The sequence below is a fragment of the Acomys russatus genome, chromosome 14 (assembly GCF_903995435.1).
Source record: "Acomys russatus chromosome 14, mAcoRus1.1, whole genome shotgun sequence".
In the NCBI taxonomy this organism is placed as follows: Eukaryota; Metazoa; Chordata; class Mammalia; order Rodentia; family Muridae; genus Acomys; species Acomys russatus.
Window position 1 is genome coordinate 48,769,674 of NC_067150.1, and position 132,624 is coordinate 48,902,297.

The window sequence follows — 132,624 nt, forward strand, 5'->3', positions numbered from 1 at the left end:
GATTGAAGCTCTTAGAGCAGTTGTAACTATGCGCTACCCCCCTGCCCCCAAACCGCCCAATCAGTGTGATCTTTGGCTGGCCTGGCAGTCATCCTGCTAAAAGCATATGCCTCTGACGGACTGACTCCCACCTGCTTTGCACCCTGACCAGTTCCTGACTCTTAAGCCATTAGAATATGGCTTGCTGAGCCGGGTTTTTCGACTCTTATTCTGTCACGTAAAGTCCATACCTGGGGCCGGGGAGAGGGCTTAGCAGTTAAGCGTACGTGCTGCTGTTTCAGAGGACTTGAATTCAGTTCCCAGCACCCATGCAGGCCAGCTCTTAACTGCCTGTAACTCCAGCTACAGGATATTCACAAGCTCCTCTGTCCTCTGGCAGCATCTGCACACATGTAGCATAAAGCCCCAGCCACCTCAACAATTAACAACAACAATAATAATAATGTTTTTTTTTGTTTTTTTGTTTTTTTTTTTTGGTTTTTCGAGACAGGGTTTCTCTGTGTAGCCTTGGCCATCCTGGACTCACTTTGTAGACCAGGCTGGTCTTGAACTCACAGCGATCCGCCTGCCTCTGCCTCCCGAGTGCTGGGATTAAAGGCGTGCGCCACCACGCCCGGCTAATAATAATGTTTTAAAGTTCACACCTGCCCAGCCCCATAGATAGTGCCAGATCTGCTACTAACTCTACCAAGCTGAGTTGACTCATCTGGGCCGTGGGTCCTCCTGCCCTGGTCAAGTAGACATGGATTTTGTTTTGTTTTGTTTTGTTTTAATATTTATTTATTATTATGAATACAGTGCTCTGCCTGCATGCACACCTGCAGTCCAGAAGAGGGCATCAGATCACATTATAGGTGGTTGTGAGCCACCATGTGGTTGCTGGGAACTGAAATCAAGACGTCTGGAAGAGCAGACAGTGCTCTTAACTGCTGAGCCATCTCTCCAGCCCTTTGTTTTGTTTTGTTGTCTTTCTTTTCTATTCTTTTTCTTTCTTTTTTGTTTTTTGTTTGTTTGGTTGGTTGGTTTTCCAAGACAGCGTTTCTTGGGCCGGGCGTGGTGGCACACGCCTTTAATCCCAGCGCTCGGGAGGCAGAGGCAGGCGGATCGCTGTGAGTTGGAGGCTAGCCTGGTCTACAGAGCGAGTCCAGGAGGGTCAAGGCTACACAGAGAAGCCCTGTCTCGAAAACAAACAAACAAACAAAAAAATCCTGAGTGCTGGGATTAAAGGCCTGCCCCATCACCGCTTGGCTTTGTTTGCCAAGATAGGGTCTCTCTGTGTAGCTTTGGCTGTCCTGGACTCGCTCTGTAGACCAGGCTGGCCTCGAACTCAGAGTGATCCACCTGCCTCTGTCTTCCAAGAGCTGGGATTAAAGGCGTGCATCACCATGCCTGGCTAAAACATGGATTTTTAGTTTTAGATTTATTTATTTTATGTGCATGTGTGCATACCACATCTGGTGCCCATGAAGGACAGAAGAGGGTGTTTAAATTTGCTGGAACTTGAATTATAGATCATTGTGAACCACGGTGGTGCTGAAAATTGAACCCAGGTCTTTTACCAAGAGCAGTATGTTCGCTTAACCAATGAGCCATCTCTCTAGCTCCCAAAAGATATGTTAAATGCCTAGCCCATGGTAACTGTGGCTATGACCTAATCAGGAAACTCATTTTTTTTTTCACGTTAAGGGCCTTGAAGATGATTCATCGGGTAATGATATCTGTTGCCAAGCCTGAGTTCGATTCCTGATGTCCAAATGCTGGAAGGAGGAACGATCCTCCTTCAAGAAAGTGGTAACACACATTTAAAGATATAAATTAAGGGACCACAGTAATAAATAAATAAATCTTTAAAAAAAACAACAAATAGTAGTAGTAGTAATAATAATAACAACAACAACAACTAAGCTTCGGTCCTAAAGAGAAGAGATATACAGATACACAGAGAGAACACAAATTAATATAAAGCTGATGGGAGATAGAAGAGTGAGTGATCTACATCAGCACGCCAAGGCGTCAGAGGACTGTGAGCAAAGCATAGAAGTTGAGGAAGACATGGGAAAGCGTCTTCCCCAGAGACTTAGGGTGCGCAGCCCTGTGGTGATTTCAGTCTTATTGTAGATCAGGCTGACCTTGAACTCCAAGAGATCCTCCTGCCTCTGCTTCCCGCTGGGATTAAAGGTGTTTCTGGCTACACCCGGCTTCTTTGCATTTTAAGGTATCAGTCTCGGGTACTTTGTTACTGAAGCTGTAGGTAACAAGCTCATAAGTTTTCTCATGACCTCTAGTGAAAAGTAGGGAGAAGGGGGCTGGAGAGACGGCTCAGTGGTTAAGAGCGCCACCTGCTCTTCCAGAGGTCCTGAGTTCAAGTCTCAGAAACGACAGGGTGGCTACAACCATCTATAATGAGATCTGGTGCCCTCTTCTGCAGATAAAGCACTCATATGCAATAAATAAAGTAAATAAATAAAAAAAAGAAAAAGAAAAATAGGGAGAAGAAATAATAAGTACTTGTCAAGGCGCCTCTTATCAGAATGCCCAGCCCTACACGGAGGGCTTACGCTCTGGGTTGCGTTAGCATGTTGGGGGTTGGTCTGATGTATTTTGATGCTAATTAATAAAAAGCCACCACACCTGGGCAGGGGAAATGGCATAGGAGTGGCTAAGGTTCCCCGCACTTGGAGAGACAGAGAGAATCTTGGGAGGAAGAGAGAGAAGGTTGTGCCATCATGGGTTAGGCGGAGGAGAAGCCCCTGGCCAGCATGGGTGGAGATTTGGCCCAGATGAAGAACATTAGCAAGTATTTGGAATTATAGATGGAAGGTAGCTTGATGGAAATTATTAGAAGCAGATGGCATGGGATTAGGGCAGGTGTGGGATAATAATTTAGGGTAGGATAGCAGTACTATGGGAAGTAGTTTAGGGTATTAATATCTGCCCTGCCCAGGTTAACTAAGGCTATTTTAAAATATAACAGGTGTTTGTGTCTTGATTGATTGTTAGCAGGTTATACTGCCGTAATAATAATTATAGGCCTAATAATAAACATTTTTAGGCCGTACTGGTAAGTTAACAACATTAGCAAGTCTTTCTGATGTGTCAATCAGAGGCGTTAGAGAAATTTAGCCTGTGATTTGAGGCAAGTTACTTCTCCGGGCTTCAGCCTTCTTAGCTGCAAAACAAATCCAAGATCATGGAGGGAAGAAAGAAGATACTAGGCTATCTTGGCTCTTGTAAACAATTGCCTGAGACCAGGCGAGATGGCTCATTGGGGAAAGGTCTGCATCCAAGCCTACTGACCTGAGTTCAATCCCTCCACCCACACCATAACGTGCGCACGTCCACCCCCACACAAAATAAATGTAATTTAAAAATTGAGACAGTATCTTGCTATGTAGCCAGAGCTATCCTAGAACTGCATATATAGAGCAGGCTGGTCTGGAATTCACAAAGATCTACCTGCCTCTGCCTCCCAAGTACAGGGATCAGAGGCACATTCCACCATTCTCAGCTTAATTTTAAAAATAATAACTGGAGAAACATCATCTGAGGCATTGGCCTGGATTGAATCCAAACCCTCAGGGTTCACGTCTCTCAGGAGGAGGCCTAGGATACAGCTTAATGGTAAAACACTCCCCTGGGCCAGGTGAGTTCAGGACAGCCAGGCCTACCTAGAGAAACCTTGTCTTGAAAAAACAAAAAACAAACAACAAAAAACAAAAACAAAAACAAAACCTCACCTAGCTATGAGATCCCAGGTTTGGTCCCCATTACTGAAAAAATAATGCATTTTAACAAAGTCTTAGTTGCTGTTGAGGATTAGTGGAGGTTCGTTGTTCTCGGGGTAACAGTTGTGTCTGCACTAACAAGACACAATATTGCATCACCTTCCAACTGAACTTGGTAGTTCACATTCGAAACACGAACATTTATTGTGTGACTACGGGAATGTGAGTGCAGGTCCCTGAGGAGGCCGGAGATATCAGATCCCCAGGAGCTGGGGTTACAACAGTTTTGTGAGCTGCCTGGCATGGGTGCTAGGAACCCAACCCAGGTCTTCTATAAGAGCAGTGCATACCCTCAAACACCGAGACATCTCTTCAGCCCTGAGCTTTCTTTTAAATATTAAATACATATATATGTGTATGTATGCAGGTGCCTACAGAGACCAGAAGGTATCATCTGAGGCCCTGGAGCTGGAGCTGGAGCTGGGGGGGGGTTGTGAGCCACCTGATGTGGGTGCCACGAGTCAAACTCAGGTTCTCTGCAAGAGCAGCCGGCACTCTTCTCCTCAGAATCATGTCGTCAGCCCTGGTCAGCCCTGGTCTTTCTTTTGGTTTCTTGGAGACAGAGTTTCTCTGTGTGTAGCCTTCGCTGTCCTGGAACTCTCTTTGTAGACTAGGTTGGCCTCAAACTCAGAAATTTGCCTGCCTCTGCCTCCTGAGTCCTGGGTTTAAAGGTGTGTGCCACCATGCCCTGCTCCTAGATTTTCTCTTTAAACCCTAATAAAATTGTTCTCCAGCTTAAAAGTAAATAAGTCCCTAGTCAGGCATGGGACATAACCTGCCTGCAAAACCTGCAATTCCATCACTAAAGAGTTCAAAGCTAATCTAGGCAACATAGCAATACCTTGTCTTTAAAACAAACAGAACTGGGCCAGCAAGATGGTTCATCAGAAGCCGGGCATGACGGCACACTCCTTTAATTCCAGCACTTGGGAGGCAGAGGCAGGCGGATCGCTGTGAGTTCGAGGCCAGCCTGGGCTACACAGCGTGTCTAGGACAGCCAAGATAGCACAGAGAAACCCTGTTTCGGAAAAAAACTAAAAAAAAGATGGCTCATCAGGTAACGGCACTTGCTATCACACTGACAACTTGAATTCAGTCACTAGGGTCAACATGGCGGAAGGAGAAAGCCAACTCTTGCAGATTGCCTCTCATCTCCGCACTCTTGCCATGGTACACACATGCCTAAATACAAATATATATGCACACGTACACATATTCCTTTTTTTGAGACAGGGTCTCTCTGTGTAGCCTTGGCTGTCCTGAACTAACTTTGTAGACCAGACTGGCCTCGAACTCACATTGATCCACCTGCCTCTGCCTCCTAAGTGCTGGGATTAAAAGTGTGTGCCACCACCGCCTAGCCACATTTTTTTTTTTTTTTTTCGAGACAGGATTTCTCTGTGTAGCCTTGGCCATCCTGGACTCACTTTGTAGACCAGGCTGGCCTCGAACTCACAGCGATCCGCCTGCCTCTGCCTCCCGAGTGCTGGGATTAAAAGTGTGTCCCACCACGCCCGGCGTTCACATATTCTTTTAACCCTACAGTTTATAACAACATTTTTAAAAATCCCTTCACTTCCATCTCTTTTTGCTTTGTTTTTTTCAGCCTTTTGTTGGTGGTGGTGGTAGGTTTGGAGGTTTTATTTTGTTTACTGTTCTGGGATTGGATCTAGGGCTTCAAATCTGCTAGGCAAGTAGCCTTGTCACTTAAGACACCAAGGGCCGAAAGCCCCTCAGTCACCAGAGAGAAATTCATTGTTGCAGAACGGCTCTGAGCTGCCCTCTACCGGCCACTTTGGGAGAGGCAGGCTCTGAGCTCAGAGAGGATAGGAAAAGGGTGGAAACCTCTTGAGGCGGTAGCGGGAGACACAAGCTAAAGAGCTAGGTGCTGGGGGCCCTGTTTCAGAGCGGAAGCTGAGGGAGTAGGACGCAGCTCAGGCAGCACATCACTACAAAGGCCCAGTTTCCATGTAAATGTGTGTCTCTGTATTTTTATACTGATAGTGCAACCTTCATATTTAGAGCAGCTGTTTTCATTAAACAGTCCCTCAGAAAGTTAAACACTTACCACATGGCTCTTATAACGTTTTACATGTATGTCCAGAAGAACTGAAAATGTGTACACACACACACATACACACACATACACACGTAAACATGGCTGCTTCCAAATGTGCTAGTGGGAATATCCTGAACAACCTTAAGGGATAGCAGTAAAATGTCCTTTTCTTGCCTCTGGTTTTCAAGCTAAAAGCTCTCGGGATCTGTAACCATGAAAATTATGCTGACACATACAACTAGAATAAATGAGAATATATTAAAACATAAGCGTGACTATTCAGAGCACCCTATTCATATGAGCCTCGCGGTGGAAATAACCTAACTGTCCATCAGATGATAAATGAATTCGCTCAGCAAGATGACTCAGTGGAAAGGGTGCTTGCTTCCAAGTCTAACGATCTGAGTTTGAGCCTAGCCTCCACCCCCCAGGTGAAAGAAGAGGCCTGACTAAAAGTTGTCCTCTGACCTCCACGCATGCCGTGGCACATCCCCCCCCCCTAAATAAATTTTGCTTAAATATTTTTTCAGGGCTGGAGAGATGGCTCAGGTGTTAAGAGCACTGGCTGCTCTTCCAGAGGACCTGCGTTCAAGTCCTAGCATCTACATGGCAGCTCACAACTGTCTGTAACTCCTGTTCTAGGGGATCTGACACCCTTACACAAATATACATGCAGTCAAAACATCAGTGTACATAGCAATAAAATAAATCATAAAAAATAAATGTTCTTTCAGCTGGAATGTTGACACAATGGAACAGAAATATGTCAGGGGAGGAATGAGTACAGGCTAGTGTTATGTTACGGGCTAAATAGTGTTCTTCCAAAATTCCTGTGCAGAAATCCTAACCCTTAGTACCACATGGCAGCATCTACAGATAGACTTTAAAGATGTAGCTAAGACTGGATGTGGTGGTGCATGTCTGTAATCTCAGCCCTTAGAGACAGATGAGGAAGACTGTTGTTGGAGGTCTGCCTGAGTGATTTGGTGCAAGCCAGGATCAAAGGGAGGGGAGGGGAAGACCAAACAAACAAACAAACAAACAAACCATAAAAGCAAAGACCACATTATATGATTTCCTTCATGTGAAATGCCCATAGAAGGCAAGCCATTGCTGTGCCTGGTAGTACAGGCCTGTACTCCCAGCTATTTGGGAAGCTGAGGCAGGCAGATGAAAAGTCTGAAGGACTACAAAGTAAGTTCAAGGCCAGCCTGGGCAAGGTAGTGGGACCCTGTCTCAGTAAAAATAAGTGTAAGGAACTGGGGCTATAGCTCGGTGGTGAAGTGCCTGCCTAGCGTGTGAGAGACACGGGTTTCAATCTCCAAGAGTGGTGGAGAGATAAAAGGAAAGAAAACAAAACAGACAAAGGGCTGGGGAGATGGGCTCTGCAGCTAAGAACACTCACTGCTCTTGAAAAGGAGAAGGCCCTATGGTAAGAATATATATGTCAGGGCATGGTGGCACATGCCTTTAACCCCAACACTTGGGAGGCAAAGGCTGGCAGATCTCTGTGAGTTCGAGGCCAGCCTGTTCTACAAAGTGAGTGCAGGACAACCGAGGCTCCACAGAGAAACCCTGTCTGGGGTGCAAGGGGGGGTGGGGGGAGGAAGAACACATATGTTCCCTACCCAGCCTGGAAGTCACTATGTAGACCAAGCTAGCCTAGAACTTGTAGTAATCCCTCCTGTTGGGATTCTGCTTCAGTCTGCCTACCTGTGATGTCATTGCCTATCTGCCATGGGGGTGTGGCCTGCCCAGGCCTATATAAAAGGACCAACCCCTTACCTCTCCCCTCTCTACCCTCTCTCTTCCCCTCTCTTCCTTCTGTTTCCCAAGAGCTAGGTTTACAGGGTACACAACCACTTACCCGCTTAGAGGGGTTTTGTTTTGTTTGTTTGGTTAGACCAGGCTGGCCTTCAACTCACAGAGAGTTGTCCGTTTCTGCCCCCTGAGTGCTGAGATTAAGCCTCCTCCAGGGCTGGCTTTTTAGAGGGGCCTTTAAAAGAGGGTGAGTTTGTCAGAGAGACTCTGCTTTTGGCTTGAAGAAATGACCTGAGGGACTGTGAAAGAGTCTATGGACTTGAGTCATGTGGTGAAGACATGGGCCTCTAGCTGCTAGCTGCCAAGCATACTCTTGGCTAGGAGCAAGAAAGAAACAGAAACTCAGATTGAAGAGTGAATTCTGCCAACAACCTGAATGACCTTGGAAGAGGACTCCGGGTTTCAGAGGAGGCACAGACAAAGCTAACACGTTGGTTTCGGCCCTGGGAGACCCTGGGTAGAGAATCTAGTCATCCTGTGCCTACCCGGAACTGGAAGGTAACAATGTAATTGTTTTAACTGGCTAGTGTGTGGGATTCCAGCCCTCTAATGAGGAGTTACTGAGGCAAGTGTTTGACCATAAATATCTGGGTGAACCCTCAAAATTGAGGATGTGATGAAGCATCATAGAAGCATACAATGGGAGGGGGCCACCTACGTGGCCCCCCCCCATTCACGTGCCTGTACACGAACAACCAGGTACCAGAAGCTGACATTGGGTATCACTTTTCACTTTATTTTCCAAGAGGTATCTCACTAAACTTGGGGCTTGCTGCTTGGGCTAGTCTGGCCTGGTCTCAGGGTCCACCTGTCTGTGTATCTTCAACACTGGGATTACTGACTTTTATGTGGTTGCTGAGCTTTCGTGGGATCTAAACTCAGAAAGCACTTTATACACTAAACCATCTCCCCTAGAGCCTAAACAACCTAATTTTTGAGTTGTTTTTTTTTTTTTTTTTTAAGATTTTTATTTATTTATTATTATGTATAGTGTTCTGCCTGCATGTATACCTGCAGGCCAGAAGAGGGCATCACATTACATTACAGATGGCTGTGAGCCACCACGTGGTTGCTGGGGATTGTACTCAGGACCTATGGAAGAACAGGCGGCGCTCTTAGCCACTGAGCCATTTCTCTAGCTCCTTCAGTTGGCTTCTTTATCTGCAAAATTAAACAATTGGGCTTTAAAAGGGGGCCCCCACCCCCGCAGGGGATCATGTGACTCAGGCTGTCCTTGAATCCCTGGTCCTCCAATGAATGCCCCAGCCTCCAAAGTACTGACATTATTGGCTTGAGTCGCTACTCCCAGTATGATGTTTTTTTCCTCCTGAGACACAGGCTGTATAGAGGGTCTGGAACTCCTAATCCTTAGCCTGTTGAGAGCTGGGATTATAGCATGCACCACCACGAGGGGTAAAGCGGTTATTCTTATTATAGTTTGTCGTTTTTATCGCCACAATTCCAAATATGATAGTCTCCTCTGTTGGCAGATTCCAAAATCCACACTGCTCGTCTGCCTTTCTTCCCAGGCCGGGCTGTTCACTACGGTCACCGGGGTCATCCGCCGGCATCGGCGCAGCGCCCAAGTAGTTTGTCCTTGACGTGCCGCCGTAGCCGCCCGCGACCGCATGGCGCCCCACCCGCTTCCGTAGGCGCGAGCTCCGCAGTGGGCGGGCCTTAGGCTCCGCCCAGCGTGCGTCGGTGCGTGAGTCCGGCCCCCACGAACTGCTGAGCCGCCCGCGAGCTCACACCGGCTTCTCTTCAGCCCCGGCCAGCGCGCTGCGGTCGCCGTCATGCTCGCCGCTGCCCTCCGTCGCTGTACCGCAGCCGCGGCCTCCCGAGGCTTCCTGCACCCTGTCTCGGCCCCCAGCCCCGCCGCCGGTAAGGCCCGCGCCCGCCACAGCCCGCTCCCGCGTGTCCTTGCTGTGACCTGGGCTCCCGCCGCCACTCGAGGCCAGGCTCCCAGGCGGCCTAGCCTTTGCCCTGCGAGCCGGTAGCGGAGCCCGGTGACAGCAGACCGTCCGCCGCCGGCTGGAGCTGTGTGGGAGACTCGCCCCAGGCCTCCCTCCCGCCACTTCCTGATGCCGGCTCCGCGACCTATCAGGTGTGGTCCTGCCGGGGTCGCTGAGGACGGGGCTCGGCGCTTCCTTTCAAGTCTCTGGGCCGTGACCTGTCCGGGCGCTGACCCCGCAGCCACCTGACCGGGAGTGGCCCCCGCCGGCCTACGGCGTCTTGGCGAAGGTGACATTGAGCCTCCGGGCGCACCGCCCGCCCCTGTGTTTCCTAGAACACTACTCGACTCCCCCAGTGGGACACAATACATTTCTAGTCCTAATCAGGCAATTCTCTGCTGGCGTTTTGTGTGTCACCTTCAATAACTCGGTACTGTCACGTTTAAAGACTTCTGAGCCGCGTTCTAAGTCCACGTTTAAAATAGATACTTTAAACATGTGTGGTGGGTTTTTTCCCCCCCCTGCGGTTTGCAAGAGTCTGAATGTTGTTAGGTATTAACGGTAATGTTAACGTTTCCAAAATTGAGTACCAAGTACCCAGGAGTACTGGTGTGTACAAACATAGGAAAGCTTCTGCTCATTTAAAATTAGAAGCTTCAATGGACTATGAAATGTTAGGGTTTTGTTGCTTATTTCCTCCTCTATATATGACCTGGAGATTTTGTGCTCGGGGAGGAACAAAGGTCTCTCGCATTGCTAGGTAAAGATTGCTCTGCCACTCAGCGCATTCTCAGACCTCCTCCACTAATACTGTACGGTTTGCTTTGGTTTTGGTCTCACTGTGTAACCCTGGCTGTACTGAAACTCTTTGTAAACCAGGAGGGCCTCGACCTCGAAGAAGTACACTTATTTTATTTTTGAGACAGGGCCTCTATGTCCCAGACTGGCCTAGAACTCAAAATGGTACCAAAGGTTAGCCAGGAACTCAGTGCACTCCTCCTGTCTCCCAAGCGCTGGGATTATATTTGGGAGCCACCAAACCCAGCTCAAACGTTGCATTTTTAATTACAGTAGTTGTTCTTGCATCCTGGTCTGCGATGTTAGTGTATACTACATTATGAATTTAGTTCATGTCTGTAAATATAGAAATAGCAGCCGGGCGTGGTGGCGCACACCTTTAATCCCAGCACTCAGGAGGCAGAGGCAGGCAGGTGGATGTGAGTTCGAGGCCAGGATGGTCTACAAAGCGAGGCCAGGATAGTATCAAGTGTAGGGTTTAGGCTTTTTTGGTGGGAGGAGGTGAGATAGGGTCTTAAGTAGTCCAGGCTGGACTCAAAGCAGCCTCATCCTCCTGCCTCCACCTCTAGAGTGCCCAGGATTACAGATGTGTGCCACTCTGTACTCAGCTTTGGAATGAATTTAAAAGACCTAGGAGTGCAGGGGTCATAGGTTAAGAACACTGTTCTTGCAAAGGACCCAAGTTAGCCTATTAGCGTCCACATCCATAAGGTGCACATACATAGAGAAGAGACTGATGCCTGTCTTGGGAAGTTGACTTTTTCATCAGTGATATCAGGCTATTTTTTCTTTCCTAGTTAAGTTTGAGCTATTCTGATGATTCTTGTGTGTGTCCCCACCGCCCTCCCCCCCCTTGGAGACAGAGTTTCTGTGCAACCCGGATTATCCTGGACTCGCTTTATAGACCAGGCTGGCCTCAACTCACAGAGATCTGTTTGCCTCTTCCTCCTGAGAGCGGGGATTAAAGGCGTGCGCCACCATCTGGTCTGGTTCTTGTGTCTTATTTACTTGCTAAGGTAACAAATACAATTTAATTTTTTTTCATATAAATAAACATCTTAGAAGGTTTTTTTTTTTTGTTGTTTTGTTTTTGTTTTTGTTTTTGTTTGACTTTTTAGTTGGGGTCACCCCATAGAGATCTGGCCTGCTTGGAATTTGCTGTGTGGATAATGCTGGCCTCAAACTTGCAGCAGCCCTTTTTCTCTTGTCTCTTGGGTCCTGGGATTATAGGCGTCCTACCACATGTAGCTGAGAAATTTTTGTCGTTTTTCACAATAGTCTTCTCTGTGTAATAGCTTTGCTGTCTTGGAACCCTGTATACCAGGCTGGCCTAGAACTCACAGAGATCCTCCTGCCTCAGCTTTCCAAATGACAGTTTTAAAGGTGTGCGCCACCATGCCTAGTTGAGTTTTTGTTTATTTGTTTTTTAAGGAAAATTCTGTTTTTTCTTTTCTTTCTCTTTTTTGAAAGGGTAGAACATTGAACTATAGGGAAGTTTTCTGCTTTTTTAAAGGAGGCTTGGAAAATAGCAAACGTTTACTGTTATTTTAACAAACCATAGACGAGAAGCCCTCTAGGGTTATCTCTGAGGCTTTCTATTCAACCCCAAGGTGTATAACTAAGAAACCAGAGGCTTAATTTTAGGTGAGTCTCCCTTCTAACTAAATACTGCCACAAGGGGGCAGTATTGGCTGCAAATGGTGTCTGTGTGACCTTGTACATAGTAACTGGTCTTAAGTTTCATTTGCCTTTCTGAAGTTAAGATAATGTTTTTGGTAGCTGTGAGGTTTAATTTGATAATGCAGTTCTTACCTGGCACAAAGGCTTGATATGATCATGCCTTGCTAAATAATAAAATAGAGTCTAGTAGGTACCTCCTACAGGTTAATCAGTTTTGTCAGTGACATCCTAGAGCTTATTGCAAACCTAGGTTATGAAGTATAGTCCACTCATCCTTTATTTGGCTCATTGTTGGTAGATATTCAAAACATATTTGGTTTATTGTGATTCACTTTGTTTTAGGCTGAGATTTATTATTGGCATGACATCATAGGCTTTTTTTGTAATTGAAAGTGAAAAAGACATTGGGCAAGCAGTGTGTGGTGGCAAGCATGCCCTTAGTCCTTTAAGAGGCAGGCAGATTTCTGAGTTCCAGGCCAGCGTGGTTTACAGAGTGACTTACAGAGCACCTGGGGGGTGGGGGGTGCTCAGGAGGTGAGGAGTTGGACATGGTGGCTATCAGCTAGGGAGGCTGAGGCAAGAAGATCACTAAGAATTCCAGGTCAGTCTGGTATAGAATTGAGACTCTGCTTCAATAAAATAAAAGGAAGGGTAAGTGGGGGCACCTGGTTGATGTTGGGATGCTTCCTCTATAGCGGTGGTTTTCAGCCTTCCTCCTCTAACAGGGTTCCTCAAGTTGTGACTTCCAACCATAAAATTATTTTGTTGCTACTTCAGAACGGTAATTTCGCAACTGTTGTAAACTGTAGTGTAAGTATCTGGTGTGCAAGATATCTGATAAGTGACCAGTGGGGTGGAGACTCATATGTCAGGAACCACTGCTCTGTAATTCTCTTAAGCTTGCTTGATAGGGTTAGTCTCTGTAGCCAGTTTGCTCTGGGTATCTAGGAGTGGAATTCTAATTGTGACGGCATGCCCACCCAGCATTTTATCTGGGTCTAGGGATCCAAACTCTGCTGAGCCATCTTTCCAGCCCCTAATTTTATTTACTATTCACTCATTGGCTCATTTATTCATTTAGGGGCAGGGTGTCTTGTAGCCCAGGCTGACCTTAAATCTAAGAATGACCTTAAACTCCTGATAGTCTTGTCCCCACCTCTTAAGTTAATTTTTAGATAAAACTCTAGTCAATTCTTGAAATTATGATGTCCTGGCATCCTTATCCTGAGAGCTTGAAAGACCTGGAAGGTGGAAGTTGGTTGGTTGGTTTTTCTTTTTCTCCTGTGTGCATATGCTTGCATCACACAAAACCCATTTAGGAAGTGAGGTAGTGGTGTTTGGAGGGGGTGCCTCTATAATTTCTCTAAAAACAAAGTAGTAGGTATGTGTGGGGGAAAGAGCTAGTCATGGTACACTTCCAGCTTTGGAAGGCTGAGGCAGGTGAGTGGAGCATCCAGGCACCTTCAGTACACAGGGAGATGGTGTCTCAAGAGAACAATAGAACCTATCAATCTACCTACAAATAAAACATAGTCTTATCTGTGGGAAGGGTAGCTAAGACAGGTCCTTAGCCTGTTGATATGCTCTGCCCATATCATTTAAACTTTGTAGTTGTAAAACAGGCTGTGCGCATGTGTGTATATACCCAGTGGGTTTGCTGTTTGTTGGTTTGGTTTGGTTTTCGTTGTTGTTTTTGAAACTAGGTTTTGCTATATAGCCTTGGCAGGTCTGGAACTCAAGGAGTTCCTTGCCTCTGCCTCCTGAGTGCTGGTTTGTTTGTTTGGTTCTGAGATTGGATCTTATTCTGTAGTAGCCCGGGCTGGCCTCAACTTCCAAAGTGTCACTATTATACCGTACCCAAGGCCTTGGGATTCCAGTCACTAGGGCCTGGGGAAATCAAACAGACAAAAACTTACCTCTATAAGGAAGTATGCATACTTTAATTTTTCTTCAGTAAACATTTAGGAGGAAAATTACTGGATTTTATGGTAGCTATGTTTTAACTTGGTAAGAAATCACTAAGCAGTCTTTGGGAGTGGTTATACCATTTTATACTTGCACATTAAGTACTCTGGTCCTTACTTTGAATAACTTTAGTTTTTGAAAAAGTTATCTTAGGATTTACAGGTAACCATGAGATAGAAGGTTACTGTAGTCTATGCTTCGTGGTGTATAAAATGTGTTAGTCTCCTGAGATACTGAATATCCATGTAGGGCTTTGTTTTTTTGGGGTTTTGGTGTGTGTGTGTGTGTTTGTGGTTGTTTTTTGTTTGGTTGGTTTGGCTTTTCGAGACCGGGTTCTCTCTGTGTTACAGCTCTAGCTGTCCTGGAACTCTCTCGGTAGACCAGGTTGGCCTTAAACTCATAGAAATCCTTCTGCCACTGCCTCCCAAGTGCTGGGATTATTTAAAGGCATGCCTCACCACCATCCGGCTTTGTTTTTGTTTTTCAAAATGGAGTTTCTCTATGTAACAGCTCTGGCTGTCCTGGACTTACTTTGTAGATCAGGCTGGCCTCGAACTCACAGAGATATTTGCCTGCCTCTGCCTCCTGAGTGCTGGGTTAAAAGCGTGCCCCAGCCTATACATGTAGTTTTGATTAAGTTTAGATATCGGATACATTTATGTCTAGAGACTTTTTTCCTTGTCAAAGAAGTTAAAACTCATCTGCTTTCAGCCAATTCATACTCGTGTTTCAGCTTGTTTGTGACCAGACTGTGACCTTATGGTACTAATGGCAAGTCTTTTTGCTCAAGGCGCAAATGGTGTTATTCAAGGGAGAACTCTTTCAGTTGATCTCACACAAGTTCTCAGCTCATCTTCTCCTAAAACGGTTATACATTTTGTCTGCTTCTGTTTTTTTCCTTTTTTATCCATTATCACATTAAGGTTAAAATGCAGTATAGGAGCTGAAGAGATGTGTCATTGGTTAAGAGCACTTACTGCCTGAATTCAGTTCCCAGCACTCCTATCAGAGGCTCACAATGGCCTATAACTCCAGCTCTATGGTATCTAATACCTCTGGCTTCCAAGGGTGGCTAGTTGCCTTTGTGTGAATATACCACACACAGACATTCACACGTACACATAAGTAAAACTTAATGTTGAGGCTTTGGCTGCAGAAGTGTACTGTGTTTGGTGGGTCAGTTCAGGTGCTGTTTGCTTCCAGATGAGAACAGACAGACCTCAAGGTCAAAGGGCCCATTTCTCTCAGGACCAGCTAGAGTGCTTTAGGGCGAGTCGCTCATGCACTAGGCCAGGGTATGGGAAGAGTTTTCCATGGGTGTTACAGTTAACTCTTTAGAATGAGATTGCTGGTATCAGATGGCAGTGGAGGCTCGGGAGCTCCACCAGCCTGTGATGATACCAAAGTGTTACAGCCCTTTGTGCCATGCTAAGCGCTGCAGAGGAAGCAGGTAAAACCAGCTGGAAGGCAGGTCTAGTGAGACACAGACCCAGCGGGTGCTTCAGCAGCAGTCAGCACCAAGGTCGTGATGATGGAGTGGGTGTCAGTAGCTGCCAAGGCAGCTCTGCCATTCCTGCCTTGATGCCTTGACTGCCTTGACAGGTAGTCAAGCCCCAGACATCCAGTGGCAAATTTTTTTTGTTTTTGTTTTTTTTGAGACAGGGTTTCTCTGTGTAGCCTTCGCTGTCCTGGACTCACTTTGTAGACCAGGCTGGCCTTAAACTCACAGCGATCCACCTGCCTCTGTCTCCTGAGTGCTGGGATTAAAAGCATGTGCCACCACACCAGCTGGGTGAATGTGTCTTGATTTGCTGGGGCTAGGGGTGCCAGGATACTTAATCAGATGGAGTGGTACAGGACCTCATTTACATGCAGTAGCACAGGGTCCTATCTATCACAAGAAGGAAAACACAGTACTTAATTATCCTACGGGTGGGGGGAAGAACTTCTAGGTACTATTAAAGGTCATTTGCTTAAGGCTAGCTAGCATCTTCTTAGCATAGAGTAGGGTACTTCTAGGAATCCAGGTGTTTGTTCAACTGGTTTCTTATCAAGAAAGGGCTGGGCCTGTAATCTTCCCTGAGGGCAATGTGATGCTCCTTACAAAATCTAAGATTCCTCAGATCAAGTGAAGAAAGACACCCCCCCCCCCCCCCCGTAAGAAAGGGAGTCAATTGACAGAACTCAGTTTGATACACTGGATTTTGACATTTCTAGCAGAGCCCCACATACCTAGGTGCCTACTACTATTAGTTTTACTTTGGTTAGTATTTAAGATTTGTTTTTCTTGCTTTTTCAGACAATCTCATTGCAGCCCGGGTTGTGCCTAGAATTCACTTATAATGCAGACTAACTTTGAAATCAGCATGTGTTAATATAGTAAGATCTGTCTCAAATATATTTCAAGAACTCTTTGTGAAATATTTGCTCTTTTCCTTTGTAGCTGTCTATTCCATTCGCTGCTATTCTCACGGGTCACACGAGACAGATGAGGAGTTTGATGCTCGCTGGGTGACATACTTCAACAAGCCAGACATTGATGCCTGGGAATTGCGTAAAGGTAATTGAAACATAGACATATCTGTATGTCTGGGTGTGGAAATATGAGCTATTCCCATTACTTTATTGAAAGCAAGTAAGTAGTTTGAAACACATTGTGTGAGCTGGTTACGGTCACACAGTATGTAGTTAGAAAAGCCCACAATTTCTGTAATGTTTCCTACAAAGTATGAGTTTGAAACTAGACAATGGGGCTGGAGTATAACAGTCAGTAACAGAGCCCTTGCCCAGCATGCATGTGTTTTGGGTCTGATCCCAGAACTGGGGAGGGTGGGAACACACGTACTATTGACATTTGAACCAGAAAATTCTTTGTTGTGAGGGCCTGTTTTCTGTACTGGAGGGTGTTTAACAGCATCGTTGGCCTCTACCCAATAATAAATATACCACAATTATAAAAGCCAAAACCATCCCCAGATATTGCCCAGAATCTTAATCACCCAAGCACAAAGCCACCCTCATTGCCACCCCTCAGGCCTGCTGAGCAGTTACTATTACTCATTTTGTGCCTTCCAGATAGTTACATGAGCAGTCATTTGATATCCCCTCCCATAAATGTTTGGTGCTTGTTAGTTTTAGTCTTAAGTTATGAGTGCAGATTTTTTTTTAAAAGCAGGAACAAATAGCATTAATGTTAACCAGTCATTAATTGTAAGTGGACTATATTGGTAATCTCAGACCAAGAATCTGTGGTGCTGTGGCTGTGGGTATGGTTGTTAATCCTCACTTGTATTCTTTATTTAAATATTTTAAAATAATAAAAGCAAGAAACTCAAGCACTTTTAACTTTTAACTTCTCTTGCTGCAGCTGGGGAAATTCTTACTGAATAACCTGAAAAATCTTACTAACTACAAAAAGAAGAGCAATTCTGCATTCTCACCAAGTCTTCAATTTTCATGATGTGTCATTTTGTACAGACACAAAAGTAATCATGCCCAGTCATTTTCTGGTTGAATGTTTATGAGTCTTTACACTAATGTTCTCAGTAATGTCTTCTTAATGTCCTCATTTGGGCCTCATTACCTCTCTGTAGGCATTCCTCTGGGTGTTTTCAGACGATTTTCAAAGCCATCTGTTTTAAAACATTCAGAATTCTTATATAGTATTAACAGCTAAGCATGTAAGTTAAAGAAAGCTCTATGGCTTTTCCTTTAATCTCAACACTGTTGCATAATTCTACTAATTCTTGTTGGAAGAGTTCTTACTAGTTTGTTACAGGTAGATTCTCATTTTAGATAGTAGTCGCTCAAACAGATGAGGTCACATAATCATGATTCAGCAAGAATATAGAGAGCTAAGCCGTGGGAAGTTAGTAGATAGATAACTAAATTTTAGTCTAAGGAAGGATATTTCAGGATAATGTGAGCCCTCTTTTTTTTTTTTAACTTGACAGGGATGAATACACTTGTTGGCTATGATTTGGTTCCTGAGCCCAAAATCATTGATGCTGCTTTGCGGGCATGTAGACGGTTAAATGATTTTGCTAGTGCTGTTCGCATCTTGGAGGTTGTTAAGGTCAGTAAAATAATGATGTTAAGGTTGTTCCGAAGTAGGTGGGCCATATCACTTATCAGCACTGGTCTGAGCTCTGCACATAACATCCTCTTAAGTACAGTTATCAATGAAAGGACATGGTCTATAAGAAGATTGAAGATCCAGGCATGGTGGTGTACACCTTTAATTCCAGCACCTGGAAGGCAGAAGCAGGTGGTCTGTGAATTTGAGGTCAACCTGGTCTACATAGGAAGTTCCAGAACAGCCAGAGCTACATAGTTTGAGCCTGAGTTTTTTGTTTGCTTGTTTTTGTTTTGTTTTGTTTTTGTTATTGTTGTTGTTTTTTGTTTTTAAATACAGTGTTGGGATTCAGTAAGAATCAGTTGTTAAAAGCTGATGTCTCTTAACTGGCTGCTCTTCCAGAGCGCCTAGCATTCAATGCCCAATACCCACAACTGTTTTTAACTCCATTTTCATGGGGTTCGACATCCTCACATAAGCACACATCCAGGCAAAACACCAATGCAAATAAAATAGATAAATAAAAAAATTTTACGTTTAAGGTTTGTAAGGGGGAAGTGACATACCTTATCCATAATGACTAAGATAATTAAGGGTTCTGTAAGCTATCAATCCAATGAGCACTGGTAGTTAATTCAGTTAGGCCTTTAAATTGGAAGCAAATTAAAAAACTTCCCTGTGTTAATTTAATTTTTTCTAATGCCTGATGGGCATGTTTAATTACCTTTTCAAAATTCTGTCATCACCACTTGAACTTCTGGTCCTCCTGCCTCTAATTTTGAAGTGCTAGGGTTATAGGAGTGCACACCTGGCTCTGCTGTTCTGAGGACCCAGCTGGAAGGCCTCCTGGATGCCTGGTGGGCGTTCTGCCAACTGAGTGATAACCCTAGCCCTGCAAACGTGATTAAAAAGCTTTTCTAGTTTCATTTGTTAATAGAGTCAATTCTCACTGCCAACAGGACAAAGCAGGACCTCATAAGGAAATCTACCCCTATGTCATCCAGGAACTTAGACCAACTTTAAATGAATTGGGAATCTCCACTCCAGAGGAGCTGGGCCTTGACAAAGTGTAAACTCCCCTTGGTAAGTAGCATGCCCCTGACTGAAGCGGAAGATTCAGTTTAGAGAGTGGTGGGTTGGTGGCAGCACTGTCCTGCTGTGTGTGTGTATATGGTGTGGTCCTGCTTGTGCCACAGCAACTGTGTGGAATTCAGAGGACATTTTGTAGACGTCGATTTTTTCTTTCTACCAGGTGGGTTCTGGGATTCATCTCAGGTTGTCAGGCTCGGCAGCCAGGGCCTTTACCTGCTGAGCCATCTGCTGACTGTTTGTGTTCTGAGTGAGAGGATCACCTAGCTTCTCTATCAGAAAGGACGGCTAAGCACCAGTATATAAATGATGATGAGGCTGCAGTTAGTCCCTTGTAAATTGACTGGAGTAGTAGGAAAAGCAGAGAGTGCTCCGGAGTGCGGCCATTTCCTGGGCTGTAGTTCCAAAGGTCATTTTGAATAAGATATCTTCCTTTTAGCACTTTTCTAGCTAATTCTTTGCTTCTTTTCTCTACAGATGGGCTTCCCAAGGACTCACTGCTATTGCTACTTGATTGAAACAGTCGCCTGGAAATGTTTTATTTGAACAAATTTTCCTTTAAGTATCAAACCATGTAATAGTAACTTGGACTTTAATAAAGGAAAATGAGTTTGAACTGAAATTAGGTATTGTGCCCTTGTTTGCATCGAGAAGCAGAGGCTTAGGTGGACATGGCGGTACACACCTTTAATCCCCAATGCAAGGGAGGCAGACAGGTGGATCTTTGAGTTTGAGGACAGCCAGAGCTACATAGGGAAACCCTGTCTCAAAAACAAAGCCCTCAAGGTGGTTTGGAGGGTATGCTGTGCAGCAACCAGCTCTTCTCTGTACCTGTGCCTTTCCTGCCTGCTCTGAGCAACTCTGTGTTAGCTCAGGCATCAGAGTATTTGCTTTTGCTGTGGTTGGTTTGGAGGATTGTGATTAAAGAGTGGAGAAATGGGTTTACACTGTTTTACTTCAGAAGCCCTGTTATACTGGAAAGCTTTCTGCTTATAATTTTGGGTGACAAAGGTACAGCCAGTCAGATTGCTGTAACAGGAAAGCAGGCGAATCTCTGAGTTCCAGCTTGGTCTACAGAGCGAGTCCAGGACAGCCAGGGCTACACAGAGAAACCCTGTCTTGAAAAACCAAAACCAAAACCAAAAAAGGAAATAGAATTGTGACATAAGCCTGTCCTGTTGCTTTCTGAGTTTCCTCCAGATAGTGTTGATGTGATCCCACCCATTGCTTTGTTCCCTCTAGATATTATTCACACGACTCCTCCCAGGACTCATGCTGATGTCCTGTCCTTTAAGGATCCTGTGTACATGGGAAGAAATATTAAACAGAATGACTTCCTAATATAGCAAATTTAAAAGTTCCGTGAACATACATACAGGCTGTGAACTATGAGCATAAAAGGCAGTTAAGAAAATGACATTTTAGTTAAAGCCTCAAGAATTGGCGTAGGGTGTTTGTTGTTAATCCCAGAACCCAAAGGTAATTTTACTTAACTTTCATATTTGGCCTCTCTCTCTCTCTCTCTCTCTCTGTCTCTGTCTCTCTCTCTCCCCTAATCCTCCTGGCTCTCCTTCCCAAGTGCTAGAATTATAGGTGTGTGCAACCCTCCATCCAGGCTCTTAATATAGAATGCAAAATTATTAAAATGATCTGTTTCCTCATGGCTGTGGAGGGAGCTGAGGAGGAAAGCAAAGTTCACAGCTATCTACTAGGGTATAGAGTATACTTGCATATAAGGCAATGTTATAATGGTCTTCATGCTACGAACATTGAATGCCTGCTGTGCCAGGCCTTATGCCAACACTGACAATGGAGCAACAGCAAGACAGGGGAAGCTGGAGGGAAGGAATGAGACAGGAAGAAGGCTGAGCGGTCTACAGTCACTGAGGATGCTGGGTCAGGGTGATAGCAGTAAAAGCGAAAAGCGTTTTAAGTCACATGGAGCTGTAGTTAACTGATGAAGGTTGTGACTAGGGACTGACGGTGCTGTCAGCAAAAGGAGAGCTTGGTGTGCGCAAGAGAAAGCGCTACGTGGGCAGGAGCTCTAGAGCGTGAAACTAAGGAGAAAGGGTTAAAGTTTGAAACTGCAAAGGGAGAGATTTCTGAGGGTCCTTCGAATATAAAATAGGCTGAGATTGACTTGGCTATCATACCAATTAACCTGGTTTGGCAAACTTATTTCTCTAATTTTGATTCTTCGGTCAGTTCAGGATGGTGACTTAGAATTTTGTGGTTTGCCTGGTCTTGTGGGTACTGATCTTGTGCCAGTGACACGGTCTCATTTATTTTCAGGGCTGGGAATAGACTCAGGATGTCATGTGCGTTAGGCAGCAATCAACAACTGAGCTGAATTCCCCAGCCCCTCTCTAATTAGGAACTGAACCAGCACCCACATAACTGGATAGCTACCTTTCTTGTGCTGTGAAGGGGAGTGCCTCAGGGAACTGCAGTGTGAGTGAAAGGTTAGCTAGCCTACTACAGTCATGTATGTTAGGGTTATGCTGGGAAAATGGCTTACACCTAGTCATTCCCCACTAAGCTATGTAAGCTGGGGCTTCATGTTTTCCTGTTATAGAACCAGGAAACTTGTTCTTGGTGCTAGGCCACCTAGTCTGCAGAAGCATTGTTCTATTTGCCATTTTCCTACATTGAGTAAGTTTGGTTCAACAGCAAAAAGACCGTTCTGTGCTGTGCTTGGCTTTCTAAAACTGTGGACCTGCTTCTGCATGGGATTGGCTTTGTCCCAGTATCTGAAATATACATACACGCACATATACATATGAATGACAGGGTCTTAAGTAATTTAGGAGGGCCTCTTAACTTGCTGTGTAGCCAAGGATGACCTTGAACTCTTGATTCTCATGCCTCCAACTTCCACGTGCTGGGATTGACAGGCCTGTGCCACCAAACCCGATTCTCAAACATCATAATTAGAGCAAGTATTACGTTTGGAAGTCGGTTTTGTCCATTTTCTTGTGAACACATGGAAAATATTAGAAAATATTTAAAAACACACCTGTCTGGTATTAAGGGACAAGAGGCCTCAAAAAGCTAGGATGGAAGTCTTTGATCCCAATCACTTGGGAGGCAGAGGCAGGGGGATCTCTGAGTTCATGGCCAGCCAGGAAATCTCCCCTCAAGGACCTCACCAATCCCACCATCAAAGAAAAGCAAATCAAATGGTGGCCCCGAGTCTTTGCTGTGGTCTCTAGGACCTGCTGTGACGCCTTCCACATCACAGGAGATTAGCTATTGCTGAGTAGAAGGGTAAGGGGAGCCACTAGCACAAGTCCCTGTGGTGTGCGTCTGAGTAGCCTGGTGAGGTAGGAGGACTTTATGACCTGGGTCCTGTGGCAGCTCTTTCTCTGGAGTTACACCCTCTTAACAATAGAACTATTGTTGCTTATTTGGGGCGGGAGATAACTTCCTTTCCTTAGGATCTAATTGATGTAAAAAAGAAACACTGCTCTCACGTGAAAGGGAAGTAAAGATAATTTATTTTTGAGCCTAATAGTGCCCATGACCCCGGAATACAGATTAGCTTACTCCAAATTCTGTGTTTATGTGTGGTAATGGTTCAACATATTTCTAAAAAACAGAACAAAGACATAAATCTCACATTGGTTACAGCAGCTCAGGGGAAACCTGCATGTGGTCTCAGGTGCTATCTGATGTCAGTCCTAGTTTCTAGCCTAAGTTGAGGCTTGAGACTCTTTCATACTTCCCAAGGGGCTGATCTGATAGGATGACAGTCACATACAGAGGTGGGAAACAAACCAAAGACGTTTGTAATACGCTCTGGACTAGCAGGATCCAACCTCACAACCACTGATGTACAAAACAGTCTGGAAAATGGTCAGAGCTGGTGCAGCTTCCTCCTGCTACTGTGAGTTCTCACGGTTTTGTTTGACCTCACTGCATAGACCAGGCTGACCTCGAACTGAGTGACACCTGTCTGCTCTGCCTCCTGAATGCTAGAATCAAAGGTGCATACCTACACCCAACTCCTGTTTTTCATTTTAGGGTTTATTTTTTAAAAAATTTTAAAAAAGATTTATTTGATTTAATTTCAGCCCAGCTTGGTGGCACACACCTTTAAATTTAGCGCTCAGGGAAGCAGAGGCAGGCAGATCACTGTGAGGCCAGTCCAGGACAGCCAAGGCTACACCGAGAAACCCTATCTCAAAAAACAAACAAAAAGTTCTTAGTTGTCTACATGTCTGTACTATGTGTGTGCCTGAGGAGACGAGAAGAGGTGGAGTTGGAGTTACAGATGCTTGTAAGCCCTCTACTTTTTTTTTTTTATTAAGATTTTATTTATTTTATGTATGAGTGCTCCATCTGCATATACACCTGCATGCCAGAAGAGGGCATCAGATCCAGTAGAGATGGTTGTGAGCCACCTCTTCAGCCCCAAAGCCCTCTACCTTTATAGGTTGTTACTGTTTTGAGAAAGTTTTACTGTGGAGCTGAAACTGGCCTTGAAACTGGCCTTGAACTCCTGATCCTCTTCCCTTTACCTAAGAAGTGCTGGGCTTAGCGGCAAGCACCACACCCAGCTGTGCCGTTTATATAAAAGTTAACTATCAGCTTTTTTTTTTTCCCCAACATGAAAACTGCACATGAAGCCCCAGTCGAGTGTTTCTGGAAGTAAACAATTTCAACAGCTAGAACGATGGGTGCACACCTGTGATTCTAGAGCCTGGGAAATGAAGGCAGGAGAACGTTGAGTTCAGCGCCAGTCTGGGCTACATACTGGGATTCTGCCTAAAAATGAAACAATGCTACCAGATAGTATAGGGGTGGAATTTACTAGAAAATAACACAGGCGCCATTGAACTTGATTTTTTTTTTTTCTTCAAAAGCTCTAGCCCCAAATTCTTTTCTTTTTTCCTATCCAGCAATTTTTGCTTGCTTGCTTGCTTGCTTGCTTGTCCCTGAGGGTTTAGACTGCACAATATTGACCTACCCTGTGACAATGTTAGCTGTGGAACAGCTCCATGGTATTTGGCAGTTTCTGGAAGGATCTGGAGCTTATTTTCAGCCAGACACAAGCACATCCCTTGGGGGCCAGAAAAGTCAAGAGTCTTGACACAGCCTTGTACCCTACCACACACAGACTCAGAGTGCACTTTCACCCTGCTTTCTAGTGTCTAATTTATTTTTGTTACTGCAGGACCTTAGTTCTTTTTAAAAGTCAAGGATTTAGAGTGCAGCGTGGTCATGATCTCCAGTCTCCACTTCCCAAGTCCTGGGCTTACAGGTGTGTACCATCATTCCCAGCTGCCCATTTTATCTCGTAGTGGCGATCAACTCTGCCTCCCCTGGAAAAAAAAAAAAAAAAAAAAGGAAAAGAAAAGAAAGAAAGAAAGGAAAGCCTTGTGCATGACAGGAAAGCATTTTACTGCCAGGCTATACTTTAGCCCCAAGGTTGTATTTAAGTGTGGAAACATACATACAGAAGCCCTGCTGTGACTAAGGTCTCACAGGCAAATTGTTACAAAAAAAAAAAAAAAAAAAACCAAAAACCAAAAGCGGGATCTGGGTATGATGTCATTGGTAGAGCCTGATCCCCCAGTCCAGTTTACTTTTCTAGAGAAGGGCCCTGTTGCCCACTTCATTTCAGCCTGACCTCTCCTGTATCATCACTCCTTTTTGTTTTTTCGGTTTTGGGTTTTTGTTTTGTTTTTTCAAGACAGGGTTTCTCTGTGTAGCCTTGACTGTCCTGGACTCACTTTGTAGACCAGGCTGGCCTCGAACTCACAGCGACCCGCCTGCCTCTGCCTCCCAAGTGCTGGCATTAAAGGCGTGTGCCACCACGGGTAACGAGCCCCCTCCCCCCAGCCCGACGCACACAGAGAGCACATGGATCGGAACACCCCGTCACCCTAAATACGTGTCATTTTACTTCAACTATAGACAGAACTGAGATCCTCCACATCATCAGGCTTACACAGACTTGGGGTTTCAGCGTACCTGGAAGGCAGGACCCGGCTTCCAGCTCCTTACAGGCCTGGCGGAACCTTGCTGCTCGCCCTGCTGCAGGGCGCCCGGAAAGCGCCAAGGGAAACCCGCGCATGCGCGCCGCCATCTTACAAGGAGCGCAAATTCTGTCATTCGTTCTTCCCCGCGCCGGGCTGGCTACTGACAGGGTGGGGCGGGGCCGGCCATGGCGGCGGCGGAGCTCCGCGGGCACGCGGTGCGGATGTCCAGCCAGGGGTCCCGGCCTGGCGCGGCCCTGGACGGCTCGGCAGAAGCTGCAGGGCTGCCCTCCCGACGGAGCGACGGTGCCGCCCTCCGGCTCGGGGAACGCCTGCCCACTACCATGGAGAAGCGGGGACCGTACATGGTGACGCGCGCACCTTCTATTCAGGCTAAGCTGCGTGAGTGCGGCGGGATGTGTGAAGGTCCCTACCCAAGCGGGCTGCTGTGGCCTGGGGTTGGGCCCTAGACTCTTGTGATCTTGTCCCCAGAGGGGAAGGGGTTTAGGTGCAGCCCTCTTTTGTCCCCGGAAGCAGCGGTATGGGAAAGAGTGGGCTGACCCAGGACCCTTTGACTTCCAGAGAAGCACCGGGACCTGGCCAAAGCCGTTCTAAGAAGAAAGGGCGTGCTGGGGGCCTTGCCGAACCGCCCCGACTCTTCAGGGAAAAGGTCTCAGTGGGCTTTAACATCCTGTGTCAGCAGTTTCCAAAGAAGGCCTTATCCCCCTGCCTGGGAAACAGGGCGCTCAAGTTTAGGGTTGAGCTAGCTAGCTAATCTGCTGGCAGGTTCACCTTAGTAGGAACTGGGAGGGCTTGGGGAGGGCTTGGGGTGGGCTTGGGCGGGCAGGGACTGGAGCTACCTCTGCTCTTTAAGGCCGTGCTTTGGAATAGGGGAGTTCCATCAGTGCATAGGATAATTCATTAAGGGAAGAGATAGTGGCTGGAGTCTCCGGAGGGAAGATGGAGAGCCCCATGCAGTGTTTTTTGGCTTGCCTTTTTTTTTTTTTTTTTTTTTTTTTTTAAACATAATGTAAGCTCTCAGAGCTGAATAAGCCCTTACATAGTATGGCTGTTTACAGCACAACATTGAAACTCAAATGTGAAAGGATTTGCCTGAGTTCCTCTGCTAAAATAAAGTGGAAGGATGCTATTTTACCTGGTTCATGAAAGGGGGGGAGGTCTGCCTTTCCTAGGAGCTTTCAGTGTAGTCGAGTGGGCCAGAACATAATCTGAGGAGCCAGAGCCACCTGCTTAGAGCAGCAGGTCATGGTGGCTGTGACCAGGTGGAAGGAAAGTCTGGAATAGTCCACTTGGTTCTTTCTGCATAGGGACCAGGAGTCTGGCCTTCCCCGTGAAATGCCTGTGCTTTCTTTCCCTTCCCGTCTCAGGTCAGTGAAGTTTAACAAGGGCTATACTGCTCTTAGCCAGAGTCCAGATGAAAACCTGGTGTCCCTTGACTCTGACAGGTGAGTGCTTTCCTTGGAAATAGTCGGGGAGTGACTTGGATAGCACTGCACATTGCTGGGTGCCTTTGCCTGTTGCCTATCTCCTCCAAGGCCTTTCATGCACATTCCAGGGCTGTTCTGAGAGCTGTCACTTCCGGGGATGGCATGGCTGGAAGTGTCATCCTGTGTGTTTGCACTTCTCGTGAGAATGACTGTTTCTGCTGAAGTCCACTGAGGGACCCATGGGTGCTCACTGGACACTCTGGGCTTGAGTTCTTTGGTGTGCAGTCTTTGCTCCCCAAGTCCTTCAGACCCCCTTGCATGTTCTCCTCCTTGCCATTTGCAGCTATGCTACATAGATGTCCCCTGAACTTATTGTCTTCCTCTTCTCCTAGTGATGGGGAGCTGGAATCCAGATACTCCTCCGGGTACTCCTCTGCAGAGGCAAGTCCAGAGCGCCTGTCTATGCAGTGCCAGGCTGCACTGGCAGCATCACCACCGCTGCCAAGTGCTTGTTTGGTGCCTGCTGTGTGCACAGCATGGAACAGATTCCAGTCTGTGCTCTATAGTTTTCCACTATGCCTTCTTCCCTGTGCAGAGAGAACAGGCATCTTTGGAAGGCTGTTGAAATTCAGGAGACTGTATGTCCTCAGGGCTAGAAATGATCTTAACAGTCCATAATTGAGCAACCCTCTTGGTGAATGCCAGCAAAGTGTTCAGTGGTCTCTGTGCTGGGATGCTTCTTGTGATTAGGTGCTCACCACAGCCAAGAAGCAAACATACAACTCCTTCTTTGGGTAGTTTACAAGTCTTCCTGTTTCTTGCCGCCTGGACCCCCCTGGTCATAGGTCTGCCTTGTGGTGTTACAAAGTAACTGAAGTCTTCCCTTTCCCTCTCTGAGTCTACACTCAACCTCCCCACACTCATCTTCCACTGCGCCTGCTTTCTTCAGTGCCATCTCTGGGAATAGTCTCAGCACACCTCCTGAGCTGATCTTAGAACACCTTTCCAGAATGATTGTCCCAGAGAGAAAGAGACAGAAAATTCTCAGCCAGGCGTAACATGTGCCAGCAGAAGCACAGAGGAGCTGAAGTAGGGACCCGACTGCACTAGGTAGTTCTTTATTCTCCTAGGAATCTCTGGCTAATCTCATATTTTGCAAAGGAGCAAACAGATTCCACTGTGCACCCTCCTTATATCTCTAAGGCACTAAGATTGTCAAAACCAAGAAAATTCTGCCAAGGATCCCAAGTATTAAGTTTTCCTAGCCTCATTGACTTTCTGCCTCCCAATACACTGGTGAAATCAGGCTGACTTTGCAGGAGCCCAACCCTGCCAGCAGAGAAGGAACTTGTAGACAAAGCTGCTCCTGACCCCTTTCTGCTGTATGGCATAAAGCTCCAATACTCAAGCCCATTCTTCTGTTGTCCGCCTCCTGCCCCCCCCCCTTTTTTTTGAGTTTCCTCTCTGCATAGCCTTGGCTGTCCTATGTCCAGGAACTCACTATGTAGACCACACTTGCCTTGAACTCAGCGACCTGCCTGTCTCTGCCTCTCAAGTGCTGGGATCAGAGGCATGTGCCACCACACAGGACAGCCCCATATTCTTGAATCTTGACAGGAATATCTGGGTTTCCAGTGGGAGAAAGTCAGTACATTGATTTTGTAATGTGAAGCCTGGAGAGTTCTCAATAAGCATCTGAGGAGTGCCTCACTGCTGGGAAGACAGAGCAGAGACATGGTGATCCTTCCTCCTGTAACTCAGGATCTGGAGTTGAGCTGGGGCTAGGTAGGGCAGGGACAGGGAGCTCAGGTGTGATGGCAGGGAGCTGCCTCTCGGCAGCAGCTCTGCGTGCTTTGCAGCCTACTTTATCGTCCTCTCCTGTTCCTTTAGCAGGTGACCCAGGACGTGAGCCGGCAGCTGCTGCAGGATGGATATCACCTGGATGAGATCCCAGACGATGAGGACCTGGACCTCATTCCCCCTAAGCCTGTTGCTTCTTCCACGTGTTCCTGCTGCTGGTGCTGTCTGGGGGAGTCTTCCTGTACCCTGCAGTAGCCATAACCCTCCAGGACGGGCCAGGTGGCCTTTCACAGCTCAGTGCACTGGGCACTGCTGCCAGCCTAGAACCACTGGAGGCACTGACGGTCTCGGCAGGTCAGTGGCCTGCAGGTAGCCCTCGCCTGGTGCTTCTCATGTCAGAGGCCCCCATCTGGGTCATAGGTGATAGGTGGAAGCCTGCAGTTCTGTGGTGGAGCACTTTCAAGAAGCCACTTTAATGCAGGAGGACTTTCTGTGACTCTTAGGAGGACTGCTCATGAGGATTGCTCAAGGACTGCTAAGAAACCCATCTGCAGACATTCTGACTGGTTTTTTGTCAAGGTGTTCTGAGGGAGGGAAGAGTGAGCTCCTCTGCCCAGGCTTGCGGGTAGAGGGAGGCAGAAAATAGCACTTTATGGCTGGCAGTAGGAATCTGGAAGAGTGTAACTGGGGCTTACTCTGTATGTTTTTCTTGCCCAGCTCTAGGGGCAGTTAACAGGCCTGGCTGTCCAGAAGCACTAAGTGGCTTGTTTCTTCAGGTTACAGCTGTCTGGTTAATGGCAAGGAAGACAGCTAAATGATGGAGCAGGTCCATGTCTTTCAGAACCTCTGGACCTGGGACACTTACTGGTCCTGCTGTCTGGATGGGTTTAGTAACTCTGGTCAGCCCTTCACGAGTTAGAAGAAAACTGCTCTGTCATGTATGTTTATTTATCAGTAGTTCCTGGGTCTTGGCTAGTTTTTCCACCTGTTTTTGGGTAAAAGTTGGGTTGGCTGGTGGAGCTGGCACCAGAAATCTAGTTTTTGCAATAACCAGCAGAGGGAGCTGCTGGGCAGTCAGTGCCTTCGTAGGCTTAGCTTTTTAAGCTTTTGAGATACTGGTGGGTGGCAGCCGATGAGCTGTGTGGCTTTGGCATACATGGAAATGTTTAGACAGGATGGGAAGAGAGACCTAAGCTAGCTCCTCGACCCCACTTGAGATATATCAATTTGCAATGCAAGGGGGACTTAACCTCTTCTAACAAGGCTCATTTTTTTTTTTTTTAACAAGGCTCATTTTTAAAGTACATTGTTCCACCCCGGCACCATGCTCCCAGGCTGGAGACGTAGCTCTGGTAGAGCGCTGGCCTAGCATGTGCAAAGCTGCAGTGGGGGCACACAGCAAACCTGTGAGTGAGTACAGCCTTTCTCAACCCCAAGCCTGAACACAACATAGGAATAATTTCTCCTGCAACCATAACTGGGGGATTTCTCTTGGTATACAAAGCCTGTTTCTGGAATTTAGTTTTCCAGAACCCTCTCCCCCAGGGTCCCCTTTTTCATCTTACCCAGGTGTGTAGGTGAGGCTTGGAGAGGACAGGGTTCCCAGCATCAGGGGCACAATAGTCAGAATTAGGGGTTGGGCACCACGTGTTACCGACCTGTCCAGTGACTACAGGAGACTTAGGAGGAATGATATGCCCCTTTGGTCTTTCCATATGTGGTAGCAGGAAGGATAAAATTAAAAGATAATGCCTTCAGCCAGATGTGGTGGTGCGTACCTTTAGTCCCAGCACTTAGGAGGCAGAGGCAGATCTCTTTAAGTTTGAGGCTAGTCTGGTCCAGGACAGCCAGGACTACACAGAGAAACCCTGTCTCGAGAACCTGAGAGGTAAGGCCTTCCCTGTTATTTTGTCACAAACCTGTCCTTATATGATTGCCTGCTAGTGCCTAGGATTTTGTTCTTCTTGGGCCATGGAAGGTTGAAAGGTGTACACTGCACCTAGGGGCTCTTTACTCGGCGATCTAGCAGCCTCACAGGGGGAAGATGGGACAGAAGCCAGAGGCACATCTGCTTGGTTACAGGTGCTATGTTCTGCAGTGGGACTTTGCAACTCGAGGCAGGTATCTCACTTTCTGAGCACTTCTATAAGGCCTGCAGGGAAGGAACACAAACCGTGCCCAGGCCTTCCACAGTTCTGCAGAGGTGTAGAGAACGTGTGGAAATAGATACAGTACAGTGTAGAGACTGGCTTGGTGGTAGGAGGCTCAGTGAGGGCCAGAAGTGGGTGTGGAACTCAAATGTTGTCCTTGTCTCTGTTGGGATTTGGGTAAAACAGTAGCCTGGGCATTTGGCAGCTACTCAGGGCTGGGGTGGTGCGCGTTGTACCCACCAACCATACCCTCTGGGGTGGTTGTTGTGGTCAGCATCGAGGTACTTGGCTGGAACTGTCCCTGGAAGGGCAGTTCTAGAGCTGGGTGGCCTTGTATGGGAAAGCATTACTTGTGGAGAAAACTCGGGGATATGGAGCAGGTGGTCATGTCCAGGTAAGAGGGGTAGAAATGGTCAGTTGATAGAGGCTAGATGAAAATACTACCAATAAAGGCACTATGGTGCCCAGATCCTAACTGCCTTAATCAGAGTGCTGGGTGTTCTGCAGGAGGCAGCCTCTGGGAAGGAGTGCACCTGAGCTTCCTCAGCAGTGGCGCCACCTGGTGTTCATGCTGCTCTACAAACCTCTTTCTTGGCTTGCACTCACTTCTACAGTCTGTTCTAATAAATGCAGTTATGCTAGTTGAGCTGTACTGTGTTGCAATGAGGTTTTTTGTTTTTTTTTGTTTTTGTTTTTGTTTTTTTTTTTGGCTTTCAAGTGAGGGTTTCTGTATCCCTAGCTGTCCTGGAATTCACTTTGTAGCCCAATCTGGCTTCAAACTCAGACATCCTCCTGCCTGCCTCCAGAGTGCTGGGATTAAAGGTGTGCACCACCACTTTGTTTTTTAATTTTATCTTATGTGTGGGTGCACTTAAGTGTATGTTTGTGCACTGTGTACATGCAGATGCAAGAGTCTGTGGAAGGCATCAATCAAGTCCCTTAGAACTGGAGTTACAGTAGTGAGCCACTACATGGGAGCTGGGAAGCAAACCTAGGTTCTCTGCAAAAATAGTACTTTTAATTGCTGAGTCATCTCTCCAGCCCCCAATATATAACACTAGCCTGAGCTATATGAGAACCTCAGGGGGACGGACGTGGTGGTGCACACCTTTAATCCCAGCACTTGGGAGGCAGAGGCAGGCGGATCGCTGTGAGTTCGAGGCCATCCTGGTCTACAAAGTAAGTCCAGGATGGCCAAGGCTACACAGAGAAACCCTGTCTCAAAAAACCAAAAAAAAAAAAGAGAACCTCAGAAATACCTAAAAGGGACTGGGAGGGTGGCTCAGCTGGTAAAGTGCTTACCTTGCAAGTATGAGAACCTGAGTTCAGTCCCCGACCCCTCCACCCCAAGCACCCAAATAAGAAACCAGAGGGAGTGGCACACATCTGTAATACCAGTTCTGGGGAGACCGAGACAGGAGACCACTGAGGCCTGCACACCAGTCAGCCTAGCTGTGTTGGTAAGTCCCAAGACAGTGAGAGACCCCATCTTGGAAGGGGGGGAGGGGCGGGAGAAGGTGAATGGCTCTTGAAGCATAACATGGAAGATCCTGTGCACATGCATGACCATGTGACCATACCAGAAGCCAGCCAGGATGAAGCTGAGGTAGAAGCGAACTCCAAAGCCCACCTTTGGAACATGAAGACAGTCTCAAAAAGTAAGCTAGAAGAGCCTGCAAGCTGCGCATCACAGCTGGAGCCGGCTCCTCTCCAGCCTTTCCTATAAAAGGGTTCTGGAATCCAGCCCGTACCCCCACCCCCACCCCACCCCACCGCCCGGAGAATTAAAACCAAAATTGGACAACATCAGAGCGCTCTTTCCACCCACATCAGGGATAGGAATACCGAAGGCTGACTGCTCTTTACCCTGTATCCTCAACACAAGTGATCTTTAATTACTTGGACAGACCTGGAGGGAACACACCTCATTAGTCCACTGGCCTACCCCTTCCCTTCCCTTCTCTGCAGCTGAGCAAGCAGGCAGTCCAAGGGCAAGAACTCTGGTCTTAGACATTACCTTGCCTATCGCTCAGATGTGGAGCTAAGTAAGGCTGGGTGATACTCGTTTTGTTAGCCTGCCACCTTAGCCAGGGCTGAGTTGTTGCCTCCTGAGTGGACACGCCTGGCTCAGAGAGGTAATGGCATGTTGGGAGAGTGCGGTGGAGTGGTAAGCCTCAGGTTTCACACAGACCCCTCGTCCTGAGGGTGGGTCAGCCTGGGCATGCTCTGGAGTCAGTACTCCCAACTCACTACTTCTATTCCAGCATGCACCCAAAGAGTGCACAACAGGGACGGGGATTGGGCTGGACCTGAAGTGTGGAGCTGGCCAGGATATAGGTGACAGGCAACCTAAGAACTGGTCTCTACAGCAGACAGCAGGCCCGAAATAGCAGCAGATCCTTGGGCACCGTAAGCTTCAGTGAGACACTCTCATTGGCCCCAATGAAGAGCACTCCACCACGCTGCAAAGGGATTTCTGCTTGGACTGTGCGTGTGGTGGCTGCCACTGTTCCTTGGACTATCAGAAGGATGCTGGCAGAGTCTAGTGCCAAGACCTTGTATTCAGTGACGGAGCCAGGCACCTGGTAGAAAGAAGTGATAGAATAGTATAGTTTACACTCAGCTCATGGGTTCCAGACCACCTTAAAGGACCTGCTGCCTCCTTCCCCACTGTTCAGGTGCTTGGCACCATGAAGGCTCAGATCTGGTCCCTGGCAAAGTAGATGGGCACTGCAGCTGCCCCAACTAGGTGGGCTTGACAGGAACTCCAGCCCCACGTACACCCCTGTAGGCTTGACATGTTACACAAAGGATAGCCACCAGGCCACCTACTCACCTCTATCTTCATAACAGTGAAGTCCGGCACAGGAGGGTCATAGATAGAGAGACAGGGGTCATCTTGACTCCGTTTGGGGGTAAACAGCCTGTCCTTGCTGGGTGTGTAGTTGAGCATTTCACACAGGGTTGGCACATCGATGAACTTGGGTGTCAGGCCAGCACGCACAGTGTTGTCTGAACATGCCATACATTCCACGCAGTCTGGGGACAGATAAATGTCATACACTAAGATGGTGAAGTAAGCCATGGAGTTTGGCTCTCAAGGGCGGGGCCTCCTAACATAGGCCATGTGAATGTCTATAAATTAAGTTAAAGATGTGTGAGAATATCAAAATTATGTTAACCCCACCATTAACATGACTTATCTTCCACTTCTGCAACAGCATCCTGTGAGGGACTAAGCTGCCAACATCCAGTCAGACATAGTGGTTCATGCCTCAAAGCTGGAGAGATGGCTCAGAGGTTAAGAGCACTGTCTGCTCTTCCAAAGGTCCTGAGTTCAATTCCCAGCAACCACATGGTGGCTCACACCCATCTACAATGGGATCTGGTGCCCTCTTCTGGTGTGCAAGCATATATGCAGGCAGAACACTATACATAATAAATAAATAAATCTTAAAAACCAACCAACCAGCACTCACGAGGCTAAAGTAGGAGGGCTGCCACAAGTTTGAGGCCAGCCTGGGGCTATGGAGTGAGACTGTCTCAAAACAAGAACAGCAACAAAAAGGGAGGCTTAAGGGGTAAAAGCATTTGCTATGTACGCATGAATACCTGAGTTCAAATGTCAAAAACTCACATTAAAACTGGTGTGCAGGCCGGGTGGTGGCGGCGCATGCCTTTAATCCCAGCACTTGGGAGGCAAAGGCAGGTGGATCTCTGAGTTCGAGGCCAGCCTGGTCTATAGAGTTCCAGGACAGCTAGGGCTAAACAGAGAAATCCTGTCGGGGGTGGGGGCGTTGGGGTGGTGGGAGGGGCAAGCTGGTGTGTAGTACAAATAAGTTGTAATCACCGCACTTCTAGAATTCCTGGAAGTTCACAAACCAGCTAGATTAGAGTGTGTGTGTGGGGGGGTGAGTGGGCGGGGAGAATCAACAAAAGAGACCCTCAGAGTAGAATGGGGATCAACCCCCAACTCGTCCCCTGAGCTCCACATGCATCCTATGGTACATGCACACCTGGATTCACACCCAAATGACATGCCTTTGTTATATCACCCATATTTTAGTGCAAAAATCTCCAGGCAGATAGAGTTGATATGCAAACACAAATAAGAAAGAATAGTAGCTTTTTCCAGTGTAGCTTGGCTCAAACTGATTTTCACACTCATCCAGGGGGCTTAACATCAGAACTTGAGGCTAGTGGCAGATCATAAGTGTCTACCACCCGTCTGGCAGCCACCACCCATATCGGCTCCACCACCCTCCAAGGACAGACAGGACTGTGTTCACAGAAGGCCTCCCCAACCACCCTCTTTCACCCACAAGAAGAAACAAGGCCCCAGGGGATGGTGGTGGGGCATACTACTGAAATGGGGCTCACCTCCCTTCAGGTAGGCATGGGGCACATTGGCCTCCAGAAACATGGCTTCCCCAGGCTTCAAGGTGAGTAGGTTCAGGAAGTAGATGGCAAAACATCCAATATCACCCGGGTACTGCTGGTGCAGCTGTAGCAAGAGTGTCCCACAAATGTCCTCCATGCTGTTTCCGGCAGACACTGAGGGTCACAGAGCATCCCTAAGACACATATGGTATCCATAGCTTCACCCTGACAAAGGAGTCTTAGCCAACAGTGCCTGCCTGGAGCTATCATGCTGGGCCTCTCCTAAACATTCCCCATCTTTGCACAAAGATGCCATCTCTCACCTCAACCATCTGCAGCCCCAACCTGGCTAAAAAGTTGGGCATTGTGGTACACAGTTGTAATCCTAGCACCAAGGCAGAAGAATCACCATGAGATAGGGGCAGCCTGGGCTATATACTGAGTTCTACTCTGCCTGGGCTAGCATATGACTGTCTCAAATGATACAAGCTAGAGATGGACCTCAGTTGATAGAGTGCTTACCCAAGCACGCATGAAACCCTAGGTTTCATCCTTAGCCCCACAAAAAAACAGAGATGGAGGCATGTGCTTGTGATCCCAGCACCTGGGAAGTAGAGGCAGGAGTGTCAGAATTGTAAGGCCATTCTTGGCTATATAATGAGTTTGAGGCCAGCCTTGGTTACAAGAAATGTTGTCATAAAGGGAGGTAGGGGGCTAGAGAGATAGCTCAGAGGTTAAGAGTACTGTCTGTTCTTCCAAAGGTCCTGAGTTCAATTCCCAGCAACCACATGGTAGATGGCTCACAATCATCTATAGAGAACTGTTGCATTCTTCTGGTGTGCAGGTGTACATGCAGGCAGAACACTGTATACATAATAAATAAATAAATCTTTTTAAAAAGGGGGGGGGGGAGGTAGGGAGCTGGGCAGTGGTGGTGCACGCCTTTAATCCCAGCACTAAGGAGGCAGAGGCAGGTAGATCTCTGTGGGTTCCAGGACAGCCTGGTTTGCAGAGTTCCAGGACAGCCAGGGCTACAGAGAGAAACTCTGCCTCAAATAAACCAAAATTAATTAATAAATTGATAGGTTTTTTTGTTTTGTTTTGTTTTTTTGGTTTTTCGAGACAGGGTTTCTCTGTGTATCCTTGGCCATCCTGGACTCACTTTGTAGACCAGGCTGGCCTCGAACTCACACTGATCCGCCTGCCTCTGCCTCTGCCTCCCGAGTGCTGGGATTAAAGGCGTGCACCACCACGCCCGGCTCAATAAATTGATAGTTTTTTAAAAGGAGGTGGGGGAAATTATGTGAAAAATATTTAAAACACAGATACCACTAGCATCTCCAGTTCAGATATTGATAAAAACATCTCCAGACAATTGGGCATGAACAGTCTCCTGGTTAGGGACCACTCACTGCTCTTGAGGTCAAAATCCATTATAGATAGGGAGATAACCCAGGAGTTTCATGAAATGTCAAATTCCCTACTCGCTAAGGACTTCCCCTTTGTCAGCACTTTAACCTCTCATGGTCAGGCTATCTGTCCACCTTAGGCAAACTGGGATGGCTGTCTACCCAGGAGAGCACAAGGCACAATGTGCTGAGGCCAAAGTGTACCCTGGAGACTGACCAAGGGAAGATGAGGCCAGCCTGTGCTGGAGAGGCGAGGGAGGCTTCCAGGAAGGGCAGGGTGAGCTGAGTCTCCTGGAGTTTGCAGAGAAGGGAGGAGTGTATTCAGAATACACAGAACCAGGAAGCATAAAGAAAGCAGTGTTCCAAGTAGGAGGCTGGTTTGTATCTTCACACAGAGACTTGCTGAGTGGTTACCCTGCTAACTGGGACAAACATGAAGGTCTCTGGCCTAGAGAACCCCAGTTTTAACAGGTGAACACACATGGTGCTAAGAAGCCCCTGCATACCTTGATGTCAGAACAGAGCTCAGGCCAGGGTTCCCCAAGAACATGCAAGCAGATAAGCCCCTCAAAACCACGACAACACAAAGCAAGAGGGTATGCTCAGGAGAGAGAACATGGCCATGGGCCAAAGGTGACGCAGCAGGAACTTAGGAAAATACCAACGCAGAAGAGGGTTCTGGGGCTGCCTGGAGAAGGAGCTTGCCACATAAGCTCCTGGGCTGAGAGTCTGTTAGCCTTGTTTCTCACTGGGTGTATTGCCTCTTCAGACCAACAGTGACATAACCGCACCCACCCTGGTCATTTCCTGAACTCTGTTAGCACAAGCTCAGACATCTAGGAGGGCTTTAAGGAAGAATTAATGGTTAAGAGCACAAGGCTTGGATCCTCTACAGAAGAATGAGCTCCTTGGTCCTTTCCTGCTCCCTAGCCCCCCAAATACAAGTCTGCCCTATAGGAAGTAACTGGAAGAATCTGGAACTGCCTGGGTAGAGGGCTCCCATAGAAGTCTCTAAACAGGTCTGCTTCCAGCCACCTTGAGGAAGTCAGTTTGGGGTCTCACTCCACAAAGACAGGGAAAGAAGTGGTAGTAGCTCATCGTAGGACCCATCTAATCTAAGTTTGGCCCCTTTCAGTGTCCCACTTGGGGAAAGGGGCCAGGAACCCTACCTCCACGGCCTCATCCATGCCTGTGTCAAGGAGCCCAGGCTCGGGTCCTCACCCACCCAGGCCTCCGACACGCCTACCTTGCTGGGAGATCCGCTTCACCAACAGGTTGAGCTGCTCCACCACCACTTTCTTCTCACTCTTCATCAGGTGGGAAAAGCAGTTCCTCAGAGCAGAGGCCATGGCCCCAGGATCCCCGCTCACGCTCTGTTTCAGCTGTGCTGTGCCATCCTCTCCGATCAGGGACTGGAACTCAGGCACCTCTGCAGGGTGGCCGGGCCAAGGAGATGTCAAGAATGGCAAGAGAGAACACTAGGAAGTGAGGACCTCCCACCGTGTGCCTAACCAAAGGACCATGCTGTGAAAACACTGCTCGCCACCAGCCCTCAGCAACCACACCTGAGCCCGGTCTTACTCACTGGCCCCTAAAACTGCCTCATGAGGCCAAGATCCCTTTAGTCCCTATAATATTGAGCCTATGCTCTCTGTCTGTTTCCCCTCTGGCCCAGGTTCCTCATATGTCCCAGACCCAGTACATGCGCGCCCTCAGCATTCCTGCCCAACCTTACTCTTCAGAAAGGTCACAATCTCCTCCACTGGCCGGAAACCACACAGGCCCTGGAAGGGGGTGAGGGCAATGGCCATTTCTGGCTTGTGGTTGGCATCAGGATAGTGTTGTGGAGCCTGGAGGTGCAGCTTCTCTGCCAGTTCCTGTGGATGGGCAGCGGAGGACAACAATTGGGGTACAGCTATCATCAGGAGGAGTGCCAGCCTCTGCAGTCCCTGCTGCTCATCTGCCCCAGCTGCCAGATGGCAACACAGTCAAGGCATTATGCAGAAACTTAGGGTTCATCCCAAGAGCAGAGAAATGGGCCAAAGCTAGGGGAGAGCTAGGACAGACTTACAAGACCTGGCTTGTGGCTCAAGAACCCCAAACAAGCACACAAGCTGATGTGACTTGGGCTTTTTAAAGACTGAGTGATTATACAATGTTCTGCCTGCATGTGTGCCTGCCCACCAGAAGAGGGCATCAGATCTCATTACAGATGATTGTGATCCACCATGTGGTTGCTGGGAATTGAACTCCGGACCTCTGGAAAAGCAGCCACTGCTCTTAACCTCTCAGCCATCTTTCCAGCCCCATAGGTAAATTATCTTAGGGGAGGTAAAGTTAGAACTATCTGGATTTTCATCCTTAGTTATGTATTGCGTCTGAAACCAGCTTGGGCTTCACAAGACCTGTGTTTGAAAACCCCAAAAGTAAGGGTTGGAGAGATGGTTTGGTAGTTAAGAGCACTTGCTGCTCTGGCAGAGGACTTAGATTCCTTCCCCAGCACCCATCTGTATCTCCAGGTCCAGGGGATCTGACGGCCTCTTACTTCCAAATGCACCAAGCATGCATGTGATGTACATATAGAGAGAGGCAAATACTCATACACATAAAATAATTTAAAAAAAAAAAAAAATTTAAGGTACTAGAGCTATAGCTCAGTGGTTCAGAGCACTGGTTGCTCTTCCAGAGGACCTGAGTTCAATTCCTGGCACCCACATGGCAGCTCATGACTGTCTGTATCTCCAGTCTCGGGGGACCCGATGCCCTCCTCTGGCCTCCCTTGCACATTACACTCATGTAGTGCACAGGCCGACATGCAGGCAAAACAGTCATACACATAAAATAAAAATATGTAAGAATTAAACATTTTTTTTAAAAAAAGAGGAGTTTAGACAGACTGCTTAAGCTGGGCCGGGCCTTGCTCAAGAAGATTACACTGTGGGGTGCAGCTGAGACAACAGCTGGGAAGCCTGCCCGCTCCTGGAATTCTGGAATTGAACTCTCCAAGAGGGTCAGGTGGGGAAATGGCAGATATGAATAGACCTAGGCTGGGGGAGGGGAAGCCAAGGACGCACTTGGAGAAGCTCTCTTGGCATAGGCCAGTCAGTTGTCCACTTCGGTTCAGCTTCTGTGTGTTACCAGCATCTGTCCCTGAGCAGCCAAACTGGGGTAAGTAGGACTTGGAGTTAGCCCTGAGCCAGAGCCTCGTATGCTGGGGGAAAGCAGCAGTGAAATCTATGGAGAGGCCCACAGAAAGCCCTTTCCCTACCCTGACCGCTACGCCCTTCTTGATTCTGTACCTTGTTAGGGTGTGCCTGGATAGACAGGGCTGTTTCCACTGAGAGCACTTTGAAGAGGAAAGGCAGCTTGCCATTAAAGGCGTCTTTGACCTTTGGGCCTAAGCAGTCCTGGTTTTCAGCAATCCACTGGCCCAAGGTCTTCTGGGAAATACGGTTATCAAGGATCCTGGCATCCCCCCGGGGGTGTGTCCCCATCCATAGCTGGAAGGACAAGAAAGTTGAAAAGGAAGAAAGCATTTGACATCCATGTATATGAAGCATAAGGATCAGTACACTGGTTTTTGAGGTACGGGGGATCAAACCCTGGGCCTCACACATGGAAAGGAAATGCTCTACCATTGTCTGTCCACCGGGGAGGAGGACATGTGAATGTCTCTGAGAAAGCATGAGTCCCAACAACAGCTCTGTGAGGAGTTAACATTCACTTATTTCAGTCCCAAAAGACAAAATTTCCTATGTTCTGACTTTTCCTTTTTCAATAGAAAGAATAAAATTGGAGTTAATAAAAGTGAAAAATTAGCCAAGCAGTAGTAACACATACCTTTAATCCCTGCACTGGGGAGACGGAGACAGATCTCTGGAGTTCAAGGCCAGCCTGGTATACAGAGCATGTACTAAGACAGCTAGAGCTACAGAGAGAAACCCTGTCTCCAGGGGAGGGGGAAGGGGGAAAAGAAAGAAAAAGAAATCCCAGACGTTTTCTCCTCCTTTGTATAAGACAGGGTCTTAGTACAGAGACCTGGCAGATTCTCCTATCTCAGCCTTCCCAGTTCTGTGATTACAGTGCCCTGATTACAGCTCCCTTTGTGCATGTACTTTCGGTGGTCCAAGGACCAAGAGGACCTCTTCTATGGGCTGCACAGATTATTGCCAACTGACCATATGGCTTGTGTCAGACCCTTTGATCTCACTTAGGGACTGATGTGCAGCCAGGGTCTTACCTCTGCATATGGCTTGTCTTCTGAGATCTGGGCCAGTGGGTCACTGCTAGCCAGGAGGCGTGCCACTTCACTGTTGGAGCCCAACTTCCCCCAGGCATACTGCTGCACCACACAGGAAAGTGGGAACACTGGGGACACAGATAAAAGGTCAGCTTCCACGCCACTCTTCAGACCTGGCCCTCGTGCTAGGGAACCAGGAACGAGCGGGGAAATCTAAGGGCAGAGCCACACAAGAGTCTATGAGTCGTAGGACGACACCTCTCTCACAATCCGCGATGTTCCTTCCCATCTGTAAGATTGGCAGATACGCATCTTGTCTGCCATGGGAAGAATTGAGTTCAAGTGACAGGGGTAAAAAAAGAACTAATTACTCATCTCTGTGCCCTCGGTCGCTCCCGAAGTGTTTCGAGCGCACCCAGGAGCGTTAGTCTCATCTCCAACCCTCGGTTGCAAGTCCCACCCAAGATTCCCTCGTCTGCTCGGCATTCATGGGAATGGTCACGATCTGCCAGATCCTGGCAGGATTAGTCTCCTGGACCTGACCACCACCAAGATAGCCAGCCTCGGCAAACGACTCACCTCGCTGACTCGCCATCCTGGCCGCCGGAGACCCGGCTTCAGGAACGTAAGCCCTTCCCAGCAGCCTCCGCTTTTCTGCGCGCAGAGCTTCACGGGAAATGAAGTTCATAGAGCCCACCGCCTCCTACCTCCGCGGTCAGGAGGCTTTGTTGCCTAAAAGCATTCACCCTAACTCTTGGTCTCAGCATACTGCTTTCCAACTCCTTCTATCTGTATGTAAGTTCTGAGAACCCACTAAGTACCACAGACTGTTGCAGGCATACATCAGAGAACAAGATAGCACTACTTTTGTGCTTTTTTAGGCCTTCAAGCCTAGAAAAAGGAATCTCTTAATAGTGTGTCCAAAGGCAATAAATAGCCAAACATAGTGGCACAGCTCTATAATTCCTGCACTTGAGGAGCCCAAGCAGAAGGATTGCTTGAGTTCGGATTCAGCCTGAGGCACATGAGACCCTGTCACAACAGGTCATCTGGATAAACCCCAATAAGATACGGAAAGATTTGAGGAAGAGTAAAGCGTGTTCTTGGCAGAAGACTAGCAAAAATCCTCTAGGTGCTGGAACTTGGGAATAGGTCTATGGGTACATAGTTAAACAACAAAGAAGTCAACACTACGGGACACACACACACACACACACACACACACACACACACACACACACACACACACACACACACGGAAAGGAGTCAGCAAAACAGAAGAGCAGCCGGGCAGTGGTGGCATACATCTTTGATCCCAGCACTCGGGAGGCAGAGGCTGGCGGATCACTGTGAGTTCGAAGCCAGCCTGGTCTACAAAGTGAGTCCAGAACAGCCAAGGCTACACAGAGAAACCCTGTCTCAGGAAAAAAAAAAAAAAAAAAAAAGCATGTGCTTGGCAGCTCAAGTCCTCCTACTTTGGAGTACTGGACCCACCCCTAGCCCTACTTCCCAAGCCATACTAATTTGCTGGGCTAAGAGTTAGACACAGAGCTGGTGCCTTGGCCCATGCCTGTAATCCTAGCTCTCAGGGCGGTAGAAGCAGGCAGATCTCTGTGAATTTAAAGGCAGCCTGGTCAGGACAGCCAAAACGCCACAGAGAGACTCTGTCTCAAAAAAAAAAAAAAAAAAAAGTGGATACAGGCTCCATCTCTCTGTCATGGCCACCCCTTTCTCTCCCTCATCTCTCTGTCATGGCCACCCCTTTCTCTCCCTCCCCCTTTCCTACAATAAACCTCCTTTATACCAGAAAAAATAATTAGACACAGTCCCCAAAGTGCAGGTGCATGCCTGTAATCCTAGCACTCAGGAAGCAGAGGTAGGCAGACCTCTGTGAGTTCGAGGCCAGCTTGGTCTACAAAGCAAGTCCAAGACAGCCAAGGCTACACAGAGAAACTCTGTATCAAAAAAAAAAAAAAAGTAGGCACAGGAGTGGGACATGGTGGCACACACCTTTAAGGCATGGCTTAAAGTTAGGAATTAGGAGGCACGGCTGGCCTTAAAGTTACCCTGAGCTACATAGTGAGACAAGAGAGGCGAGAGAGAGACAGACAGAGAGAGAGACAGAGAGACAGAGAGAGACAGAGAGAATATCAGGCAATTAGACACGGGGGGCTAGAGAGATGGTTCTGTAATAACACTGCTCTTCCAGAGAACCCAGGTTCTATTCCCAGCACCCATGTGGCAGCTGCTCATCAACTGTATCTTCATTTCCAGGAGACCTAATACCTTCTGGCCCCCACAGGACCAGGCACACACATGGTGCACAGCCACAGGACCGGGCACACACATGGTGCACAGCCATAGGACCAGGCACATACATGCTGCACAGCCACAGGCAAAACCAAGTACACATAAAACTGAAAAAGAGCTAGACATGGGAGTTTAAGAGGCACTTCCACTGCCACCACCACAGAAACCAGAATTAGAATCACCTCCACCTTTTTTTGCATAAGGAAAAAAAAAACTTAAATTGTTGGATAAAATGCCCCCACATATATAGAAAAATTATATGTAAGGGAAACCAAGGGTGCCTGAAGGACCTAGAATCTCCCACCACACCCTCTTGTTTCTCTGCCTCTTGAAGGACGGCTTACACTGCTCTCCAGGGATGGTCTGTCTCTCACTCTCTCCTCCCTTCCAGGCCAGGTCTAACTCTTCTTCACATTTCTATGTTGGATTTTTGTTGTTGAGATTTCTTTTATTTGTTTGTTTGTTTGCTTGCTTGCTTGCTTGTTTGAGTCAGGGTCTCACTATGTAGCTTTGGCTGGCCTCACTATGTGCCTCTGCTGCTTGGGTGACATTTGTGTCAGTGCCCTGCTGAGAGTTCAAGCTGAGACAGCAACTAGCTATCATTCTTGTTACCCTTTAGTGTCACTTGCTTTTAAATATTTATCTATTATGGGTGTATTTGTGACTATGGGTGGGGATGTACACATGAGTGTCCACAGGGGACCAAAGGCATGAGACCTCCATAGAGCTGGAGTTACAGGTTATTACAAGTTATCCAATGTGCGTTCTCTGCAAGAGCTTTTAACTAAAGAGCCATTTCTTCAGCACCTCCACTTGCTTTTAAATGACCTTAACAATCACTAATTTGAAAGCCAGCCTGTTGGCACACACCTGTAAACTTAGGAGGTCGATGCAGGAGGATTGAAAGTTTGAGGCCAACCTGAGATACTTATTAAGTTCTACACCAACCTGAGCTATAACAAGACATTAGCTCATTGTGGAAAGAGAGAGAAGTGGGGACTAGGAATATAGCTCAGTGGCAGAGCATTTGCCAAGTATGTTTAATGCCCTAGAGAATCCCTGGTATGTCAAAAAATTTTTAAAGGTTTTTATTTATTTATTATTTATACATTATTCTGCCCACCACAGGAAGGCACTGGATCTCATTACAGATGGTCGTGAGCCACCATGTGGTTGCTGGGAATTGAACGTGGGACCTTTGGAAGAGCAGCTGGTGTTTCCAACCTCTGAGCCATTTCTCTAGTCCAAGAATTTTTTTTTATACAGTATTCTGCCTACATGTGAGCTAGCAGGCCAGAAGAGGCCACCAGATCTCATTATAGATGGTTATGAGCCACCATGTGGTTGCTGGGAATTGAACTCAGGACCTCTGGAAGAGCAGTCAGTGTTCTTAGTCTCTGAACCATCTCTTTAGCCCCGTCAAGAAAGTTTTTTTAAAATTACTAATTTGGGCTGGGTTAGTAGTGCCTATAGCAGCAGAACTCTGGAAGTGGAGGTGCTGTGTAGCCACCAAAGAAGACTGCTGGGGCATGGGTTTAAGCCAACAGAAAGTCTTTATTACCTCCTGGGTATTGAGGATCCCACAGTAAGCCCTGAATCTGTCTTGGGTGAACTTTTAAGCACAAAAACCATATTCTGGGTTGACATACTTCAGTTAACAAGAACAGCAAGACAAAAGCAGAAAAAGTACAGAAGCCAAAAAAGCAAGGCAAGCGCATTCAGAGACTTCCCAGAAGGATGGGCTTTGATGGGTTAGGCCTTTGTTTTACTGTTGGCAGGTGGTGCTATCTTCTGTGCTGAGTTTGATAGCCTGAATGGTGCTTCCATCATGGAGACAGGTATGCTAAGGTCTGGGGCCCTGTTACAGAGGCAAGAAGATCAGGTGCTCAAGTTCGTTCCTTGGCTACATACTGAACTGGAGGCCATTTGGGGCTATATGAGGCCTCATCAAGAGAGACAGAGGCTGGAGAGACGGCTCAGAGGTTAAGACTGCTGTCTGCTCTTCCAGAGGTCCTGAGTTCAATTCCCAACAACCAAATAATGGCTAATAACCATCTAGAATGAGATCTGATGCCCTCTTCTGGCATGCGGGCAGAACACTGTGTATATATAATAAATCTTTTTTTTTTTTTAAAGGGGCGGGGAGAAAAACATGCTAATTTCTAGTGTGGTGGTGTAGTCTTTATAATCCAAACTACTCAAAAGACTGAGGCAGAAGGCTCCTGAGTTCAAGGCTAGCCTGGGTAACTTAATGAAACTCTTATTTCAAAATTATTTTCCTTTTATCCCCCCATGCCCACCCCTTCCTTCCTTCCTTCCTCTCTTTCAACAGGGTCTGACTTTGTAGCTCAGGAAGGCCTGAATGAAACTCAGGCTGGCCTTGAGCTAACAGTAATTTTTTTGCTTCTGTTTATAAAGTTCTGGGATTACAAGTATGAGCCACCAAGCCATATGAAATAAAAGGTTTTTTTTTTTTTTTTAATTTTTTAAATGGTTAGCAAAGTCACTCATCCCCAAAGACCTGGCTTCCATTCCCACTAAAAAAAAAAAAAAAAAGGGTAACTAATTTGGAAGGCATACAGCTGAGCAATGTATTATTATTAGTCATTCCCTGCAACATCCCGCCCCTGACCTCCATCAATTTGCTGTGGACTTCATCTTTGACTCAAATACCCTACTGGCAAAAGTTGCTTTCGCTTCTCTTTCCCCATCTGAAACTGCAAGGTTAGCTATCTCTTTAAAAGGGAAGTAAAAAGCCAAACTCTAATATTTCCAAAAGTTCAGTAAGTCTTTTTTAGGTTACTGGAACACAGGACCTCTGATGGGCTTCAGGCGGTATTAAACCACTGGCGAAGGGCTCGCTGATCTTGTTCTTTGATTACAAGCAGAGCCACTTGGGGCAGTGGCACACCCCTGTAATCCCAGCACTTGGGAGGTAGAGGCAGGAACCGGCAGGCACTGAAGGGCACCCTCAGCATAACAGCCAGTTTGAAGCCAGCCTGGGCTCTGTGAGGCCCTGTCTCAAAAAAATCCTTAGTTGAATTTAAAGTAGAATAAAATTTAACCTACAAGAAAACATTCTGTTTATCTAGGAATCATAGGGGCTGGTACATCAGTGGGAGAAGTCTATGGTTTTCTTGTGTGTTTTTTTTTCTTTGTTTATTTGTTTTGTTGTTTGTTTTTCGAGACAAGGTTTCTCTGTGTAGCCTTGGCTGCCCTGGACTCACTTTGTAGACCAGGCTGGCCTCGAACTCACAGAGATCCACCTGCCTCTGTCTCCCGAGTGCTGGGATTAAAGGCGTGTGCCACCCATCCTGGCCTTCTTGTTTTATTTATCATATTTTTTATTTACTGCATGTAGGCATATGTCAGGTCATGCGAATGTGGAGGGCAGAGTTGGGAATGAGATGTCCTTGTCTATCATGCACCGCCTTAGTTTTTGAGGCAGAGTCTCTTGCTGAACCTGGAGTTCACCAGTTTCCTAGACCCCCTGGCCAATGAGCTCCCAGGATCCTCCGGTTTCCGCTTTCGCAGCACTAGGATTACAGGCATACCTTCATCCTCAGTTTTTTACGTGGGTGCTGGGCACGCATGCCTGTAATCCTAGCTCTCAGGAGGCAGAGGCAGATGGATCTCTGTGAGTTTAAGGCCAGCCTGGTCTACAAAGGGAGTCCAGAACAGTCAAGGCTACACAGGGAAACCCTGTCTCCAACAACAACAAGAACAAAAACAGAACAAGTCTTCGTGCCTCTATAGGAAGCATGTTACTAACTGGGCCTTCTCCCCAGCACCTTTTCTTACTAACCTAGCTGTCTGTCTGTCTGTCTGTCTGTCTGTCTGTCTTTCAGACAGATTCTCATGTAGCCCAGACTGCCCCTGAACCTCCATATGCGTCCAAGGATGATCTTGAACTTCTGATCCTCCCTCCTGTGTTTGGATGTTTTGCTTGCATGTATGTCTGACACACATACCACGTGTGTGACAGAGGAAGCCAGAAGAGGGCAATGCTTACTCCCGCGTACTGGAGTTACACAGAATGGAGAGCAGCCAAGTGGGTGCTGGAAATGAAGATCTGGAGCAGCAGCCACTGCTCTTAGCAACTAAGTCATCTCTCCAGCCCCATAGATGGCTTTTATTTGGAAAGCCAGTGGACCCGAGTCTGAATATTGAAAAACATACATCTCCCTCTCTTGGCCCATAGCTCCTTACAATCTGTTAAGAGATAAATTTTTTAAGCTGGATCTAGTGTCAAGGGTCTATCACTCCAGTGCTTGGGAGGTGGGTGCACCAGGATCTGAAGTTCAAGCTACATGAAATCCTGTCTAAAAACAAGCAAGGTACCAAGCTGGATAACCTGAGTTCAATCCTTATGATCCACATGACAGAAGGCAAGAACTAAGCCTCACAAGTTATCTGCTTTCCCAAAATGCATGCGCGCGCGCGCACACACACACACACGCATATGTTGGTGTCTCACAGGGACAGATTGTGGGGCAGTCTCCACATTGGTTTGTATCAACTTTCATTCCCTCCTTACCAACTCAGCATGCTGCTTAGCCTTTAGCCTTCGCGTGGTCCAAGAAGAAGTGGGGGCAACTTCGCACGCTCAGACTGCTCTCCTCTCGGGACACAAACACCTAAGAGTTCCACCCTTGGAGGGACATCTGTAGGAGCTGAGGGACAGAAGCCAACACACATGGGTCCTTTTCTCATCCTCTCAACTTTAGGGTGTTTTCTGGTGGCACTGAGCTCAGCCTGAATGGATAACTAGAACATACCCAGGGGGAGAAAGGTAAGGAAAACCGACCAGTGGAAACAGTGTTTACTAAATGCTTAATCATGAGCTTGGTCCTACGTTAGGACCAGAAATACAACAGTGAGCTCTTGTGGAGCTCTTGTGGAGCCCACTGTTTCCTGGGGAAGACATAAGTAAACAAATAACCACCTACACAAGCATGCAGTTAAAATCTGTACTGTACACTAGGAAGGAAAATTGCAGGTAATGTGAGTTTATGATGTGGGCTGATCTGGGGAAGAAAAGCCACTTCTGAGTTAAAGGGCCTGCAATTGCCTTTGAAGAAGGAAAGTGTGGGATAAGGGCCTTGTCTAGAGCAAGACGGTAGGTACATGTAGTCACAGTAACAAAAGTTACATTTTGTTATGCTGAGGGTCATCACAGAAGGTTCACACTCTAAATCCCTAACTGTGGTCCTAGGGTCCTAAGCCAATCTCTCCAAGGCTGCTCACCTGTGGACCTATCTTAGGTCCAGGTCAGGTCCAGTCTCTAACAGAAGTCTCTTAATTGAGAGCCAGGATCCCCCTCCAGCTGCAGGGCAGATCAAAAGGACGTCCCTCCAGATGTGCAGAGCAGAGCAGTGCTCGGGGTCTCTGCGTATACACTGTCCAGTGGTGCCATAATGTTCTAAGACTGTCTGGTTATCTGGAGTGAGTGATGCCATTGAGTTCTGGTTATCAGGTGCAGCCTTGAGTGTCGTGGGGTTCCTGACTAAACTATTTTTACACATCTAAAATACCTTTATTTCCTATGCTTATTACATCTCCTGGTCCTTGAAGCATACACAGTGCTGATGAGGACCACACATTAGTATTAACAATTATTAACAATTTCACAGCGATTTGCAAATTCGTTCCCCAACAGGAAAAGGAAAAAGCATGTGTACTGGCTGGTTTTGTGTCAACTTGACACAGGCTAGAGTCCTCAGAGAGGAAGAAGCCTCATCTGAGGAAAGGCCTCCATGAGATCCAGCCGTAGGGAATTTTCTCAATTAGTGATCAAGGGGGAGGGGGATGCAGCCCACTGTGGGTGGTGCCACCCCTAGGCTGGTGGTCCTGGGTTCTATAAGAAAGCAGGTTGAGCAAGGCAGGGGAAGCAAGCCAGTGAGTAGCAGCCCTCCATGGCTTCTGCATCAGCTCCTGCCTCAGGTTCCAGCCCTGCTTGAGTTCCTGTCCTGACTTTGGTGATGAACAGCAACGTGTAAGTGTAAGCCAAATAAACCTTTTCCTTCCCAACTTGCACTTAGGTTATGGTGTTTCATCACAGCAATAGAAACCCTGACTCGTTAAAAGGAGCTTTTATTCGCCTGCTTCAAGTGTTGTCTCAAAGGAATATGGCCTCTGTCTTCTAACCTAGGCCTAGTTCTGGAAGCTTCAAGCCTCCATACAATCTAACCTAGACCTACAATGTTTTCAGCATCTGAGACTTACTGCTTAATAAGCTCACCCTTTCTCGTTCTTCCTGAGCTCTGGGCTGCCTGGTCTAACTCAGCTGTTCTTGCTCAGACTCCTCTCCCAGCTGATTTATTCAATCTGGCTTTTCTCTCAGTCTCTGAATTGCTTTGCTTGGCCATCAAACTAACTCCAGCAACCTTTTCTAATCTTCTGTCTCCTTCTTGTTCTTTGCCTCATTCTGACTTCCTCTTTGTCTGTAAAACTCTCCTGGTAAAACTGCCTCCTCCATCTCTCTGCATTGCCCCTAAAGTAGCTTCCCTTTCCTTTCTCCAAACTCTCATGAGAGTTGGGCGTATCCTATTCTGTCAAATCCTTCCTGATTTGTCACTTTTTCTGCCACTCAATTAAACATCACTTTCAAACATGAGGGCCTCTTTCTACAAACTAACTTTGCCTTCATTGTTTGTGATTAAAGGCATGTATCACCATCCCTGGACCTAACCTTTTCTTTACCTGATACTTGTTCTATACCAGGCTGGCCTTGAACTCAGATCTGTTGGCCTCTGTCTCCTGGATTAAAGGTGTGTTTGTATTCCAGCGGGATCACACAGACCTAGAAGATCTTTGGATGTTGTCTCTTGCCAGAGCAGCTATATTCTTAATTAAAATTCCTCTACACTAAGACAAGTTGGTACCAATGCGGTAGAATATTGCCTGAACAGACCATGTTTTGGTGGGGGGTGGGGTCCGGGGGGCAGGTTGTGGAAGGATTTTAGAACTCCTGGCTAGAAAAGCCATTAAGTGCTGAGACCTCAGTGGGAAGTTCTATGGGAGCTTGTAAGATAAAAATGCTGAAGCCAGGCGTGGTAGCGCAGGCCTTTAATCCCAGCACTCGGGAGGCAGAGGCAGGTGGATCGCTGTGAGTTCGAGGCCAGCCTGGTCTACAAAGTGAGTTCAGGACAGCCAAGGCTACACAGAGAGACCCTGTCTTGAAAAAAACAAACAAGATAAGAATGCTGAGAGCAGTGCAGAAGATGGAGGCCTGGCTTGTGAAATTTCAGAGGGAAGATTAAAGAGTCTCCAGGGGGTCGTTGCTCTTTTATTTTAAGAGTCTGTGGTTCTGGTTAGCTGGGGCTGAACAATCAACTGTGATTAAGAAGATACCAGAACAACTAAAGCGAAACCTTTGCGTTACTGGGACAATTGATGCTGGTCAGCTGGAGCTAAGAAATTAGGGGTGAGGTGAAATCTGAAAAATGTTTTCTGAGAGCACCGAGCTGTGTTCCAGAGACAAAGGCTGTACTGTAAGAGCCAGGCAGGATTTGAAGGCATGAAGGGGTCATGGAGAGCAGCTGAGGCTTGGCGCTGTGAGAGGCTAGGAGAAGCCTGGTGCAGCCTCAGTAGCAGGTGAAGGCCCAGGGCTGCAGGGGTCACGCAGAGAAGTCGAGACTTGGCACCATGAAGAGAGCCCAGGAGAGGCTTTTGCTGAAAGTGCAGCCCAGTTGCAGCAGACTTGAGCTTTCTGGAGATGCCAGTACCATGGATGACCAGCAGCAGCAGTGGCATGGAGCCAGCCAGAGCCTAGAAGACAAGCTGGGTGTGCTACAGAGGGCAGAACTTGGGAAGTGACCAAAGCCCTGTGGAAGAATCCAGAAGATTGTGAATGAATCCCAGACATCGGAAGGTTAGAGTTTGACTTTACTTTGATTTCATTGTAACTATGCCCTGATTTTTTTTTCCTGTTGAAGTGAAAAGGCATTTTACTGGAGCCCACAGTTAAGAGACTTTGAATTGAGACAGGCATGGTGGAGCAGGCCTGTAATCCCAGAATTTAGGGAGGCAGAGGCAGACAGATCACTGTGAGTTCAAGGCCAGCCTGGTCTACAAAGCCAGACCAGGATAGCCAGAGAAACCCTGTCTTGAAAAAACAAAACAACAAAACAAAATCCTGAGACAGAAAGGGATGAACTGCACCCATGCACATAAGCTTCCAATATTGTGGCTCAGTTTTGTGTAGGCGAATATGAAAAAGCAAGTGAGGGCTACAAAGCACCAGGAAGACAGCCAGGGCTCCAGGGCTGCCCATCTCCAGTCTCAGACCAACGTACGCAGACCATCCCTTCTGGCAAAAATGGCAATTACTTGGTGGGGTAGAAGCAAGAATCCAGGGACCTCTGAGGGGCCTGCTATCTCTAGCAAGGGTTCAACGACCCGAAGTAGACAATGGAATATAGGTTCCTTCTTGATTTTAGGTAACTTTCGTTGTGCCAAGCAACATGTTCTTTCCCAACTACCCTTGGGATGGTTCTTGCCTTTTACCCTCATTTTCTTTTTCTTTTTCTTTTCTTTTTTTTGTTTGTTTTTGCTTTTGTTTTTCGAGACAGGGTTTCTCTGTGTAGCCTTGGCTGTCCTGGACTCGCTTTGTAGACCAGGCTGGCCTCGAACTCACAGCGATCCGCCTGCCTCTGCCTCCCGAGTGCTGGGATTAAAGGCTTACACCATCAAGCCCGGCTTACCCTCATTTTCTTAATTCCTCTCATTCGTCTCTGCATTTTGTCAATTTGTTTGCCAAGTAATAGAGGAGTTCAGCTTCTCTTTTTCTGAAGTACTGTTTAGGTTCCTGGTAGAGTAGGCCTGGATTTATCAGCTTTTCAAATTTAAGATCTGCCCTTCTTTATTATTATTTATTTATTTATTTATTTATTTATTTATTTATTTATTTTTGATCTGCCCTTAAGTTCCCTTGGCGATCCAGTCCCTCCTGTAACTGAGCAAACTGCTCCCAGCACTTGGTCTTAAGGCAGAGGCCCCTGCCTTCCTTCACAAGAGTTAGTTCCCGCCACAGAACAGAAAACACAAGTAATAAGGCCTTGAGTCAGAAAGAGCCCAGCAATCAGGTCAGTGCCTTTAAGAAAGAGGGCAGTGGGGGCTGGAGCAGTGGCTCAGTGGTTAAGAGCAGTGGCTGATTCCATAGGACACCTATACACATGAAATAAATAAGGAAACCCAAAGAAAGAGGGCAGTGACCCTTGAAGGAGAGATAAACCTGTTTTTGTTACAATCAAGAAGGTAGCCTTTAATCCCAGCACTCGGGAGGCAGAGGCGGGCAGATGGCTGTGAGTTCGAGGCCAGCCTAGTCTACAGAGTAAGTCCAGGACTTTAGGATCACAAGTTCAAGATCATCCTGAGCTATATAGTAAGTCTCTGTATCAAACATACAAACCAATAAAAAAGCAACGAAACCAAGAAAGAAAACCAACCAGCAAGATCCTGCAGAAAACAACAATAACCAACCAAAGAAAAGCAAAAAACCATCTGGTTTCAACACAAAGAATAGACCAATTACTACGCTGTTCTTTTCCAAGGTAAGAAACGATTGGAACTGGTTTTCACGTCAGCCGGAAAGACATGATAGATAAGTTTGTGAGTGAATCAGCTACCTCCACTAGGACATCCCTGAAATCACAGGAGGGTGGGGCTTAAAAGAAGCCAGCTTATCTAGGGCAGGGTTGGTGCCTGATCATCCAGCTTTGTCCTAGAGCACAGTTCCTCAGAGAACTCCTCTGATTGACATGTCACCCTCCTCCTTTTGCTCCGGTACTTGCCTGGACTTTCCAATTTAGCTCTCTAGGATTTTTTTCCTGCTGGTCCCTCGTTTGGAGGTTTAGAATAAAAGTAAATTGGAAGGAAGGCATCAGATGAGTTCCTGCACGGGAGGAGGAAGTCGATGGAAGGGTTGGGGATGTAAGTCAGGGCTACAGCACTCTCTCTCATTCGTGAGGCCTTGGGCACTATCCCCAGTACCTCGGAAGAGCAAAATAAAAAATAAAAATAAAAAATAAAACAAAAGGATGGAAGCAGAATGCTTATCCTTCGATTTCTAGTGGACTGGGCAGGGGCGGAGCGAGCCTCTGTGACGTCGGAGGGCCACGCCCCCCACAGAGGGCGCTACGCCTGCGCCAGAACGGTTGCCTCGCTCCCGGAAGTGAAGGGTCTACAGTGAGTGCTGCTGGGTCTGGGTGACTGAAGGCAGTAGCGCTCGCGGAGATCGCCCGCTGGTCCTCGATCACCATGTCGGCCTTCGACACTAACCCCTTCGCGGACCCAGTGGATGTAAACCCCTTCCAGGTAGAACCCTCAACTCTTAAATCTCTAGGGCCAAGGGCCTGGGCCTGGGCCTCTTTTGCCAGAGCTCCGAGACGTGGCGTAGGAGGGACGGATCACCTGCCCAATGGGAGAGCAGAATCTGAAGGCTGGCCTATCATACTTTGTATGGAGGCGGGACTTTGCAACAGGTGGAACTGCGGCAAGGGGGCGGGGCGCTGCCGCCTGGAGAGAAGTGGGCTCTTAGAGCATCCCGGGATAAAGCCCCTCTGACTGGACACTGCTGGAGAAATGGGCAGCAGGCATACGCTTATCCTTGGAGGTGTCCTAGAATCAGGAAGGGAAGCACAACGTAGCTGTGACATTTCTACAGTCTTGGGAATCCACCTGTCTTGAGTCACCTTAGGAGAAAGGATCATTGGAAGATAATGAGGAAGTAGAAGTCTAGTGGGGTGTAGAAATGTGGAGACAACCCAACACCCCAGCAGCAGCAGTGAAGCAAGCATCTAAAGTACAGGAGAGTCTCCGTTGTTTATCAAGGAGGGGGGAAAAAAAAAAGGCTGAGAGAGGGTAGGAAGAGAGGCCACGCTAGAAAACGGCCTTGGTACAAGTTGTGCGTGTTGGTCAAGGGCTTTGTTTGGAGTCGAGTTTGGGCTGCAGAAGAGAGGGGGTGGGGGTGAAGGAGCTTGGAGCACAAGGTACACACACGGGTCTGACAAATCTGCAAGGGAGGTTGCTGGCGTGACCTTTGGAACACTCAAGAATACAGCAGCCTTAAAAGCCAAAACCTTTGCGTCGAGAACCTTTGTCTGTGCTGAAGGGCTGGAGCTCCTGTTAGCGCCAAGGCGCGTTGTGCTGCTTCTTTCATGTCTGCCCGAAACCAGTTTGAGGGAAGCTGCTTGTGCTGACTGGTGATTTATGAGGCCAGCTGTGCCTCCTGTGTCGGTATGTCACCAAGCACGTGAACTCATCCTGCTGGGGCTTTATTTTGGTCAGCTACATCTTCAAAGTTTCCTGCGAGTGTTGGAGAAATCCTCTGAGCTTTTCCAAACGGGGATCCTTCCAAGGGAGGGAGCAAAGCAAAGGCACCTTCAACTAGATGATTTTAAAAATCAGGGAGTAGAATTTATTGCTATTTTGAAGTTTTGCAGTAGTGGGATTGAACCACGGCTTTGCACGTGCTAGGCAAATCTTTTACCACTATGCATATTGGGTAGCGCTGAGCGTCACACCTGGCCCTTGGTTTGTTTAAAATAGGTTCTCTCCATGTAGCACAGACCGACCCTGAACTCCGTATGTGTCACATGCTGGTCTTGAACTTGGAGTCCTTCCTCTGTCTCCCACCATAACTAGCATGTGCTGCCACACAGGGCCAGGCTGAGAGTGGAAATTTTATGCTACTTTTCCAAGGTGACCTAGCTGGTAGGAACCCTCAGGTGGATGTTAGTAGTTCGTTCCTTGTTATACTGGGGAATTTAGAATATTTCTCTTCTAGCTTAATGCTTCTTGACAGAGCCTTTGCCAGGGACCTTATGTCTTACGTAAGGCAAACAGTTGCTTCTATTAGTTGAGTGAGGAAAAGAATGTTTGCATTTTTCCTGTAAATGTCTTCTTATTGATAGACTGCTCTATAATATGAAATAAAAATGTTTTGGTTATATATAGCGAGAATCCAGTAGTCTTCTGCAGTGTGTGGTATGCAATGGCATTCCTTTGTTCAGTTTTATTCTGTCAGAACAGTAAATTTTCTGCTGCTGTCAGAGCAGTCAGTTGTCCAGCACTGCACCGGATCTCCTCTGGGTTTGGCAGTGGGTAGGACTGTTCTGCCCTGTATTAGCAATATCTCCCTGAACGTCCTAAAGCCCATCTCTGGCCTTGGAAGTGATTGGGCAGAGTGTGAAAGTAACTTTAGCAGTAACACAAAGTAATTTCTGCATCGCATTCAAGTAAGATAGTTTGTCCAGGCAGCCTCAGGATATGGGGGGACAGGAAGCAGCTGTTGGCCTGCAAACTGGCAACATCTGGAAAGGAATCCTGTGTGGGAAGAAGAGAGCTGGCCTGACAGTGATACACTCCCCCTCTTGCTAGAATGACTTTTCATTCTTGGCAGGAAGCTGTGTGAAGACAAGCAGCTTTGCGTCTGATGCCTGGAGCTCCTCCTGGTCAGAGTTGTCCTTCCTTCTCTTAGGATAGTCCATGCCACTTCCCTATTGCAGGGCTGGGGCATTGGGAGGATATAGTCCTTGGATGCCTAGGTGTGAGCCCAGTTTCATTTACTCAGGGTGTTGGCTCAGAGCTCAGGAGGGAGCAGGTGGCAAGGTGATAGACTCAAATTGTCACACTAGTCAGACTGGCAAACAGTCTTTTTTTTTTTTTTTTTTGGTTATACCATGTAATGGTGGATTACAAAAATATACTTACTATTTAGAGTGTGTGGCTGACAGTCAGAGGACTGTAAATGTTCTTAGAAGTCTATTCTACCATCTACAGTTCAGCGTTACAGAAGGCAAGACGCCAGTGAGGCTGGGACACACTAGAGCCAACAGCAGCATGCCAGAATTAACATCACAGGGGAACTTAGACCTGGCTTTCATTTGTGGGATGGTGCTGTTTTAACGATTTTAGAATCTCGTATATTGTGTTAAACTTCTTGGGGTTATTTTAGGTCAGCTAAGGGAACAAGTGTAGTCTTGTCACCTTTTTTACTTTCTTTTCTTTCTTTTTATTGAGACATGGTCTTTCTCCATGGCTTGGAACTTGTTGTCCCCTTACCTCTGCCTCTGAGTGTTGGGGTTGACAGGCAAGGGCCACCTTGCCAGAGTAACATTTCCTTCTTGAAATGAAAGTACATCAAATTAGCATTAGCTAAACTTTTAAAACTTTTTAAAATGTTTTACATTTATGTATGTATGTATGCTTGGTTATTTGGTTTGGTTTCATTTGATTTTTCCAAGACAGGGTTTCTCTATGTAGCCCTGGCTATACAGCTTGTAGACCATGCTGGTCTACAGAGTGAGTCCAGGACAGCCAGGGCTGTTACACAGAGAAATCCTGTCTGGGGGTGGGGGCGGGTAGATTTGCACATGCTGTGTTGCAGGATAGAAGTCAGAGAACAACTTGCAGGAGTCGGTCCTTTGCTTGCACCATGAGTCCTAGGCTTAGTAGTCTGACATCCTGAGCCATGTCATTATCCCTTAGTGTGAAGGAATGGAATAGGACAGATTTTTATTGACATTTTGTTTTGTCGTTGTTGGGGATTGAGCCAAGGGTCTTGAGCATGCTAAGTGGGTGCTCTACTTTGGGCTAGCCCCTTATAAAGTGTGTGTGTGTGTGTGTGTGTGTGTGTGTGTGTGTGTGTTTGCGCATGCGCGCTAGATAGGATCTTACTATGTAGCCCAGGCTGGCCTGGAACTCACATATCTGCCTGCTTCTATCTTCCAAGTGCTGGGATCAGAGGTATTTGACACCACAGTGACCCCTTTTGTTTTGAGACTGGGTTTCTCTGTGTAGCCTTGGCTGTCCTGGACTCACTTTGTAGACTAGGCTGGCCTCAAACTCAAGAGATCCGCCTGCCTCTGCCTCCCTGGTGCTGGGACTAAAGGTGTGCACCACCATGCTTGGCCTCTATATAGGGTTTTTAAGGCACTATTTTAAGTCAGTATGGTTTGAACTTTCTAAGGTACTCTGTTCTATGGTCAGGTAGCTTTGAGAAATCCTTCTGTATTTCATTTTTCTTTAAGATTGACAAGGCTTGCCAGTTTGGTTCAGGCCCTGAGACTCTCTAAATTGAGGACATTTGACCCAGCATTTCTCAAAGTTGCTCAACCAAGGAACACTTTCTGCTCATACTCAAAAACAGCCAGTGAAACTCCCACGCATCTTTGAAGTTGATTTCCTTACCCGTTATTTTTTTTTTTTCTATATGTTCAGTGTATGCAGGTATGTAAAGGTCAGGGGATATGTTTTTTTCATTACCGTTCCTCAGGCATCCTTCACTTTCTAACTGGTCTAGAGCTTAGCTGGCCAGTGTGCCCAGGAATCTGCTGTCTTTGGTACTACCCAGTGCTGGGATTACAAATGTGTCATGCTTATGTATAAATATGTGATGTGTGTCTGTGTACATGTATGTCACATACGTGCTGGTGCCCAGGGAAGGAGGACACAGAAGTAGGCATCAGGCCCCCTGGAGCGAGAGTTACAGGGAGTTGTGGCCATCTGGTGTGGGTGCTGGGAACCGGAAGAATAACAGCACTCTTAACCACTCCAGCTCCTACTCCTGGCTTTTTGCTTTGATTTTTAAAAAATATAAGTCTGGGCCTGGTGCAGTGGTGCACACCTTTAATCCCAGCACTCGGGAAGCAAAAGCAGGTGAAACTCTTTGAGTTTGAGGCCAGCTTAGTTTATAAAATGAGCTTAGGACAGCCAAGGCTACACAGAGAAACCCTGTCTCAAAAAAAAAAAAAAAAGAAAGAGTTCTGGTCAGGCATGTGTTAACATGCCTTTAATCCTAGAATTCTGGAGGCAGAGGCAAGAAGTCTATGTGAGTTTGGGGCCATCCTGGTCTACATAATGAGTGTTAGACCAGCCAAGGATACTCAGTGAGACCCTCTCTCCGACAGTTTTAAAACAGGAGACACTAAGGTTGCAAAGACAGCCATTTACTGATAACTGTCGCCCAGCCCCTTATCCAGCTTTGTTGTGAAGCCCCTGTTCCCCCTCCTCACATTTTGTCAGGCTTCTGTGAACCCTCTCCTTGCCTATAGGTTGAGACGATTAGAAAAATGTCCTGTTGAGAAAGAGCTCTGAGCAGAAAGTGAAGTCCCCAGAGTGTGGCAGAGGCTTACCAAACTCCTAGGAGGAAGCAGGAAGCTGCAAGGCAAGCCTTAGCATTTCACAACCTCTGTAGCACACACTTTTAAGTGTGGCATCTCTGCTCATCGCCGTCTAGATGTTTGGGTTCCTGCACTGGAATGATTCCACGCCGTCTGCTCATGGATGTTTCTCACGAGTCTTGTCAAGTGATGCAGAGGTGGAAAGCTAAAAAGAGACATCGTTGTGCTGTCCTTTTCCCTCTAGCAGTCCACTGAAAGTCAGACCACCCAGGCAAATGTCAGGGCTGCTTTCCTCTGAGCTCTCTGCCAGATTACAGCAGAGAAGACTGGGTCTCGGCGGGGGTGTGGAAGGGATGGTGGTGCCGAACAGAGGAAGTCTTTCAGGACTCGGAATTGCCAAGTCACACAATCTAACTTTCACACATAGCCTCCTTGCAGTTTAAAGATAATCTCAGTGCAGTGGCTGCTTCCCAGGGATGCAAAACACGTCTCTCCTGCGGGAGAAGATGTGATTTGTCAAACAGTTACATGAGGTCCCTCCATAGACACTAAGGCCTGAGCCACTTTCCAGAGACGGTCAGTTTTAGCTTGACATAGGTTTGGGAATTCTCAGAATCACCAGTAGACCCAATAGAATTTTCTGCCTTTCCCTTTTGTTTTTCTCCTCTTTGAGATAGGGTATCATCTGTCCCAGGCTAGCCTCAAATTTGCTGTGTAGCTGAGGCTGTCCTTGAACTTCTTCTGCCTCCATTTCCAGAGTGCTAGAATTTCAGATGCTTCTCACCACATCAGTTTAGGGACCTGGTGGAACTTACCTAGAAGAGGAGCGTTGTAAGAAATTTGAGTGATGGCTCAGTGGTTAAGAGCACTGGTTGAAGCTGGGTGTGGTGGTGCAGGCCTTTAATCCCAGTACTCAGGAGGCAGAGGCAGGCGTATCTCAGTGGGTTGGAGGCCAGCCTGGTCTACAAAGGGAGTCCAGGACAGCCAAAGCTACACAGAGAAACCCTGTCTCAGAAAACAAACAAACAAAAAAAAAAAAAAAAAAAAAAAAAAGAAAGAAAGAAAGAAAAGAAAAGAAAAGAAAAGAAAAAAAGAGCAATGACTGCTTTTCCAGACAATGTTGGTTTGATTCCCAGCACCCATGTGTCAACTTCCAACTGTAACTCCAATTCCAGGGAATTCAACACCCTCTTCCGGCCTCCAAAGGAATCAGGCATGTACATGGTGCACAGACATACATACAGACAAAATACCTGTATACATAAAATCAAAATAAATCTTTAAACAATTTTAAGGAAAGAAAAAGAAAATGGCAAGAGACTGGCAGCTTAATGCCAACTGCAGACAGCCACCCAAATGGAGGCGTCCCTGGCTTTCTGCTTGGCTCCTGGAGCCAGGCAGCAGGGTTAGAACTTGGCTAGAGACACAGATGAACTTGGACCCTATGCTTCTGTTAAACTTTATTTGGAGTCACTGTGCACAGGATTAGTTTGTTCAGAGGATGCTAATATTTAACCAGGACAGACTCACTCAGGGAAGAGTGCTGAGGGCAGGGCAAGGCGTGCCGGGGCCATCAGGTACCCCCTTGAGTTGCTCACACCTTTATGCACACCAGAAGCCCTGCTGTTCCACCTGCTGGTGCCAGAGAGCAGGGTGAATGAGCATGGGGTCTGTGGTTGGCAGAGCTGAGAGCCAATGCTCCTGGATAGACAGTTGAGGGCAGGGAAGTTGTGAGGGATTGCAGGAGGAAGAGCTGAGCCCTGTGCCAGAGAGGAGCTGGGGCAGAAGGCAGAGAGTCTGGCAGATGAGGAGATGAGGGATTTTGGATGAAGGAACAGCAAGAACTGAAAGTCACTTCTTGAAGATGACACCTCTCTATTCCTGTATTCCATCTGTCACCCAGGGACCTCTTCGGTCTTAGATCCTGTACTCTGTCCCTGACAATTAGAGTTTGGAGAACTCTAATTAGAGTTTGAGAAAAAAAAATTAATAACAGGGCAAGCAAGCTGTAAACCTTAGCAGCCACCAGCAAGAGGGTCATGGAGAAGAGGAAGATAGCCATGCCTTTTTTTGTTTGTTTGTTTTTGTCTTTGTTTTTCAAGGCAGGGTTTCTCTGTGTAATAACCCTTGCTGACCTGGACTTACTTTGAAGACCAGGCTGGCCTCAAACTCACAGCGATCTACCTCCCTCTGCCTCCTGAGTGCTGGGATTAAAAGTGTGTGCCACCACTGCCTGGCCAGCCACGCCTTTTTTAGTTAAGCTGGCATACTTATCAGTGGAGGTCTGCAAGCAGCCATGTCCTGAAAGTGGGTGGTCTCAAAGTCTGAGAAAACCCAAAGTGGGCCTTATGCATAAAGGCAGAACACCTCCACCTGGGTAACTGTCTGGGGTTAGCATTAAGCTGTGAGGTGACATGCATAGGTTTGGGACAGTATTTGAAAGAGAGAGAGAAGAAGAAGAAAAAGGAAATTAGGGTTTTCTGCATTAGGAATCAAACAGGTAGATTTTTAACAGCTGCATGGCTGTGGCTCCAAAGCAACTGTTCTTTGTTGTTGTTTGGTTGTTTTGAGACAGGATCCCACTATGTAGCCCTGGCTGTCCTGGAACTCACAGAAATCTACCTGCCTGCCTTCCAAGAGCTAATGGATATGCCATCATGCCTAGTTTTTTACTCTTTTTTTCCATATGACAATGTCTCAGACCAGGCTGGCCTGGAACTCAACTTGGAGCCAAAGATGAACTGGGACTCCTGATCCTTCTGCCTCTACCTCCTGTGTACTGAGATGGCTGGCAACACTGCCACACCCAGTACGTGCCCTCTCTGTGAGCCTGGTGAAGCTATCTACTGCTTGTGTGACACATGCTTGCCTGGCTTGACTCTGTCCAGGATCTCTCTGACTAGTAGCTTTGCCTTATCTCAGGCTGGTTTCATTTCCTGTCTCCTCCATTTAGGAGTGTTTCTGAGTGCCGCTTTGGGCACGGTTCTCACTCTTCTGCCTATGCCTCAGTGTCCTCAGAATATTGTCCTCACCCAGAGAATCCTAGCTGTGCATCTCTAGTCCCCACCTCACTCTCAGCTCTGACAAATGTTTTCAGCTCCCATCTACACCTTTCTAGACATGAGAGCCAGATATACTCCACAGACACCTCCCAGTGTGGTCCAGACTCTGCCGAGGTCCTCTCCCTTCCCACACAGCCTGAAAAACTCGTCTCCTGGCAACCTGCCCGTTTTTTAAACCAACTTTGAGTTACTGAGCCTGTGACACCACCACCCCCCCCAGGTCTCTGGAGTCCATAACTCCTCCACCTCAAGCTGCTGTCCCATAATATAACCCTGCCACTCATGTCAACTGTCATGACCTGATAGCATCCTTTCTGCACATTGCACACACTTCATGATAACCAAAATGGTCAAGGTGTAACCTGCTCTAATTCTTGTGGCTGCTTCCCCCTGCCACTGAGGTCACTGAGGTCAAGTCCTAACTGCTCCAGTCTGGCCCTGCCCTTCTCAGGCTGGTTTCCTAATACTTCTGGCTGTTTTCTCTTTACACTTTAACCTCTAAGCCTCCATGACCTTCTTCCAGGCTGGGCGTGGTGGTGTAAGCTTATAAATCAACACCTGGGTGGTAGAGGAAAGAGTCAGGAGAATCAGGGTCACCCTCAAATTAGGGGGAGAGAGAGAGAGAGAGAGAGAGAAAAGAGAGAAAAGAAGAGGAGAGAGAGAGAGAGAGAGAGAGAGGAGCTAACATAACAAGTGGATGAGACAAAACTGAAAACTAAGCCAGATGTGGTGGTATGCATACCTTTAATTCCAGCAGTCAAGAACAGAGGCAGGCAAATCCTGTGATTTGGAGAGCAGAGCAGAGCTACACAGTGAGACCCTGTCTTTAAAAAAGAAAACTAAGCAAACTACCAAGTACAGCCTTCTCATTTGATCTCTTTAAAAAAAAAATTTTTTTTTTTTAATGGGCATGGTGGCACATGCCTTTAATCCCAGCACTCGGGAGGCAGAAGCAGGCAGATTTCTGTGAGTTCAAGGCCAGCCTGGTCTACAAAAGCAAGTCTAGGACAGCCAAGGCTACACAGAGAGACCCTGTCTCAAAAAAAAAAAAAATTTTTTTTTTTTTTTTAGTGTGCATTAGTGTTTTGCTTGCATGCATATCTATGTAAGGGAGTCAGATTCCCTGGAACTGGATTTACAGGCAGTTGTGAGGTGCCTTGTGGGTGCTGGGAATTGAACCAGGGTCTTCTGGAAGAGTAGCCAGTGCTCTTAACCGCTAAGCCATCTCTCCAGCCCAGCATGCTCTCTTTAGAGCTTGGGTGGTCTGATGCCAGTTAAGAAACACCTGTGCTGACATTCCCAGCTCCCATGTGACACTGCTGTCTTTATTCTCACCTGGGCTCAGTGTTGAACAGATTTGATGCTCTGTGTTGTTTTTTCTCAGGGGAAAGAACAGGCTTCTTGGTGCCAGCTCAGCGTTTCATGGATTGGTTAGTGTAGGGAATGGACAGATCAGAGAAAAAAAGAAGTGGCAGAAGTTAAACTGTGCCTACAGGTGTTCCTGGGCTTAGAAGGCCCTGATATACAGGGCGAGAAGCCCCATGTGCCTTGCCCTTCAGGTAGGCTTCCAAGTGCTTGCTCCCCTACCCTACTTCCCCACTTTTTTTTGTTTTTGTTTTTTTGTTTGTGTTTCAAGACAGGGTTTCTATGTGTAGCCTTGGCTGTCCTGAACTCACTTTGTAGACGAGGCTGGCCTCGAACTCACAGCGATCCACCTGCTTCTGCCTCCCGAGTGCTGGGAGTAGAGGAATGCACCACCGTGCCCGGCTCCCACTGCACTTTTGAGATAGGGTTTTGTTACCATCATGTAGCCAGAGCTGCCCTCAGCTTTGAGTCAAATCTCCCTGCTTCAGTCTCCGAATTGCTGGCATTACAGGTACGCAATACTGTAACGGGCCTCTACGTTTGGTTTTTGAGACAGTCTCACTGAGTGATCTTCGTTGGCCTAGAACTTATTATATGAGCCAGGCTGGCCTCACATTTGACCCATCTGGAACTAATGGTGTATGCCTTCCACTTCTGGTCACCCTGCTTCTACTTGAGTGCTGAGATTACTGATGTGTGCGGTCCTGCCCAGTTGATGCTGCGCTAAAGGTCCAGCCAAGGGCTTCATGCTTGCCCAACACTCATCCTGCTAAAATCAGCTACATCCCTAACTTTTTTTTTTTTTCCAACACGTCCCTCCTCTAGCCCTTGTGTTTTTAGGTAAAAGCGACACTATCACATTATATGAAATTTGGAAAATAGAAAGGAGGTCACCCACACGCCTCACAGTCTTGCTTTGTTCCTTTGATATGTTTCTCTGCCAGCCTTTTTCATGTGATTACTTTTAACAAAACTAACTTGGCACTTATATAATGAAACCTTTCTGTAGGACTGCAGGATGTTTTGTTTTGAGCAGGGTCTTGCTGTGTAGTCTAGGCTGGCTTCAAACTCACTGTGTAGATGGCTTAGGGTAGCTTATCTTTGTGTTCCTCCTGCCAGCCTCATGACTGATGGAGTTACAGGTGTGGGCTACCATGTTGAACCTGAGGTGTGCACTGTGCTTGTTTGGAGCCTGGAATCAGTCTCACGCTAGGAGCTTGAGGGCGGAATGTGAGCATGGGAAAGCAGGGACAACACTGAGGCTCAGGGCTTATCAGGGGTTATTAAACACACGAAAAGAAAGTTCCCTCCAAATCAGAAAAAGGGGCCCTTGTGAGGCCCAGCCCAACCGTGTGTCTCCCAGGGTCCTCACATTCTACCTGCATAGAAATGTCCCTTTTACTTGATATTGGTCTTGATGCCTTGGGCCTTTGCTTGCCTTCCTGCCTTCTTCTGGGAACCCCACTACTCTAGTTTTGTTTCTGTTGTGATAAAATACCCTGGCAAAGAGCAACTTAGGGCAAAATGGGCTTATTTCAACTTGTAAGTCCACATTACAGTCCAACATTATGGGGAAGCTAACACGGGAACTTCAAACAGGTATCTCATCTGCAGTCAAGAGCAAAGAGAACCTTCTCTATGCTCATCTGCTTGCTTGTGCTCAGCTTGTTTTCTCTATCTCATGTAGTGCAGGATACACCCCCGCCCCTGCCTGCCTAGGGAATGGTGCCACCCACAGTAGTTTGGGGCTTCCCATATCAATTAACTTCAGATAACCCTCCCACAGACCCACAAACCAACTCAGTGTAGACAATATCTGACTGAGACTCTCTTCCCAGATGATTAGAAGGTTGAAGCAAGGTTACAATTAAAGCTAACCACCCTACCCACCTTCCTCCCAGCCCTCTGAGCTGTCTGTCTCCCTTCCCTCCTGTCAGTCACTCTGTACCTCACCCAGCACGCTCTTAGCATTTCTCTCAGCTCCCAGTCCACCAGACTGAACTCTTTTTTAAAAATTTACATTCAGAATTTTATTTTTTCTATTTATAATTTTTTCTTTTTTTAATTTTAAAATTTATTTTATTATTTATTTTTATTACTTTTATTTATTTATTTATTTATTTATTTATTTTGCTTCTTTTATACTGAATTCTTAAGAGGGAGAGAGCTGTGTCCTGCTTGTCTAAGCATGCTCTTCATACTGTAACTGTTCACAAAATGTAAAGAACTAACTTTAGGAGCTTTTCTCCTCCCTCAGTAAAAGGCATTGTTCCAGTCTGAACAGCCGAAGGGGTTTTAGGTTACTTCTTTGTCGGTGAAACTCAGACCTCTCACTGTCCTTTTAAATAACTGCTTGACCCACTTAAGAGCCGACTGGTGCTCCGTAAGTGGGGGAATTGGTGCTGGTACCTTCCTGTTTGTGATTTGGAGAAGAAGCTCATGGTCCTCATCAGTAAAAGGCCCTGCTGGTCTCCTAAAGATGTGCACCAGGATCCCACTCTTTGAAGTTCTGTAAGGAAGCCCTTGCTCATGCCTTTTGGCAATAGAGCTCATTCACTTCAGCCACATTGTGATTGATCACCTATTTGTCCCGCAGCCTTGTAGTCTCATGCTTATGTCCTGGACATTGCTCTAAGATCTTTTATTTTTTAATTTTTTAATGTTTCTGGGTATTTTCCTGTGTGTATGCCTGTATAACGTGTGTGTGTGTGTGTGTGGCCTGAGGAGGCCAAAGAGGGCATCGAATATCCTGGAACTGGAGTTGCAGATGGCTGTGAGCCACCATGTGGATTCTGGGAATCAAGCATGGGTTCTCTGGAAGAGCATGCAGTGCTCCCAACCACTGACCCATCCCTGCACTGAGCTTGGGCTTTCCCGTCTACATTAGGAGTAATTGTCTCTCATATGACTATGGTGGAGGTTAAGAGGACATTTGTGGTTACCCTTCTTGGCAGAGCCATAAAACACATGAGCTGACCAGAGAGCTTTTTCAAGTCTTTACAGAATGGAGTATTTCCTTCCTCCCTGCCTTCCTGTTATGTGTGCACCTGCATGTGTGGAGGACAAAGGACAACTAGCAGTTCATTCTCTCCTTCCAAACATGGACATTTCAAGGATCAAACTCAGACTTGATGACAAGCTCCTTTAGCCACTGAGCCATTTTGTCAGCCCATCAATATATTATAGACACAAAGGAGAGAAGCTAAGTCACCATGGAGCTGGGCATGGTTGGACATACCTGTGATCCCAGCTCTGGAGGGGCCATAGCAGGAGGTTTGAGTTCACAGCCAGACTGGAGAGCAATAGTGAGTTCCAAGACAGCCTGAGCTATATAGGGGCACTCTTGTCTAGGGGTGGGGTGAAGGGGCCGGTAGATAGTGGATTCCATACTGCAATATGGAGTAAGTTTCTCAAAAATCTGCTACCTGACTGTTATTGTGATAGGAATGTCACCTTGCCTCAAGCTTTAAAGCTTCCTGCCGGGCCTGGTGGCGCATGCCTTTAATCCCAGCACTCGGGAGGCAGAGGCAGGCGGATTGCTGTGAGTTCGAGGCCAGTCTGGTCTACAAAGTGAGTCCAGGATGGCCAAGGCTACACAGAGAAACCCTGTCTCGAAAAACCAAAAAAAAAAAAAAGCTTCCTATTAAGTGCACGCACCTTTGCCAGGTGTATATGTGCCAGCTCCTGAAACTGCTACCTGAGCTGCCTCTTGGTTCCTACGCCCTGTGGTGACAGGCTGTAGTAGCCAGTTCCTTGGCTGGTGGGTCTTATTTCAGAGTTTGGGCTCCCTTCCACTGGCAAGTGTCTGCTGGCTTTGAAGGGGGAGGGGTGCAGACCCTGAGCCGGAGCCTCCTTGCAGGCCAGCTGGTTCTGGGAAAAGACGGTTAGTGGGAGTAATCTCAGGACCAATCCCCATGTTTTTAGGTGACCTCCAGAACCTCACTTTGTCACTTTCTCTGAGTTGCAGGAGCCACCAAAGCAGAGGTGGGTGACCAACAGTCAGGACACAGTCTGGTGGAGGGGGCTGGTGCCCCAGGAGCTGGTGGTCCCAGTGGGAAGAGAGAACTGTTGTATAGAAAAACCAGAGAACACCTGCAGACTGATACTTAGCTCTGCTAAGCTTCAGAATAGGAAGCCAGCTCCCACCTTCCAGTCCTCAGATTAGTCTCTTCATCTTGACCAGAGGGGTTTGCTCTCCCAGTGTCTGTGACACTAGCACTGGATTTAAGAATTGAGTCTGGCCGGGCATGGTGCCGCACACATATAATCCCAGCACTCTGGGAGGCAGAGGCAGGCAGATCTCTGTGAATTCGAGGCCAGCCTGGTCTACAAAGCGAGTCAGGGACAGCTAAGGGTAAACAGAAAACCTATCTCAGAAAATTTAAAAAAAAGCGGGGGGGGGGGGGGGAGAAAGAATTGGGTCTGTAGAACAAGGTGTGGTGGTGCACACCTATAATCCCAGCATTTGGTAACTGGGATCTTGAGGGTCATGAGCAAGGCCATCTGGTCTTTACAATTTGAGGCTCATCTGAGCTTTATAAAACTCTATCATGAAGGGCTGGAGAGATGGCTCAGAGGTTAAGAGCACTGGTTGTTCTTCCAGAGGTCCTGAGTTCAATTCCCAGCATCCACATGGTGGCTCATAACCATCTATAATGAGTCTGGTATCCTTTTCTAGTGGGCAAGCACACATGCAGACAGAACATTGTATACATAATAAATAATAAATAGATAAATCTTTTTTTTTTTAAACCCTCTATCATGAAAAACAAACAAACAAACAAACAAATGCAGGTCTGGGAATGAACCTTTAGAGAAACCAGCCAGTGGCTGTCTGGCCTCTCCCAGTTGTTTCTCCCAGAGGTCCTGCATGGCTGTGGAGCAAGACCTGAACCCCCATCCCCAGGACCAGGATGGGGGGAGGCTGCCTACCACAGGAAAGACAGGTTGAACACAAACTGCCCTTGCCACCAAAAGGGGCCACGTAGGCAGAGAGGAGGGTGGAAGCAGAAGGATGGAAGCCCGGGGACAGACGGGGACAGACCCTTCTCTGCCGAGGACTTCCATTTCTATCTCATTCTGTAGCCCAGTTTACACAGTGAGCTTCAGGCTATAGAACAAGATAATGAGATCCTAATCCTCCCCTGTCGGCCTTCAGAATGCTAAGATTACACACGTATGCTACCACAATTAACTACAACGAGTTTTGGCTTGGTTTGAGTTTGTTTTGTTTTTTGTTTTTGAGACAGGGTTTTTCTGTGTAACCCTGGCTGTCCTGGACTTGCTTTATAGACCAGGCTGGCCTTGAATTCAGAGATCTGCCTGCCTCTGCCTCCTGAGTGCTGGGATTAAAGGCATTCGCCACTGTGCCTGGCTTTTTTTTTTTTTTTAAGAAAGGAGGGCTGGGCATGGTGGTGCAGCACTAGGGAGGCAGGGACAAGTGGATCTCTGTGAGTCTGAGGCCAGCCTGGTCTATAAAGAGAGTCCAGGACAGCCAGTGTGACACAGAGAAACCCTGTCTCAGAAAAAAGAAAGAGGAAAGGAAGAAAGAAAGAAAAGGGAACATTTTCCTGGCTTTTCATCTGAAAACTTCTCCCTCTTAGCAAGTGTGTCTGATTTAATAGTGCTGGCAGCCAGTAGCATGTTTTCACTCCAGAACCTTTAACCATTCTCTAAAAAGCAAGAGGAATAAAATGCTTTCTGCAGATTAAGAAATAAAACCAGGTTGGGGATTCAGTTCCGTGGTTAAGCCCTTGCCTCACAAGCACAGACCTCTGGACTCCAGCACAGAAAAAAGAACAATAAAAATAAGCAGTACAGGAAGGCTTGTACCTCTTCCACCCATTCCCCACAAAAGAAAAGAAAAGAGAAGAAGAAGAAGAAGAAGAAGAAGAAGAAGAAGAAGAAGAAGAAGAAGAAGAAGAAGAAAGTAGAGACCCTACACAGTTAAATGCTGTACTCCCCTCTGAATCTGGCACTGAGAGCCTGTGGGGCTTATTGTTTCCAGAAAAGGTGAAGAATTTGCATGAAGACACTTTGTTGCAGGGCAGACCAGAACCCTGGATACTTGGGACATGGGACTGCTTGCTGGTCAGTGCTGTTTCCTCCTGTCGGTATCTCATGCCTCCTTTTCTCCTTCCCAGGATCCCTCTGTGACCCAGCTGACTAATGCCCCTCAGGGTGGCCTGGCTGAATTTAATCCCTTCTCAGAGGTTGGTGACTATGTCCTTTCTGAGTGGTGCAGTCTTTGGGAAGGTGGTGGCATGTGTGTTAGCAGGAGTTGCCAAAGTCTCTGGGGGCAAGGAACATGGTGGAGAAAGAACAGCTCTGGAGAGTTACTGTCTGCAGAGGGAGAGTCCTAATGTGGACCTGGGGTAAGGTAAGTATGGAGACATGGGTCTGTGGGGGCTCACAGAGACTGAACCCCCAACCAAAGAGCCTGCATGGACTGGACCTAGGGCCCCTACATGTATGTAGCAGATGTGCAGCATGGTCAACATGTGGGTCCCCTAACAATGGGAGCAGGGGCTGCTTCTGACTCTGTTGCCTGCCACTGGATCCCTTCCCCCTAGCTGTCAGGCCCCAGTGGGAGAGGTGCCTGGATGGGTTTGATACCCCCTTGAGATCCTCCCCTTCTCTGAGAAGAGGGGGAAGTGAAGGGAGGGGGGGTATGAAGGCAGGACTGGGAGGAGAGGAGGAAGGGGGCTGGGATCAGGCTATAAAGATATTAAATTTTAAAAATATATAAAGACATCTCCAAAAGTCGCTGAAGTTCTGTGGGTTCTCTTTTACAGGGCAGGACAGGGCAGTGCTGTAGAGCCTGCTAACTAGCAAGGCCAGGAGTGTGGCCAAGAGGGTGTGGGTTAGAGGTCATGTTCCCTAAGCCTAAGCCTTGTTGGCCAAACACCTGGAGAAGAGATCAGGTCCTCGCTGTGGGCTTGCCACTAGTGGAACCCACTCATTTCTCTCCTTTGCCCCACACAGACAAATGCAGCCACAACGGTTCCAGTCACACAACTTCCTGGGCCTTCCCAGCCAGCTGTTCTCCAGCCTTCGGTGGAGCCAGCACAGCCAACACCCCAGGTACCGGTTAAGAGTCCTTTGGGCTCTCCTGTGCAATCGGGACTCACCCAGGTTGGGGCAGGGAAAGGGCCTTCATCCTTGAGGCTTCTTTTTTTGAGCCAAACTATAGCCCCACCCCTCCTCCCCCACCCCCCACCCCTGAAGTAAGCTCTACCAACCAGGCTGGGATCCTTGGTGTCTTCAGAGAGCATGTTGTGCCACTCCAGGTCCCTCTTAGGGCCCAGAATATGTCTCTTTATTTTTTAGTTTGTGGTACTGCGAGTCCAGCCCAGGGCCTTAAAAATGCTCTGTCACCAAGCTACCTCCCTGGCCCCTCTCTTTTAACCTCATTTGTTCCTGCCTTCTATCCTATTTGTCTTTGTCCCTCCAGTGAGTCTGGTGAACCTTGTCTGCTTTTGCTTGTCGCTGACCTCTGTCACCTCCCCCCCACTACCCCCACCCCAGGCTTCTCACTGCCCTGGTGAGCATGGCCCACAGTGGAGTTGTGTATTGCAGCTCCTGCTTAGACAGGCCAGCAAGTTTCTGCCTGCCCGATTCCTGGCAGCGGGTGAGCCCTCAGAGAGGCAGATGCTCCTAGGAGGAGATAGTATTTCCAGGGACAGCTACATGCGCAAGCTTCCGAAGGTAGGCCCAGTGTAGATGAGCAAAAGGGTGGGCTGGGCACCTGGAGCCTGCCCAGGCTGGGTGCTAGAACCCTGTGAGGTGAGACAATCCCTATGTGCAGGGTAACGTTATGTGCAGGGGTGATGGGATACAGAGACCACTGACAGCAAGGGAGATGAGGCTAGGACCCTCAGTGTGACACTACATGGTTAGTTCTAATCCCTGTGTCTGAAGTTCACCTTCCAGAGGCAAGCTTTGCTCTTTGGAGCACTGCTTTGGTTAAATGTGTGTGCACACACATGCCTAGTTGTCATCCTATGAGACGGCCAGTGTACTGCCTGCTCCCCCAAAGAGGGCCTTAGTCCCATTCTTCAGGAGGAAGATGGGACCAAACAGTGGTGACAGCAGCAGGTGCAAGGGCCCTGGGTCCAGTTCTACTCAGCTTCACCTACGAGTCCCTGAACTGCCTCATTAAAAGACTCTCCTCTGCCTGCAGAGGTGATAAGGCTTGGCCTCTGCATGCCAGGAGAGTCAGGCAGAGAAGGGCCACAGTCATGGGCTGTCCCCAAGGGCATGGCCAGACATTGTTCAGGTGGGCCTGGGAGGCAGCTCCTGGGGCACAGTGGGGAGAGAGGTTGCTTTGGTGTGGATTTCAAGGCTCTGGTACCCATGGCCTGCCTCACATCCTCCCTCCTGTGCTTTCTGCTGGCAGCCTAGCATTGTTTCCACTCTACAAACCCGCTTCAGGCTCTTCCCTTTAGCTTCGCGCCTCTGGGTTTCTGGCTTCAGGTTGGGCCCTTATGAGGTCTTTCCCCTTTGCTGTTCCGCAAAGGACAATACAATTCAATTTAGCCTGGACTCCACTATGGAGGACTAGATGAGCCATGGGAGAGGGGGAGGAAGTAGAGAGCCCTGGCAAGGACTAAGGGGTCAAAGGTGGCATAAGGGTAGTGGGTGATGGGTCACCTAGGCACTCCCGTGGTATTCCTTAAAGCTCAAGACATAGCATTGGGCAGGACTGCCTCAGACCGCCTGCTAGCTCTTCCTGCCTGGGTGAAGTGCCTCTGCTGGCTTGCCAGGGCCGACGCTGTTCTTTTCTCATTTCCGGCTCTTCCCTGTTCCTGTTCTCTCCCTAGGCTGTTGCAGCTGCAGCCCAGGCAGGCCTGCTTCGGCAGCAGGAAGAATTAGACAGGAAAGCTGCTGAGTTGGAACGCAAGGAGCGAGAGTTGCAGAATACTGCGGCGAACTTGCATGGTAAGAAACTGTTGGGGGCTAGCCTGCTCTACCTGACACAAGGAGTGCCACGAATCACCTTCATGGGGGATCTTGCAAAGCTTTTGATTTTAGAAGCATGCTGGTTTGGGGGAGCTCAGCATAGTGGCAATAACTGTAACCCCAGCATATGGGAGACAGAAGCAAGAGGATCACTCCAAGTTCCAGGGCAACCAAGGCTATAACGTATAGCAAGACTACATCTGGAAAGAGAGAAAAAAAAAAAAAGGGAAGGGTGCTCGTTCTGGGGTAGAAAGAAGAAAGGCAGAAGTCATAAGATCAGCAGAGTAGGCCTGACAGATATATACGGGTTATTTCTGCTTTCCTTCCCAGCTCTGAAATTCTTTGATTCCCTGGGCCCACAGTTCCATGTTGTTGCTAAAACTCCTCTCCAGAGGAGACATACACAATGTCCCAATGACAAACTGAGGCAGGATTCCACCAAGGTTCATTGTGGGGGAATCACTGAGTTTATTTGGCTTCCTTACAGAGCATAGGTAAAGGGCCACTTACAGGGGTGTGGGTGCCGCCCCCCGCCATAGGCTGTCCCTGGAAAGCTGTACCCAGCAGGGATTGAAGCCTTCCTTGTAGTGAGGTAGATGGAGCCCCCGTCCTTATACACCCTAGCCCTCCCCCAGGGCCATGTACAGCTAAGGCAGAATTGCAGACAGCTTGTGGTAGGAAGAGGCTGGATGCTGGGGTGAGGGTCCTTTATGAGGGGATACAGACAGTCAACAAGGCCAGCTGGGATAATACTTTTGAAACAGGGTGCAGCTGAACTCCCCGTGATGGTGGGGCCTTGACTTTTGCATGGTTATGATGATGACAACCCCGGTTGTCCTGCTTATGAGCTGGTCATTAGTAAAACTAGTTTAAGCCAGTGTGCTAGCTCACCCCCCCCCTTTTTTTTTTTTGTTTTGTTTTGTTTTGTTTTGTTTTTTGTTTTTCAAGACAGGGTCTCTCTGTGTTAGCCTTGGCTGTCCTGGACTCACTTTGTAGACCAGGCTGGCCTCAAACTCACAGCGATCCGCCTGCCTCTGCCTCTTGAGTGCTGGGATTAAAGGTGTGTACCACCACACCTGGCCTCACTAGCTCACACCTTTAATCCCAGCACTCAAGAGATAGAAGCAGGCAGACCTCTGAAAATTCAAGGCCAGCCTGGCCTACCTGGTCTTCAAGGACAGCCTGGTCTATCTCACTGTCTCAAAAGAAACAAATACATCATTTAGGATATTTAGCTCTATTACCCAATGTAGTAGGGCTTCATTATCTTAGAGTGAACTTGTGGGTGTCTCTCTGGGTCCCCCTTTGACCTCACTTCATGTTCCTTGAAGTCCCTGGAAACCTGAACTGTGCTTGTAAGGGGCACCTCTCCCAGCTCTGTTTTACCTATAAGCTAGGCTGCTGTGTGCTCTCCTCCATGCCACTGACGAGGCTGTACTCTTTCTACGCAGTCAGAGACAACAACTGGCCACCCCTCCCCTCATGGTGCCCCGTGAAACCTTGCTTCTATCAGGACTTCTCCACGGAGATCCCTGCCGACTACCAGCGGATTTGCAAGATGCTTTACTATCTCTGGATGTGTGAGTTCTGTGGTGCATTGGCAATGTCTTGAGATCCCTGGGGTTTACTTTGGGCCTTGCTTCCTGGGGTCAAGAGCTGTCCCAGACTCTGTCCTTCTTAGTGTTTGGGCTGGCATGGAGAGGTTCTTTATGTCCTATCTGGGACCCTACTCAAAGGGGCCAGCTACACTACTTTGGAAAGGAGAGGGAGGGAACAAGCCAGAGACCTCTGTGTTCCTGTAGAGCTTACCATCCTGAAAGGCTCAACCTCACCATGGGCCTCTTAAGTTCCTGGCAGTGAGGAAAGACAACAGCTACGTTTCATTCCCCAAGGATTAGCCCTGGGTCACCATGCCTATCTCTTGGTCTTCCTGTCACCTCGTAAGAAAGTTAGGTCCCTGGTGTGAGGTCCCAGAGAACCAGGATCTGGAAGCTAACCTTGCCTAAGTACATACAACCTGATGTCCCCTACACTTCCAACATGGCTTTCTCTATGGGCAGCCAGTCCTCCAGCCATCTTGGATTAAGCCATTTTTCTCTCCTTGCCCCTTCCTAGTGCATTCAGTGACTCTGTTTCTAAACCTGCTTGCATGCTTGGCCTGGTTCACAAGTGATGCAGCTAATGGAACAGCCTTTGGCCTCTCCATCCTCTGGTTTCTCATCTTCACCCCCTGTGCCTTCCTTTGTTGGTACCGACCCATCTACAAGGCTTTCAGGTGAGTAGAGCTAGTACAAGGGGTGAGGGTATGGCTGGCATCCCAGGAGCAGCTGATAGACCCAAGCGCTGGGCCGCATCACAATCCTAGCTCAGAATAGAGTGGTAGGGAAATTGACTTTCTTTTCTCCCTTGAATCAGAGCAGAAAATTAAGAGCCATTTTCCTTAGCCTAGCCTGTAGGTGAGGTTTGCTACAGGCCTGTCCATGGATGGACACAGGAGAATAAGAGGGCCCTGGAGCCTTGCCTACTGTCGTACTGTCCCCAAGCAGGCTAGCCTACTGTCATACTGTCCTCAGAGCAGGCTAGCCTGCTGTTGTACTGTCCTCGGCAGGCTAGCTGGCAGGCAAGGATTTATTTGGTGTGAAGAGGGAACACCTTGCTAAAGCGAGAGGTGCTGCCCTGCCGGGTTCAGATGCTGTCTGTGGCTCGTCTCTATGATCTTAGCCATCTGCTGCCAGTATGTAAGCTAGCTCCTGTGAGCTTAAACAGGTGTGTCTCTAAGACCCCCTGGGGAATTGGAATTATACTTCATTCATGCTTGATGCTTTAAGGGAAGAAGAGCCGGGAGTATCAGGAGGGAAGATCCTGAATTCTGTATTCTGGCTCTCAAAGCCAGGGGTGAAGCTCAGTAGTGTTTGCCCAGCATGTGCAAAGCCTGGGTTCTATTAAAGCTACACACAAAACTGTTTGTAGTGGCACAGGCCTATCCTCCCAGCACTTGGGAGGTACAGTAGGAGGGTCAGAAATTCAAGGGTTCATAGGGAATTAAGAGATCAGCCTGGAGTACATGAGATTCTTGTCTGTAACTAAAACAAAGCAGCACAGTGGTGGAGATACCCAATTCTTGAGGAGTCTTTTTTTGTTTTTTTCTGAGACTGGGTATCTCTGTGTAGCCTTGGCTGTCCTGGAGACCAGGTTGGCCTCAAACTCACAGCAATCCACCTGCCTCTGCCTCCTGATTGCTGAGACTAAAGTGTGCACCACCACACCCAGCTTTCTTGAGGAGTCTTGACCAGTTTGTTACTTCTCCCACCCTAGTCTACAGGACGGTGTGTGTGAGTGTGTGTGTGTGTGTGTGTGTGTGTGTGTGTGTGTGTGTGTGTGTATTTGTTGTCAAATGACAACTTTTGAGAGTTCTCTCCTTCCATCCTGTGGACTCCAGGATTGAAGACAGAGCATCAGGCTTGGTAGCAAGGATCTTTCGGCACTGAGCCATCCCATTGGCCCCAGGCCCACTTGTGATTTACTTCTTTCTTTCTCCACAGGTCTGACAACTCTTTCAGCTTCTTCGTGTTCTTCTTTGTATTTTTTTGTCAAATAGGAATTTACTGTATCCAATTGATTGGCTTGCCTAACTTGGGGACCAGGTAAGACCTGAGGTATCACAGAGGGTTCAATGTCCTTGCCATTTTCTAGCCCCTCAAGAGTGTTTGGACCATGGTGAAGAAAGGGTGGAGAGTACACTGGTTCTCTGTTGTATGAGACGTGTCCTGGAGAGATGCAACACACACACACACACACACACACACACACACACACACACACACACACACACACATCTACTCACCCTAGGTAGGGAACCCATGACAGACCAAAGTACTGGGACCACCAAAGTCCAGCTTGGTGAACTATTGAGGTTTTTTTAGGGTTATTTACAAGATTATGGGTGAGGGGTACTTACAGGGGCAAACATGACTCAAAGACAGCTGCATCAGCGAAGCCCACCCCAGCATGGGTGACAGCTCACGAAGCTAGGGGACCTGGAGCACACTACACAACCTGCAGGCAGCTCAGCAGCTTGGAGAGTGTCCTTTGCAAGTGACTCTGGTCTAAAGTTCTTTCAGGCAGCTGGTCTGGTCTCAAGAGTCTGTCTGCAACTCAGCTTGTCTGAGAATCTTCTTTCAGCTCAGCCTCTCTCTTCAGAGGGGAACACTCAGCTTTTATTACTTTCTCTGGCTAGAAGAGTCATAGTGACTCTGTTAGTTTCAAGGACTTCCTGAAGCTATTTTGAATTTACAGTAGGATAGAATGTTTCAATCTCTGAGGAAACTCTATGCCACACCTCTTTGCTGGTTATCTTTTTCTTTTGGGGGTACTAAGGGTCAGACCCAGAACCTTGCACATTGCTAGGAAATGCTCTGTCCCTGAGCCACACCCCAGCTTTCCATTATTTTACAGTTGCTACTTTTTCTTCTTTACCTCTTCATTCTAAGGTATATAGATGAGAGTGTCTCATTCTGACCTAGGACTGTATAGTCCAGGGTGGCCTCAAATCCATGTGATCATCCTGCCTGTCTCCAGAGAGCTGAGATTTCGGGTTTGAACCACAATGCCAGATTAGCTTGTCTTTTTGTTTTGTTTTGTTTGGTTTGGTTTTGGTTTTGGTTTTTCGAGACAGGGTTTCTCTGTGTAGCCTTGGCTATCCTAAACCAGGCTGGCCTTGAGCTCACAGTGATCTGCCTGCCTCTGCCTCCGGAGTACTGGGATTAAAGGAGTGCACCACCACGCCCAGCTTAGTTTGGCTTAAGTCTTTAGGGCTGTGTCTGGCATTGTATGGCAACTTCTTGCTTTTCTCCTGCAGCGTTCTCCTAGAGGCCGATGGATGCCCTGGCCGTTGAAGCCTCTGAGTTACATCTTACCTCTCTGACTCACTGTGTAGCTCAAAATGACCTTGAACTTCTTCTAGTCATTCTGCCTCCAGGCTGTACCTGGTTTTCGGTTTTTATTTTTATTTGTGTGTGTGTGTGTCTGTCTGTCTGTCTGTCTGTCTGTGGTGTTTTGTTGGTGGTGGTATTTTGTTTTTTGTTTTATGTAGACCTTGGGATAGGATCCAGGGTCTCATGCTTGCTAGGCAAGCACTTCGCCAGTCGGGCTACGTCTTTGCCTCCCAACTTAATTTTTCTCTCAGGGCCTTGTGTCTGCAGGAGATGGGGCCTGCCTCCCTGGAGAGGTGTCTTGCTGTTCTGGAGCATGTTGCTGGCTTAAGTTTCCTGGCGACCTCAGTCCTCAGCTCAGGATTAATTTCCAAAAGAAAAGCTGATGGCTGGTGTTTTCCTTTCTACCCCAGTGCACTGGGAACATTGCAAAAAGGTCAAGCTGGCACAGGGATGAGAGCGTGAGCCTGGAAGGACAGGCTGCACTATTTTGGTCCCCTCCTTGCAGCATTTACGAAGTCCAGAGTGTGAGGAGAGGGCTGACCGCACTGGCATTGTGAGCCTGAACACACTGGCCTTCTGCCCCCCTGCTTCCTTCTTACTCTGCTGCTGTAATGCAGCCCCTTTGGGTGGATGGTCCAGGTTCATTATTGCTCTAAGCTAGATGTTCTTAGGATGCGGGTGGCCCATGTCTGTAATCCCAGCACTTGGGAGGCAAGGTAGGAAGATTGAAAGTTTAAGGTCAGCCTGGGCTATGTAGTGAGTTCTGGGCCTGCCTGGAGTACAGAGTCTCAAAAGACAAATGAGCTGGGCATGGTGGCACACACATTTAATCCCAGCACTCAGGAGGGCAGAGGCAGGTAGATCCTTAGTTTGAGGCTACCCTGGTCTACAGTGCAAGGCTAGCCAGGGTTACATAGTAAGACAGTACCTCAAAATAAATAAGTAGGATGGGGAGTGAGGTATGCTACAATTAATATTTGCACTGGTATTTGTCAGATCTATGAGATCTGGTCCTGGCCCCACCCACTTTTACCTTCCCATAGACCTTCTGTAACCAATCATTTTCTTTTGTGTGTGTGTGTGTGTGTGTGTGTGTGTGTGTGTGTGTGTGTGTCCATTTGTGCATGCATGTTTGTGGGGGCATGTGTGTACAACTCTAATGTAGAGGTCAGAAGTGTTGTTTGTTTGGTTTTTTGGTTTTTCGAGACAGGGTTTCTCTGTGTAGCCTTGGCTGTCCTGGACTTGCTTTGTAGACCAGGCTGGCCTTGAACTCACAAAGATCCGCCTGCGTCTACCTCCTGAGTGCTGGGACTAAAGGCGTGCGCCACCACACCCGGCTGTCAGAAGTGTTCTTTGCACACCATCCACCTTGTTTTTTCTTCTTTAATGTGTGTGTGCGCGTGAGTGCACGAGTCATCAGACTTGGCAGCAAGCATCTTTAACTGCTGAGCCATTTTGCCACTTCTCCACTTTGTTTTTAAGTACATGGCCTCTCATTGGCCCGGAGGTTGCAGAAGAGGCTGTTTAAGCACCAGAACTCAGGCATCTGCCTGTCTCTGCCTTTCCGGGGCCAGCTGGGGTTGTAAGCGTAGGGTTCTGAATGCAAGCCCTTGTGCTCATGCCGCAAGAGCTGAGCTCTCCTGTGCAGCCTGAAGCGGCTCCTCTTCCTGCCTCTGCCTCCCAGTTGCTAAGATTACAGGCAGAAGCCATAGCATATTAGATTACCTAGTGTGCATTACACACACACGCAGGGACCCACATGAGAGTCAGTTCTCCTTCCGCCATGTGAGTTCTGAGGAGTGAGCTCAGTTGCCAGTGTGGTGGAGAGCCCGTTGCCTGCTGAGCTGGCTTCCTCTGCTGCACTGGCTTTCTTCTGTCGCTTATGCTTTTGCTCTCACACTTAAACCACGAGTGAATTCAAGGTCATGCAAGTTACTTCTGTTTTTCTTCTAAGAGTTTGCTTGTTTGCTTTTTGATACAGAGCCTCTCTATGGTTCTTGCTGTCACTATGAAGACCAGGCTGTCCTAGAACTTATATTCTCCTGCCTCTGCCTCCTGAGTATGGGGCTAAAAGTGTGTGCTACCGTGCCCACCTTTTCAAAGAGTTTTAGAGTCTCAGGTCTTACAATGAAATCTTTGCCCTATTTTGAGTTAATTTCCTTTTCTTTTCTTTCTTTCTTTTTTTTTCTTTTTTTTCTTTTTTTTTTTTTTTTTTTTTTTTGGTCTTTTGAGACAGAGTTTTTCTGTGTAGCCTTGGCTGTCCTGGACTCACTTTGTAGACCAGGCTAGCCTCAAACTCACAAAGATCCGCCTGCCTCTGCCTCCCGGGTGCTGGGATTAAAGGCGTGGGCCACCACCACACCAGGCGAGTTAATTTCTGTATCTGATTAAAGTAAGGATCAGTTGTCCCAGTACCATTTGTAAAGAGACTATCAGTTCCCATCTAGGGCATTAAATTCTTTTTATTTATGAGGGGTCGGGGTGCACACGTGCCAGGACATGCATGTGACAGTTCAAGGATAAGTTCTCCCCTGCACTATGTATGCCCTGAGGATCAAATCTAAACTCTCAAGCTTGGCATCAAGTACCTTTACCTGCTGAACCATCTCACTGTCCCCCTTGGCTTTAGGACCCTAAGAAAAGGTAGATTGGGGGGCCAGGAGAGATGGCTGTTTTACCAGAAGAGCTAGGTTCAATTCTCAACACCAACGTGGCAGCTCACAACTGTCTGTATCTCCAGTTCTAGAGGATCTGACACCCTCACACAGATAGAACAATGCACAGAGAAAAAATTGGAAATAAGTTTAAAAATAGGTAAATCTGGGCTCTGAAGCCTATGGCATTGCTCTCCGTGCGATACCCACACTGTTTCGATTGCTGTGGCTTTGTTGTAAGTTTAGAAGTCAGGCGGTGGGGGAGTAATCCCGTTACAGCTTAAGGACACTAAAGCTCTGGGGATGACATAACCACTAAAGGCAGAGGTCCTGATGGGGAAGGCTGAGGTGACAGGGAAAGGCAACAGGCTGGCCAGTGCACCTCTCTCTAGAGTCCTCTGTGTAGACTTCTATCTTCCCTGTCCCCACCCTCAATCAGCAACATGCACTGAGCCCTGGGCTGCTCCTGACAAGGCAGTTGCCACATCTCCCTTCTAGACTTCACTAGAACATATTTCCATGTGACACCTCCTCTAAGACCTCAGGAGAGGTCATTGCAGCAGTGCGGGCCTCTCAGTGCTCACAGCCTCGTCTCTCACAGAGGAAGGTCACTGAACCACAAGGCTCCCTGTGCTGCAGGGAAACATCCAGGTGGTGGTCAGGACACAGCCATCTGGGAGAAATGTTCTTCTTAGGGACTTGTGTGTCCTGAGCATACCTCACCCCTGACTTCTCCTTTTGTAGTGGTTGGCTTGCAGCCCTGACTACACTGAAAGCGGGGCCCTTACCTGTGACCATCATCATGATGGTAGTGGCTGGCTTCTTTACGCTCTGTGCTGGGCTCTCACTCTTCCTCCTGCAGCGGGTAAGTAGGGCATGAGCCATGAGCACACAGAAGTAAAAGTCCAGCTTTCCTGTGTGTACGTCTAAATATTCCTTGTCCCTAAAGCCCTCAGGGATGCAACACCTTTGTCCAAGGCTCCGGGTGAGCAGCCAGGCAGGGTTCAGCTCTCGGGGTGAGGGTGGGGAGTGTCTTTGGAGTCTATTCTGAGGGCTAGGATGCTCTGGGCTCTTCTCACCTAACCTCGGTCCCTAGGTACATGCCTTCTACCGTCGGACAGGAGCCAGCTTCCAGCAGGCGCAGGAAGAGTTTTCCCAGGGCATCTTCAGCAACAGAACCTTCCGCAGTGCTGCCTCATCTGCTGCCCAAGGAGCCTTCCAGGGGAACTAGTCTTCCAGACTCTCCTTCCCTCAGCCCCAGCCTCTTCCGCCACCTGCCTTCTGAGCTGCACTTTCCGTGGTGCCTTATGTAGTGCTTATGCCCAGCACAGATCTGGCAGGGATCTTGTCTTGTCTCTGCTCTTTCCTCAGTGGTCAGCTGTCCCTTCCACATGAGGGAAGGGGAGGAAGGGACAGGGGCTTTGCTTTTTTTTTTTTTTTTTTTAAACACAAGGGAAAAAAATAACAAAGCTGTCTTTGCTTTTTCTAAGCAGTTAGGGAGGATTGGGAGGATTCTGTCTGGAAACAGTGGGCCTGCTTCCCATGAAAACAAGTGTACTCACATGCATGTGTGTCCACGAACCCCGCATAGGAGCATTGGCCTGCCTGGGCTCATTGTACCAGGACTTTCCCACAGGGACTCTACTCCTTCCTCTGCAGCCTTGACCTGCACTGGGGCTTCCACAGGCTTGCTTAGGCTTTCACGCTTAGGTTTCATAAGCCTCTCAAGGGCTCCGCTTTAGGTGAGCTGTGTTCTGGGTGAGTGCGCAGATGTTCCCCAAATTACCTTCAGGTGGCCTCCAGGTGTTCGTCACACTAGAGTCATGACCCTCTGTGCCTGCTCTGCCCCATGGTGGCACAGCACCTTGTGCTCTCCGGGGACCCTTCCCAGCCCTTCAGACTTCTGAATGTATAGTTAGTGGGGTTGGTTGGGACTTGGGGATGGGAAGGAACCGAAGACAGTCCTTCGAGGTGCCCTGCCCAGTCTCTGGCAGTCTTCTAAGAGGATAGGTGTTGGCTGACCTGTTTTGCTTCTCTCCTCCTGAGGGACTCCGCCCCTCTGCCTTAGCCTTACTCCTGCCCCATCTTCAGCAATACTCCCCTCTTACAACCCTTTGGGTGGTTGGAGGGAATCAGTCCTGAACTGTCCTGCAGGCAGGACCCTGAGCCATCTTTCTGAGGGCTCTTCCCTCACCCTCAGTGGAGTCCTGGGGCTCAGCAGGTGTGTGAGCGCACTGTTGGGAAGCCACTGTTGAAACCTGGACTCTTGTCTTGTGTCAATGCTGCAGGAGCTCACCAAGCTGGCCAGCCTCATGCCTCTGGTAACTGGGGCCCCCCTGAGGCTACCCTCATGCTGTCAGCCCATTTAGCCCTAGAGCCATTGAACGGTAATGACAGCCACCAGGGTTTTGTAAAGTTTCTGGTATTATTTTCCTCCATGTACAAATGTATATGTCATGTCTCGATTTTTGTGCTTAAATAAAAAAATTTTCAGACAGCACTGGTTCTGATGTCTCTGGTGGACTTGGGAGGGCTATGGCCTACCAAAGTGGGTTTACTAGGATGAGCTGGCAATTAAGCTCTTTGGTGGCTGGACTGATTGACAGCAAGTCACTCAACTCTAGGGAAGAACCTCTTCCAAGAGTGAAAGGCAGAAGGGAGGACCTTGGCAGTGGCAACTTGGCCTCTTCCAAAGGTATTTTGAAAAAAAAAAAAATTGGACAGGCATGACACACACCTTTAGTCCCAGCACTGGGGAGCCAGAGGCAGCCCTACAAAGAAACCCTGTCTAGAAAAACCAAGACGAATGAATGGGTAAATAAATAAGCAAGGACCAGAGCACGAGTGGTGACCAAAGAACCTGCTGGAATCTGTTTCCTGGCTTCACCCTGCGGGACCCATGGATTTTCTTGTCCCACAGCTTCTAGAAGGCCTGGGAGGGCAGGGCCCTACCTCCTGCTCACTACGTGGGTGGTCTCTAGGAGGCGGTGTGCTGAGTTAGGGTTTCCCGTGTGATGGTTCTGCAGCCCTCGACCCACTTCTACACCCACTGAAGCCTCAGTGTCTGAAAACCGGCCTGGCAGTTGCTTGGCAGAGAGAGTCACCCGACCCACGGTGGGCGGGGAGGAGCTTTGGAGGGGAGGTGTCGAGCCGCGCTTCCGGTGGGCGGTGCTGGGGCCACGCGGAGTCCCGCCCCGCCGCCCCTCGAGCGCCCCCAGTTTCGCTTCTGGCCGGAACCTGCGCCCCGAACCAGGAAGCACCTGGTGGCGGGCACAGGATGGCTGGGCCTGGCTGGGGTCTCCCTCGGCTGGACGGTTTCATCCTTACCGAGCGCCTGGGCAGTGGCACGTACGCCACGGTGTACAAGGCCTACGCCAAGGTGGGTGTGGGCGGGTCGTGCCCGAGGTATCCTGGCGCCGGGCACCCGGCTTGTATGCCAGCCAACCCCCCAGCAAGCCCGGCTGGGTGACGGGCCGGGTGGAGCAGGAGAGAGGTGACTGCCTTGAGAGCAGTATGGTATGGCCAGCGGTTGTCTGGCCCCAGGCGGGTAGAGGAGGCTGGAGCTGACCGCCCCTCTTAGGTCTTAAAAACAAACACACGCCAGTTTGGTCTGAAGGGGCGGGCGAAGACCTAAGGGAACCTCGGTGTCAGTGGCTGAAGAACCGGCTCTACACGGAAGTCGCCTTTGGGGCTGGGAGGAGTCTGGGATCAGATTCCCAGGAGGCAGTACCAGTTAAGAATAGTGTGTGGCCAGAGCTTGGAACAGTGACATCCTCCCCCGCGCCCGCCCCTCCCCGGCCACTCTAGAATGCATTATTGTGGGTTAGAAGCTGGGGGTTGCTGCTTGGGAAGCCAGGATTCCAGAGTAAGGCTGCCTCACTGATTTGAGAAGGGGAAACTTGGAGGCCTGTTGAGAGTGGATAAGACCCAGGCAGGGAGAACCAGAGCTCCCTTCCAGCCCTTGGAGCCGGCCCCTTCAAGACAGAGACCCCCCCAAATTTCCTGTTCCACAGAAGGACACTCGGGAGGTGGTAGCGATCAAGTGCGTGGCCAAGAAAAGTCTCAACAAGGCATCGGTGGAAAACCTCCTGACCGAGATTGAGATCCTCAAGGGCATTCGGCACCCCCATATAGTGCAGCTGAAAGACTTCCAGGTGTGAGCCGAGGGCGGGGCTCCCTCCGAAGGAGGCTGGAGAAGGGACGCCGCCGTCAGCTGCCTCTTTACTTCCAACCACAGTGGGACAATGACAATATCTACCTCATCATGGAGTTCTGCGCAGGGGGTGACCTGTCTCGCTTCATTCATACCCGCAGGATCCTGCCGGAGAAGGTGGCTCGTGTGTTCATGCAGCAGCTGGGTAAAAGCCGGGGACACACCCCGTGCTCTCCTCTTCCCCAATCCCAATGCCTTGCAGTTTCCTGTGTTTGTGCCCCTAGCATCTGTGGGGAGGTCAGGCTTCCACAGGTGGAACATGATGGAAGAAACTTGTAGACTCTCCAGGGCCCGGTAGGTGGAACCCAAGTGCTTTAGTGAGGAAGAGTGCAAAGTCCTAAAGGGCTTGGGTTTTTTTCCCCCTGAGTCTCCTAGAAGAAAGGGCTCTTTAGAAGAGTGAGAGGGTGCTTTAGCCCAGAGTCTGGTGCTTCTGTGTATTCTGTAGATCAGCCAGGACAGCACTGCAGCAATACAGCTGGAATAGGGTATTGCAATGGGTGGGGAGAGGCAGGTGGGAAGGAGGCTCCTGACTTGTTTTCATGGGCCTTGCTCCCCAGCCAGTGCCCTGCAGTTCCTGCATGAACGGAACATCTCGCACCTGGATCTGAAGCCACAGAACATTCTGCTGAGCTCTTTGGAGAAGCCCCACCTGAAACTGGCAGGTCTGGAACAGCAGGGTGGGGAAACAGTGAGCTCCTTGCTGTGCTCCCTCGGCAAGCAGCCTGGTTCCCAGGGGGTCCTTCCCTTAAGTCATTAGTGACAGATCAGGAGATACATGGCTGAGGTGACCACCTAACGGTATCACTCATTCTCAGGCTGCCCGCACTCTTAAATCCTGCAGTGTTGTGGGTGGAGCCAGGGATCAGTCTGTAAATAGTGCTAATGTGTGATCAGCATCCAGGATCAGTTGGTGAGCTGGGACCCACATTAATCCATCATTAGGATTAGGGCTCAGTCTGGACAGCTGGCAGCGGAAAGATGCTTGTGGCCTCTGATAAGATTTGAAGGAAAATGGACCCGAGTTTGGAAGGCCCAAGAACATGATGTAACTTAGTGGCTTATTGCTTGGGGGCGGGGAGCTTCTGTGCAGTTTGTATTCGAGATGGGCTTAGACAGTAGGTGCTTAAGAGATGGCTTGCTGGGCTGGAGAGATGGCTCAGAGGTTAAGAGCACTGAGTTCAATTCCCAGCAACCACATGGTGGCTCACAACCATCTATAGTGTAGTCTAATGCCCTCTTCTGGTATGCAGGTGTACATGCAGGCAGAGTACTGTATACATTAAAAAAAAAGAGGTGGTGTGCCATTTGGAGGGTTTCCACCCCAGAGCTGGATATAGTAGGAGTGTTGAGGGCCAGTAGCACAGGGAAGGGGGCAGGAGCAATCCGGAGGTGTGGGGTCACGGGAGCAGCTGGCATTTGAGCCCTGCGCCTGGCCTCTTGCCTGCAGACTTCGGCTTTGCCCAGCACATGTCCCCATGGGATGAGAAGCACGTACTTCGTGGCTCCCCACTCTATATGGCTCCTGAGATGGTGTGTCAGCGGCAATATGACGCACGTGTGGACCTCTGGTCTGTGGGGGTCATCCTGTATGGTGAGACCTTTGTTCCCTTGCTGTCCACCAGAGAGAGTCACTCTGTACTTAGGCAAGGCTTCTCTGGGCCCCTGCTGGGTTCTAATGAGAATTGAGGGTACCCAGGGCTCTACTCGGAGGGATTTTGGTCCCCTTTCCAGGGGTGAGTTAGGCAAGACTTAATTAACCCTGTTCCCTCCCGGCCTCCCCTCTGCCTTCTTCCACAGAAGCCCTCTTTGGGCAGCCCCCCTTTGCCTCCAGATCGTTCTCAGAGCTAGAAGAAAAGATTCGCAGCAACCGGGTTGTTGAGGTGCGTCTGGCAGGGTCTCGGTATCCACTGGGGATTGAGGGAGGGATTCCAGGCCATGAGGTTTGTATTCCACTGCTACCCACTGCAGTGTAGGCTCCTGGCCTTTCTTGGTGGTAGAAGCCTGGGATCTGGTCCATTCCTGAGGATCCATATCAGCTACAACAGGCAACCAGATGACCTCTGGGGACTGTGCCAGGCGCAATCTTTCTATAGTCCAGGGCTTGACACAAATATCCATTTGGTAGGAGCCTTGGCTTTCTTCCTATATATCACCTGGGCCTGCCATGCTCCTCCCAGGTCTCAGATTACCCACCTGCTAACATGTACCTCTTGTGGGGATTCCTAACAGGCCTCGGGCTCAGATGTTGGAGCCCAGCGTCATGTGTCCCTTGCTCTACTCCTCTGCAGCTCCCACTTCGGCCCCAACTCTCCCTAGACTGCCGTGACCTGTTGCAGCGGCTTCTGGAGCGGGACCCCAGCCGTCGAATCTCCTTTCAGGACTTCTTTGCCCACCCTTGGGTGGACCTGGAGCACATGCCCAGCGGAGAGAGCCTGATGCAAGCAGTAAGCAGACCAATGGGCATGAGGTGGCCTGGGTCTCATTTACCCATTCTGGTGGGGAGCAAGTGACTGGCCCACAGAAGCAGAGCGTCTGGTCACGGCGGGAGTTGATGGGGGCGTTGCTCACTGATGCTGGTTGCTATGGCATTAGGAAGGTAGGCCTGACTGCTGGTCCTCCCATTCCCCTAGACAGCCCTTGTGGTGGAGGCTGTGAAGAAGGACCAGGAGGGGGACGCTGCTGCAGCTCTGTCGCTCTACTGCAAGGCTCTGGACTTCTTTGTGCCCGCCCTGCACTGTGAGGCCAAGACTATTGCTATAACCTTGGTGCAGAAGGGGCAGGAGTGCGGTCAAGCTCCCTTTTCAGAGCTTGGGGGAGAAAGTTTGGAAGATCAGCCTGGAACTTGGTGTCTGAGGATTGCAGGAGGGCTTACTGTGGGGTAGGGGTTCTGACACAGATTCCCCATATGCACCCTTCACCTTCTGCAGATGAAGTGGATGCCCAGAGGAAGGAGGCAATTAAGGCGAAGGTGGGTGATCTCCCCAGGAGGAAGTGGGTGGGCGTGAAAGGAGAGGACCCAGAGACCAAGCCTTTGACAAATGGTAGTCTTAAATTTGGGACCTCCTCTCTCATAGGAGCAGGCTGGGGGAACGGGGTGGGTCAGGCCAGCTTGTTTGATATCTGACCTGGTTAGTGTGAAGCAATCGCTAAGGACCAGACGCAAACTTGGAGGTGGGTGCAGGAAGAGGGGCAGCCCTTAGCCCCTTGTTCTCTTACAGGTGGGGCAATATGTGTCCCGGGCAGAGGAGCTCAAAGCCATTGTCTCTTCCTCCAATCAGGCCCTGCTAAGGCAGGGCATATCTGTTCAACAGCTGCTGCGAGGTAGGCTTCAGTGCCTGGTCTGTGCACAGGTCCCAGCAACCCCACTCCATCTTGACTGGGAGACTGACCGGGGGCGGGGGGGGCTTCCTGTACAAAAACAACAGGCTGCTCCCCTCACTGTGAGCCTTTACTCTCACATCAGAGATGGCCCGTGACAAGCCACGCCTCCTAGCGGCCCTGGAAGTGGCCTCAGCTGCCATGGCCAAGGTTTGTGCTCATTGGGAGGGGTCCAGGTGGGCCAGGACAGAAACCAAGGCTCAACATGGAGCAATGTGTTTCCCCTCTGGCTGCAGGAGGGCGAAGCTGGCAAGGAGCAGGATGCCCTGGACCTGTACCAGCACAGCCTTGAGGAGCTGCTGCTGCTGTTGGCAGGTAAGGCCCCAGCACCACTCATGCCCCTGCCTCTGCCTGTCCTGTCCTCACACCTTCCCTCTCTTTACAGCAGAAACCCCAGGCCGAAGGCGGGAGCTCCTTCACACTGAGGTACTCAGTGGGGTTGGGAGTCAGGAAGTGCCCTTGCCTTGCCTTTCACTCAGCTCATGTCTGTGGGACCTCTTTAGATTGCATGCGGAATTTCCCTCCTCTTGGGTGTTTCAAGACCTGAGGCCCGGCCTCAGAACTGGGAGGTCAGTGACCCAGGACTTCGGTGCCTGGACAAACCAAAAGTCTGCTGGGCTCCTGAAGGAGGGAGCACAAAGATGATCAGAGACAGGAGTGGGTTCTAGGGAGCATTGGGAATGAGGAGGCACTCCATTTGAACCCTCCTCAATTCTGGGCATGTCTCCTCTTGGCAGGTTCAGACCCTCATGGCTCGAGCTGAATACTTGAAAGAGCAAATTAAGGTGAGCATGGGTGGGCCGTACTGGACCATGGCTTGAGGGTTGCTCCTCCCCACGGTTGCGTATGTGCTGTGGCTTCCCCGTCTTGCTGGTGCTGACTTACCCCTTGCCCTTCTTGACGTCCCACAGATAAGGGAATCTCACTGGGAAGCAGAGGCGCTGGACAAAGAGGAGCTGTCGGAGTCTGTCCGTAGCTGTGAGTCCTGCCCTGGGGTTCCAGGTTCTGCCTCCCTTGCCAGAAACCCACGCCTGACTTTTCCCTTTCACCTCTCTAAGCTTGCACACTGCAGTGACACCAGCAGGACCAGTGGTTGGAACACAAGTCTAGAGAGACGCTGCGTACCGACCCAGGTTAACATGTGTGTGCCTGGGCCCTTCCTGGATGAACACCTCCCAGATGCCCACATCCTAGTTCCCGGTAGTCCTCAGAATGCTCTCCGCCCCTGGAGCGTCTGGTGGCCCATGTACCGTGCCTGGTGGACTCATCTCTGGGAGAATGTCTTTCATATGACTTCATTATGAGGTGACTGTTGGCATAAGCCTGTTGGCTTCAGGACATCATCACAATGTGTGTCTTGCTCTGCGAAGAGGGCGTCATGCCTCTCCAGGGCACTTGCCTTCTTTCCTTGCTACCAGGCAGCTGCTGTACCTGGGCCATCCCTCCCTGGGAGCCTTTATTTCAACCCTACTCCTTTCTTGCACTGGAATGGGACACTCCAATACCCTCAGGGACTTCCTACCCTACAGTATGCACTCGGCCCTGCAGACCTCTCCAGTTGTCCTGGGAGCTGCCACCTGCCATCTTTTTTAGTACTTTAAGACAATCCATCATGCATGAAGTAGGGGTGGGGTACATGTGAGAATTCCAGGTCTGTCCCTTGCCTTGGCATGGGGGAGGGGTCGTCATCCCTCCTACTTACAGCCTTCTTTGGGGGTGCATATGCCACACTCGTCATCTAGTGGGCTCTGCACTAGAACTGGGGCTTGGCATATTGGTGGCTTCTCTTCATTCTTCCCTTTACGGCCTCCTCAGGGCAAAGTGGAGCATCCTCCTTGCTGGAGGCTGCATGTATGTAAAGAATGTCGTTCATTGATTCTCTATTAAATTATTTTCCATACTTCTCTTCTCGCCTTGGAAAAATAGGTGAAGTGACCCTGCTCATATCCAGGAAAAGCTGGGGAACTTGACCAGGCTGGTCCCAGAGGGATGGACATGCACATCTGCCTCTTGCCTTTAGTGGGATCGAAGGGTCCCACTGACTGCCACCATGCCTGCCAACCACCTAGTGTGTGTTGGTGGTGGGGGCGGGGGTAGACAGGCCTGGGAGCCCAGACAGGGCCTTTTCTTTGCGTAGTTCAACTCAGTGGCAGGTGACAGCCCTCTAGAACACTCCTCTCTCTCCTCTCCACCACCTCACACTGCACACTCCATGCTCAGCCGGTGTCCCAGGCCTCTCGTTCCTCCTCACTCTGGGCCAGCAGTGAGTGAGCAGCAAGCTGAGTTTTAGGAAAGGGCAATCTTTTAGGGTTTCTTCTCATACCTAGCCCCCCCAAAGATCCCCAGACTGGGGTAACTTCCAACAGACTCTTGCCTTAATAATTCTCAGGCGTATTACCATGGATCTGATACATGAATGAATTCCTCTGAAGCCATTAGGGGATGGTATGGAGCAGTGTCCCATAGGGCAGAGGGAGCTGCTGAAGGCCTTCCTGGTTCTGTTCCTTGACACACTGCTTGGCCTATACAGTTAGGCTGTTGGTGTACATGCCCAGTGAGACCCTTAGTAAGGCAGTATATATAGGCCTGGTGTACAGTTCGAGTCCAATAAAATGTCATCTTCAAGTGTAGGAAGAAAAGCAAATTTTCTTGCAAGTGAAACAAATGAAAAGTTTTAGGAAAAATTTAGGGAAAGGAAAGGGCATGGATGGAGAAGACAGGCTGGGAGGGAGACAGGACAATAAAGGATGGGTGAAGCCCACCAAAGGCTGAAGGGAGAGGGGCATTCTATCTCCAGACTTGCTTATTGTGATAGCCGCACTGGCCAGCTGGCTGGGAACAAAAGCCTGGAATTTTTTACACAGGGTGTTAGAGGAATGGGCCTGACATGGGACACCCAGTTCAGGAACAGCAGGGGAATCGGAGGCTCCCAAGCACTGACTCGATGCCCTCCAGGCAGGTCCTGTTGTCCTGCTACCTGTGAAGGAGGAAGGCAGGCAGTCTAGGGCCTGGGGCAGGTGGGCAGTGGGCTCCAGCAAGCTGTCGTAGTTACACAGGCCTAAAGGAAACATAAGATCTGCTTTTCAAGTATTTTTCATCTGAGAGGTGGAGAATCGCTGCCGCTTCTTACCTTCAAGGCTTTCCAAAATGTCCGTCCAGGATCTCCACGCTCTTGTCTCCACTCCCAGTACCAGACTGAGCCAAGGAGAGCACCTGGGCCTGGACCTCCCATTTCCCTGGAAAGAGCCCCTAGAGTAGACCAAGGGACCAGTTGTCTCTGCGCCCAGCCCCTCCCCCCATTTTTTTCCTATTGGGGATATAGGAAAGTATATAAGGTCTTTCAGAGGTCAAGTTGCTGTCCCATCCCTTCCCAACAGGGAAATGGCTCCGGCTATGAGGCTGGGCCAGGGAGGATGAAGCACATTAATAGCCACTCCCCTCTTGCAGTATTTCACACTATCAAGCTAGCAATTGAAATACCAAAACATAGAGACATGAAAACAAAGCCATGTCCAAGCTCACAGGTAGACCTCCACTCACGGTTGTAGAAATGCGGATGCAGACTTTGCTGAGGGAGGCAGAGGCAGCCTCAGCCCTGCTGTGCTCCTGGACTCAGGCCAGTGAGCTCCCCACACCTCACACAAACCGGGACTAGCAATGCCTGGCAGTCACGGGGTTAGAGGCAAGACAGTGGGCTCCCCAGCTCCCCAGCCCTGTTGCAACCGCAGCTCTGTGGGACAGAGGACAGAAGCTCCTGCCTGCCAGTGCTGAGAGCTGAGCGTCAGCTGGGTCAATAGGCACTGTCAGGAGCTCAGCTGGACAAGTGAACATGCCCCAGATGTCCCCAGTGCCTGCCTAGGGCCTCCAGTGTTTGAGGAGGGACCATCTGGCTGTTGAAGGGGGGGGGAGCTCCTGCACATTCCAAGCCCTAGCCACCCTCGCTGCCCCCCGCCCTGGGAGACAGCTGGCCATAGAAAGCCACTTGTTATTTCTCCACTCCTCTTCCCACTGGGAACTGGGCCTGAGCTGCCTGGGTGGGTGGGAAGCAGGGAAAGCAGACAGGAGTTTCTTAGGTAGGGCCCCAGGGGGCCACTAGTTTCTCTGGGATCCTGTGTGTTGTGGGCCAGCTGTTGAGTAGGGAGAACAGGCTATACATTCTGATCTCCCCTGCCCCGTGATATTCTTCCCTCGGATCTTGGGAATTTTTTTTCCTCAAGAAATCTACACTTGCTGGGTATATGGGGGAGGGAGGAAGATGATGAGTAAGAAGAATTGGGGTCAGAAAGGCTCTTTTATCATCGCCTCTGGATATTTCCTGTGTCGTGAAAGGGAAAGACGGAAAGGGGAAGGGAGAATGAACAGAAAGACGGAAGAGAAAGAGAGGCCTGAAGCACCGGGGCCTATTTGGAGAGGAAGGGGGTAGGCACTGCTAAAAGAAGAATGGTGGGGGGGGGGGCAGATGCCTTCCTTTGTGCTCATCAACTTCATACCAGATAGATGGACCAGGCCTGGAGTGTGTGACTATAAAATTAGAGAGAGGGAACAGGATGGGGAGAGGCGGAGCTTGAGTGTGCAGAAGATGACCTCTCCAGCTTGGCTGGCTTAGCCACTCCCTATCCAGGGCATGGAGCCAAGAATGAGGACGATATTGGGGGATGCAGACGAGCACATGGGTAGGAGAAAAATCCAGTAGCACAGCTGACGTAGATGGCTGGGGGACCCTCAGCCTGCCCACCTTACTCATCTTTGTCTGAGCTTCAGACTGGGTCCTTTGCCCTAGAGCCTCTGCTCCATTCCAGGGACACTGCAGACACGTCAGGGCCTCTTGGGGTTCCTGGGATGTGAGCATCAGTGGAGCATCAGTGAGGAGGCAGAGTCCCCTCCCACCTCCTGACCTCAGGCTCCAAACAGCCCTGCTTTGACAGGGTTCAGTGAGTGTCCCCAAACACCCCTACCACCTGACCTGCCATGCTGGCCTCCTTCTCAGTCAGCAAAGCACTGAGGGGGAAGGGGCTGTCCAATCCCATTAGGCAGAAGGCCCCTGAGGGTGGAGGGCTGACGTGGACCCTGCTGTTTGTTGATGTTGCTGAGGCAGCCCATGCTCCCCCACCCCCAGCTTGAGGCTCCTCTGGGAAGGTCAGAAGAAGGTTTCCTCCAGTGGCTGCTAAGCCCTTTCCCAGGGGGTGGACCAGGAGCATCTCAAAGATGCAGGTGCCTCTTGAGGATGCTTAAAGGATGCCCAGTATGACAACCTCAAGAAGTCTCCACTCAGGGCATATATCCTTTCTGTCCTCACATCTCTTTTCCCTTCCTCTTTCAGCTCTTCCACTCAACCTTACCTGCTATTCCAATTACTAGGCACTTTACACTTGAAAACCAAACTGCCTTTCCTGCCTGTAATACTGATGGCTTCCCGACAGGCTAGCACTTAGCCTATGAGGCCAAGGGGCACCAGGTGCCTGTAGCACTTTTCTTCTGCCTAGCAAGCGCCTGCGATGGCACACTGGAGCAGCTTCTTGGAACTTCCAGAATGCCATCCCCCATCCTGCCTGCCAGACACCAGAGAGTATGATAACATTTGAAACCTTCATTTAAGAATGAAAAAAATTTTTTTGTTTTGTTTGTTTGTTTGTTTAGGTTTTTCGAGACAGGATTTCTCTGTGTATCCCTGGCTGTCCTGGAGTCACTTTGTAGACTAGGCTGGCCTTGAACTCACAGCAATCCACCTGCCTCTGCCTCCAAGTGCTGGAATTAAAGGCATGCACCACTACGCCCGGCTGTTTTTTGTTTGGTTGGTTTTTGTTTTTTTGAGACAGGGTTTCTCTGTGTATCCTTGACTGTCCTGGACTCGTTTTGTAGACCAGGCTGGCCTCGAACTCACAGCGATCCACCTACCTCTGCCTCCCAAGTGCTGGGATTAAAGGCGTGCACCACCACTGCCCAGTGAGGAAAACAATTTTTTTTTATTCTTCACTAAAGTCATTTATAGTGTTGCTGTGCTGCACTTGGGAGGCTAAATCAGGAAGATTAAAGTTTCAGACCAGCCTGAGCTACAGAGTGAAATCCCATCTCAAATACAAAGGGGCTGGAGAAATGGCTTAGTGGTGAAGAGAGCTGGCCACACTTCCAGACAGATTCAATTCTCAGCACCAACATGGCAGCTCAAAACCATGTATAACTCCAGTCCCAAGGGAATCCTACACCCTCCTCTGACCTCCTTGGTCTTCAAGCACACACATGGTGCATATACATACAAATGGACAAACACTCATACACATAAAGTTAAAAACACCGCCAAACAGGTGAGGGTGCAGCCCAGTTGGTGCTTGCCTGACATGCACAAAGCCCTTGGCTAGGTTCCAAGCACAGCCTAAACTTGGTGTGGTGGTCCATTCCTGTAACCAGGGTATTTGAAAAGCAGAGGCAGTGTGATCTAGTCCAAGATCATCACTGCCTGTGTAGGGGTTTGAGGCCAGCCTGAGCTACATAAGACTCTGAAACAAACCAAAATGACAGTAACAACTTACACACGGGGGAGGGGTGGAGAGGGAGAGGGAGAAGAAAACTAGAATAAACAAGAATTCACTGTCTAAACAAGCTCTTTGAGGGGTACCAGCTTCCCATCTCAAGCCACCTTCCTGCTGCTGGGTGCCAGGGACTAACACTGTCTTTGCCAGCAGGTCTTTCTCAGAACCAATGACTACTGGTGGTGTTACCACAACTGATAAGAGACATTTTCAGGGGCTACTGGTGTAGCTCAGTGGTAGAGCAGTCGCCTTAGTATTCAGTATGTGAGCCCCGGGGTCCCCAGCACTACCAAGAAAAACAAAAACAAAAAACAAACAAACAAACAAACAAACCAAAAATGGTCACTCTTGGAAACACATATTATTCTTCTTCGGGAGAATTCTGTTTTTACCAGGAGCAACAGAGGCTCAGAGACCTCCTTAAGGACACACAGCAGCGCCAGACTGAAGCATGAGTCTTTTCTTCTGTTTAATTTTCCATCTCTTAGGTGAGGGGAAACTACAGGACAGGTGTTAGAGACAGCCCTTTAGTCTCAGGAAGCACCCCAAGGCCCCACCTTCCCTTGTACCTCTCCCTTCGGCTGCTGCCACATCCTCCTCAAACTCTTGGTGCTTAGACTTACTTCAGTGAGGCACTCCCTCCTCCCCGGCAGCCCTGAGAGGGCACTCTTATAAGGGCTGACATGAGAACCCCACAGAAGCCTCCTTTTCTCATTCCTCTCCCAGGGCCCTCTGAAGCTGCTGCAGATGAAGAGGTAGAGGGACAACCCCCGCCCCCCAGGGCAGCCTTGGGACCTGTGAACTCCAAGTCAGCAGAAGTGGTAAGATAGCCATGTCATCTGGAATTTTTATTTTTCCACTGAACGAGAAGAGGAAATTCCAACTATGGAATCCAGAGAATTCTACAGGAACAGAACAGAATTTGGCTCGGCCCTGGGCCCAGAGAAGGTCTGGAGCTGCTTGAGCTGCTGTTCAGTGCCAGCTCCATCCCTGGCAGTCCGCCCCTCACACAGCATTGCTCAGCTCCCAGAGCCCACAGTGGCAGCTGTGTGATGCTCTGCTGCAGCTGCTGCCCTGCCCAAGAAGGGATGTGGGCTGTGCTCTGAGTGGCCAGGAATGCCAGAGGGGAAAGAATTTTAGGAATCATTCAGTTTGTTCCCATTTTACAGATGATGAGATAAAGCCAGAAAGAGCAGCAGCTTCTAGGATCATAAAGGTAGGGATAAGAACAGACCTTCTGTGTGCTCAGACTCCCTCCTAAGAGCATCTGGGTGCTGGTATCTGGAGGGGCTGGGAACCCAAGGGATGTGTGTCTGTGTGTGCCAGGATGCATCTGTGGCAAATGATCCAGGGCTTCTGTGTCCTTCTGTGAGTGCTCTAGTGTGAAAGAACAGGGGGGCTGGACCCAGAGACGGTTGGGTTGGGATACTTTCCAGATGAAAGAGAGGGGAGGGGAGGGAAGGGGGGAACAGGGAGGGAGAAGGAGGGAGAGGAGAGAATGGGAATTTTGCTGGCAATAGAGAGGGAGAGATCAGAGCCAGAGCTGGACACAGACCAGAAGGTTCTGAGGCTAGGGGAGTGCAGGGGAAACAAAGGCCAAAGTGGAGTGGAGGCATGTGGAAGTTGAGACACTCTCTTAGCCCTCACATGGCATCAGCCCCTCTCTAGCCATCCCAAAGGCAACCCCAGGGGAAAGTGGTCACATGATATGGCACTTCTCAGCTGATTGCTTGAGGTCTCCTAGTGTAGTCTGGGCCTTGTCCTTGAGTGAGCTGAGATCCAAGCCGGGGAGGCTGGCCAGCTGCCCGAGCACAGAGGCCTTATCCTCTTCTTCCTCTGTGTCCTCCTCAATCATCTTGGCCAGCTCCCGAGGCAGCTCCACATCTCCGCCTGCCAGCTGGATCTGGCTTTCATCTGTCTCGTTCTGAAGGGAAGAGACAAGGGTGGAGATCTGTGAGGACCTATTAGTACAGGGCACGGAGGCTTCCCAGGCTGGGTTCTAAGGTTCTTAATCCCTGAGGACCATATTTCAGGGGACTCAGCACCTGCCCCCACATTGTTGTCAAGCCGTTCATGGGTAGACCTGGAAACTTTGCAGTTTTTGCACTGCCTTGCTCACTTGAGATACTGAAGGGCTAGCCGCATGACTAAATCAAAAGGAAAATGCCAGCCAGGTGGTGGTGGCACACTCCTTTAATCCCAGCACTCGGGAGGCAGAGGCTGGTGGATCACTGTGAGTTTGAGGCCAGCCTGGTCTACAAAATGAGTCTAGGACAGCCAAGGCTACACAGAGAAACTCTGTCTTGAAAAACCAAAAAAAAAGAAAAAAAAAAAAAAGGAAAATGTCACTGTGTTACAGTCAGCTGAGTCAAGTGTTGACTATGGCTAACTACACTGAATGGCACAACAAAAACAGTGGCACCATTTCTCAAGACCTAGTTTTGGCAGTGTAGTAGGGGCTTTTAATGTTTTTTAAAGGCTTATTTTCTTATTCATATGTGTGTGTGTGCAAGTGTGTGTCAGTGCCCATGAAGGCCTGAAGCTCCAGACCTCTGGAGCTGGCAGGTACAGGCAGTTGTGAGCTTCTGCTGTGCATGCTGGGAACTAAACTTCAATCTTCTGCAAGAGAAACAGGTGATTTTAACCACCAAGTCATCTCTCTAGCACCAAGAATGCTTTCCTTTTTGCAATTAAAAACCACCTAGGAGAATGCCAGGTGTGGTGGTGCACACCTTTGATCCTAGCACTCAGAAGGCAGAGGCAGGTGGATGTCTGTGAGTCTGAGGTCAGCCTGGTCTACAGAGCAAGTTCCAGGACAGCCAGGGCTACACAGAGAAACCCTGTCTCAAAAAAACAAACAAAACAAGACAATCAAAAAACAAAAAGAAAAGTAGGAAGAGTCAGGAATGTTGTTCAATGCCTTTAATCCCAGCAAGCACTTGTAAGGCAGAGGCCAGTAAATCTCCATGCGTTCCAAGCCAAGCTGGTCTACCATAGCAAGTTCCAGGTCAGCCAGGGATACATACTGAGACCTGTCTCAAAGCAAATAAACAAAAACTAGGAAAAAATAGCAAGTGGCCTATCAGGAGGTAGAAGCAGAAAGATCAGGAGTTCAAGACCATCCTCAGCAACATGGGACCTGACATCTCTACTTTACAAATTAAAAGAAAAAAAAAAATGGAGACTCAAAATTTAAGCAACTTGCCTAAGATCATACAACTAGGAAGGGAAGTGGAGAGCTAGTTTCAGACCTGTCATTTATTCCATTATCTGTACTCCTTTTGCACCCTCTGACAGCCACCGCACTCTCCTCAGCCTCTGGGAGGTTTTGGGAGGGGTCTTCTCCTGTGTCCTACACAGTTGTACCCAAGTCTTGCTTCTTCTGTAGACTCAGAATTCCCTCACAGTGGAGAATGTCTCTTATGTGTTTAGTGTAAGCATTTGAGTTATGATACCCTTGCTATCTGAATTTGTAGTACTGAAGACTTTCTGAACTAGGTTTTCCTGTAAGAGACTTCCAGAAGACTTATAGGAAGTCAGTGGCAGCCAGGAGCTCAGTAAACACTTTGCTGGACGAATAAATGTGACAGGATATATTTGATCTTTGTACTCAAATAGAAAGTCAAGGCCAAGGTTATAGCACTCAGAATCTAGCACAGCTCTGGGCACACAAAGGTGATACTCTGGGAAGTGGCTTGTCCCATGCAGGAGTGACACGTGTGTATGCCAGTCTGGTGCTGTAGCATCTTAGGAAGCATGGGGTGGGAGCTGCCTGAGACAAAGACAGGCTGAGGGGGTGCTTTGTTCTTTGTAGGTAGGCCCCATATCCTGAAAAGTAGCCTGAGTTAGACTGAGTCCAGAAACAAAATTGTAAGCTTCCAACGGCCCAGGGTCTGTCTTAGCTCTGTGAATGTGTGAATGAACAAATGTATAAGAAAACGAAGAGTAACCGGGCACGGTGGCTCACGCCTTTAGTCCCAGCACTTGAGAGGTAGAGGCAGGTAGATCACTGTGAGTTCGAGGCCAGCCTGGTCCACAAAGTGAGTCCGGGACAGCCAAGGCTACACAGAGAAACCCTTTCTCAAAAAAACAAAAAACAAACAAACAAAAAACAGAAAAAAAGAAAAGAAAAAAAGAAAAAAAAAAGAGAAAGAAAAGAAAAAAAAAAAGGAAGAATATAATCAAGCTCCTTGTGGGTCTTACGGGCTGAGAGTTGAGGGGCCATGAGGGAGTTCACCTCCCAGTGCTCAGGGTCCCAGTTACACCTCGCGGTTTAAGCCCTGGATACCTTGGGCAGACGGTATTTGTCTCTGAAGTGACTCCGCAGTGTGGCCCGTTCTGCCTTCCTCTGTGTGAACTGTGCATCTCGCTCCATCCTGCGTAGGAAGAGGACACCAATTGTGAGGTCACCTCAGGGCTTGAGAAAGGGTGTGGGGTCTGCAAAGGAGGGGCTAAAATGGTCTGGAAGACTGGGAAGAGGCTGTATGGGCCTTCCAGCCTGGGCTGTGCCCAGTTAGTCACCTCAGACTGGCAGGCTTAGGATTTGCCACCAACCCATCCATCACAGTGTCCTTCCTCTGTGTTCTCCACTCCTGCCAGTGGGAGTCTTGTTCTTCTCCTAATATATGTCCTTTGCAATCTCTGACTCTGTCTTTCCTTCTCTGACAAGTTGTGTGGAGGGGGCAGTGAGGGTATGTGTGTAAGGGTGTGGGAGGGGGTATTCTGGACTTGACTCATGATACCACTGCCACTTTTGGTGTGTCCTTTAGTAAATTACTTACCTTCTCACAGGACAGCCAGGATTAGATAAAATGACAAGAGCTGACATTTCAGGAAGATTTGCCATGTGCTGTACTAAACGGTTAATGGGCACTAAGTCATTCAGATTTCTCATATATATAAAGCATGTATTACGGTTACCATTCCCATTTTCCAGAAGGAGAAAGGAGTCACAGAAATGTTAAATTACTTTTTTTTTTTTTTTTTTTTTTTTTGGTATTTCAAGACAGGATTTCTCTGTGTAGCCTTGGCTCCCTTTGTAGACCAGGCTGGCCTCGAACTCATAGTGATCTGCCTGTGTCTGCCTCCCGAGTGCTGGGATCAAAGGCGAATGCCACCACGCCCAGCTTTAAATTACATTCTTAAAGTTACTCAGCTAGTAACTTGGATCTGAACCAAGCAACCTCACCCCAAAGTTCAGACCCTAGCTCACTCTATCTCTCCTCTGCACACAGTAGGTTCAGTATCCATGAATACCTCCATCATGGATCTGTCCCCATGACTCTGAGCCCTGTCTAATGAAAAGCACTTTTCTTATAGCCTCAGGCTTAGAGGAGCCCCAGTTGGAAGGCAGGCGGTTAAGACCAGATCGGATTAAGGGATTACCTATTTCATCAGAGATGCACGTGCCCCCCAGCCTTCCTCTCCACTCATCACCCTTCCCCCAGCGCGCCCCCCCCCCACCCCTCCAACTCCACCCCCTTCCTCGCCCAGAGGATGAAGCTGGAACAGGGTCCTGGGTTTGAAATGGGATGGTTGTAAAAGCAGTCTAGAGGGCATCTCCCACCGTCTTTCCATGTTTAAGGAACGTGTAGGGGAGCTCTGACCCCGGGGTAGGTAGGGCCACGTGAGTCTATCTGTATGGGGGCGTTACAGGAGCGAAGAAAGGGTTCCACTTACTTCTCCTCCACCAGTTGCTTCTGATACTCCTCATACTCTTCTCGGCTCATGCCCTGTGCTTCGGCTGCGGACTTGTCTCCATCCCCCTTGTCCTCGCCGCCCCCCAGGCTCCCGGTGAGGTTCTTCAGTTGGCCACCCACCATGGACTTCACCATGAACGCCATGGTCTTCTCTGGCCACCGCACCAGGCGCCTGGTTCGTCGGCGCTTACTACTTCAGCACTAAGTCCCGGGGACAGCTCCGGCGGCGAGCTGGCGCCCCACGCTTTGCGCGCGCCGGTCCCTACCTTCCCAAACCCCTCCTCACTGGGGGCGGAGGGGGTGGGGGGAAGGGGGTGGGCATGCACGGGGCTGAGAAGCCTGGACCACGTGCCCCGCTCCTCACTCCCGCCTTTCCCACGTGCCTCCTTTAGCGCCAGCCAAGCTCTGCTGGCTACTGCTGACAGCTGATTAGGGCTTGCGGTGGTGGGGTCGCTGCCCTGGGAAAAGGGGCTGCATTGATATGTGTGCCTTGATCCCTGCTTTCTACCCTCCAATGCCTTCTACTTCTGGGTCACCAAGAACCAGGACTTCAGCTTGGAGAGCCCAGTAGCAGCAAGGGACAAACAACCCCAGCCTTGCGTCCCATTCCATCTTCTTCTACCCCACCTCCAGTCTGCTGACCCTAGCAGCTACCCCAAAGCGCTCAAGGCTGGGAAGGGGGAAGAGCGCAAGAGCGTGAGCAGGAATCCCAGTTATATGGTTCGGTGAGTTTGCCCTCAGTTCCTCTGTCACGTGTCTGCCCTGCTGTCCCTGGAGCCTCAGGGAGTGAGGAAGGAGAGTGTTGTTTGGGGGTACTGAAGAGATGAGCCAGAAGGAATGCAGGGACCTCTCCTTGTCCTTGGTGTGTTACGGGGCATCATTTTGCACAGTTGTCTCCCTTTGGTTCAGTAGTCCAAAGTGAAGGGCTGTGGGGAAATAACTGGCCCTTGGCCTCCTTGCCTGCTTGGACCCTATTCCTTATACCTACCCAGAGGAGGTGGAAGCTATCAGAGCCTATGTGAGGCTGGACGGTAAATGAGGGCATCAGCACAGCGAGAGGAAGATAACTTTTAATGTGGACTTGCCAAAAGCTAGGATATAGGCACTCAGGAAGGATACTGGCTAAATCCTTTACCCTCCATTTTTCCAGTGGCTTTGAGTTGGGTCAGGCCTGCATGCTGGGTGAGACAGGCTGTCTTCTCAGAGCCCCTAGTGTTCTGGGGATATGCCATGTGGGCTCTAGAGGAAGGCTGCCTGTGGACAGGTACTCCTGAAGCCTCTGGTCCAGATCCTGCCTGCTGCCAGAGAGAAAAGGTTAATTGAGTCTCCCTTCTAAGACCAAGAGTCACATTTGCCTCACAGTGGTCAGTGTCCCGCCGCCTGTCACATTCTGGACCAGCTACGGCTCCCCCCATGCCACATACATTCACATTTCATCCTGACATTTGAAGTCTTCCTGGTTGGCTTGGTGTCAAAGTTGCACTCCTATGCACGTTTGCTTCTTCTTGTCTTGGTTTTAAACGAGATCTCACTCACTATGTAGCCCAGGTTGGTCCAGAGTTGAGCATCCCATCCCTCCGCTTCAGCCTTCCAAGTGTTGAGATGAAAAGGCATCCACTTCTAACCCAAAACACCAAGATTCCTTGCCCAATCTTGTAAATTGGTCCTGCCCTGTACTTCAACAGTACTCAATTGCTGTCTTTTCCTTTCCCCTAAAGATTTTTTTTTCATGTCTCTATGCTTTTTCTGATGCTGTTCCCTCTGCATCAATGCCTTTACCTATCTTGTCAGGCTGAAAAACTCTTAGTTGCTTTAATGACACAAATCAAATAGCCTTTCCAGGTCAATTCCTTGATCCCCTTCCTCCCTCGACCCTGCCCCAAAGATGAAGCAATTGCCTTTCCTCAGGTCTCCAGCCTTCCGGCCACCAAGCATTTGCAACATAAGGTCTGATTATCGGTTAGTTTTCCGATGCTTGCAGTAGAGTGGGCTCTGTGGGGCAGGACTAGATGGGACTATAGCTTGAATAGGTGTCTGTCCTTAACAAATGGTGTGCCCCAAGTCTATGTCCTGCTCCCAGCCCTCTGGTGAACTGGGTAGCACCTGTCTGAGTTTCAGGGTCCAAGATTTCAAGTTCAACACTTGTAGATGTTCAAGTTCAACAGAACCAATTGATAAAGATGGTTTGGGAAGTTGTGCCCACGGGAAGGCCCACCTGAAGTTCACGTAGCAGAAGAAGCCGACAGTCTGAATGAGGAGGAAGAACAGGAAGATGCTGGTCCGCAAACATGTGGAAGTTCCGGGGAGCCAGCCAGATGGGCTGGAGGCCTTAGGTGTCATCTTCTGAAAGGAGAAAGTATGAGGCCCTGCCTCAGCTCCTAACCCAGGAGAGGAGAGGGGAGCTGCAGTTTATGCCTTGCATGGTCTCTATGTATCTCCCACAGGCTTGGGCTATCCTGCCTGTCATCTAGAGAACGTGGAAAAGGGGCAGTGTCCAAAGCTGTGTCCTCCAATCTTGCATGGCTCCACCTGTGGGAATAACTCCTAGAATCATCAACAGACTAAAGGCTTAAGAGATGAGAGAGAAGGAGGATTGGAGGGGTGAGCATGAGGGCAAAGGAAAGAATAAGAAGGGACAGGGACCCAGGGAAGATTGGCCACCACTGAGGCTGAGTGGTCCCCGGCATGGTTTACCCCACTTCCCTTCTGACCATCAAGAGCTGTTGACCAAGGTAGTGCTGAGTAACTATGTGCAGGTACACATAGGTAGATTTGCCCATCCGGGGTCCTGAATAGATGCACCAAAGCTGCAGAAGTGTTAGGAGAAGGGTAGGGGAGACCAGACCTCATGGATGAGCCCCTTGTTCTTACCACCAGATCCCGGAGGTCCTTCTGCAGGAGGCCGAGGAGCTGGTCCAGCTCAAAAAAGTGATGCTTAGTGCCTACAGGCAGGTAGAAGACACGGGCTCCTGAAGCCATCTGGGAAGCTGCTTCCCTGGTGGTGTGGTTGGACGTGGAAATCAAGAAAGATTAGTTGTACCTTTTAGTTGTACCCAAATTACCTAATTCTTCCCCATAATTCCCCAGGGTCAGCACGTGATAAAAAATAGATATCATCCCTAGAGTCCTGTCTTTGGGATTGGTTTTTTTTTTTAAGATTTATTTATTTATCATTATGTATACAGTGTTCTGCCCGCAAACACACCTGCAGGCCAGAAGAGGGCACCAGATCACATTATAGATGGTTGTGAGCCACCGTGTGGTTGCTGAGAACTGAACTCAGGACCTCTGGATGAACAGTCGATGCTCTTAACCTCTGAGCCATTCCTCCAGCCCGGGATTGGTCTTTTTTTATCTAAAACTTCTCCCTGGAACCTGAGACATCTTTAGCATATACAAAGAATTTTCTAAAAGTATTTATCCGTGTTCCAGGCTCCCTGGGCTTTGGCTTTCATCTCTAACCCAAAGGAGTTAACACTTCAGGCATTTAAATGGAGGGTGTACAGACAGAGTACCCATAATGTACAGGGGATCTCCCCACCCCCAGAGCTCTATGGGGAGCTCCACGGGCATGGGTAGAACTGGGATTCTGGGAGACAGGAGGCAGAATGAGCTCAGATCACTTCCTGCAAAGGGCCTCACTTTGGCTGTGCTTCCTCCAAGAACCTCTACCAAAATATATGACCTTGAGAGCTGGCAAGATGACTCAGTGGGGAAGAGCTCAAGGACCTGAGTTCATAGTCCCAGTACACACATCAAAAGCCAGGTACGTGCCTGTAGCCCCAGCATTGGGGCCAGGAATTTCTGGCAGAGGCAGGATGGTAGGGGACCCTTTCTTCCCTCTCTATCCCCCTTCTCACTCTATCCCTTACCTCATCTCCTGCAGGGCCTGGATCAGTGTCCGCTGTCCGTAGAGCAGGGTGCTGACTTTGGTAGTGTCCTACAGGAGGGCTAGCTCTTATCTACTGTCCAGAGTAGACTGCCCCTCTCCTCAGAGCCCACCTTCCCCAGATGCTTCATTCTTTCTCCAGAAGCCTTGCTAAACAGCCAGGACTCCCCTCTTTTTGGACACACTGAGTCCCCCTGGCACTTGTCCACCTGGGCTTCTCTGGAGGACCCTCCTTCCACCCTGGGATGTTTCTCCCAAAAGGCCCCCCCCCTAGGCTTTCCAAAAATGCTTCTTCTTTTAAAAAAGTGTCCCTGGCCTCTTGGGGAGGTGGAAGCCTGGCCCATTCCTCTCTATGCCTTTCTCCTGGGCTGAGGTCCAAACTGAGGGCCAGCACTGGTTTAAAATCCAGTAGAGACATCCAAGACTGGCAGGGTGATCTAGAGAGGTAGCTGACCCTTCTGAGAGTGAGTACAACCAGTCAAGAGGGGTCCAGGACCTGAAGGTAGGGTCAGAATGCCTGGAGTGTGGGCCTCTCTCCCTGTTTCACTCCAACAGCCTAGCCTAGGCTGTACTGGACTGAGGACAAAAGATTAAATAAAGCCTTGGGCTGGCAGAGCCCAGCAAAGCCTGCATGAGCAGCTGACCCCCCTCTGTCCACTAGCCAGCACTTTGGCTGGGTTTAGCTTTCACTCCCCAAGTTGGAGCATGACACCTGGGGGAGGAGCCAGGATGGCAGCAGAGATGAAATGAGGATTCTGGTGCCACTGAGCATTTAAGCAAGTCTTATGCAAATCACATGTGAAGCCACATGCAAATTAGTGCTAATCTATTTCTGCCATTTGTCTATAGACCAGATTCCAAATACCTGGCGTCTCTTCTCTGCAGCCCAGCCCTGTGGCTCCAGGGCAATTGCTATGTGGTAAGGTCCTCTTCTGTACTACCTTGTTGCATCCTCTGACCTGCCCTTCTTTCCCCCCAAGCATGAGCAAGGTCAGCTCTAGACTGCCCTTGGGCAGAATCTAGGGTGGCCCAGAGTCACTCACCCAGCCACCCTCAGGTCGGACTTGGACTGTAGACCCCAGCTGCTGTTTCCACTGCCTCTCAGCCTGGTCCATCTGCCTGGAGAGAGCCTGGAGGGCCTGCAGGATCTGGCCTTGTCTGCCCAGTGTATCTTCCAGATCAAAGAAGCTTTCCCCTGGGGGTTAGGGCAGAGCCAAGATGGAAAGATCATTGGGGTAGGGGCAGTAGCTCCTGTTTTGGAATGGAGCATGAGGAGCTGTGGATTCTTTTTCTAAGACCTTCCCTTGGAAAATGGATCTGGTGATGGAGGAGGGGGCGGGTAGGGGCAGGCAAACAGAGTGAGCAACAAAAAAGCACTCACCAGGAAAACCTGACAATGTAAGCTTGATGCCCAGATCCCCAGAACCCATATAAAAGTGGAAGAGGAGAATAGATTCCACAAAGTTGTCCTCTGACTGCCACAGAAATTCTGTGGTATACGCACGCACGCACGCATGCACACCCACACGTTCGCACACGCACAAATTGAAAAAGAAAATGTGTTGGGGGGGTGGTGTGTAAGGTGGGAATAGGTCAGCCCAGGTTCTCCTTAGATACAGCCTTCTTGGTCTCCACTTCTCCACTGGTTAATGGACTTCTGCTTCGGAGGACAGTGCCCTGCAGCCTTATGAAGTGCTGTGGCCCCACCCGCCTGCTCTCTGAGTACTTACCTTCTTCCTGGGCTTTGGAGTTCAGTGGTGGAATACTCTCCTCTCTGGTGGTCAGGGGCAGCCTTGCCTGTAGTCCTTCCAGCTTCCTGGCCAGGCGGAGCTGCTCCTCCTCCAGGAATGGCTGGGGAGCTGTCTGGAAGGGGGAGACAAACCGTCAACCCCAAATGCACGGGAGTACTACAAGGGGCAGCCTTCTCTCAGGGCCTCTGGGAGCCCAGTCTTCCTCCCTAGGCACATGCTCACTGGGCCCCCACAGAGCGCTGCAGCTTACAGACATATGAGCACTGTGTTTACCTCATCTGCTCACTATGAGCTCAGGACTTTGTACATTTTTTTTCTTTTTTTCTTTTTTTCTTCCTGAGGCAGGGTTTCTCTATGTAGCCTTGGCTGTCCTGGACTCACTTTGTAGACCAGGCTGGCCTCGAACTCACAGTGATCTACCTGCTTCAGCCTCCCCAAGTGCTGAGATTACAGGCGTGTGCCAACTGATTTTGGACATTTTAAGCCTTTAGGTATGGTGCTCCTTTAAGCTCATCTCCTCCAGGTATTCTTCTCTCCCCTCCTTGCTGGCTCAGACCCCGCTTTAGTGTTTCTTCTCTTCCCCCTCCCCCCCCCAACCCCCCCCCCCCTGCCATCCTGGGCTTTTGGGGTTGTGTTCTGTCATTGAGACAATGTCCTAGGCAGACACTGTGGCTCATGCCTGTAATCCCAGCACTTGGGAAATCAGAGGCAGGGGAATCTGTGAGTTCGAGGCCAGCCTGGTCTCCAAAGTGAGTCCAGGATAGCCAAGGCTACACAGAGAAACCCTGTCTAGAAAAAAAAATCAGAGAGACAGAGACAGAGACAGAGTTAGTTTTAAATGTGAGGCACTGACCTGGCTCTCATAGAAATCCTCCTACCTCTGCCTCCTGAGTGCTGGGATTAAAGGTGCATGCCATCCGAGAAGCTTAAAGGACAAACCCTGTTCCCTACACTGCCCAGCCCAATGCTTGACCTAAGCATAGGGCAGAGAGCTAGCTGGAATAAGAACTAGCATGACAGGGCTGAGGATGCCCCACTGTGAGTGACAGGGCTGAGGATGCCCTCCCGTGAGTGACAGGGCTGAGGATGCCTTACTGTGAGTGACAGGGCTGAGGATACCCTCCTGTGAATGGAGGCACCTGAGGAGAGCAGGGCCTCTGGGAGATCTCTCCCAGGCAGAAATGGCTTCCGTTACCTCTGGATCTGGTTCCCTCAAACTGAAAGTCAGGAAGGACAGGACATCATGGTCATCTGGAAGAGGGACAGATGAAGAGGAGATAAGAAGTTTTTGTTTTGTTTTGTTTTTTGCCCAGCATCCCATCCATCCAGACTGTACTATTTGTCAGGAAAACAAGAGGCTTGTATGACTCCGGGCAACTCTGACCTTTGTCTCACTTACTTCATTGGGAAGGTATGAAGGTCAAATACACAAATGTGTGGGATGTGAGGGCTGAACCACACACAGCCAGAGTGGGGCCCGACAACCATGTAGTAGACCACAGGACCCAGAAGAGAGCTGCTACTGCAATTACAAGCACACAGTGGCTGCTTCCTCAGCACGATTGTAGCCATGGCACTCATCTTCTCGCCATAGAAACCTTTCATGGCCTCCTAGTACCTGGAGTCTAAAGACTAAAGTCCTGCCTTTCATGGACTCCCATATTCTGCTTGCAGCCTGCTTTTCATCTGTAGGTCTGTCCATGGGTCTTCACTGCAAGACATCCCGCTGCTCCAGTTCCCTACTGCAACTTCTGCTGTTCCTCTTTTTACCAGCTTACAGCATTTCAGTAAAGTGAATTTATGGATATTGATACAGGACCATAAAAATTCCTATGTGTCATCTCCTTTGAGCATTTATTTATTTATTTATTTATTTATTTATTTATTTATTTTTGAGACAAGGTCTCAATTTGCTGTGTGGCAGAGGATAGCTTCGAACTCCCGATCCCCTCACCTCTACCTCCCAAGGGCTGTGATTACAGGCTTGCGCTGCCACAGCTAGGATCCCAAATGCTACTTGAGCACTCACCAACAGGGCTACACCCCCAGTCTCCCTTTGAGATGTTCAATAGCTCTTCAAGGCCAATGTGACCTCCTGATGGAGAAGCCACTGAGGGAGTGTGACCAGTCCAGGCCATTTGGTGAGGAAGTGGTTGACACCATACAAAGGCATTTTAGAAGCTGCAAAAAGGGTTTTCCATCCATCAAACACAGCCCTCTACTCACCTACGTGGTAAGGTCCTCACCTGCTAAGGTGCTGGTGACTGCCGAGACCCCAAAGAAGCCCCCAGGGGCTAAAAGCAGGGGCGCCACATTGACACAGACCTCTTCAGGATCATTGGGAGTAAAGCCTCCACGAAAAGACACCTGGGGAATGGGAGGAGTGAGCACCTGTCTCTGCCTGGTCCCAGGATAAGGGACTTACTAGCTCCTTGACCTGAGATAAAGTAGAAACTACAGGGCTTGGGGTCAGAATGGCATGAAAGTGACATAGATGACAGTCTGACATGAACCTTGTATGCTCTGGTTGTGTTAAGAGTCTTTGTATTTGCCGGGCATGGTGGCGCACGCCTTTAGTCCCAGCACTCCGGAGGCAGAGGCAGGCGGATCGCTGTGAGTTCGAGGCCAGCTTGGTCTACAAAGCGAGTCCTGGACAGCCAAGGTACACAGAGAAACCCTGTCTCAAAAAAAACAAAACAAAACAAAAAGTCTTTGTATTGGTGGAAGCCCACATGTGGGTATTGGTCTGGGTGTGCCAGGGACCTCACATGGGTGTGAGGACAAGTGTGTGAGTACAGATGGGTCACAGGCATGAGGATGTTAGAACACTAAGCACCTCCAAAAACTGAAGCTCTACACCCCACCACAGGCAGCACAGAAACAACAGGGGTGACTCACGCGTAGCCTCTGCTTCCAGTAGGTGATCCGAGCTTGGAAGGGGTATGGCCGGTTCCTGAAGCCTCGATGACAGGAGCCTAGCTCCTGGATGGTCCCATCCCTATGAACACTTAGAATGCAGCCAGGCCACATGGGACCCAAGGACTGGCCAGTATGGGACAATCCAAGGAGCAATTTTGTCCAAGCCTGGTGTGTCTGTGTCCCCATTGGGTGATCAGGCTAGGACAAGTCCCTAGTGTCTAGCTTGAGGCACCCTTGCTGTAGTTTGCATCCTTGATAGGAGAAAGCAGAATAAGAAAGTAAGTTCTGCCTGGTGGTGTGGTTAGGACTTGAGAGTTCACAGAAGGAGCCAGGGGCTTCTGCAAAGGGGCAGAAGCCCAGGCAACCATGGGATTTCCTATCTCTGTCCTCCAGTTTACCTCCTAATCCCACTGTCCCTCCTTCCCTCCCTCCCTCTACTCCCCTTAAACTCCAAGTCCTGTCCCTTTCCCAACCTGCAAAGGCTCAGACTGTTTGAAGCAGACACTAAGGGCCCTGTCCTAATAGCCAAGGACAATCTGGCTAGTTCATCTTTCCCCCCAAGGATTAGGAGCAGGTTGTTGTACCTGAGCTTCTCTGGTGCACACTATGGTGCACACCTTCAGCCAAGAGTTGGGCAGCTGAAAATAGGGAGAAGCCATGTTCAAGGTAGCCACTGCCTGGCTGTATAACCTTGGGCAAGTTCTCTCACCTTCCTGAAGCCCAGCATTGTTGTCTTTAAAACGAGGATAATAATTGCAACTACCTCATAACAGTGTTACGAGGGTTCACGAGACAATGTCAATGCCTGGGCACAGTGCCTGGGATACAGTCAGCCCAACTCCATAAATGTCATTCAGCAATTATCCTAATTGTGATGGGCTGAAGGATGTTTGTTAAGACAACACTGACAAACCAGTCCAGCCGCTTAGGGCAGCCAGCAGGAGAAAAACAGGAGGCCACCTCATCTGGGAGAGAGGGACAACAGTGCTGCTGGTGCCTGGGCCTTCCCTGGGCACCACTGTGTAGCCATTTGGGTCAGTCAGCCTTTCTGGGCCTCAGTGTCCTCAGCTAGCAATCAATGCTAAATAAGGGTGCCTGGAGTGAGACCCTCATGGTAGTTCCTGCCATTGTTCCTTCACCTGGGGCTCATGAGCTGAGTGATTGAAGACAGATAGGACCATCACCCAGAAAAGCAAGCACGCTCTGGCCTAGTTCCCGGGGCATAGCTCAGACCAGCGGGAAAGAGTCTCAGGAGGCAGCGAAGCTCAGAAGGAGAGATCAGCAAAGGTGGCAGGTCTAGGATGAGTGGGTTCTCTAGGAAAGGAAGTATAGGTGATGGCCAAGCCAGGCTCAGTTCCCTCAAGCCCTTACCCAGAGTGCTCCTGGAGGTCCTGCCCATCACTGGCCAGCACTCGAATGGCAGGGCCATTCTGCATGGGAGGTGACAATCAGCCTGAGCCTCAAGCACAGTGAGGAGAGTGAGGATTAGAGTTAAGATAGGCAGGATAGACAGGAGAGGGCTACCCACCTGGACATCATTGGTGGAGGAATCAAAGGAGATCCTGATGCCATCCCAGGAGGCTAGCCCCTCTCCGAAAGAGCCAACTTGACCCCTGTCCTGGATGTACCACATGGCCTGCAAGTCCCCAGGCCACAGGTCAGAGTCTCTGTAGGACACTGATACCTGGGGCGTATCACCTGCTTGCCCAGCAGATATGAGTAAAGGCCACTCACCATACCCTGAGCTCCCCGGCGCCCTGGTCCAGTCACTCTCATCTGCATCTCTACTTCCCAGTCAGGAAAGGAGACAGAGATCTTGCCCCACACAGCACCACTGCGGTTCTTCATAGATGGAGCCAGTCGCACTTCCTCTAGGCTTGGGATGGCATCTGTAGAGCAGGGCAGCTGAGGACCACTGGACTCTCCTCTCCACCTCTCTATCTCACTGGCAAAAGCTGAGCCCTAAGGAAGTGCTCACACCAAGGCTTGTCATTTGATATGGGGCTGGCTGTTGAGATGCAAGAGTCCCCTGGGGAAATGGGACCAGCACCCAGCTGGGTGTTGCCCAAGAAAGGTAGCAGGAGCCAGCACTTTGCTGTGCTCTGCTTCAGCCTTGCTGAACATCTATGCCATCTATTTTCATAAGATTCCATTTTATGGGGCTGGAGATGGAGCTCAGTTGGTAGAGTACTTGCCTAGTAAACACAAGGCTCCAAGTTCCATCCCCAGCCCCATAGAACTGGGAGTGGTGGCACACACCTGCAATCCAGCACTCAGAAAGTAGAGGCAAGAGGATCAGGAATTCAAAAGGCCAGCCTTGCCTATATAGTCAGTTTGAGGCCAGCTTTGGCTACGTCAGACTCTGTCCTGGGCCTCGGGGGATGGCACAGTGGGTAAAATGCTTGCTGTGTGAGTAGGAGGGCCTGAGTTTGGATGTCCAACACCTGTAAAAGCTGGGCGTGAGCTGGGCACACACCTTCAGTCTCAGCACTCAGGAGGCAGAGGCAAGTGGATCTCTGTGAGTTTCAGGCCAGCCTGGTCTTCAGATTGAGTTGTAGGACAGCCATGGTTTGTAACCCCAGAGCTGGGGAAAGAGACAGGTGGATCCTGGGGCGCCCACTGGGCAGCCAGTCTAGCTGAAATCATGAGTTCTGTGTTCAGTGAGAGCCCCTGACCTTGCCTTCTTTCTTTTCTTCTTTCATTCTTTTTATTTACTTTTTAAAAAGAACACTGGCTACTCTTCCAGAGGACCTTGGTTTACTTCCCAACGTCCACATGGCTCACAACTATCTGTAGCTCTAGTTCCAGAGGATCTGATAACCTCATATAAACACACATACAGGCAAAACACCAACACACAGAAAATTAAACAAAAAAGATCATTAAAAAAAAAAAACAAAAACTTCCAGTCAGACAGTGGTGGCACACCTTTAATCCCAGCACTCCGGAGGCAGAGGCAGGTGGATCGATGTGAGTTCGAGGCGAGTGAGTACAAAGTGAGTTCAGGACAGCCAAGGCTACACAGAGAAACCCTGTCTCGAAAAACCAAAACTAAAACAAACAAACAAAAAGCAAAACACACACACACACACACAAACCAAAAAACCACCACCACCACAACAAACTTCCCTGTCTCGAAAATAAACAAACAAAAAGCAGCCAGGCAGTGTTGGTACACACTTTAATCCCAACACTCCGGAGGCAAAGGCAGGTGGATGTCTGAGTTCAAGGCCAGCCTGGTCTACAGAGTGAGTTCCAGATAGCAAGGGGTAGGTACACAAAACCAAAAAAAACAACAATAACAACAAAGATGGAGAAGTAATTGAGGAAGATATGCTAATTTTAACTCTAGCATTCACATGTGCAGTCATGGTGCACACACATATGCATATGTGCGCACACATCATCATCACCATCATCACCATCATCACCATCACCATCATCACCATCATCACCATCATCATCATCATCACCACCACCATCATCATCACCATCATCACCACCATCATCATCACCATCATCACCATCATCACCATCACCATCATCATCACCATCATCATCATCATCACCACCACCATCATCATCATCATCATCATCACCATCATCACCATATATTCTATCTTCAAAAAAGGAGATATCGTTTTATTTTTTTTTATTTATTATTATTATTATTTTATTTTTTTTGGTTTTTCGAGAGAGGGTCTCTATGTGTTAGCCTTGGCTGTCCTGGACTTGCTTTGTAGACCAGGCTGGCCTCGAACTCACAGTGATCTGCCTGCCTCTGCCTCCAGAGTGCTGGGATTAAAGGCCTTCGCCTTTAAAGAAGTTCAAATGTATCTCTTTCCACTAAGGCTCCCTGACAACACCTTTGGGCGAGTAGCAGTACAAGCTGGGAAGATCCTGGAGATGACTAAATGAGGCTCCTGGGGGAGGGGACCAAGGGTGGCCCAAGAAGAGGAAGGCTTGTGGCAGAGGGACTGAGCCAGGATCTAGCCCGGAGGGTGGTGAGGAAAGGGTGCTAGGAGAGCCTGGGGATTTCCTTGAAGCTGGGAGGCAGGTCAGGAGGTGGTGGGGAGAAGAGGGAATGACACTGAGGCAGACATGGCAGGAACTGGAGAGGGGGGGGAATCAGACACTCCATCCCAACTGGTTCCCCACCCTCTGGTCTGCCAGCCTGGAACCTGGTCCAAGGCCTAGACCCTGCCAAGACTTTCCGGACGTTGCTAATCCAGCCTGTTTGCTCTGCAAAGGCCAGTGGTGGGTGGAGAAGTGCGGATGTCCCAGCGTCCCTGGAAGCTACCGCGGACTGAAGTGAGTTGTGTTTATGATATAGACCAGGCTGGCCTAGAACTTTCTGGATAGCCAAAGATGACCCTGAACTCCTGATCTTCCTGCCTCCATCTTCACAGAGTGCTGGGATAACAGGCTGTAACCCTACCTGGTTTTATATGGCACTTGGATTTAACCCAGGGCCCCATGTATGCCAAACCTGCACAAGCACTCTGTCAGCTGAGCAGCATTGCTAGCCCAACAGTTTTGTGTTTTTCTTGGTTTTTTCCTTTGATACAGGGTCTCTCTGTGTTAGCCTGGACTCACTTTGTAGACCAGGCTGGCCTTGAACTCACAGCAATCTGCCTGCCTCTGCCTCCCAAGTGCTGGGATTAAAGGTGTGCGCCACCATGCCCAGCAATCAGTTTTTTCATATTTTAAAATGTGTGTGTGTTTATGTGTGTGTGTGTGTGTGTGTGTGTGTGTGTGTGTGTGTGTGTGTGTGTGTGTAAGTACACATGCAGGCCCATATATGGAGGTTGGAGGACAACTATCAATAGTTTTTCAATAGTTGGCTGTCTCCTTCCACGTGGGTTCTGGGAATCAAATGTAGGTTGTGAGGCTTATGGCAAATGCTTGCATTAGCTGAGATATCTCAGCTCTTTTTACAAAAAGAGCCAGGGTCCCCCTACACATATGTAGCAGATGTGCAGCTTTCTCATCATGTGTGTCCCCTAACAATTGGAGTAGGAGCTGTCTCTGACTCTGTTGCCTGCCTTTGGATCCCTTTCCCTTAGCTGGGCTGCATTGTCTGGCCTCAGTGGGAGAGGCTGCGATTAGTCCTGCTGCTACTTGATGTGCTGGGCTTGGCGGGGAGGAGGGGGTTTGGCAGTCATGGGTGGCAGGGATGGAGTGGGGGGATGGGGGGTGGGTGGGTGGGAGGCCAGAAAGGAAGAGGTGCAAGAGTGGGACTGGGAGAAGAGAGAGAGAGGGCTGTGATCAGGCTGTAAAGTGATTAAATAGATTAATTAATGAAAAAAAGTTAAAGGCATTTAATTAAAATATAAAGTGATTTATAAAAATCTCATAAAATCATAATTTATAGTAGTAAAGAGCTCTAAAAAAAAACTAAAATAAAGTAAAATAAGAGACAAGGTCTTGCCAAGCAGTCCAGGCTAGCCTCAAGCTCTTGAGTCTCCTGCCTCAGCCTCCTGAGTGCTGGGATTACAGGCTTTATACCACCACACCCAGCCCTAGGAGACTTGTGGGAGGCAAGGCTTATCTGACTAAGCTCACATAGTCAGCTTTATGTGGAGTGTCAGGGATCTCACCCTAGACTAGAGCCTGACTCAGTCTTGAGTATTCTGGCTGAGCACAGCAAGGGAGCATTGGGCGGGGCTCTGATCAAACGAGCACTGAATGATAGAAAATAATCATATCGCCTGGTGTTCTTGGAGGATGTCCTTCTGTCCCCTACGTGCTCTGTGACACCTTAGATGTGGCGAGGCTCTGAGCACAGTACTGGCTCTGACATCCTGTCCTTAGGACACCAGGCAGCACCTTGCTGGGAGGCTGCTCACTCCTTCGGTTACCTCCTGGCCTTCTGTGGAGGAGGATCGAAATGTCTGTCATCTTGGAGCATCTTAGGAATTGTGCCATTGTCCGGAACTTACATCTCAGATAGAAACACATAGCCAAACTACTTTTTCCTCTTTGCTTTTCTAGCTAGGAGGCTCTGTGCAAAATTCAATGGCTAAGGCAAAGCTCACAATCTATTTTGGAAATGAGCCATGTTCCTGGACTGGTTTCATGCTCCACTCCAACTCTGAGTCCTTGATTCTTTTCCCTTACCCATACTTGAAGATCCTGTATATTGTATAGTTTTCGGTAATCATCACAGACCTTTTCGTGAAAAACCGATCAGACGAATTACAGGTCTGGGTTAGGAAGACCCTGAGCACAGACCGGTGGGCTAAGGTCCTCTCCTGTCTGCGTCCACCTTCAATAAACAGGCAAGGGAAGGGCCTGGTGCCTGCTGTAGCAAAATTGCTGGACACACAGTGCCCCACTTCCTGCAGACCTCCAGTCCGGCTGGATGGAACCAGTAGAGAGGAGGCTTATCTGTGTTCAAGGTGCCTTGTTATTCTGTATGCGGGACACATCGGGTGTGCCCATGAGTGTATGTGAACATGTGTGTGTGTGTGTGTGTGTGTGTGTGTGTGTGTGTGTGTGTGTGTGTGTGTCTTGAAGGCAGAGGAAGAGGGGGATTGCAAGGAGAAGTAAGGCAAAAAAAAAAAAAAAAAAAAAAAATCCTGGAGCAAAGAAGCAGCACAAGAGAAACTAAAGCTGGTAGGTGAGGTGGGATTGTGGTGCGTAACCTGCTCTCTGGCCACCCACGGAGCTCATCTCCCCCACCCCACCCCCAGCCTTGAATCCCTTCATCCTCTTTAGCCGTGACCCTCTGTTGTCCTGCACGCCCAATAGCTTGTTGTTCCAGTGCCCCTGGGTCCTCTGCAAATAAATTCCAGGAACAGAGAAAGGATGTGTTGAAAGGCAAAGCAGCCGGGCATGGTGATGCAGCAGGCATCTTGCTATCCACGGAGCCCTGGGAGGGGAAGGGGTCTTGGGCCAGGCACTGTCGCCCCAGTGTCACCCTTCTCCCTGCATACAACCTTTCATGCCCGCTGTCCATTTGGCTGTAGACCTTCTAGCACTCTCACGGACCCTGGACATGGCAGTCCTCTTTTGTTTCTCACCTCCGTGGTGGCTCCAGAAGGGTATTCCAGCCCCAGGAACTGCCAGCCTTGGTCCCTTGAAGCTGAGCTTGTACTCAAACCTGCGTTGAGGAAGGGGGTGGGTCCTCTCAGCACTGTACAGAGCCAGCAGTGGGAAAAGAAGACAGAGGGAAGAGAATGGACCTCTGCTCCCCAGCATTGCGAAGGAGCTAGTCTCTGGGCACTAGGATGGATCCTGGCTGTGAGGCCAGTGACGGGCTCCAGGACACGCAATCAGGCAGGGAGATCCTGGGGACCTACCAGGATCTAGGTTTTTGGCTCTGTGCTTCCCCCCCCCCCCAATACACACATCCTGTTTCTCTTGCAGGTGTGATCTCAAGCCCCACCCTCCCTCACCTCCACCTTGAGGCCTTGGCTGTCCCCTGGCTCCTTGCCAGCTTGAGCTTTGCCCCTGTTCTTTGGCTTAGGACATCTTCCTGCTCTTCCTCAGCTCGAGAAACTGGTGACAGGATGGGTGCTCGCTTGGGGATGCTCAGTGCCAGACCCTGCTTTTCCACAGCCCTGGCCTTTTCTCCTCGTCTGCAACAGAGGGTGTGGGTGTGGGGGAGGGCAGTCCTTTGCACTCTGCTCCTTTATTAGGACATGCACGTCCTGCTCTGGCCACTCACCCCTCTCCCCTGAGCCTTGCATCTCTTCATCCTCCTCTTTAGCTGTGACCCTCTGCAGTCCAGCATGTCCAAGCACTCATTCTGCCAGAGTGCCTGGGTCCTCCACTAATATGTCCCATGAATAAAGAAAGGGTGTCTTAAAAGATAATGGTGGGGCTGGAGAGATGGCTCAGAGGTTAAGAGCACTGACTGTTCTTCCAGAGGTCCTGAGTTCAATTCCCAGCACCCACATGGTGGCTCGCAACCATCTATAATGTGATCTGACGCCCTCTTCTGGCCTGCAGGTGTACATGTAGACCACTGTATACACAATAAATATTAAAAAAAAAAAAAAAGATTCTGATTGTATGCATGCAAGGTGTCTAATAAAGACATATTGACAAAAAAAAATGAAAAAAATGGTGTTAGGCATGGTAGCATATGCCTGTAATCTCAGCACTCAGAAGGCTGAGGCTGGAGGAGTGCTGTGAGTTTGGTGAAACTATCCTGGATTACATAGCAAGTACCAGGCCAGCCAGGGCAACATAGTAAAACTCTGTCTTAAAAACAAAAATGAACACAGAGAAACCTTGTCTTGAAAAACCAAACCAAACCAAAATAAGACAACAAACAAACAAACAAACAAAAACCCAAAATGAAGCCAGGTGGTGGTGGTGAAACACACCTTTAATCCAAGCACTCTGGAGGCAGAGGCAGATGGATCTCTGATTTCAAGGCCAGCCTGGTCTACAGAGTGAGTTCCAGGATGGCTACGGCTACAGGAAAACCAAATACATAAAAATAAATAAATAAATAAAAAATGAAGCTGGGTATGATGGCACCTGTAACGTTAGCACTCACAAGGCAGAGAGGCAGGTGGGTCTCTATTAGGTCAAGACTAGCCTGGTTTATACTATGAGTTTCAGGCCATCCATGACTACATAGTGAGACCCTGCCTTTGGGGGCGGGGAAGGATGGAGAAAGAGCAAATAAATGTAAAGTATAACTGGGTGTGTTGGCCCATGCTAGTGATACCAGTACCTAAGAGGTAGGATTACTGAGTTCAAGGCCAGCCTGGGCTCCATAGTGAGATCCTGTCTCACAAGAGATGGAAGGGGGAGGGGAAGGAAAAGGCTGCAGGGGAGAGCTAGTACAAATACAACATAGAGGTCTTGTTTGGAGTATAATTTTAACCCAACTGGAGAAATAACTTTAAAAAATTGGAGCACTGGGTATTTAATGATATTGAAGAATTATGGTTAATTTTTTAGGTGTAATATGGTATTTGGGTTATGGTTTTTCAGTATTTAGGAGAACCACCTTAAAGCTTTATAGATGAATTTGTGTGTCTGGGATTTGTTCTCAAATATTCTAGAGCCTACGACAAACAGGTAGTGTAGACAGTGCGGGCAGACCTGGGTGGGAACTGTTGAAAATGGATGGTAGAACTTGACGGTTCATTACATTCTTCTGCTTTTTTTTTTTTTAGACAGGGTCTCATGTCACCCAAGTTGGCCAGGAACTTGCCTGGTGACTAAGGATGACCTTTGATGGCTTAGCCCCAAGTGCTAAGGTTACAGCATTTGTCATCTGTTTGGTTTTTGTTTTGTCTTGTTTTTGTTTTTTTTTGAGACAAGAGCTTATCAGTTTTTTTAAAATAATATTTTGAGACCGTATTTCTTTGTGTAGCCCAGTCTGTCCTAGAACTCACTGTATATCCCAGGCTAGCCTTGAATTCAGAGGTCTGTCTGCCTTGGCCTCCTGAGTACTGGAATTAAAGATGTGCACCACCATGCCTGGCTTACAGATTTGGGTTTTTTTTTTTTGTTGTTGTTGTTGTTGTTGTTTTTAAGAATTATTTATTGCTGAGTGTGGTGGCACATGCCTTTAATCCCAGCACTTGGGAGTCAGAGACAGGCGGATCACTGTGAGTTCAAGGCCAGCCTGGTCTACAAAGCGAGTCCAGGACAACCAAGTCTAACACAGAGAGACCCTGTCTAAAAAAAAAAAAAAAAAAAGAATGTATTTCTTTTTGATATATACAGTGGTCTGCCTGCATTTAACTACAGGCCCGAAGGAGGCACAAGATCTCATTGTAGATGGTTGGGAGCCATCATGTGGTTTCTGAGAATTGAACTTAGGACCTTTGGAAGAGCAGGCAGTGCTTTTAACCTCTGAGCCATCTCTCCAGCCCTATAGATGGTTTTTGTTTGTTGTTTTGAGACAAGACCTCACTTTGTAGCCCTGACTGGCCTGGAATGTGTTACCTAAACTAGGCTCACAGAGACCCACCCGCCTGTCTCTTCCTTCTGTCTCTCTGCCCGGTTCCTCATCAGTTTTATGTGATGTGGGGGACCAAACCAAGGACTTCACTCTAGCATCCTACCAAGTGAGCCTCATCCTCAGGCCCGCCTTCTACTTTCTAGTCTATTCTTTCTCTTTTCTTACATGCTGGAGGTTCAATCCAGGGAGCTCTACCGCTGAGCTACACGTCAGTCTACTCTTTACATAATTAAATATTCTTAAAATATAAGAAACTCTGTATCCCAAATATTTCCATCCTGATAAAGGTTGATTTTCCATAGCAGTCAGTTCAAGCATCCTGAGAGCTGCAGTGATTGGCTGTGGTGAGTCGATTATGCCCAGGCTTTGAACACACACATTTAGGGCATGCTAAAGGAAGTCACTGTGCCATGCACAACCGCCTCTACCTTCACAGCCAAGCTCTGGGGGACGTGGGTCCTCCTACACCCATCTGCTGCCTCTCACCTCTATCCAATCAAGGTGCTATGTAGTCACTCCCTTGGAGTTCTAACAAACCACCCTGATGAAAGCTCACTGAAACATAGTAAATTCTCAAGACTCAGGGAAGTCTGAGGGAAGGATCCTGAAGACTCCAAAAGTTCTAATGGTAGGCTCATTAAGACTCGGGAAATGCACAATCCAGAACTCTCAGAAAATCCCGGAAACTGACCAGACACTCGAAGGGCCTCAAAGTTATAGGAGAAGGATGAACCGCTGAGGAGGTTCAGACTGATGGAGTTGCCTGGAAGACAGTGTGATCCGTGGAGTGTCTTCCAGGCTGTGCAGCAAGCTCCAGGGCTCGTGCTTTCATGAGTCATCATGATCCATGGACTGATGCAGCTGCCTTTACGGCGTCCTCCCTCCTCCTCTGTATGACTCCTTACCCGTACTCCAGGAAGCAATCCCAGAAAACTCAATGGCTCACCAAGTTGGACAATGGCAGGACCGATTAGACATTTGCTCCTATGACACAGCACAAGGTCCTCTGGCCTAGGGAACACTCCGCTACACAGCTTCTACGCAGCCCCGCCCATGGTCTGTCTTCACCTTCATTAAAACTCTCCCTTTTTGCTCTCCACAGCACTGTCCCTTCCCAGCCTCTTAAGTTGGGGTCCTCAGGCTTCTCCCTTCCTCACTCTCCACCTGATCCCCTAGTATAGCTCATCTCTGCCTTGAGTCCCTGCCACAAGTGATCCCCAAATCTATTCCTCCAGCTCAGCCTCGCCTACGAGCTACCGGCCCTGCATGGAAGTCTCCAAGTTCCCGACATCCTGTTCAAACGGAAGGGCTCTTCTTCAGGTTCTTTCAGGCTTCAGGGCTCCCCACCCCAAGGGTGAGAGGATGTCCTGGTATCCGCATACCCTCCTGCCACTGTTGCCTTTTTTTTTTTTTTAATTCATCATTAGCTTTTAAATGAGCTCTTGCCACTTTTAGCCTGAAGCCTTGTGCCTCAATGGTTCTGAGCCTTACTTAACTGCAATGTTCTGTACTACAGATACAGCATGTGCACATATATGCATAGTATATGACTGCAAGAGGTGTCTGAAGGGTTACATGACAACGTATGTAAAGTGCTTAGACCAGGGCCTGGTACACACCAAGTGCTGCTCAGTTCAGCTCCACAAAACAGCAGCTGGTCTCCCCTTCCTCCTCACTCCACCTACTTGCCCAGCCATCACCCCATCCACCCACCCTGTAGGCAGCAGCTCCCCACCGCTCCTGGTGCCCATTCTGAACTTGCTTCAGGCCAGAACACCTCTCTTTCTTACTTTGTGTAGCCAGCCCTGGCTGTCTTGCAACTCAACTCTGTAGACCAGGCTGGCCTCTTAACTCAGCGATCCGCCTGCCTCTGCCTCCCGAGTGCTGGGATTAAAGGCCTTGTGCCACTGCCACCTGGTCCAGAACATTTTTCTAACTTTCAGATCTTCCCCTTACTCCCCACTTCTAAGCCGTGTGAGGTCTGGGTCCTGCCGCCACAGCTTTCCTTGCTCCCAAACCATACTCCTTTCTGAAGGCCACTCTTAGGAATCTCACTGCCTCTGCTTCCCATGTGCCCTTTTTTTGACAAGGGATTTCCCCCCCCCCCACGCCCCGCCCCAGCACATACACACTATCCCTGCCTTTTACTGGGTGTCTGGAAAGTGGCACATCCTGCTGCCCCTGCCTTGTTGGCTGGCTTCTGGCAGGTGACACCCCAAAGGGCTTTTGGGTTACCAAGCTGAACCCAGAAAGGGTTCCCCCATCTGTCCACAATGTTAGGGGTACTTTATAGGTTAGGAATTATGTCACACTCATTTACAACAACCCAACAGCCACACAGATGGCTGGAGGACAGGAGAAATGCAAGCATAAACAGGAAGTAAAAGCGGAAGCTGGGGCGGAACCGGCAGAGCGCTTGCCTAGCCTGCACAAAGCCCTGGGGTTGATTCATAGTACTGCATAAACTGGGCGTGGAGTCACAGGAGCCTGGGAAATGCAAAGTGAGTTCATCCTCAGCTGCAGGAGGATTAGAGGCCAGCCTGGGCTACATGAAGCCCTGTCTGAAAAAGAAGAGGAAAACACTGGGTTGGTGGGCCACAGCATCGTTAGAGCCCTTGCCTAGGATTTGTGAGGCCCCCGGTTCAACCTCCAGCACTTTATCCAGACACAAAAACACGTCAAAAAATAAGAACAGGAAAGGGGAGGGAAAGGAAACAAAGAGATGAAGCTAGAGGCGGGGCAGGATGAGGGAGAGACACTGAAGGACCCACAGGCCTCAGCTGAGGCCTCAGCTGTTCATGTTTGCCACTCAAGGCCCTGGGAGCTGGGCCTGCACCTCCACAGGGCTCTACTGCTGGCTAGTAAATAGGACATGGCTGCGGGTAGCAGGAGAGTTAGTGGTTAACATTCCCACTGTCCCAGGCTTCAGGGAAGCACGGTGGTGGCCTGAAACAAGCCACGGTATTTGCTTTAGATATCAGTAAATGCTACAGATCGGCTCCCATCACTCCTTGCCCTCAGTTTTTTTTTTTTTTAAGATAGGGTCTCTCTCACCTTGTAGGCCTGGCTGGCCTAGAATTCTGTATGTAGCCAAGGCGAACTATTTGCACCTTCACCCTGGAAGTGCTGGGGTTAAAGGTGTGTATATCTGGTTTCAACTTGGTCATTAAACACTTACCAGGCTCCAGTGTGCGAGACTCCCTCCTGTTGCAGTTCCATAAACCAACTCCAAGGAAGGCTCTTTCTCCCCACCCCGCCCCCATACCTTCTCAGTAGTTTGCTTTCCCCTCAGGACTTGGACGTGACCCAAGGATCCTCCCTTTAGACAGATTTGCTCAAGCCTCTGACTCCCACACCCTCTGCCCCCCTCCTCTCCCCTTCCAGTCTCTCTCTCTCTCACCCACACACACCTTCCTGGAATGGACCTGGCCACACACACACATGCTACTTGGGCCAGTTCCTTCAGACTCGAGGTGAGAACCAACAAGTGGGTCAGTCTCATCTCTGTGCCTTCTGGGGGGACAGGACCTCCCACAGGCCTCTCCCCAGGCCTCAGCGGCACTGTCTCTATTCTCCCTCCAATCTGGAGCTTCTCCTCTCAGCCTCGTATAGGCCATCTTAAAAGACAGGCTCTCAGTAAGTAGCTCAGGTTGGCCTCTAAGTCATAATCTACCTGCCTCCGTCTGGGTTTGCAGGTGTGTGAACTTCCTCCTCCTGACCTGTCCTACGACTCCCTGAGGCGTTACCCTATGTCCTGTTCTACCATTCAACCCATGCACTGGCAACTCTCAATTTCCAGTCTCCAGCCGGGGGTTCATCAGTTGCCTACCTCTCGGGAGTTTCAAAAGCACACGCAAATGTGTGTCCTCAATAGAAGCTGTGATGGTCTCTTCCGGTCCTCCCAGTGGTACCCAGCTCCTCCCTTTCCTTCACTGGGGAGCACACTGACCCCATTCCTAAGATCTATTCTGCTACTTACTCCTTAGAGTCAACTATGCTCCCCACCCTGACCCCAACATCCCTGTTGTATCTCCTCACACTTTAAAACTTCCTGACTTGACATGTCTCTGCCTCCTCAAACCTGTCACTGGATTCCAACAACTCTTGGCTTGATAAAAGCCACATGCAGGCTACAACCTTCCCACTCCAGTTCTACCCCGTATCTCCCAGTGCTGTCCATCTGCAAAGAATCGCCTTCGCCCACTTTCTCAGAGTTCCTGGTCAAGCTTCCCTGCCTAGGAGCTTCTCTCCCTGGGGGGGGGGGGGGGGGGCGACGACGACGACGACACACTACTAGCCACACCCACGCTTGTACCCATCCTGAATTCAGCGCACATGCTGCTTCTTGATTACAGCCAGTGCTCTTGTGTTCGGTGTTCCTTCACAACAGAAGAGCCTGTCATTGTGTGTGACTGTCCTCTCAAGCATGAATTCCAGAGCCTGCTCCGCTGCCTGCCTGCCTCAATCCTCCAGCAGTCTACATACAGCAGGCGTTTGTACGTGTGCAGCGAAATGACTGGTCTCTCTGCTTTTCCACAAAATTAGCCTGAAGTATGCGCCAAGGCTGGCTTGATAGGGAAGGCTGCACTGGGAGGGGCTGGGGCACAGTGGGCCTCAGGAGGTTCAAGCCAGGACTCCTGGGGCTCAGGTCCTGTACGCTGGAGAAGGGCCAAGACCGTGACTGGCCAAGGGAAACCCCTCCCCCCAACTTATCTCAGATGAATCAAGTCTCTCCTACCTACTAGGGTTCTACTGCCCTTCGGCAACCTGGGGGGAGAAAAGCCCGTGACTGGTCCTCATCCTCCATCTGTGTATCCCAGGTGGGGCAGACGGAAGGTGCCTTGCTCCATGCAAAGCCCAGGACACAGTGCTTGGCACACAGTAGGGATGGGGCAAAGCAAAGCAGTCACAAGTTAGATGACACATGAGACCCACCAGAGGCTTCCCTTCCCATCACCCTTGAGGTCACTATCGTCTGAGGCATGTTTATCTGGGCTCCCTCCCCAGGGCCTTGTCCCATCTGGCCAGGCCTAGACTTCCAATTCTTTGTGCTTCAGGCCTGGACAACACGGCAGGAGAAGCAGCCAGCATCCCCAGGCAACATTCCGTGGACTTGTCCCAGAGGCCAAGGCAGCCCAGGTGCTGGGCTCAGTGAGAGCTGGCAGCAATGGACAGGCGGTGAGCACTTCCCCATGGGCAGACATAGGACAGTGGCTCGTGCAGCTGACATAAAGAGGCGGCTACATCTTCTGGCCATGCTTCCCTCTCAGCCCCACTCACAGAGACAGGGGGATGGACAAGATGGCATGGGAAGACAACTGGGCAGACAGGCAGGCTCGGCGGAGGAAGCGCCGAGGCTGGGTGGCGCGGTGTCTTCATGGAGTGGTTTATTACGATTCCAGCTCACAAGGCGGTGGGTGAACGGCCACAGCACATGAAATCCAAGCCCCTGACAGACGCCTGCCTCGGGCACATGCAAACATGGTCAAGCGCAAACAGAGGCGACCGAGGCAACATTGGACATGGAACACGGGATGGGGAACAGGCTGGGGTGATGGGTCCCTAGAGAGAGGCTGGTTCCTCCCCACCCCCAGGGGCAGGACAGGAAAAATAAGATTCGTACTTCTTGTAAAATGCCCATTTGCTGGGTACTTTTTTTCTCCTTATGTTGAAAAATAATAAAAAATAAACACACGGAAAAAAAAATCTCAAAAAAGGAAAGGAATAAAACTCTAAGAAGGCGACCGATGGGAGGCCAAGAGAAGGCTGGCCACTGGGGGGGCGCTGCCTCCCGCTCCTTGGCCTCCTCCCTTCTCATCCCCTTCGGTGGGAGCCCCAAGCCCTCTAGGTGAGTCCATGAGAGAAGATGACAGGCCTAGGTGGGGTCCCTGGGGGTCCAGAAGGGACAGGCAGGTCAGAGGCAAGAGGCCTACCAGCCCGCTGGGGCTCAGTTCAAGTTCAGGCCAGTGAGGCGCAGGGCACCAGATCTGCCCCTGCAGGCCCATGGCCAAGGCGGAGGCGGAGGTCACAGGTGCAGCTCGTGGGTTCTGATGTGCTCCAGCTGCTCTCGAAGCTGCAGGAAGGTTGGCCGCGTGGCAGCATCCAGGTGCCAGCAGTTCTTCATAACCTCGTAGACTGCGGGCGGGCAGCCATCCGGGGCATCCATCTTATAGCCCTTTTCCACCCGAGGGACGACGTCCTTCAGGGGCTGTGAGCGGGTGACACATGAGTTCAGTGTCATATGACAGAAGGGAGCCCCATCCCGAAACCCCTCTGTGAGCAGTGCCTTTGGCAGTGCCTGGCCTGCCTCAGACCCAGGTCAGGGAATGGCCCGGAAGCTACTCAGGACAGGCCCAAGGTACTAGGCTCCAGCCAGAAAGGCAATTCCCAAGGGATGTGCCTCCTGCTACCCAACCCTCAGCTTCAGGCGCGAGCTGGCTTCCGGCCCCCATACTCACAATTCTTGGGTAAGGCACTCGCCCAAAGGAATAGATTTCCCAGAGAAGGATTCCGAAACTCCACACATCGGACTTGGTGGAAAATTTCTGCCGTGCAGATAAGAGAATCAGCATCAGGTCCTAGCAGGCTTGGGAAGAGGGGGTGACCCCAGGACCCCTGGCTCACCTTCTCTCTCAAGGCTTCAGGAGCTGTCCACTTGACTGGCAGTTTGCCTGTGTCCTGAGTGCTGGAAGCTTCCTTGGTGAGGCCAAAGTCACTGACTTTGGCCACATTGTCCTCGGACACCAGCACATTTCGGGCAGCCAAGTCCCGGTGCACGAAATTGTTGCCTTCCAGGTATTCCATGGCCTCGCAGACATCTCTGAGGGCAGGAGAGCCGCATGCCCTTCAGACTGGTGCTTCCACAGCAGGGCAAGGGTCTCCTTCAAGTTCTTACCCCCCACCCCAAGTTGCATCACTACTCACAGTGAAAATTTGAGGAGACAGTCTCCACCTAGCACCGAACGACCACGTGATCGAAGATAGTCTACCAAGCTCCCCTGGGGGCAGGACAGAAAGGGGTGGGAGGGAAGTGAACAGGGAAGGGACCAAAACACTCGGGACATGTGTTTAATATTATTCATAACCTCTTAACCCCCACATCTCTGAGGGAGGCTCACGGATGAGGAAACTGAGGTTTGGGGAGGGAGGCATGACAAATGACTGGCCAGGCCTGGCCACTTCAAAGCTCAGCCGGGGCAGAGCAGAGGGGCTGTGGCCTCACGTACCTTGGCCATGTACTCTGTGACGATGTACAGTCCGCCCTTCTCCTCCACAATCACACCCAGAAGCTGGACTAGGTTGCTGTGCCGAAGTTGCCTGTGGCGGAACAAGGCGGTCAGCGCTTCAGTCGGCCTCCCCCAGCTCCACCCAGGCAACCTGCACCCCCCTGCCCCCCCCCCCCCCCCCCGCTTGTCCCAACTCACGTCATGACAGAAGCTTCAGCCAGGAAGGCCTGAGCAGTGGCGTCATTCTTAATGCACTTGACTGCAACTTTGTTGCCTCGGTAATCCCCCAGCATTACATCTGGGGAAGGGGGGAAGAAGCGGGAGCTGTTTTCCGGGTCTCCTGGAGCTTCTCAGGCCCCCCCCCCCCAGGCTCCCTCAACTTACCTCCAAACTCCCCTTTCCCAATGGTCTGTAGCAGCTTTAGTTCCTTCATGTTCAGTGCCCAGCCACCTAGGGGTGGGGGTGGGGGCGGGGAGGCAGTGTGTCAGTGAGGTGAACAGGTAGTGGAGGCACTTGAGGTGGCAGGTGCAGGCTAAACTGTTGTAGGTGTGGGGTGTCTGAGGCTTTAGCCTCTAGGGTAGGGCAGAGGGCCTGGGTGGGGAGGGGAAGCAGGCAAGTGGGAGGTCTAGGCGAAGCGTGTACTCACTGCGGTAGAATTCATCTTGGGCCGCCACTGTGCCCTCCATGACCTTTGGTTTGATGAGGCGAGTGCAGAGCCCGTCTGCATCTGTGGTGTAGTGCTGCAGAAAAGAGGGCAAGCCCTCTCGGAACCAGACCCCACTGGGCCCCACTTTTCATTGACTCACGCACTGCTCAGGTCTGACCGCCAGAGGGCAGCAGAGGACAGTCCACGCAGCTTTGAGCTGCTTTGTGTGGAGACGGTTCCTTGGTTCAAAAAGGGTGGGGGTGGGGTGGGGGGTGTGCCTGTCCATTTCCCAGTCATCCCACCCACACTCAGCTACTGGGCTCACAATTGTCACTACTTCTTTGGGCCTCACCAGCATCTTAAGGTAGACAGCAAAGCCTGGCCTGCTCCCTCCCTACACCAGCCTCTAGCCAGGCGTGCTCAGGGCCAAGATATGCCAGAGATGAGAGTGAGCTTGGAGGGGTCCTATAGGTATTTGATGCCAGGTATGAGCTGGCAGAGCTAGTATTGGAAGCTGCCAGGACCTGTGAGCCTCAAGGACCCTGACGGCCAAGGTGCACACCCAGACACAAGGTTCTGAGTGTTGCAGGAAGTGAGTTCTGGACCAAATAGGCTCCAAGTCCAGCGGTGGCACTTCCAACACACAGATGAGGGGCTCTTCGCCCACCCGAACCTCTGTGTCCTCATCTATACCACGGGATGCCATCTTATTTGTGGGACCCTGTTGGGGCACTCTAGGGACAGAGCCAAGCCCTGGCACACAGCAGGTGGCTCCACTGAGGTTAAGACTCAAAGAAGCTATCAACATGTCCAGGTCACTCCGCCTGTTCACTCGGGGCTGGGTTTGTGTTAAGTGCCCTCAGATAGTCTCAGGAGTGTGTGAGTGTGGGGAAGGGACGGCTGCCCCCCACACACGTGCTCCACTCACTCACCTCCACCAGTTGCATGAGGTTCTCAAAGTACACTTCCTCATCAATGCTCAGCTTGCTTGCATGGTACATGATGCGGTAGTGTTCTACCTTGCCTTCACAGCTCACACACAGTGTGTAGTCCCCAGGGTAGTTGGTGCTTTCCCGCACCAGGAACAGGCCTGTCTCTGGTGGGTAGAGAAGCCGCTCGGCCTGCTCCCGTGTGATCTTGCCATGGAACCAGCTGGGGGTGGGGGTGGCAAGGCTGGGGGTCACAATGGTACTGACCCGGGTGCCTCTCCTGCCAGTCTCCCACATGCACCTTCCCCTAACTCCCAACCAGCCAGGCATTGAGGGTGTCATCCCCCTGCCCTTTTTTTTTCTCCTGTGGGGTTCCTAATCCTTGTCTGTTAGTCTCAACCTCTGGCCCCATTCCCAGAACACACCCTCACCTACACAGCCCCTTACTCAGGGCTGTTTTCCTCTGATGCTTTTCCAGGAGGATCACAGCCATTTCCTCTCCTGGTACCCTAGCCCTCCCTCCCTCCTGGTACTCACGGCATAAGGCTGAGTTTGGTGCCTGCCTTCACGCCCTCACGCTTCTGAACATAGTTGGCTGGGATGATGCCCTCGCGGCCCACTTTGTTTTTGGCTTTGTACCAGTTGGGGTCCTGGAGAGAGGGCAAAGCCGGACACACTCTCAGGCCTGCCTCCCTCTGCAGGGGAGAGCCAAACCCAGAAGGAAGCCCTGGAGGTAAGAGAGTGGGCTAGACACTGAAGGTCCCCCGAGTACCTTGGTGACGGCCACGATGGTGAGCACGTCTCCTTTGCAGAAGGGAAGGTCCTGCTCAGCAGTGCCATGGAAGTTGTACTTGGCAATACATTCTGTACCGGATGGCCAGGCGGCCTGTGGGGTAAGGGGACAGGTGTGTGGGAGCAGCCTGGGGCCCTTCTCTACCTACCCACCTGCCTGAACGCCCCAGCGACCAAAGCATCTTAGCTGACTTCCATGAACCTGGGGGAGGTACCCTTCTCCAGAGAATTCTGAGTCTCTCTTCCAGATCAAATCTGTCTATAGCCCCTGTCTGGGGTCCTGTGCCCAATAGAGCCCACTGGAATTAATGTTACTTCACTCGGCTGAGCTCCTAAGCACCTGCTCTTTGTCCAGTCTGGAGACAGCGGGATGTGGGACTGCTTTATCTGTCCCCACCCAGAGCCTGTGGTACCTGTATTGCTGACATCTTCTTAGATCCGGCGCCCCCGTGCTACAGGAAGGCCAATCCGTTACTTGGTACCATTAGAACCTGTAGGAGAAAAGTCAAGCGGAGCACGGTGAGAAGGGATGATCCCTGCCCTACCAGTAGGATTGTCAACTTCTTCAAAGGAGCGCCAGCCGTGGTGCTCTGAGAATTGGCTTCTGAGAACTGGGACACGGATCCAGGGCTGTTGTATCCAGCCACAAGTAGATGTGCAGGGACTCAAGAGTCCCAGGAAGATACCAAGAAGAGACTTGATATCCTATGAGCATATACAGGGGGAGGAGGTCCCCCTCAGTCACAGTCATAGGGGAGGAGAGTAGGGGGAAAGTGGGAAGGAGGGAGGAATGGGAGGATACAAGGGATGGGATAACAAGTGAGATGTAATATGAATTAATTAAAAAAAAAAAAAAAAAAAAAAAAGAGTCCCAGGAAGGTGGCCATCGGTCCTCTATGTCTGGGGACCTTATAGGACCCACAGAATGACCAAGAACACCAATGAGACCGTGAGGGTTGTCAAGGGAGGGAGTTCCAGGGAAACTCTGAAACTGGGCAGATGGACCAACAAAGCAGAGGCCTCTGTATAGACAAAAGCCTGTGTTTCCTTCTCAGTACACACCCTAGAGAAAATAGGCCATGCCCACCAGGAGAGGAGCAGGTGCTCTCCTGTGGTACGCTTTGTAGTAAATCTCACACCAGGAACTGCCCAGGTACTGAAAATGAAGTTGACGAAGTAGGGAGAAGTCACAAAAGGGAATGCTGTACAGTGGTGTCATGACCCACTTCAGCCACAGAGCCTTGGATTCTCAACCAAGGAGCCAGGCCCAGAAGAGCGCAAGCTTTGTATCAAGTTCAAAATCTGGTGAAACCAATCAAGGCTTGTAAGGATGAAGCTCTGAGGACAGAAGAACTGGACCGGGAAGGCACGAGGGGGCTTCAAGGTATTGCTACCTGAGACTGTCTGAGCCCCCTTGCAGGAGAGGATGTGTTCGCTCTGTAGCAACTTGCTGGATGTACCCTGAGAGCCAGTCCACTTCTGGATGTACATACACGTCAGTAAAGGCAAATCCCAGAACACTCCCCCAGAGCAGCAAGCATATCTCTACACACACACACACACACACACACACACACACACACACACACACACACACACACGTCACCACCATGATCAGTCCAAATACAGCCCCAGGCCGCAGATACCCTCAGAAAGACGCAGAGTGTGCTGGGGCAACTGTTCCCTTTCTGGTGAGGAGACAGAGCCAAGGCCTTTCTTTAATCACACAGTTAGATGACAGAGCCACCAGAGGTAGGATAGGTGAGGCCTAGCCATTGTGTTTATGGCTATGAACACCACTGCTGGAAGAGAATTTTCAGTGTAAGTGCTGGGTGTGTCTGTGTGTGTGTGTGTCTGTGTGTGTGTGTGTGTGTGTGTGTGTGTGTGTGTGTGAGAGAGAGATGGGAGCGGATTCCTGAAGGCTTCAGGAGGTAGAGGGTGGGAGCTGGGAATCAACCTTAGTGGATAGTAGTTGCCTAGAATGTTCTGGGGTCAAACCCTAGCTGTGTACATCTGTATGCTTTAAATTCATGACCAATCAAACAAATAAAATTTGATATAAAAAGATATTTGTTAGAAAGGCAGAGGGGGAGAGGGGGAGGCAGAGGGATGACTAGTTGGAGGCAAGCCTGAGCTATTGTGGTAAAGACCTTGTTTTAAAAAGAGGATGGGCCAGGAAAAGTGACATAGAGAAGGTAGTAGCCAAGCTGAGCCAAGGTTGTTGGAGTAGAAGGTAGGCAAGGCCTCAGGAACTGGCCTGGGGATCTGGAGAGATGGCTCAGCGGTTAAGAGCACTGGTTGCTCTTCCAGAGGACCTGGGTTCAATTCCCAGCACCCACACGGCAGCATAAAGTGGGTATAACTCCAGTTCCAGGGGATCTAACACCCTCACACAGACACACGCACTTAAAACACCAATGTACACCAAAATAAATAAGTAAATAAAAATGGGTGGAAGCTGGTGAAGCGAGACAGAACCAAATGCTCCTCTGGGGCTCTGTGACCCTCAACTTGCTGAGCCTACCTGGAGCGGCCCTGTCTGTCTGCTATATGAAGACTCCAGAGGCCCTGGCATGAACCTTGCAGGGTGGCAAGGAGTTTCCCGTGGCACTGTGAAGAGCTATGGTTGGGGCCCTGGGGGTGAAAAGCCTGGGAAACTTCTTCAGGGAGCACACGGCCCACAGTCCAGCAGCAGCAGGGGTGAAGGGGGCAGAGGTAACTGACCAGCACTCCCAAGCTACACTGCTGGTTCTGATCAGGCCCAGGCTTTGAACCTGCCTCTATCAGCATGCCAATTCACAGAGAGTGAACGAGCCCTGTCAGCTTAAAGTCGTGCCTAACGTGGTCCCCTCATCCTGAAAGGCAGCACAGTGAACCCCTGCAAGGAGGCAGTGGGAGGAATGGAAGGAGACCCCAGAGCTGAATTGTCTGGCATGCTTCCTGTCCCCTCCAGAACAAACAGTCCTTCTTGTGCCCAGAGGCAAGCAAGGCCTTTAAGCCAAGGAGAGAGTGAGAGGAAACCCTCACACCCTGCCATTTCTATGATTGACCGGTGCAAGCATGAAGACCGCCCCCCCCCCCCCCCCCCCCCCGGGCCCTGTGGACTACAGGCCATGGAAGAGCTGTGAATCTTCCTACCCTGTTTTGCGGAAGTGGAAACCAAGATCCAAGAGGTTGCCCCAAATCACACAGCCTGAGCCAGGGTCCCACTGCGGTTGGCTGAGCCCCCAACCCTAGGGTCCTTCTATGCAGATCGTATTAGCATACCAGCTCTCTCCACGCCCTCCTCCTCCCTCCCCAAATTCAAAACTCACTGCTGCCACCACAGGAGGGAGCGGGGGCTGGGCACAGTTAGTCACCCTTCCAGCTGTCAGTTTGCAAACACTCTTCTTCCTGGCCTGCAGCTGCCGTGCCACCTCCCTGCTGCCTTGATGACAATAATAAAAATAATCACAGGCCCTGTTTTCTGGGTACTTACTCAGTGTCGAGCCTTATCCTTGGCACTTCACGACTCAGACAATCTTAATGACTCTGGGGGGGGGGCGACTATTATTACCAACCCCATTTTACAGATGAGGCCTTCCAAGTGAGGCCCAGGGTACTGTGAGACCTTGCCTGAGGTCACAGCTCCAGTGAGATTTTGTTCTGCTTCAGTCAGACCTGTGGGCTCCTTGGCCAGGACTCCCTGCCCACTTCGTGGCCCCCTGCCTTCCACATCTCACATTAGCCCCTCAGGACCCGCTGTCTTATCTCAGACTACCCTAGTCTGGGGCGGACAGGGCAAAGAGTGGCCATGACAGTCAAGGCTGTGTTAAGAGGGTGATAGGACAGGGCAGCAGTGGGAGTGGGAGGCCGGGGGGGGGGGGGTTGCTGCCTAGAGGGGCAGGCTGCTCAGCCACCAGATCTGGGCGGGGTGTACCCTCTTAACTCCACAGACGTGCCTTTTGGGACTCTGTTTCTCTGTGTATACAACAGCTAGGTGAGAAGCCAGCAACTCCTAGGGCTACTGTGATGCCTGACATTACTGTCTTCTCAGCACCTGGATCACTGCACGCCTTGCCAGACATCCTCAGACCTGTCAATAGGGTCCCCAGGCCAGGATGGCTGAGCAGCTGCAAGGTCTGAGGCTGATATCCAGAGTGGCTTCAAGAGGCTACTTACTGCAAGAAACCTTCCAAATAGCCAGGGAGAAGGCGCGAAGATCTTTTGTGCGGTCACCTGACCTCGCAGCCAAGGTGCTCTAGAAAGACAGTGCAGGAGCAGTGCCCTGGGAGTAACAAGAGTCTGGCCCTATTACTAATTTGCTGTGTGACCTCTGGGAAGTCACTGGCGCTCCCTGTGTTTGCTGGCGTCTAAGTATCATGTCCGTCTCCTTTCCTCACATCTATTCCCAGCTCCCTTGCACACTGCTCACTTACTTGCTCTCTCCTTTCATCCAAGGAACTTCTAGGCAGCCTAAGGGTGCAGACAGAGTCTCAGGAGGCAGAGGCAGGCAGATCTCTTGAGTTCAAGGCCAGCCTGGTCTACAGAGAGAGTTTCCAGACAGCCAGGGCTACACAGAGAAACCAAAAAACTAAAACGAAACCAAACAAAGGAGGACATGAAGAGACGGCTCCGTGGGCAAAATGTTTGTTGTTAAGACTAAAGTTTGGTCCCAAGCACCGACGTAAATCTGAGTGTCGATGGCATGTGCCTGTCACCCCAGAGCTGGAAGGCTGAAGCAGGGGTTCAGCAACTTGTCAGCTTTCGTGAGGAACCCTACCTCAAAACAACGTGAACGATTCCTGAGGAAAGACTCCTGAGGTTGACCTCTGGCTTTCACACACGTGTGTACACAAGTGGACTCACAGATGAACACACACACACACACACACACACGACCAGACTCCAGAGTGAGGGCTATGATGTCTGCAGCCAGCAAACCCGGTGTGCACCCATCTACCATAACAGAAGTCAGTAAAGCAAACTGTGATGCTGTGAAGCAGCCCTGGGCTCCAATCCCCCAGCAGTACAATAGAAAACAAGGCAGGGCTGGCCAGATGGCTCAGGAGATAAAGGCACTCGCCGTCAAGCCTTGACAGCCTTGACAACCTGAGTTCCCTCCCTGGAAGGAGAGAACCAACTCCACAAAGTTGTTCTCTGACCCCCATATGACACATACTGTGTGTGGTGTACATGTACGTGTGGGCACACACAAACACGTACACTTAAAATAAAAAAAGCAAAAGGCGATGTAAAATGAGGAAAAATGTTAAGAACATGTAAATATGGGCAAAGGATCTGTGAGTGTCTAATACCCTAGTATTTCCACTGTTTGGTGATATTGTGTACAGTGTGTGTGTGTGTGTGTGTGTGTGTGTGTGTGTGTGTGTGTGTGTATGTATTTCCAAGACAGGGTTTCTCTGTGTAGCCTTGTTTTGGTCTGGACTCTCTTTGTAGACCAAGCTGGCCTCAAACTCACAGAGCTCTGCCTGCCTCTGCTGAGATTAAAGAAGTGCACCATCATGCCCAGCCCCTTTTTGGTGATTTTGAAACATTCAACACCAAAAGAAGTCAAACGCAGATACAGATGACCTACAGTGGGTGGGGTTTTTGTTTTATGGCTGCTATTGTTGGTTTTAATTTTTTTGGTTTGATTTTGTTTTTTGAGAGTCTATGTAGTCCTGGCTACCCTAGAA

General features: G+C 49.4%; 8 protein-coding genes across 10 annotated transcripts; 4 read left to right on the forward strand and 4 right to left on the reverse strand.

Annotated features, from left to right (window-relative positions):
- The first annotated feature begins 9,373 nt into the window (after positions 1-9,373).
- LOC127198548 (cytochrome c oxidase subunit 5A, mitochondrial) lies at positions 9,374-19,846 on the forward strand. The gene is made up of 5 exons (XM_051156549.1): positions 9,374-9,546; positions 16,504-16,620; positions 18,014-18,135; positions 19,095-19,218; positions 19,702-19,846. Exons 1-4 carry the CDS (start codon positions 9,459-9,461, stop codon positions 19,206-19,208), a joined length of 441 nt encoding a protein of 146 aa, XP_051012506.1. The 5' UTR covers positions 9,374-9,458; the 3' UTR covers positions 19,209-19,218; positions 19,702-19,846.
- Positions 19,847-25,289: 5,443 nt separating this feature from the next.
- On the forward strand, positions 25,290-29,464 carry Fam219b (family with sequence similarity 219 member B). 3 transcript variants are annotated; one of them, XM_051156546.1, is made up of 5 exons: positions 25,299-25,607; positions 25,788-25,875; positions 26,594-26,671; positions 27,046-27,094; positions 28,544-29,464. In XM_051156546.1, exons 1-5 carry the CDS (start codon positions 25,394-25,396, stop codon positions 28,706-28,708), a joined length of 594 nt encoding a protein of 197 aa, XP_051012503.1. In that variant the 5' UTR covers positions 25,299-25,393; the 3' UTR covers positions 28,709-29,464. The 3 variants fall into 3 exon arrangements, with proteins under 3 accessions (XP_051012501.1, XP_051012503.1, XP_051012502.1); XM_051156544.1 differs by lacking the exon at positions 28,544-29,464 and having other exon boundaries at positions 25,290-25,607; positions 27,046-27,707; XM_051156545.1 differs by lacking the exon at positions 27,046-27,094 and having other exon boundaries at positions 25,301-25,607.
- A 3,310-nt stretch (positions 29,465-32,774) lies between these two features.
- Positions 32,775-41,293, reverse strand: Mpi (mannose phosphate isomerase). Its single transcript, XM_051156541.1, has 8 exons — positions 41,212-41,293; positions 40,633-40,760; positions 39,692-39,892; positions 38,128-38,269; positions 37,639-37,821; positions 34,984-35,157; positions 33,440-33,642; positions 32,775-33,185 (listed from the first exon to the last, which is right to left on the reverse strand). Exons 1-8 carry the CDS (start codon positions 41,225-41,227, stop codon positions 32,967-32,969), a joined length of 1,266 nt encoding a protein of 421 aa, XP_051012498.1. The 5' UTR covers positions 41,228-41,293; the 3' UTR covers positions 32,775-32,966.
- Positions 41,294-53,084: 11,791 nt separating this feature from the next.
- Scamp2 (secretory carrier membrane protein 2) lies at positions 53,085-80,487 on the forward strand. The gene is made up of 9 exons (XM_051156542.1): positions 53,085-53,259; positions 68,638-68,706; positions 69,479-69,577; positions 71,317-71,434; positions 72,907-73,035; positions 73,571-73,730; positions 74,998-75,099; positions 79,788-79,908; positions 80,140-80,487. The coding sequence occupies exons 1-9, from the start codon at positions 53,203-53,205 to the stop codon at positions 80,272-80,274; spliced, it is 990 nt and encodes a 329-aa protein (XP_051012499.1). The 5' UTR covers positions 53,085-53,202; the 3' UTR covers positions 80,275-80,487.
- A 1,731-nt stretch (positions 80,488-82,218) lies between these two features.
- On the forward strand, positions 82,219-91,992 carry Ulk3 (unc-51 like kinase 3). Its single transcript, XM_051155736.1, has 16 exons — positions 82,219-82,422; positions 83,057-83,197; positions 83,281-83,401; positions 83,814-83,918; positions 84,704-84,847; positions 85,054-85,136; positions 85,545-85,700; positions 85,887-85,992; positions 86,184-86,224; positions 86,475-86,577; positions 86,720-86,784; positions 86,871-86,949; positions 87,020-87,060; positions 87,372-87,419; positions 87,546-87,636; positions 91,955-91,992. Exons 1-16 carry the CDS (start codon positions 82,321-82,323, stop codon positions 91,990-91,992), a joined length of 1,464 nt encoding a protein of 487 aa, XP_051011693.1. The 5' UTR covers positions 82,219-82,320.
- Positions 91,993-94,637: 2,645 nt separating this feature from the next.
- Positions 94,638-99,119, reverse strand: Cplx3 (complexin 3). The gene is made up of 3 exons (XM_051156548.1): positions 98,841-99,119; positions 97,450-97,537; positions 94,638-95,085 (listed from the first exon to the last, which is right to left on the reverse strand). Exons 1-3 carry the CDS (start codon positions 99,002-99,004, stop codon positions 94,861-94,863), a joined length of 477 nt encoding a protein of 158 aa, XP_051012505.1. The 5' UTR covers positions 99,005-99,119; the 3' UTR covers positions 94,638-94,860.
- A 593-nt stretch (positions 99,120-99,712) lies between these two features.
- Lman1l (lectin, mannose binding 1 like) lies at positions 99,713-114,727 on the reverse strand. Its single transcript, XM_051156550.1, has 13 exons — positions 114,445-114,727; positions 109,154-109,308; positions 108,948-109,055; positions 108,791-108,849; positions 107,399-107,498; positions 106,747-106,867; positions 105,696-105,751; positions 104,480-104,612; positions 103,793-103,944; positions 102,733-102,800; positions 101,732-101,855; positions 101,076-101,203; positions 99,713-100,158 (listed from the first exon to the last, which is right to left on the reverse strand). Exons 1-13 carry the CDS (start codon positions 114,620-114,622, stop codon positions 100,026-100,028), a joined length of 1,515 nt encoding a protein of 504 aa, XP_051012507.1. The 5' UTR covers positions 114,623-114,727; the 3' UTR covers positions 99,713-100,025.
- Positions 114,728-122,107: 7,380 nt separating this feature from the next.
- On the reverse strand, positions 122,108-127,420 carry Csk (C-terminal Src kinase). Its single transcript, XM_051156540.1, has 12 exons — positions 127,360-127,420; positions 126,927-127,040; positions 126,692-126,804; positions 126,158-126,377; positions 125,226-125,319; positions 124,964-125,029; positions 124,778-124,877; positions 124,580-124,670; positions 124,278-124,351; positions 123,978-124,173; positions 123,812-123,898; positions 122,108-123,561 (listed from the first exon to the last, which is right to left on the reverse strand). Exons 1-12 carry the CDS (start codon positions 127,372-127,374, stop codon positions 123,379-123,381), a joined length of 1,353 nt encoding a protein of 450 aa, XP_051012497.1. The 5' UTR covers positions 127,375-127,420; the 3' UTR covers positions 122,108-123,378.
- Positions 127,421-132,624: the final 5,204 nt, after the last annotated feature.

Bases quoted from the DNA above. Each gene is read 5' to 3' on its own strand.
- LOC127198548 (XM_051156549.1), top strand. From the start codon at position 9,459: ATGCTCGCCGCTGCCCTCCGTCGCTGTACCGCAGCCGCGGCCTCCCGA. The intron at 9,547-16,503 runs GTAAGGCCCGCG...TTTCCTTTGTAG, and splicing joins GGCCCCCAGCCCCGCCGCCG to CTGTCTATTCCATTCGCTGC. The intron at 18,136-19,094 runs GTCAGTAAAATA...CACTGCCAACAG, and splicing joins GCATCTTGGAGGTTGTTAAG to GACAAAGCAGGACCTCATAA.
- Fam219b (XM_051156544.1), top strand. From the start codon at position 25,394: ATGGCGGCGGCGGAGCTCCGCGGGCACGCGGTGCGGATGTCCAGCCAG. The intron at 25,608-25,787 runs GTGAGTGCGGCG...TTTGACTTCCAG, and splicing joins TTCTATTCAGGCTAAGCTGC to AGAAGCACCGGGACCTGGCC. The intron at 26,672-27,045 runs GTGAGTGCTTTC...CTCTTCTCCTAG, and splicing joins GTGTCCCTTGACTCTGACAG to TGATGGGGAGCTGGAATCCA.
- Mpi (XM_051156541.1), bottom strand. The intron at 39,893-40,632 runs GTAAGACCCTGG...TTGTCCTTCCAG, and splicing joins AAGACAAGCCATATGCAGAG to CTATGGATGGGGACACACCC. The intron at 35,158-37,638 runs GTAGGCGTGTCG...TGTGACCCTCAG, and splicing joins GAAGCGGATCTCCCAGCAAG to TGTCTGCCGGAAACAGCATG.
- Scamp2 (XM_051156542.1), top strand. From the start codon at position 53,203: ATGTCGGCCTTCGACACTAACCCCTTCGCGGACCCAGTGGATGTAAAC. The intron at 69,578-71,316 runs GTACCGGTTAAG...TTCTCTCCCTAG, and splicing joins CAGCACAGCCAACACCCCAG to GCTGTTGCAGCTGCAGCCCA. The intron at 73,036-73,570 runs GTGAGTTCTGTG...GCCCCTTCCTAG, and splicing joins GCTTTACTATCTCTGGATGT to TGCATTCAGTGACTCTGTTT.
- Ulk3 (XM_051155736.1), top strand. From the start codon at position 82,321: ATGGCTGGGCCTGGCTGGGGTCTCCCTCGGCTGGACGGTTTCATCCTT. The intron at 83,919-84,703 runs GTCTGGAACAGC...TCTTGCCTGCAG, and splicing joins GCCCCACCTGAAACTGGCAG to ACTTCGGCTTTGCCCAGCAC. The intron at 87,637-91,954 runs GTTCTGCCTCCC...TTCCTCTTTCAG, and splicing joins GTCCTGCCCTGGGGTTCCAG to CTCTTCCACTCAACCTTACC.
- Cplx3 (XM_051156548.1), bottom strand. From the start codon at position 99,004: ATGGCGTTCATGGTGAAGTCCATGGTGGGTGGCCAACTGAAGAACCTC. The intron at 97,538-98,840 runs GTAAGTGGAACC...CTTCCTACGCAG, and splicing joins AAGCAACTGGTGGAGGAGAA to GATGGAGCGAGATGCACAGT. The intron at 95,086-97,449 runs GTATCCAGGGCT...TCTTCCCTTCAG, and splicing joins ACAAATACCGTCTGCCCAAG to AACGAGACAGATGAAAGCCA.
- Lman1l (XM_051156550.1), bottom strand. From the start codon at position 114,622: ATGCTGGGGAGCAGAGGTCCATTCTCTTCCCTCTGTCTTCTTTTCCCA. The intron at 107,499-108,790 runs GTAAGGGCTTGA...AAGTGTTCATAG, and splicing joins GACCTCCAGGAGCACTCTGG to GGATGGGACCATCCAGGAGC. The intron at 102,801-103,792 runs GTGAGTGACTCT...GCCCTCCTGTAG, and splicing joins TCCGACCTGAGGGTGGCTGG to GACACTACCAAAGTCAGCAC.
- Csk (XM_051156540.1), bottom strand. The intron at 124,878-124,963 runs GTAAGTTGAGGG...CCCCTTCCCCAG, and splicing joins TGGGAAAGGGGAGTTTGGAG to ATGTAATGCTGGGGGATTAC. The intron at 123,899-123,977 runs GTGAGCCAGGGG...TCTGCACGGCAG, and splicing joins CTGAAGCCTTGAGAGAGAAG to AAATTTTCCACCAAGTCCGA.